Source organism: Ursus americanus, chromosome 17 (genome assembly GCF_024610735.1).
Source record: "Ursus americanus isolate L20-20 chromosome 17, mUrsAme1.1.p, whole genome shotgun sequence".
Lineage (NCBI taxonomy): Eukaryota > Metazoa > Chordata > Mammalia > Carnivora > Ursidae > Ursus > Ursus americanus.
The window spans coordinates 10,547,810-10,649,856 of NC_142143.1; the positions used below are offsets into that span (position 1 = coordinate 10,547,810).

The 102,047-nt window shown below is 59.5% G+C and overlaps 1 protein-coding gene across 1 annotated transcript; it reads left to right on the forward strand.

The window, feature by feature from the left end:
- Window positions 1–11,399: 11,399 nt before the first annotated feature.
- On the forward strand, window positions 11,400–61,682 carry ELFN2 (extracellular leucine rich repeat and fibronectin type III domain containing 2). The gene is given in 4 exon segments (XM_045780177.2): window positions 11,400–16,889; window positions 19,730–19,894; window positions 58,415–60,954; window positions 60,956–61,682. Coding segments are annotated over 2 exon segments (2,469 nt in total). The 5' UTR covers window positions 11,400–16,889; window positions 19,730–19,894; window positions 58,415–58,896; the 3' UTR covers window positions 61,367–61,682.
- Window positions 61,683–102,047: the final 40,365 nt, after the last annotated feature.

Genomic DNA, 102,047 nt, shown 5'->3' on the forward strand with positions numbered 1-102,047 from the left:
CCTGGTCATACTTGCCATTCCCTCTTTCATACTTCCAACCTGGCTGAGCCACGGTCCTTGGGCCAGCCTGTTTCCTTTCCCTGGCCCCCCGGCTAGAGTCTGCTGTGGCTTCCAGGCTCCCAGGCCACTCCGGACAGGGCCTCGTACCCACGAGAAGAATTTTTGGGTTCAGTCTCCTTGCCGCAAACCTCATGTGTAGATTCCATGGTGCAGTCTTTCTCATCTTCTGATCCCTAGAGCTGGGCTCCTGCCTCAGTTTCCCTGTCTAAAACTCCAAGGAACTGTTGGATAATGGGAGTCAGACAGGCCTGGTTCACCCTGTTCCCCCACCTGTTAAATGGGAGTAAATCCCCACCTTGCCCAAGTGCTCAAGGTTGGCAACAGCAGTCCCGTGGACGTCACGTACCCCTGATATGCAGCAACGACAAGGGCACCACGGCTCTGTACCCTTCTCCCTGTCCCGGGACCCACGATGTGAGAAGACATCAGACAAGCCCCAAGAAACAAGCTACAGAATCCCTGGCTGGTACCCTTCAAAACTGCCAAGGTCATGAAAAGCAAGAGAAGGAGAGCCTGTTCTGGAGCAGAGGAGACTAAGGGGGCGGGATGAGCGAATGCGATGTGGTCTCGGGGACGGGAGGCTGGGACAGAAAAAGGACGTTAGTGGACAAACGGGTGAATCTAGTGAAGTCTGGAGTTTAGTTAATGGTAATGTACTGGTGCTAATTTCTTAGTTTTGACAAACGTACTGTGATTCTGAAAGACGTCAACGTCACGAGAAGCTGGGTGAAGGGTGCACAGCCGAACTCTCCTGTGCTACCTTTGCCTTTTTTCTTGAAACCTAAAATTATTCCAAAATAAGATATTGATTAAAAACAAACAAGACCTGCACTGCTGTGATGGCTTTTGTCTGCCCAGTGTCCCTCCTCCATTCTTCCACTGACAGGCCCTCCCCTGGTGACATGGGTGGGGATACCTGACCCAGGCTGGACCATTAATTTGCCCTCATCATCCTGGCCACAGAGATTGGTCCGGGGGTAAGCATGTGACCCAGGCTGGGCCAATCAGAGTCCTTCCCTAGAATTGTTCAGCTTGGACTGGGAGGAAAAGCTCTCTCAGTCGCCCTGTCAATCTGCGAGGCTGTCAGCCTGGGGCTGTGGGTGCTTCTGGTTCCACTGCTGGGGGGATTATGGCCTGAAAGAACTACAAAGAGAGAGAGAGAGAGAGAGAGAGAGAGAATGCTGATGGCATTCAAGATGGCTTCCTCCTCCTTCCCGGTCTTCCTCAAGCAGAGCCTCCCCAGCCTGCCCTGTTCTGGGAGCCAGTATATCTTCATTGGAATTTAAGCCAGTTCAAACTGGGCGCGAGTTGGGTTTCTGTCACTTGCCACCAACGAGTCCTGACTAATACCTCCCTCTCCAGTTGCCGAGAGGCTCTGACGGGTTGTGTGTAACGGGGCATGAGGCAGGCCCCCTATAAATGGTGAAGGAGGTTGGTACCCTCTCCAAGGAGCCTGGGACCTGCCCTGAACTCCATCCTCTGGGCTGCGGTTCTGACACCTGCCTCGCTCCCCTCCTGGTTCCCACACAGCCCCCTGACTTCACACACCTTCCCACCCCCAGGTGGGCCTGCGTGGGGCCTCCTCCTCTCGGTGCTGGGAGCTGAGTGTGCTGCTGATTGGTCTTTGCTCTGGGAAAGGCACCAGAGAGGAGGAGAGGGACCTGGGCCTCTGGCAGAAAATTTTCTCCGCAGAAGTAGGGGGAAAACCCCACACCGGCCTGGCCAGACCCAGTGAAACCGAGACGTAGCTGGTGGTGGGGATGTGGAGGCTTGTTTCGTGCTTGTTCTAAGGCTAAAGCGATGCGGCTGGGGGGATCTGGTTCCGCGGGCCCCAAGCAGGAGGTGGCGGGGGAGCAGGAGATTTGAGGGAAGCTTGAGGGAAACCACAGGCCGAGCAATCAGAAGGATTTGTGTGCGTGAGAAAGGGCAGAAGTCGCTCTTTTATCTGAGGTCTGGGCTGTGGGCCAGGAAGGAAGAGACACCACTGGGGAAATCCAGGGGATGCATAGAGGGCATGCCGCCGCCTTGCCCGGGCACCTGGACTTGGGCTGGGAAGGACCTTGCGGAGCCTGAGGAGGGACGAGACAGGGTCCTGGGTTGCCTTCCCAGGTCTCAGTTGCCCCCTGCTGCTCTGGCCATGCCACGCTTCTATGGCTCCTTCCTTCCGGGTGCGCTGCCCGCCCCTCAGCACCTGTCAGGCTGGTAGGGAGCTGGGGCATCTCTTCCTGTGCGCACTTTCCTTCTGCCCAGTGCGCCCCCCCCCCCGGCTCCCAGGGCTGAGCTGAATCCACTTGCTTCCTGCTCTCCCAGACATTTGCTTTCCTTCTCTGATGACCCTTCCTTCCTTCCTTCCTTCCTTCCTTCCTTCCTTCCTTCCTTCCTTCCTTCCTTATTTCCTTCCTTCCCTCAGGCGTGAACTTGATCATTTTATTCCGCAAACGTTTTGGGAGTGCTTCCTGCAAGACAGCTTCTGAGCGAACAGAGGAGAAGAGGATGGACCCCGCCCTTGCTTGTGCGGCACAGACGGGGAGGGAAGGGGCTGGGTTTAGGGTACACTTTGGAGGCAGAGCTCATAGGAGCCATGGCTGGATCAGGTTTGTGGGGAGCCCGGGTGCCATCAAGGTGGCACCCCGGTTTGGGTCCGAGTACCTCGGTAGCAGCCACGCACCCTCCACTCCCCGCAGAACCTCGGGAACACACAGCTACTCTCCCGCCCCCAGGGACCTTCAGACACCCAGATTTTAGACTGAGAGCATTAAATATAAAGGCTAAGAATGGGACGACCAGCCAAAACTACCCCAAGCCTCTTGTGGCTACGGCATGACTCCCTCAGCAGGAAAACCTGGGTGGATCGTGGCATTGCTCCTTCCCCCCTGGGCCGTCTTGGTCAAATTGCTTAGCCTTTCTGAGCCTCATCAGTGAAATGGGTGTAAGAGCAGTAAGTACCTTGTGGGATTGTTGTCATTGTTCGCTGAGCCTTTAATTCATGGAAAACACTTGGCATCGAGCCTGAAAGAAATAGTAAACGCCCCGATTTCAAGCTATTATTATGATTCTAGGTAGTCTGTGGCCAGGTTGCAGAAGACTCCAGATGCTAGTGTGAGGAGCCTGGCGCTTTACCCCACGGAGTCAGAGCCGGGAAGTTTTCGAGCAGAGAAAGAACAGGAGGAAAGCAGCCAGTCAGCGCCTCTCCAGTCCCTGCAGCATCTCAATCCTTGGAGACGGCAGCAGGACCGCGGTGGCGAGCCGGGCCACGAGGCTGGTGAACCCCAGGCTCCCAGGGGCCTCCGGCTGCCCCAGTTCCGGACCCAGGCAGTATAAATGAGTCCACCCCCACCCCCAGCATCCCTCCGGGCAGAGCCAGATAGATGGTTTAATAACGCAGGCTGCCTGGCTGACCTTGTGACCGCTGAGCCAGCTGAGATCACGCTACCCCCCTGCTCTGGCTGCAGGGCCCACGCCTGAGCCGCCAGCAGAGTCCCTGGATGGCAGAATTCTGAGGCCCCGTAGCAGGGTGCTTAGACCCACATGGCACACGCCTTGACAGCGTGGGGCTCAGCAGCCTCTGGCTAGGGGGCAGCAAAAATCAGGTAGATGCACAGTGCTTGAGCACCCCCCCCCATGTCCCCTTCTGGATCTCCCTGGGGGGCATCTCAGAAGTGACTCCTGGCTCTGCAGGCTGCGGGGACGCGGACTGTCACATGCGTGCAGACCCTACTTGTGTTGGGGCAAAACCTCTCAGTCTGACCTTGCGCTGCTGGGTGGGGCAGCTCACGAGGGTCCTCCCTCCGGGAGCACTCCCCTGTGCCTGGTGAGTGCCTGGGCACCCGGGGCACACACCAGGTCAGACAGGGCTGGATCTGGGAGCTGCTCTCCTTCTGGTACAGGCACGAGGTATATCAATGGGGGTGGGGGGTGGGACTCTCATTCCTTTCCTGTCTCAGGGTCCCCTCTAGGCCTGCTTTACTGAGACTGGTGAGGAGGCAGGCTGGCCAACCTCACCACCCAGGCATCTCAGCTCCAAGCCAGGCAGGCAGGATGCCATCAACAACCTTTATGAGCTTCCCAGGGGGCCCGCTCATAACTAACTGGATCTGTGAGTCAAACAGTATCCCTGTGGACACTTCGAAATATCCCCCAGAGTGTAGCCTTGGCCTCTGGCCCTCATAGGCACCCTCTTGTGGGGGGCCACACACCCACCCAGCCTGTAGGCTAGTCTAGCCTCATCAGAAACTTTATGTACATTCTTCCTGCCCCGTTAGCCTTGAGCTGTCCTTGATTCATGGATAAGAGGACTAGAGACTCTCAGAACCATAGAATCCTATGGAATTAGGTTCTTCAGCTCCGGTATCTATACTCCCAATTCTGTTTTCGCCTCTGCTAGTCTGGATGCAGAACACAGACCTTTCTCAATTTCCCCAAATATAAATGATTTTTTTAAATCTTTTTTTTTTTAGATTTTATTTATTTATTTGACAGAGAGAGAGACAGCCAGCAAGAGAGGGAACACAAGCAGAGGGAGTGGGAGAGGAAGAAGCAGGTTTCCAGCAGAGCAGGGAGCCCAATGTGGGGCTCAATCCCAGGATGCTGGGATCACGCCCTGAGCCAAAAGCAGACGTTTAACAACTGAGCCACCCGGGCATCCCATAACTGATTGGTCTTAAGCCCCTTGGCTCCCAACATGGCTCCCGATACCTTCCTCCTGGACTTCATATCCTGTGTCGTTCTCTCCCACAGTGAACGGGGCGGACCCATGTAACGAATAGGAAATCGCAAACATTGAGAAAGTGTAACTTCGGAGGATAAGTCATATAAGACATTGTGGCTTCCTCTTTGCTCTGGCTCTGGGGGAAGCAGCCACCGTGCTGAGAGGATGCTCGTGCAGTCCTGTGGAGAGGTCCATGGGACACAAACAGAGGTCTCCCTCCCGCCACCATCACCAGCCTGATGAACCTCCATGGAAGCAGCTCCTCCAGCCCCAGTCCAGCCTTCAGATGAGTGCGGCCCCAGCAACAGCCTGACTCGCTCTGTCTTAAGAGATGTCTCAAGCAAGAATCACCCACTCCCAAACTCCTGACCACGGCAACAGTGCAATAGTAACTGGGTGTTTTTCTTGCTGATATAAGCCACCGAGGTAATGTGTGATACAGCCACAGATGACTAATATGATAAGCATGTAGACATCTCTATTTTTTTTGTCAGTAAATAGTGTGACACCTTTAATAATGCTAAAAGGAAACAACTGATGACCTAGAAGTCGATAACCATCAAAAAAATCTCTTTCACAGCTCAATACAATGAATTCAGATACACAAGAGTAGAGAGTTTGAAGATAGCAAACGCTCACTAACTAAATTGATGCAAAGTATCTATGAGCAGAATAATTCTAGGTAAAACATGAGAAGAAAGAATTAATGCAATATGATAAATAGATAGGTAATTATAAATTAATACTGACCATACAAAGGAGCGCATGTAGACATTTCTAGAGCAAGCAGGGCAGGGAAGGTGTTTGGGGAGGCTGAGGTGGGGGAGGGAGATTATACTGCACACTCCACAGCAAAATGACTTAAAAGTCCTTTTGGGAAATGTGCGTGTTCTCCAAATCCATTCACGACCGGGCCTCCTCTGGGGGTTCTCCTGCATCCCTCCTTCCTCCTGACCAGCAGTCTCCTCTCCCCCCACCACCCACTTTCCCTCAACCCCCAGCTCCACAACCTCTCATCCTTAGTAGGCCTGGGACTTGGGCCCCTGCCTTCAACCTTGCCCTACCCCGACCTGTCACAGTGCCTAGCAAAGCAAAATCCTCCCACGTAAAGGCCCCCCTTTCCGAGAAGTCAGTCTCCCCGTCTTCATATTCCATCAGGATGGCTTCGTGGTGGGCAAGGTGCAGAGATTTTCGGAGCGGAGCTTGAGTTTTCCCACCCTGGTTCTCGTGTCTAGTGATGGTTCCAGCCTCGGAGGCACAGCAGAAAATCTATCTGCTTTTTGGTTTGGATCCAAAGCAGGAATGTGACACCGCATACCCACTCTGCTATCTGTGTGTTTCACTAAAAGCATCGCTTAACCTAATTTTCTTAATCAACTCAAAATGCCATGTAGACCAAGTGAAAAACAATTCATCTAAGTACAAAGGGTAGATCTTGTTGTTCACCTTAAACAGCACGGACAGCTTTTAGCATTCCTGTGTTCCTCTGGCTCTCACCGCTCCGCAGAAAGGAAGAGCTTCTGGAAAAATGTCCTCTTGGCGTTGTGGCCAGGGTAGGGGGCTCTTTGGGATGGGAGGCACATCTCGTCAACTCAGGGAAAGGGGGCACTCGTGGGTGGGCTGTTAGAGGCAGCTCCCAAGCACACCACTGGGAGATTCCAGAACAGACTGGGTCTGGGATCCAGGACAGGGGTCCAGGCAGCTGGAAATACCTGCCTGTCACCTGGCACTAAGACTCCTGGGATGGTTCTGCTTCTGTGGTTTTTCCTGTCCACGCGTCCCTCCACCGATGGCTCAACTAGCCCAGCGAGGGCAGGGGAGGGGTCTGGATTCTTATTCCACAAAGACCGCACAGGGCGGTGGGGAGAGAGGCAAACGCGGTGTTGGCGGGAAGAGAGATAGATGCTGGGTGTCCAGAACAAAAGCACCCTAATGTCGACTTCGGTGACTTATTAATGAGAATAATGTATGAAAAGCGCTTTGCGCGATGCTTGGTCCTGAGTGAGCCACCATACACGGTAGCTACTATGATGGAGGTGATGGGGGAGAGGTAAGTCGGGGGAGGACACGTGGGAGAATGAGTAATAGTACGATATGATGTCTGCTGTCATTCAGACCTACACAGAGCGTTCTAGGAGCCAGTGGAGGAAGAAGTAACTTGGCCAGCTCAGCTTAGGGGTAATCAGGGGAGGCTTCGCATAGGAGGTGGCCTTCGAGAAGTACGTGATGAAAGACTGGAAGTAGACAGCTGGGGAGGGAATATGAGAGGAGGAAAGGCATCCAGACTGAGGAAAGAGCAGCATCAAAAACACAAATGGTGTGGAAATGATGGGGTGAGAGTTTCATGGCATGTTCTGGAAAGGGCAGGTATCGGGGTCACTGGGACCCAGAGCATGTGTCGGGTGATAGAGAGGATGCTGGAGGGGTAAGTAAAGGCCCGACTGCAAAGGGCTTTATTTGGGCAGGTTAAGGAGTTGGGGTTTTATTCCCTAGCAGAGAGAGCATACCACTCGTCCCTATGTCTGCACCCAAAGCAGACATCACCAATCGATCATGATACTTCCTGCAGAGGGAGCACCCAGGCGGCTGCTGCCAGTCATCTGGCATCATCATGAGAAATAAAACCTACTGCATCCCTGTGTGGGGACAATTGGAGGGCGAGGAGGAAGGTTGTCGCAGGTTTCCAGGTGAAAGATGACAAGGCCTGATCGAGGACAGTGGCTACAGGGACGGACATATGGCTGCCCACGTTTGTCTCAACCTTACCTGGCCATCTGGAGAGATTCTAGGCATTCTCCTTATCACCCCTGCTCCCCAGGCCTGGCCAGGGTGGTGTGTGTGTGTGTGTGCTCCCTACGGGCTCTGTTTTAGTGAGGAGGTTGCTGTCTTTCTGGACCTGCACTACCCAGCACGGGAGCCACTAGCCACATACGGCTGTTTTACTCCAAATTAATAAAACAAAAATTAAAAATTCAGTTCCTCAGCCACACTAGCCACAATTTCAAGCACTCCACAGCCACATGTGGTTAGTGACATTGGACGATGCAAGTAGAACATTCTCACCATCACATTTCTCTCTCTCTCTCTCAAGTAAATAAATGAAAAAATCTCCAAAAAATTTTTTTTAATGAGGGGCACCTGGGTGACTCAGTCAGTTAAGCGGCTGATTCTTGCTTTGGGCTCAGGTCAGGATCTCAGGGTCATGTGATCAAGCCCTGTGCAGGGGCGGGCGTCCACGCTCAGTGGGGAGTCTGCTTGTCCCTCTCCCTCTGCTCCTCCCCCTGCTTGCTCTCTCTCTCTCTCTCTCAAATAAATACATAATCTTAAAAAAATAAAACACTTCCATCATCACAGAAAGTTCTATCGGACAGCACTCGTCTAGAGAAAGCCCAATTAGGTGTCCAGATAGTGTGGTCCACCATGACCCTCGGTTAGCCCAGGTCAACCCTAGCTTTATTTAGTGGCAGTGACTAAGTTAAGAGTTTGAAAGTCTTTCCAGTCTATGTCTGCCTAGTAAGGGTAGTCTCCAGGGAGACTCTTAGAACATTTTAGAGCTCAAAAGCATCCCAGAGCTCAACCAGCTAGACCTGGAGGTCCCAAGGGGAAAGGGAGTTCTCACGTAGTGAGCCCAGCATTGTGCTGGGGACAGGGCTGTTTTTGTTATTCTCATTTCACCAAAAGGAAACTGAGGCTCAGAGAGGGGTCTGACCTGCCCCTTGGCAGATAACTGGGAGAGTCACCCAAGCAGAACCAAAAGAGGCTGTTTGGCCGCCCTCTGCCTGGTGTTCCTTGAGCTAACGGCTCAGTTTCTTGAGCCGGAGCGGATAAGATGGGTCCCAGTACCCACCTCTGAAAAGGGTCTGCGCACAAAAGCCCCGGTCACGGGGGTAAACGAGGGGGGTGATCTCTGCAGTTGCGCGCTCTATCCGCCAGAGGGCGCAGGGGCCGCTGTGTCTCCTACTAAGGTGGGCGGGGCTGTGGGGGAAGGTGCTCCTCGCAAGGACTTTGGCCTGGGACCTGCTTCTTGCCCAGCTCCGTACGCGGGACGTACAGTGCGTTCCGGACCGCCCTTGCCCTCTAGGAGGGCTCAGTTCAGAGGGCAGAGACAGCATAATGACTTGTAGGATCTGCAATGAGGGGCCTTGAAGGGTGGGTAGGAGTGTGCCCTGCAGCTGTGGAGGGCAGAGGTGGGACACTGTTGTCTGTCTCCTACTTGGGGAGATAAAGGTGGCCTGCGTCCCAGCTCTTCTCCGCCCTCCCAGTCCCATTCTGGACCTGCTTCCCTGCTCTCATTTGATAGGACGGAGGAATTTCTGAACAGACGTTCTTGCTGCTCCAGGGACACCCAGCTCTGTGGACACACACCAGGCTGTGTCACGCCTCTGTGCCTTTGCACAGCCTGTTCCCACAGCCTGATACACCCCTCTCCACCTTCTTCAGCTGACCAACTCCTGCTCATCCGTCAAGATTCAGTTCGGGCCGTGGCTGCCTCCTGGGAGGCGCTGCCGTTCCGGTCTGGATGGGACGCTCCTGCTGCGAGTTCCTGCAGCCCGGACCTCACGTTCCGCCGTGCACCACCTGAGGACAGGCGTTGGCGCATGCGGCCCCATAAAAGTGATGGAGACGCAGAGGACCTGCTCCAGGCAGGGCTTCAGCGTGTGGGTTTGCGGATCGTGGGGGCCAGGAGAAGGCACCCGTTTCTTCGTGCACGCGGGACACAAACCGAGTCTCCCCACCAGGTGCTTGTGTGCCCAAGTGCAGGGGTACAGGCCCGGATGCCAGAGCTTTCTTCCTGCATCTCCTACCTCCTCCCCTCTAGCTTCTACCCTTTTGCGTGTGGCGCAGGTGTGTGGGGCATTGGCCAGGGAGCCGCTAGGGTCTAAGAAGCGTCTCTGGGGGTGGGAGGGGGTGAAGGGTAGTGAGCCGTTGCCAAGAGCCCCTGCCCGAGGGTAGAGATCTGGTGTCTAACACTGTCTCTGCGGGCAAGCTTGCTGTGTGACCTTGGACGAGTCATTTCTCTCCCCAGCCTCAGTTGATCCGCCCGTAAAATGGGTACGCAGCAGCCACACTTCTCGGGTTGCCTGCCGTGATGCACAGGTCGCAGGCGGCCGGGAGGAGGTGAGGAGGGGGTCCACCCGCGGAGGTGGAGTCCGGGGCCGCAGGCGTCCCCGGGCGGGCGCTGGGGGGCGCTGCGCACCTCGGGCGGCCCGCCCCGCGGCAAGTTTGCCTCCAGCTGTTGAATGCGCTCGCGAAGGCAGCGGCGGGACCCGGAGCCCGCGGGGTGAGCGGGGCCGGGAGCCGGGGCAGGGGCGGGGCCGGGGGCTCCGCGGTCCGCGCGGCCGCCGCCGCCTCCCCGGGCGCTGCAGCTGCGGCGTTGGAGCCGGGCGCGGCCCCCGCCCCGCGGCCGAGTGTCTGTGCGTGCGCGTGTGTCCGTGGAAGGATCCAGCCGGGAGAGGGGGCGGGCGGGGTCTCGCTGCGGAAAGGCCTGCGGAGGGAGCCGGGCGCCGGGGCGGGCCAGGGCGGACGGACAGACCGCCGGCCGCGGCCCCTGACGCACGCTGCGCCCCGGCCCCCTCCCGGGCGGCTGGCCCCGCCGAGGCAGAGGCGCGGCGACGGGGAGGCGGGGGTGGCGGTGTCTGCGCGCACACGCTCGCTCGCAGACACACACACACACGCACACGCGGGCCACGCCACAGACACACGACAGGCACTGAGCCCCGGCCGGGCGCCGCGCACACTCGCACCCGCGCTCACACTCACTCGCGCGCAGGCCCTGCAGCCGCCGCCGCCGGAAGCGGCGCTCGGCCCGGATCCCGGCTGGGCTGGAGGTAAGTGAATCCCTCCGTATCCGAGCGCCCGCGGCCGGCGGAGGCGGTGGGAGTGAGGGCTGGAACCCGAGGGCACCAACCCGAGGGCACCCCCCCCTCCGCGGTGGGGGTGGGGCTTGCCGGGGGGGACACAGCCGGGGCGGGGGGAGGATGAGACCGGGAAAGCCACCCCCAGGGGCTCCGGGGTCTGGGGATCACTGTGAGACCCCCGAGGCCCACCCTGTGCTGGGGTGCTGGTGGTGGTGGGCGGAGACGGGGTGGGAGGACGCGGAGGACGGTCGGTGAGGTGAGCATTTTTGGGGGGTGGTGCAGAGGCTCGATGGTGGACGGCTGTACCAGCCAGTGCCACACCGCACCTCCCTGCCCTCCTCCTTGTGAATCGGGGACCCTCGCCCCCTCTCGCACTGAGTGCTGCCGGGGTCGAGGAATTCATCTTCGTAGCTGTGAAGGGGGGTTTGATTGGTGCCGCTCCAGGGGGAGGGGGGCAGGGTGGGGCTTTACCCCCTTTACCCGCAGGAGGGCGATGGATTCGGTAAGAGCACCAGATGCGGGGACCGGGGTCCCCGAGGTGGGTGGGGACCCTTGCAAAGGCTTTGCCGCCTTCTCGGTGGTGCTGGCGTGGGGCACGCAGGGAGGCAGCCCGGGAAGCAGCAGAAATCGGCATAGACTGCAGCTCTGGCATGGAGGGCCACTGCCGGGCTGCGTGTGTGTGTGTGTGTGTGTGTGTGTGTTTGCATGTGTGGACTCCAGCAACTGGCAGAAGATGGGGGCAGGGGGGTGGGCGTGCTGGCTGGTGGGGCGGTGTGTGCACGTGGGGAGGGATGTGTGTGCCCTGTGTGTGCACACAGGGCTGTGTGCAGGGGCGGGCCCTGCTCTGTCTGTACACACACACACACACACACACACGCACGCACGCACACACATACACTGTCTGTGGCCCAGCAGGATTTTCTTGAAATGTTTGGAGGGGACAGAGCTGGTATGCGTGTATGTGTGTGCACTCGGGGAGCGTGTGTCCAGGACAGAAGCAGCCACAGTGTGTCAGGCATGCCCAAGGAGAGAGATTAGAAGGGGATGGTGGCGCCGGCCCTCGGCTGAGCTCAGGAGGAACATGGGACTTGAGGGCACTTTGTGTCGCTCTGTGCTCCGTGCTAGGCCCCTCTTCCCTGAACCCTTCCTAGCCCAGCGGCCAGCTCCGGAGGGCACTGCCTCCGTCCCCTTGCCGAGACACAGGTGTCGGACGGGAGTATGTGTGTGTGTGTCCGGGCTGCGGCTGTCGCTGTCAGCAGGCCAGGCTGTCGGAGGAGGAGAGAAGCTGGGGGGAGGAGGGGGTGCTGGCAACACCTGGAGGAATGTGGTGGAAGCTGCCAGCCCTGGACTGCCTGATTTAGTCATTGAGGGACATTTTCATACAGGGAGCCGCATCATGGGGGTGGGGCTGCAAGGATTTGCCTGTGTACATGCGTGGCCGTGGCTCATACACCTGTCCGAGGGCACCTGTGGGACGTATGGTGGCTAGGCCATCAGCAGGGCATGTGGGCCTGTGCATGTGTGTAAACGTGTGTCCTATGAGGAATGCACACACACGCACATGCACGCACAGGCCCTGTCTGTAAACACCTGTCCGGAGTGAGCGGTGACTCTGGAGCTGTGTACGGGGGGGCGACCTCTGGGCCATCTGCCCCTGGGCAGCAAGAAAGAGGAGTAATTGAATGGGGGCGTCTCGGGGAGAAGTGTGCGTAACGTCAGCATGGGCCTGTGGGTGTGACGTCAGTGAGAACCTCTGGGCGTGACATCAGCTCCAGGCTGCCAGTGACGTCACTGGGACAGCAGCGTGAGGGGTCACCCCCAGCAGCCGGAGTGTGTGATGTCAGTGGGAGGGTGTGTGGCCGACTGCGCTTCCGTCCCCTATGTTGTGAGCCGTGAGAGGGGGAGGAGGATGGAGCCCCGGAGTGAGCGGTCCCTCCCCAGATGCCCCAAGTGGGTGTGGAGCCCCTTTCCTGAAGGCCTCTCCTCTGCCCCCCACCTTTCAGTGGGGCGCCTCTTGCCGTCCCCCGACAGTCCCAGTTCTCTGCCAGCCGCTGCCGGGTCACAGAGATACGTGTTTGTGAGCGAGGCTGTGTGTGCAAATTCATGCGACAGCACAGCTAGGAGACGGAGCCTGCTGGTTCCAGTCCCACGGGGCTACTCTGGGCTTTGTGATTTAGGCCTTCCTGTCGCCTCTCTGGGCCTCAGGGTCTCATCTGTCTCCGGGGTGGGGGTGGTTGGAAAGGTGAGGGGTGTCATGAGAGCCCACGGTGCGGGCTCAGTCCACCACGTCCCCGGGCCTCCTGCCCCAGCTCGGAGTCTAACTTTGTAAAGAACTTCTTTCTCCCTCCTCGGATCCCCAGAGCCGTCCTGTGGGGCTGGGAGGCTGGCTGCTATCATGTGGACACGTGACAGATGAGCAAACTGAGGTCCAAAGGGTAAAGCAAGCTGTGCGTTGATTCATTCCTTAGTGAGGATCTGCCCCCATCTGCCTTCCCCAGCTCGGAGGGTTGGCAGGTCCCTTCCCGCAGGGCACTTTCTTTGTTTTATGGAGGGACAGGGAGCTCTGTGCAGTGGGGGTGGGGAGCACCCAAGGCCGAGGGGTCACTGGCCCCTGTAGAGGCCGCCTCGACCCCCAGTCCCCTCTCGCTTGTCCTTCCAGCCAGCGAGCTCCAGCCATAGGCAGGGTGACAGAAATGGGTGCTTTCGGCTGCTGAGCCTTCTCTTGTGCTCCGTGCCCGCTCCCCAGTGTGGCTTCCTTGTCCCCTGAAGTCCGCGGGATGTCTGCTCTGGAAGCACAGTGGTTCCAGGGACACCTCCGCGGAGCGGCTGTGTGTGACGTGGGGTCAGCCTTGCTCTCCTCTGTCTGCGAGGCGGCAGCTGTCTTGCAGGCTCAGTGAGAGAGTGTGAAAGTGTGGCATCCACGCGCAGGGCCGGGAGGTACCCATCACGGTTACCCTCCCCCATTCCAGCGACAGTGCTCCCCACTGTCCCCCCAGTCGGCAGCCGCAGTGCCCTGGGCCACGCAGAGCAGAAAGCCAGGAAGCAGGACTGCCTGGAAGCTCGAGCCTCCTTAACCAGTGGTCCCGAAGGTTAACTCAATCGTCTGCCTCTACTGCCCCATCCAATCCCCTATTCAATTAACCTTCTCGGGGCTCAATGAGCACCTGGGGCAGAGTCACTGCCATTATTACCGGGAGGCCGTTGTTCCTGGTGGGGTGGTCCTGGGGGTTGGAATAATGGAGCCCCTCCCCCTCTGCTCTGCAGACAGTCCCCGGGGAGGCCCCAGAGAGGCCCTGAGGCCGGGGAGCCACCTGGCCAAGCCGAGGCTGCCTGGTGCTGCTGGTAGCAATAATTATAGTGACAATAATAACGATAATAATGATATGAGCTAATATTCAGTGAGCCTGAGAGCCAGGCCCGGGGTGAAGCTCTTTGTAAGTGTTTAATCCCCACAGAACCTTCTGTAGCACAGCTATTCTTATTCCTCGTTTCCCACACAAGACACAGAGAGGTTGCAGACCAGCTCAGGGCCACACAGCGGCAGAACCAGGACTGGGAGCCCCACGTCCGCACCATGAATCTATGAACTCCTTTGCCAGGGAACCTTTCCATCTTGGGGTGTCCTTCAGTGAGGGACCTCTCTGCGCCTTGCCTTGCTCATCTGTCAGCAGAAGCAGTGGACGTGGCAGTGGCCGCAGGGACAGAGGGGCAGGAAGGCTCTAGGTTCTCAGGCCTGTTCCACATTCCTTCTGTGCCCCCCCCCCCGTCCCCTGTGACCTGTGACATCCCCGAAGCCAGCAGCACGCTCTCTCATTGTCCCCCAGCATGGAGCACAGTGCCAGCACCCAGCGGGTCCTCTGGAGGGGCCCCCCTGGGTGATGGAGGGGATGCTGCTCCCAGATCAGTATCTTCCCCAGGCTCCGCGGCTGTCACGGCCTCAGCTGCGGTCCCCCTGGGCCACTCTACCATCCTCTCCCCCTCTCTCACTCGTGGAAAGAGTAGGGGCCCGGGGTCCAAATTCTGCCTCGTTTTAACGGTGTGTGTCTTGAGCGAGTAAGTTTCCTTCCAGAAGGCCCTGCTTCCTCAGTAGAAAGTGGGGATAACGCTGCCGGGTTCCTAACTTTTCCAGTGTGGTTGCGTAAGAGAATGTCAAGTGCGGAGCATTGAGTCTAGCACATAGTAGGTGTCAATGAGATGAGTCCCCTCCCCCTTCCCATCTGTCTCCCTTATTCATTCCTGGTTCTCTGGAGTGGGTCCTGGGCTATAGTGTGTGTGTGTGTGTGTGTGTGTGTGTATCCCTCCCTCTCCTTTCAGCTTCTACGTTCACCCCCTGAAATACATAGAAACTGTTTCAGGAGCCAGGCTGGGAGGTCCCCCCTCCCCCCCCCCCCCGCAGAAGTGCGAGAAGGGACTGGGAGCTGCCTGTGCCCCCATCAGGGATGTGCAGAGGTGCTGGGAGGGGGCAGGGCCTGTCTGTGTGCCCCTGTGCGTGTATGTGACTGCATGTGTGTGTGACTAACCGTGTGCCTGGGCACGCTGGTCCCCACCTCTCCCAGGGGAAGGTGGGCAGCAGTTCTGAAGGGCTGCCTGACCAGCCTGCCCGGGGTCCAGCCCCAGCCGCAGCCGCAGGACTCAGGGCTGATTCAGTTTCCCTCCTTGGCCTATCTTTGTCCCCTGTCTCTGAGATTCTCCTAGGATGGGGGTGAGACACAGGTGGAGCGGTTGGCAGCCCACCCCCTTGCTCCCTTGCTTTCTGCGATTCTCACAACCGTGGGGGGGGGCGGTGTTGGCGGTTCTGCTTTTCTGGGTGTTTCCTGTCTGTCTCTCCTACTAGTACGTCAGCTCCACACGGGCACAGACTCGTAGACCCTCAAAAATTACTTGTGCAAGTTCTTATCTGCATGCTGTTGAGGATGGACTGATGCATTTTGCAATCAGTACACACACACACACACACACACACACGTGCGCGTGCATGCACACACACGCACATCTCACCCAGGGATAACCGCTGGGTCTGGGGCTCAGGCAGGAACGCACAGAGAGGAGTCACGTGAAACATCTGGAAGAGGGATGAGACACGGGGGACATCTGCCGAGTGCCCAGCGTGGGGCCTACACACAGTAGGGCTTGGGTGACAGGGGGGCTCTTGGTTGTGTATGCACCCTCGAGGGGGCTGGCGGTGCAGGCCGCAGCCTGGGGAGTGGGGTGGGAGAGGCGGGGCCCACTTCTGCTCGGGTCACGGCAGGATCCCCGGGACCGCACACCTGCTGTGCGCCAGGCCCAGGGCTCAACACTGTCTATTACCTTGTTTAATTTTGGCTGGAGGATGGTGAAAGAGGGCCAGCCAGCCTCTGGGTGGGGGCCAGCCAGGTCTGGAGGTCGGAAAGCCTGGACTGGATTTTGGGAAGACGAGTCTGGACTGCAACTGGGGGATCCATTACACAGGACCCTAAACTTTGGGCTAAGAAAGTGAGTGTCATCCTTTTTGTCAGGGAGCGCCAGAGTCTCTGGGGGTTTGTTAAAAATGCAGATTCTTGGGTCTCGTCCGCTGAGTTTTTGATTCAGGAGGGTTGCTGTGGGGCCCGGGAACCTGCATTTTTAAATGCATTTCCAGAATATGAATTCACCCATGTTTGCTGGTTGGAGGACAGCTGAGGGGGGCTGCATCTTCTGGATCTTCCCGCACAGGTGGGGAGGCCGCAGAGGCATCTGCATTTTTCAGAGGAGCCTGGGCTCTGAGAAGTGTGGCCCCTTGCCTGCGGCAAGACCAGGCCGGTACTGACTGATCTCCATGGTCACCAGCTGCTGTTCTCGGCTTGTTCATTGGCCCTCATTAAATCCTCAGAAAGACCCTCTGCATCATTCCTGTTGCACAGACGAGGGAATGGAGGCAGAGTCTGCAGGCATGGGTTCAAGGCCGCACAGCTGGGAAAGGCATGAAGTGAGCTGGGGACGAAGTGAGACTGGAGAGGGCCCGCCCCGGTCTCGGAGACGCCATGCCCTCCCTCTCCCTTCCTTTGATGCCAGGGTGCAGGTGGAGCTGAGCCTGGGCTTGTGCACGTGAGCAGAGGTCAGAGGCTGCCAGGCGGTGGATGCGGGTGGGAGCAGAGAAGCCAGAGGAGGACGAGAGCCCGGAAGACCTCCCAAGAGCCCGGAAGACCTCCCGGAGGCGGCAACGCAGAGTTGCGCAGCTTGGCCCCGAGGCCGGTCACCCCGTGCGCGATTTGGCCCAGAAAGGTCCGGATCCGGCGGGCGGTGAGGTGTGTCCATCCCCGGTGCGAGTCCCGTGGCGGGCTCCCAGGGTGCACCCGCACGCAGCCCTCCCCGCCTCCCCCTGCCAGCGCGCCGTGGCGGGGTGGGGGGGAGGGCGCGCACGGAGCCCCCTCCCCGGGCTACCCCCCTCCCCCGCCGGGGCCCCGCAGCACGCCGGGTTTCTGCCTTACTTCCCTGTGCTTAGAATTTGCAGCCGCATCCCTTGCCGCTCGCAGGCAATTTCACGGCCTCTGGGCTCGGCACGGTGTGCGGGATCGTAAACCCGCGGGCGCCAGGCAGGGGTTGGCGGCAGGCCGTGGCGCGTGCCAGGGGCGTTAGGGGGGATAGGGGGCCGAGGGGGGACCCCAGCGCCTGCGACTTGTTGGCGACGGGGTGTGTGTGTCAGGTGGGTGTGGACTGGATGGGGGGGCGCCGCGGAGAACTGCCCTGGGGGTGCGCCACGGGTGTGCAGGCGTGGCCGTGCGTGTGCCAGGAGGCTCTGAGAGTGGTTCCCAGTGCGTTGGTGTGCTAAGGGCCTGTGTGCATTGGCGTGTGAGGCTGTGTAGGGCCCCTGTGCCCGTGGGCATGTTTGTCTGGGTGTGTATGGTGAAGCCCAAGTGTGTGTCGGGGGGTGGGGTGGGGGCAGTGCCTTTCCATGGGTGTGTTGACGGGTGTCTGTGCAGTGGCCCCAGGTGTGTTGGCACACGTGTGAGTCTGCGTGCTCAGGTAGGCAGCACCGTATCCGGCTTCTGTGGGCAGCCGTGCACACGTCCGTGTGAGGGGATGTGGAATTCTGATGTTAGTTGCTGCCTGAATGTGCTGGCAGTGTGTATAAGTGTGTATAAGGGTGTCTGCTGGCCACAGGGCGCAGGGTCAAGCGTGGAGGAGGTATCCCTGGGGACCTGAGCCTGGGAGCCCTTTCCAGGAGCCAGCTGGTGCGTCCTTGTCCTCTGCCTTTGAGCGGGGGCAGCGCCGGCCCGCGTGCGCACTGCTCTTCCGTGGCCTCCAGCTGCCAGCACTGGGAGGGTCTATGTGTGCTTATGAATGGCAGCGTGGAGGGGGCCAAGGTGTGAGCCCCTGCCTGTGCGCCAGGGCTGGGAGGACCATCTGGGCTGGTGGAGGGTGGGCGCCAGACAGGGAGAGGGGCCTCCGAGGGAAGAGAATGAGTGTATGCGTGTGCACGTGTGCGCACAGAGGGAGGAAGGTTGGGTCGAGGCGCATCTGTCTGGAAGTGTGTGTGTCTGTGCCGCTGGAGGTCAGGCAGGTGCATGACTCGTAGGGCGTGTGAGTGCCTGTGACAGCATTGCACCCAGCAGGGCACAGGCCGTGGGCACACTGGGAGAAGGGGTGTGTGCCAGAGGCATCAATGAGAGATGATAGGGAGGCGGGGGGGGGGGGATACTTGTTTCCTGCAGCGGAGGGGCTGGGGCCCAGTTGTAGAAGGAGAAGGTCGGGTTGGTGTTGGGGTGACCAATAGGAGGGTGGCGTGGTTGCCCATGTGAGGAGGGAGGGGCTGTGTATGTGAGCACCTGGTGACAGGGAGTGGGAGGGTGTGGGGGCCATCCCCACCTGGCTATGCTGTGTGTGTCCATGACTGAGTGGGGTGTCTGGCTGGGACATGGGAAGAACCTCCAGGCTCTGGGGCCCTGCAGGGAGTCAGGAACATGGGCTAGGCTGGGAAAGGTGGTAGGAATGGGGTCCCTTCAGCTCCCAGGAAATCTACCCATCCGTGGCTTGCCCCTCCTCCAGGAACCGTGGAGGGATTGAAAGAAGTCCTGTGGCCCTGGCCCCTTCCCTCCTCTCACTCCTGAACCCAGTGGGGGTAGGATGGGGACCCAGCCTTCCATCTCTCTTCCCCAGCATCTTTCTGTGTCCATCACCCAGCCTCCCTCTCCCCCACCTCCCAGCCTCCATCTACCCCACCTCCCAGCCTCTATCTCCTTCACCTCCCTGATTCCATCTCCCCGCCTCCATCTCCCACTCCTTGTCTCCTTCTCCCCCTCCTACCTTCCTCCCTGTCTCCCATATCCCTGCCTCCCTCTCTCCCATCTCCCAGCCTCCCTTTCCCCCTTTCTCTGCTTCCCTTTCCCCTATCTCCCTGCCTCCATCTTCCCCTCTTCCCAGCCTCCATCTCCCCCATCTCCCATCCTCCATCTCCCCCTCCTTCCTGCCTCCCTCTCTCCCATCTCCCCACCTCCATCTCCTTCATCTCCCAGCCTCCATCTCTCCACCTCCCAGCCTCCATCTCCCCCACCTCCCCACCTCCATCTCCTTCATCTCCCAGCCTCCATCTCTCCATCTCCCAGTCTCCATCTCCCCTGTCTCCCTGCCTCCACCTCCCTGCCTCCATCTCCCAGCCTCCATCCCCCAGCCTCCATCTCCCCATCTCCCAGTTTCCATCTCCCAGCCTTCATCTTCTCATCTCCCAGCCTCCATTTCTCCATCTCCTAGCCTCCATCTCCCCCATCTCCGAGCCTCCATCTTCTCATTTCCCAGCCTCCATCTCTCCACCTCCCAGCCTCCATCTCCCCCATCTCCCCGCCTCCATCTCCTCTATCTCCCCGCCTCCATCTCTCCACCTCCCTGCCTCCTGTCTCCTCCATCTCTCTCCATCTCTGCCTCCATCTCCCTCCATCCCTCCCCTCTCTCTGCCTCCTCCCTCTCTCTCACACTGATATTCATTTGTGGTATATTCGGTTGCCATGGGAAACCTAAGAAAGAAGTGAGTGTACCCTTCAAGACTTCAGCATTTTCCCTCCTCCCTCCCTCCTGCTGCCCCCCTCCCCCTCCTTCTCTCCTCCTCTCCTCTCCCTCCCTCCCCTTTCTCCCCCTCGCTTCCTCGCAGAAGGAGAGGACCTGGGTGAGAAGCTGCCGCCCGCCTGAGCTGGACCAGGACCCAAGACCCCATTGCTCCTGCTGCTGCCGCCTGCCGCTGCTGCGGGGGGGCCCCCCTAAGACCAGGCCAGGGATAGAGCCTCGCGGGCTGAAGGGCCCCCTTAGCCCACAGCCATCGGTAAGGACAGGGTCCTTCTGACTGTGTGCGAGTGTGTGGCTGGATGGGAGCAGAGCTCCCATGACCTGGCCTTGCGAACCGTGGTGTAGCGCGGCCTGTCTGTCTGTCTTCCATCGGTCCCTTCCTGCCTGCCGCCCCCCCTCCCCGCCAGCTGTGCGCGCCCTCACCTGCCCCTCCCCAGCTTCCCTTCCACAGGGCCTATGAGGCGGCAGGCAGAGTGGCAGGCCTTTCTGGGGGCCGGGACAGGCCCACTGTGGCGGGTGGGAGGAAGTCCTGTTCCTGCCCCTCGTCGGCCCGAGAGGCTGAGCAGGGCCTGCCTGCATCCCATGGGGCTGGGGGCATCTGTGCCGGGCTGGGGTGGGGGCCGGCTTCCAGGGTCTGGCCTGGGAGAACAGGGTCTTCTTTCCTCCCTTAGTGGAGGGGGGGTGCTTTCTGTTGTAGAGAAGGGCCGACTGAGGGGCCGGGAGTGAGCTGGGAGTGAGCTGGGAGCAGAGACGCGGGGCAGAATCAATACCGGGTCTGATCGGGCGTCTGGAATTTTGTCGGGAGAGCAGGCAGACAGCTGGAGGCCGCAGGCAGGCAGGAGCTGTTCCATCTCCGCTAGGGCTGGTGGCTGCCCCGGAGAGGAGATGCTGTCACTGTCACCACGGCTGTGTTGGTGGTGGCCACGTGGAGGGAGCTGTGGTCCGGGCGGGTGCTGAGTGATGGTGGTTGCCTTGGCGAAGGAGCCGCCTCTGTGGCATTGTGGTCTCCATGGAGAGAGGAGGAGACAGAGGGAGGAGGCTGGCTGGCTGGGCACGGTGTTGGCGGTTGCTAAGGAGAGGGAGATGCCATCTCTAGCACGAGGTGGTCCCCACGTGGAGGGGCTGTGGCTGCCGAGGTGTGGAGGGCCCCGGGGAAGGGCTGGTGATGGGTGCTCTGGAGGGGCCGTGCGGGGAGCGAGTGGGGTGGTGAGGGCTCCATGGGGGATGGTGGGGGTGGGACACCAGGAGGGGCTGCAGCCACGGGCTTGGTGTTGCTGGCACAGGCTGAAGCAGGGTTCTTTGGGGGGGGGAGGGAGGCACAGTGGGTGGGTCTGAGCTGTCCCTTCACTTTCAGGCTCATCCTGTTCTTACCTCCCACTTCTGCGGCCAGGCGCCCCCACCTCTGCCTCCTGGAGCCTTCTTCCTCCTCAGGGCCTTTGAGCATACAAGTCCCCCATCCGGATGCATGTTCTCTTCTTGTCCCCAAGTGACTTTGGCCCCATCCCTCAGGTTTGCTGTGCTCCAGGATACCCGGCATTGATACCTGCCTTTCAGGCATCAGATAGGGCAGGTAACTTGCCCCACATCACACAGCAGGCACACGCACTGGGGCTGGGATTTGACCCCTGGGCACCTGTCTCCCCAAACACCCAACTCACCCGTCCTGACTCCTCCCCTGGGAGCCTGCCCCTCCATGACCGCTGAGAGTTGTCTCTCTCTTCCCTCAGTCCCCACGTACTTTTCCGAAGCAAACATTTCACTTCAATAATTACACTAGGAAGCAGCATGGGACAGCAGCAGCCTGGGTTTGAGTCCTGACTCCGGCACTTACAGCTGTATGGTCTGGGGCCTCAGTTTCCCCATCTGTAAAATGGAGACAACGTGCATGCACCTTGGGCTTGCTGGCACTGGGGAGAATGTATGCGACGGCCCTGGTGTGGTTCCCGGCACATAGTACAGTCTCTGGAAGAGTCAACCACCGCCACCCGCCACCACCAGTATAATTCCTTTCGAAAATGATCTAAAAAGGATTTTCTGACGTGCCTGAGGAGGACAGTGGTGACGTCTCACCAGAGGTCTGCCTCACTGCGCCCTTCTGGGGTGACCCTTGAGCCCTGGGGGGCAATGACTGGACAGCAGGAAGTGGGGCTGGAGAGGAAAAGGGCCTCGGAGAGTCAGCAAGGCTTGCTTGCTGAGCCTGCATAGAACCAGGTGCAGTGGGTCCGCGGTCCCTGCTACCTGCCCGCGTGCTCCGGGGGCCCGTGTGTGTGCTCTGCTCATGCTGGCCTTGGCCCCCCAGCTGCTGCCTGAGCCCCCTGCCTCCTGGCTTCCTTCACGGGACCCGGGCGTCCTTTCAGGGGAGTGACCGGCAGTGTCCTGGGAATAACTCAGGGCAAGTCCTTCCCACTCCCAGGGGACAGGCCAGGCACTGGACGGAAGGGAGGTCCAAAGAGGGACAGTTGAGGGCCTTGGGGGCTGAGCGGCAGGACGACTCTTTCTGAGTGACACAGACCTGAGTTCAGAGCCTCTCTGCCACTTTCTAGGTGGGTGGCCCTGGGCATGTTTCTTACCTTTTTGGGGACCTCAACTTTTTTCTTTGTGCGATGGAGGTGACAGGACTTGGCCTCACTTTCCCCGTGTGCGCGGCAGGGCGATGACGGTAAAGCCCAGGGCCTTGCTGCCTGGGAGGGGCTCCCTGGAGCCACAGCTGTCTTTCCAACCCGTGAGCCTTTCCTCACCTTTCCAATGACCTGCGGGAAGTGGGGGGGAGAGGTGTCCCGCGTGGCCCCAGGTGGCAGAAGGGGGTCCAACCGGGCGCAGACCTCTGTTCAGCCCAAGACGCTTTCTGGCGGTCAGGGCCGTCTTGGGATTGCCTGGGGGAGAGGCAGGGAGCACTCTGACTGGTGAGGCCACACAAGGCTGGCAGGACCTAGGGTTTGGGATGACAAGACCTGAGTTGCCATTTAGGGGCTGTGGGGTCTTCGGAGCCTCGGCTTCCCCACTTCGCAAAACAGGAGGAATAAGAATGAATCCAGGTGCGTGGAAGAGACAGGCTTCCCTCGAAGCCGCCCAGTACCCTGTTTTCCAGAAGAGGAAAGCAAGGCGCAAGGAGCTCACGGGGTTTAGAGCAGTAACACCACCAGCTGCTCTTTCTGGAGCTTCTGCTGGGCGCTTCCCCCAGGCTCCGCGTCATGCGGAATTCCTAGGCCTTTGTACTTGCTGGTCCTTCTGCAGGAGCTGCTGCCCCTCCTGTGCTCCCCGCTGCTCCCTGGGCTTGTTACTGGGCTTCCCCCCCCCCCCCCGTTCGGTTCCAGGTTCCGTGTCCCCTCCCCAGGCAGGCCCTTTCTGAGCGCTCGGTCTGTGACCCTGGGCCTCTTCCCTCCCTTTCTTTCCTTTAGCCCCTAACACAACCGGATGCTATTTTGTTTTTGGGGTTTTTTTTTTGGTTTTTGTTTTTGTTTTTTGCTTATTTATTATCTGTCCTTCCCCCAGCACCGATTTTCAGTTGACGAGGGCAGGAACTTTCTTGGTCTTGTTCCCTGCTCTCTCCCACGTGCCTCGAACGGGGCCTGGCACCTGGCACATAGTAGGTGTTCAGTAAATACGCCGTGACCACATAGATGGGTAATCCTGCCGGCCACCCTAGGATGCCAGGCTTGTCATTCCCATTTTACCCACAAGGGAAGTTAGGCTGGGGAGGCCTGGTCATTTGGCCCCAGAGACGCAGTGGGACGTCGATGGCAGAGCTGGCCTCGGAGCCCCGATTGTGCTGACTCTGAGTCAAGCGCTTTTTCTGCTGCGTGACACCACCTTGCTGGGGGCCCGGCCTTTCAAGCCAGAGAGTTTGGACTTCACTCTGACCGCAGAGGCAAAATCACAGAAAGGCTCTCAAGTGGGGAAGGTTCCTGCCATAAGGAAGGGCTTCTGGTAGCGGCCTGAGTCGTCAAAACCCTTCAGGTTAGCTGCTTACTAGCTGTGTGTCCTTAGGCAAATTACTTAACCACTCTGTGTCTCAGTTTACTTGTTTGTAAAATGGAGATGATATCTTGGCTTACCTAGATGGGCTTCTGGGAGGCAGCCAGCTTGGAGCTTCGATTTGCAGGCTTGACTCCATGGCCCTTTCCCCAGAGTAGAAAAACAGCCTCCACTGAATCACCCCAGTCCTGGGAGGCCCCACTGCTCATTCCTGAGGGAACTGAACTTCTTCTGAGTTCTGAGTAGGAGACATTTAAGGTGCTTGGAAAAGGCCATCTTCTGCCCTGCCAGCCTGGGCTCTCGCCCTGCCTGTCCCACCCCCCTAAAAAGAGGAAATTGAAGAAAGAAGGAAACTGGTTTTCCTTGAGCACTTAGTTCGTGCTGGGGACTTTCCTGTCCGTGTCCGCATTCACGGTCACGGCAGCCCAGACAGAGGAGGGGTTGTTATGCCCGTTTTACAGATGACCTGCCTCAGGTTTGAGGACATTCTCCATAGGGCACAGAGCAGGGATGTGGACCTGGGCTCAGAGGCTCCTACCTGCACTGTGTCGGGCGAGGGGAGGCACTATGGGGGTGTCTGGGGTTGGTCTGCTCTGGGGTGACCCAGGGAGTGGGCTGGTGACCCTAGCCCCACCAGGACCTAGCTTAGAGAGCCCTGCCCCTGATTTCGGAGGCTGGACCTTGAGAGAGGCTGTGGCATGGACAGCCGGCTCGCCCCCCCCCCCCAACGGCCCCCTGGCCCCCTGCTGGCAGCGACATTAGCCTTGGGAATAGATCTGGCCTTGTGTGCGGTCCCAGAGGTTCACTCAAGACCCCATTTGTTTGGGGAGGAGAAAGGGGGGTCTGTGGTGCCCAACAGAGGTGGGATTCATGGACAGGGCCCGGGGGAGGGGAGTAGGCTGCCTGGTACGGGCCAGGCCTGGAGGAGTGCCAGGAGGGAGCAGGAGAGGAGGAGGGGTCCTGCTTGTACCATCGGGGTGAGGGTTATACTCTGGGTGGGGGGATGTGTGGGTGGAGGTGCGGGAGGAGAGAGGTGGGAGTCTCACCCTCATTACTTTCCAGTCTGAAGGAAGGAGAGCATGGTGGCCCTGTCCTCAGGGAGTCCCTAGTCTTCCGGGGACGAGGAAAGCCTATGCCATCAGTATCCTGGTCTGAGGGAGACATAGCCCTGACTTCAGGGGGTCCCCCGTCTCCCAGGAGCCCTAGTCTGAGGGCAGAGGCTCAGTCTGCTTCATGAGTGTAGGAGGAAAGCACAGTCCCTCTGAGAGGAGGCTCCCTGAGTTCTGGGAAGACTTCCTGGAAGAGGCAGTCCCTAAGGATTGGGAAAGTGTTAGATTTAGGGCTGGGGCTCCAGGAGGATGTGTTCTGTGGTTGGAAGCAAGGCACAGTGGATTCCATCCCGATCCTGAGTGATCCTGTGCACCTGAGTCTCTTTGTTTACTCATCTGTGAAATGGGAACATTGCGTGCGGACGGTGCCGGGCTCCTGCAGGGGCATGGAATGAGACAGGGTTGCGGAGGGGACTGTTTACACATAGCAGGCCCATAGGGCTGCTGGGGGCTGCATGGTTGGTAAGGCCTGAGGCATCCTAGACGTTGCTAAAAATCCCTCCCCCCGCCCCTTGCCTCCACACTGGGTCACAGCTCAACCAACCTAGCTTCAGGAGGGAGGGCAGACTCTGTGCTGAGCCATGAGGGGGAAGCCAAGGGCCATAGCTTTCCTTCCCGCCTCTGACTTGCTGGGTAACCCTGGCTCACCCCACACCCTCTCTGGGCCTCGGGCTGAGACCCAGCTCCTCTTCCTGAGGATACCATCTGAGGTCTATGGGGAGACACAGACCTTCCCCTCCCCACTCAGGGCTGCGCTTTAAGGATGGAGGTGGGAGCTCGCCAAGGATCCTGAGCATCCTGGGAAGAGACGAGCCGTGGAGGGGTTGGCAGAGGAAAGCAGGTTCCCCAGATGATGGCGGCTTGGGAGTCCTTGAGCCAAGCAGAGACTGGAGGAAGGAGGCCCTTCTTGCCTCTGTCTGACACTCCGGGGTGTTGGCTTGCGGTCGGTGGGTCAGAGCAGAGAAAGTCCCGGGGCTGTAAGATGGGGTGACACAGTGGCCAAGCGTGTGGGCCCAGGCCTGGGTTCAAGTCCCCATGCTACCCTGACAAGTTGCCACGCCTCTGCAAAATGGGAATTAAAAGAGTACCCGCCTCCCAGGATTGATACTACCAAGTGCTTGGCCCTGACCGTGGCATACAGTCAGTGCTCAATACATGCTGACTCTGTTGTTGGGGTTCCTGCTGGCAGGAGCAGGTAGGCAGGGCTGCAGCGGCCCTCCCAGCCACCCCCCTCTCAGGCTGTTGAGGATGGGCTATGGCCTGTGGAGTCCTGAGGCCTGGGGTGCAGGGTTAGGAAATGTGGGGTGTCTGCCTGTCCGGCCCCTCCCATTCTCCCCAGTACCTGCTGGACAAGATGCAGACGTTGCTGCTGAGTTCTGGAGTAGGTGGCCTGGGCTCCCCCACAAGCTCCTTTGTCCCCTTGTGGCTGCGTGGTTCTGGGCAGTTTGTCTCCAAACCTCAGCTTTTTCATCTGCAAAATGGGATCGAGGGCCTTCGTGAGGATTAAGTGAGACGAAGCGGGCAGGCAGCATCATCCACTCCACTACGGACATGCATGACGTGTGGCACTTACGGTCCTTGTCACTGCCCTGCTCCTCCCCTCTCTCCTCCAGCTGGCCTTAGTGGCTGCAGAGGGGGAGGGGCTTTGGGCATGGGGCTCCTGGCTTGGCTGAGATGACAGCTGACCTGGACGCTCTGTTCTGGATTCTGGATTCAGGGGAAGATCCGGGGAAGAGGAACGGCACTGTCCTCAGAGACGCTCTGGGCCCGCGGGGCAGCTTGCAGACAGTGAGGGGCCTGGGGAGAGGTGGGAGCTGGGCCTTGGCAGGGGCTCAGGACCTCAGAGCGCTGGAGACCCCACGGGGTCTCCCTCCCTTTGCCCTGCCATCCTGGGCAGGCTGACACCCAGAGGGGCACTGGCCCAGGGTCCCTGGGCGGTGAGTGGCCAGGCTGAGGGTAGGACCCGGGTGGTACCCAGAACTTTCCCTTCTTTCCCCCCGGGCCAGCCTGAAGTGGCTGCTTGGGAGCGGGTCGCGCCAGGGCCCGAGCGGAGCTTTCTTGGCTCTGCCTTTCCCTCACTCCATCTGTGTCTCCTCGTCTCCTCTGTCTCTCATCTCTACACTCGGCCCAGCTCTGTGGCAGCTTCCGTGTCCCTTCCTCGTGTGGCTGGCCGGCTGCGTGTGCGCGCGTGTGCACGGGGTGAGTTTTGTGTGTTTGTTGCGTGTTGCGGTGTGTACGTGTAAGGGGGAATGTGCGAGTGTATACTCCCGCTTTCTAACTAAGGAGCTGACACGTGCTCTCTGAGTAGAAAACAGAGGGACGAGCTGGTGCCGCCACCCCATCACCGGGGGGGCCCTTCCCCGCGTTTCTGGGCCCCCACAAACACACGGGTGCCATCTGTTCTTACCCTTGTGGGACTCGCCTTGCCGCCTCTACCCCTTACTCTGGGTCTCGCCCCTCGGGGACAGCGGGGGCTGTGCTGGTCTGCTTGGCAGAGGGTCCCCTTGAACGGCCGTTTCCCTGTTTGGGGGGGCTGGGTTGGTTGCACATTTTTCACCAACACTGCATGACTTCAGATACTCGCATCCTTGGCCCTGGGTGGGCTGGCCTGTGATGCAGGTGGGGCTCAGCTTCTGCGGTTGCACGTGGACATCTGGGTTCCCCTTGGCTGAGGGCATCAGGGAGTACCCCCCATTCTGGGTGGGATTCCTGCCAGTGGGGCTTCCTGGGACTGGGGTAGGGGTGGAGTGGGGGCCCAGGAGGCCCCTGGCTATCCCTGGGGCAGAATGCTGGGGACTGGGAATGCTGTAGCCCTGGCTGGGAGGCCAGAGTGCCCCTTGCCACCCCCCGCCTGCTGTGGCCCAGGACCACTGGCCTTGGGCCCTCGGCACCGAGGGGAGCTGCTTTGGCAACTGCTGCCCAGGGCCCCTCGGTGGCCATAGGCGTGCGCGGGACTTCTGGAGCTGGGGGTGGGGCAGAGAAGGTGGTGCAGGGGCTGGCTCCCAGCCTGTGCTCTGACCTCGGTCTCCATATAACCTCTGCTTACCTCTCGGGGCCCGAGCCAGGGTCAGTCCTGGGACGTCTTCGTTCTCTTGGCCAAGCGGGAGCTACCTCAGTGTTGGAGGGAGAAAACTGGGCAGGGAGTCCTGGACCCAGGGTTGGAATCGCAGCTGTACCCCTGGCCCTCGGGGGGACCCAGTTCTCAGGCTGTCCATAGAGTCTAAGGGCATCCTTTATTCTTTTGATCTGACAACGCCCTAGGAATGCTTGCCCCGTGCCAGGCACTATTCAAAGAGCTCTATAGACAGTAAATCCTCACAACAATCCAACAAAGTGTTGCGATCCCTGTTTCATAGATGGAGAAACTGAGGTGCAGAGAGGTTAAGGTTCCTGCCCATGGTCCCAGAGCGCGTCAGTGGGGAGACTGGGATTCTAACCTGGGCCATCGGGCTCCCGCCCCCCCCCCCACCCTTGCTACAGGAACCCTTGAGAGTGTGCAGAGAGCAGTGCTCCGGCAGGGTCTGGTCCAGCCTGGTCCCCTGGTCTGAGCCTTGACGGGGGTCCAGGAAGGTGGTCCCGGGGCACGGGAGGTGTGACAGCATGGGATCGGGCTGGATTTGATCCACTCACTGAGCAAGTCACTTGACCTAGCTGAGCCTCAGTTTCCCCATTTGTCAAACAGGATAACAGTACTTACCTGGCAGGGCTGTTGTGGGAATTCCGTGCAGTGAGGTGTAGGGGACACTGGGCACGCTGCAGGCTCTCAGGACGTGGTGGCCAGCTGTGATGGCTCCATGACCAGGGGAGAGGGAGGCAGTTCAGGGTGGCCTGTGCCAGCCGAGGTGAGCATGCACCCTTGGAAGGCTTGACTGGGAGAGAATGAGCCTCCAGGGGCACGGGCAGCCCCTCTCATCGCTGCGCGTACCTGTCCCTCTGGTGCATCTAGTGTGCTTGTGGACGCAGGGCTGGGACCGTTGGCTGTGCATGCATGTGTGTCGGGGGCATGCCGCCGCCCCTGGTGTCACCCACATAACCCACACCCATGATGCGGAAACAACTGAGAATCCTCACTTATGAGGGCTGGGGTACACCTTGGAGACCACCTCACTCGGCTCCCTCCTTGTTGCAGATGGGGAAACTGAGGCCCAGACGGGGGAAAGGGTTTGCTCTGGGGCCCACAGTGAGTTCCAGTTATCTCAAGTTTCATTGCTGGGCAGGACCTTTTCTAAGAAATACAATGACAAGCCCTGCCTTTGGTGGCCCTAATCACCCTGGCCCGTCTCCACGGGGTCGGCGCCTGGAGGCTTCTCTCTGTCTCATGCTGCGTTGGATGGAACATGGAACACTGAACAGTGGAAGCCGTGGGGACAGAAAGCTTGCCTCGCATGGAGCCTGGTGGGCGCATAGTAGGTGCGGCCACAGTACGTGCTCGGTACACATTCGTTGACTCAGTGACCCTAGCAGTGCGCCCTTCCTGGTCTCTCATGGTGAAGTCTGGATTTCAGAGGGGCAGGGACTTACCCAGAGGAGAGCGGGGAATTGAGCCCAGATGTCCTGGCTCCCGGTCCCAAGCCCTCTTGTTTGGGGCACTCATGGATGTGTGTAGCACGTACACGCACGTGCACACACGCACACACAAGCGCACAGACACACACTCAGTGCGCTCACTCTACGCCACGATCCAGAAGCTTCACTCTGATCATTACTCAATTTTCTAGCTTAAAAGTATCCATCTGTCCGTCTCTTTGCCAAGGCCGTGGGCTGGACACCTAATGGGATGCCTGTTCTGGGGCCTCCCCCTGGTCTGTGGCTGCCCCCAGGATGGGGCAGGAGTCCTGGAAGGGGACTCTGGGAGGGTAGGACCCACCCAAGGGACGTTGCCCCAGGCACATTCTCTGCCGGCCCTCCTTCTGGCCACATCCACCGAGTCCTGCACTGAAATCCCTGCCTGAGCGCCCTGATTCCCTCCCCCCTGCCATTTATGGGCTGTCTCAGGCTCTGGGGGAAGGGGGTATCATTCCTGGGGACCAGCCTCCCCCCGCCTCCCCCAGGAAGCCTGCCCTAATGCCCGGGAGGATGGTAATTAGCATGAGGCAGGCTGATTAGCTCAGAAATTAAGTCTTTGTTTCCCTCGCTCCCCAGTTTCCCTAATTGAGCAGATGCGGAGTGGGGGGAGGGGAGGGGCTGCGGGTTGGTCACGGGGCTGGGTGGGGGCCCGTGTGGCTGTGTGCTCGATGCAGGAGGTTGTGGAGGTGACGGGTGCGTGTGGGGGTAGATAGGGGCACAGTTGGGGTACAGTCGGTCGGAAGACGGGGCGGGTGGAGGAATGCCAGCGTGGGGGTTGCCCCTGGGGTGGACCCCCAGGCTGCAGCCCTCTGGGGATATGCTTACTTGGCTGGGGGGGAGGCATCAATCCCAGGACCCCACTGGAATGCTTGCAGACCCTGATTCTTTCCTTCAGGTCTTCCCATCCGATCAGTAATCACAGCTGCTGTGCTTTATAGAGCGCCTGCTGTGTGCAGTTCCTGGGCTGAACACCTTTTGCGTATCTCCTGGTTTCGTCCTCAGACAACGGTGCAGGGATAGGACCCCTCTTTTTTTACGGCAGGTACTTAAGGCTCAGAGAGGTGAGGTGACTTGTCGAAGGTCACACAACTCAGAGCAGCTCGGGCAGGGTTCAGACCCAGGCAGTCTCACGTGGCCCTATCCTGGGCTGAGAGGGCCACTTGGGCTGGGGAGGGAGGGTCCTGTGATCGGATGGTGGTCAGTCCCGGGCCTGGATGCTGGGGTAAGTGAGGCTCCGCCCTTCTTGTGTGTTACATGGGGACCATTGCTTTCGCTTTCTCGGGTTACTGGGAGGAACATTAGCAACGACTGTAATGATGACCCACGGTGGTGATTTAGTTAGTGCTTGCTGTGTGCCGGGCAGGTGACAGATGCTCCCGTGTTTTCATATCGCACACTCACAACAGTCCCACGAGCCACGGGCAGATACCCTCCTTATCCCCATTTCACATTCCCAGGAGCCGAGGTTGGAGGGGAGGCGAGGGGCTGCTCCTGGTCCCATAGTTAGTAAGCTGGGACCCAGGGGTCGGCCCCAGATTGTCCTCCTTGATCACCACTCCGCACGGTCTGTAACACCTGTGAGAGTGCGGCTCATGCTAGATGCTCAGCAAAGGTTAGCGTCCTGCCCCTCTCCCGGAAGGAGCCCGTTCCTTGAGGGAGGTTCCTTGAGATCCCACACCCCTGGGGGACCCATGGGGAAGCCCTCCTCATAACAACCTTTGGGACTGGCATCACTTTTATTTCCATTTTAGGGATGGGGAAGTTGAGGCTTGCCCAGGGTCTCCCAGCTGGTGAGGTAGAGGGGCCCGGATTTGAACCCAGACCGTGTGACTCCAAGTGCCGGCGTGTGGAAGACATGTTTGTCCCTGGGGAGTGAGCTCCCCGGCCTGATCGGCAGCCTCTGCTCTTGGGGGTGGGGCTCCACCTCCCGGGCTCCTCCCAGCAGCTGTGTATGAGGGAGGAGGGGTGCCCAGGCCTCTGTCCTGACACGTCCTTTGTGGGGGTCCCCCTCACCCCTAAAACTCAGCTTGTTCCATCCTGGACTCCTCTCATCCAGCATCTTGACCCAGGTGCTCCTTCTCTGAGGCTTTCTGCTCTGGGGTGGGCACTGCCGTCTTTCACCTGCCCCCCTGAACCCTGGGAGTCATCACTCAACACCATGCTTGGGGTGTTCTCTTGTCCTCATCCTGAGGGTGACCCGTGGGTCACCGAGCCCTGCTGTCATGTCCTGCCATCTCCTGGTCACCCTGTCACCATCGTAGCAGGTCCGCAAAGGCTGCTGCCTCCACTCCTGTCCCTCCGAGTTCATTCTACACCCTTCCATTGGCAGGACGCCCTAGCGTGTCACTGGCTCCCCACTCTCCTTGGGCCAAGATCCAGAATCCTTACCCTGGCTTTTGAGACCTGCAGGGGCTTGGCCCAGCCTCAGCGCTCCTGCCTCAAGGCACCCTCTCCTCTCACATGCCATGATCCAGCCCTCCTGGCCTCATTCCAGTTCCTCAGACTGCCACCCTCTGGGTCCTGCATAGGTGGTTCCACAAAGCCTTCCCTGATCCCAGGATAACGAGGTCCCCGGGTGCACTGGGGATGTCCCTTGAATTCTCCTAAGAGCCTTTTGAGGGGAGTGGTGTTGCCCATTTTGCAGATGGGGAAGCTGAGGCTCAGAAAGCGAAGCTGGCCTCTGATCCCAAGGCACTCTCATGGTGGGGCCCGAGTTCTCAGTGTGTGTTTACCCGCGCTGGTGTGTGCACACGGCAGGCGCTGCTGTCTGGTTTGTGCCAGGCGGTGTTTGGGCTGGGATGAGCTGCCCGCCTTGGGCGAAGGGGGTCTAGGATGGTCTCTGGGGACCAAGCCCGCCTCTTCCTTGGCGGGGTGGGGATGCTACATATGCACGTGGGGTGGGGCGTCAGGCTCTCTCCAGCCTCCCCCCGCCCAGCCTCCCAGCTCCTCCCACTAATCTCCCCTTCGCTTCAAAACAAACACCCGTGAGCCCAAACCGCCCATCCAGCCAAGGCACAGATGGAGCTCCAATCGGAATTAATTAGTCCGGTTGCCAAGGCAACCGGGCCCAGGATCCAGCCTTACCTCTGGGGGGGTGGCCCCCCACCTGCCAGGCCCCGCCCCACCTTTCTTGGTCCCGCCCCTCGCGCCGCAGGCCCCACCCTCTCCCCCTGCGGCACCTGAGAGCGCCTTGGGGACTTTTACGAAATCAGGAGGTAGTGGGTGGGAATGTCCAAGAGCTGGGTTCGAGTTTGCATTTGGCCACGCCTGGCTTGGTGGGAGCCTGGGCAAGACCTGCCAAGCTGGGAGCCATGCTTTGTTCAGTGGGAATGGACAATGGCTGGACCTGTCTGGGGAGGGGCATCGAGGGGGCCATTTGAGACTGCTGAGAGAGGAAGAATGGCGCAATGACTGTGGCCTGAGCTCGAGATCCCGCTGAGGTGTGCCGCCATGGGAGCCGTCAGGAGCAGCCAACCTCTCTGGTTCGCAGCAGGGGTGCCTCCCCCACCCCCGCCTCTGGACTCTGTCCTCCTCCACAGCCCCACCTTGTTCCCCTCGTCCTCTGCGTCATCTGGGCACCCGGAGCCAGGTTTGGGTTCTCCATCCTTGCTCCTTGCTCTGCCCATCAGTCCACCTGCTCTTTCTTCCTGAGTAGCCTTGGGCAAATGACTTAGCTTCTCTGTGCTTCTGCTTCCTTGTCTGAAAAATGGGCATAACAGACCCATCTAGAAGGTTCTGAACCCACCTAGCCCCCAGCACGGTGTCTAGTCTATGGTAACCCCTCGATTGTTCCTGTGCCGCCGTTGGATGTAGGCCAGGGGGTGCCCAGTGAGAGGGGCTCTGGGGAAGACAGAGGGGACAGAAGCCCCATTGCCCTCTTGACAAAGTTGAGGCACACGCAGAGATGACCACAGTGACCGGTGTTGAGGACCCCCACCCCACCGTCTTCTCTCTCAGAATGGCTCACTGTGTCCGAGTCAGCCATATTGCAGATGGGGAAGTCAGGCCTGGAGAGGGTAGCTGGAGCAGTGGGCTGGTCTCTCTGGCGTGGGTCTGGGCTGGTGCTGGCTGGAGGATAGCCCAAGACAGGCCTTGGAAGACCAATCTCCCTTTGTGGAACCGTAGGGAATCCATTCCTCCTCCTGGGCCTCAGTTTCTAGTTCTGGGGAGGTAGCTGGTGGTAACTCTGACTGAAGCAAGTTGGGGCCACGGCTTTTTATGCTTTGTGACGTCAGAAGAGAGGCCAGTGTGGATGGACGAGTTGCAGTTTCTGGCCTAGGCCATTCGTGGAGGTGCACTCAAGGAAGAGGGTATAGAGGGGCCCCGAGGGGAATGGGCCAGCTCTAGCCCCGTCCCCCATCCTTGGAGCCTCTGATGCTGGGCTCTGCAGGGGGCTGGGGGTGGTGGCACAGAGGAGTGCTGCCCTGGCTTGGCACACCCATCGCCAGGTTGGTATGAGGCCCAAGGCAGGCCTTGGCTCCTGCTCTGCCCCCCACCTGGTCCTGAACACACTGAGCTCACGGAGGCCAAGCCCGTCTTTCCTGCCACCTGGCTAATGGGCCATTTACTCCTCCATGTGCCAGGGAGGCGTCTCTCGAGCTGGCACAGTGGGGCTCGGGCCGGTGTCTGGCCCCACAGCCCCTCCTGCAGGGCCGGTGGGCCAGTCGTTGGCCCTCTGTGAGCCTGTTTCCTCTTCTGTACCCTGGCCTAATGATGCGTTCAGTGAGAGCACCAGCTGGAAAAGCTTCGGAGAGGCCTAAACCAGGGGTGGCAAACTCAGGTGCCCACAGGGGCCAGGTCACTTAAAGGTTCGCATCCAGCCCGAGTGAGACAGTAGGGTGTGGTGGGGCCTGTGGTAACGGCCAGCGCTCGGGCTCTGCCTGATGGTATCAAGCTCGGGTTTTTATCAGCGGCCAGCAGGCCAACAAAACCGATCTGTGGGCTGTATTGGAGCTGCCAGCTTGCCCCAGAAGGCAAACTCTACAAATGGATTAACTGGGGGGTGTTTAGCTCTCCTTTACATAATAACAAGGGCTAACATTTATGGAGGGCTTGTTCTGTGCCAGGAGCGAACTAAGCACTTTACTGGGATTATCTTGTTTGATCCTCACACCAACCCCGAGGCCGGCAGGGTACTTTGTGGATGAGGCAATCCTACCAGAGAGGGGCATGCAGCAGCCCAAGGTCACACAGCGGGGCTGGCTGGAGCAGGGTCTCCCCGGCGGGCCTTCTCGTTGCTCTGTTGAGGTGTCTCCTTCTGGCCCAGAGGGTGGAGGGGAGGAGGGCAGACCTATTTGGCTGGGACACCCCCAGATCTGCAGCTTTCGCTTCTCTCACCAGAGGAGGCTGGGGGAGCGGGGAGACACAAAATTAAGCAACCGGAGGGTGTTGCGGAGCTGAGGAAGAATAACTTATTTTTTATGAGCTTGTTAACATTTGTGAAGTTAAGTAAGCAGAAATTTATGCCCTTCATTTGCATGCATTAAAGGGAGGGCTGCCTGGGCCCCGTGTAGTTACCAGGAAACCTCACGCTTCCCAGGGCGCCCGCCCCCCCCCCCCCGCCCCGGCTTGCAGGAAGCGGTGTCCACGTCTGGAAGGTTTGTTTTGGCTGTGTGTGGGGATTTCTTCAGATCCAGCTGTGGCCACTTCTTGACGCCCCACTGTGTGCGTGTACGAGCTGTGTCTGAGGATGGCCCACCTGGCTGCCGGCAGAGCAGCTTGGCCCTTAGTTCAGAGGCTGAATGTTCTAGACCCTGCTCCCCGCTTCCGTGGGGGGCCTCAGAAGGTACTGGAGGCCCAAAGACCACCTGTTTTGCTGCCCAAGACCTGTGAGGCCTGAGGCAGGTGGCTTCAGCTCTTCCGGTCTCTATGTCCTTGTCTGTAAAATGGGGACGGTGGCGATGCATACCTCATGGGATTGTGTCCTGCTCGTGACAGGCTCATCTGAGATGACATTGGCTTGTGGGGTGGCAGGCCCTATTGGTTAGTTGACCTGGCTCCTTGGGGACCCTTTGTTTCCAGTGGCCCTGGGAGCTAGCTGGTCCTTCCTCTGGGAGGCCTGACTTGACATCCCTACCTGGCTTTGGCAGCCCCACGGCTCCCCCACGTCCCTCTTACAATGACTGGTCTCCTGTAATTACTACTCCCTTCCAGCTGTGAGCTTCCTCAGGGCAGCGTCTTGTCTGTCCTGATCCCTGCGGATGCCTCGTGCCCGCCCCAGGGCAGGACAGATGATATTAAATGAATGAGCGAATGAAATCTAGCATCTCGGCCTCGGTTTTCTCGCGTTTGGCATTAGAAGTCCCTTCCAGGTGTGTCGTGATTTACGTGTTTTTTTTTTTTTGTTTCTTTTAGATTTATTTACTTATATGAGAGGCGGGGGAGAGGCAAAGGGAGAGAGAGAATCTCCAGCCGACTCCCTGCTGAGCGTGGAGCCTGCCATGGGGCTCGATCTCACGACCTGTGATCATGACCTGAGCCCAAGTCAAGAGTCGGATACTCAACTGACTGAGCCACCTAGGCGCCCCTGATTTATGGTTTTAAAAGCACTTTCTGGCTAATGCCCTCGTTTGATCTCTACTTTTTGGTCCCCCTGCAAGGAAGGCAGGGCAAGTTACAGATGGGGAAACAAGGCCCAGGTGGAAGTGGGGGGATTTGAATCCAGCCCTCCTTCATTTGTTCGTTCAAGGGAACTTCGGAACTCCTGCTCTGGGCTAGGTAGTAGGGGTCTTGGGGGGCATCTGGTGGGATTCTGCTCCCCAGGGACTTAGAGGCTGCCATGTAAGGCAGCAGGGGTGGGGGGAAGCCAAGGAGGCTGTGGGACATCCCCGCATCTCTGTAGACCCCAGTCTGTCATCTTGTCTAAGGGGTGACAGCTCAGAGGCTTGCAGCCTCTTCCGGTTCTCATGGGCTGAGATTCTCGGCAGTTCAGGGGGGTCAGCAGACACCGGCTAGGAGGCCTTAAGACCTCAGGACTGCCCGTCTTCCAGCCCTGTCCACACAGCCCTGGCCTATCCAGGAGGCTGAGGGGGCCCTGTAGACACAGGTGTCTCAGCCTCGAGGGCTGGAGGAAGTGGCTGTCCCCGCTTGTTGTCCCTGGGCCTGTGACCACGGAGGTGGTTGTCTGCACACTGTGTGTGGGGGGGCGGTCTGCTTCTGGATAGAATTTGCAGTCAGCCTGGAACTAGGGGCAGGGGTGCGGGGAAGCAGAGCTAAGGGGCCTAAGCACTGGTGGGATGGGGGTAGATGTGGGAGGGGTGGTCAGCTTCTCTGAATGGGGTTGTCCCATTTTGGGGGGCTCCCTGGGGGGAGGTTGAGGCTGCAGAGTCGGGGGAGATCAGCACTTTGGGGGGTCAGGCCAGGCCTGGGGAGTGAGTAGAGGGGCAAAGAGATGAGGTCACGGAGGCTGTGGCTTGTCTCATGATGGGAGTCTGCGGCCGGGTGAGGGGGGCGGCAGGGAGGAAGGTGCCGCCCCCCTGTGGTAGTTCAGGTGTGCAGCGGGAGGTCCTTGTTGGCTCATGAACTTGTCCCCTCTGCCTCCTGGAGCTCAGGGAAGGTATGGGAGGGAAGTGCTTTTATTCGGCCTACAGTTCTCAAGCATCTGGTATGAGCCAAACATTGTGCAAGGCGCTGAGTGTCTGAGAATGGTCCCTGCCATCAGGGACCGCACAGCCAAGGGAGAAGGCAGACTAGGGTGAGTGATGCCCTAGCAGGCTGGAGGGCTTCCTGTAGGAGGTGGCTGTGCATCCCGCACAATGGGAAGTAGCATTCATGAGGTGGGGGCGGGGCAGAAGGGGTCGTGGGAATTTCAAGGGGAAAGGCCAAGAGGAGTGAAAAGACTCCATGAGTTCAGAGGAGGGTGAGAAGCTCGTGTGCTAGGGTCTGGGGTTTGGGAAGGAGGATTTGGGAGTCTGGGGAAGAAGCAGGGCTCAGGAGCTCCTTCCGGGCCAGGAGAAGGAGTCTGGGCTGTGTGTCTTCCCTCAGCGAAGAGCATGCTGGGCACTCAGAAACCAGGGGTGTGGCTGATGCGTCCCAGGACGGAACACAGAGTGGGAAGAGCTGAGGCCTTGGGGAGGGGCCTTCTGGGAAGTGCTGCTCTGGGGTCAGGTGAGAGGCTGGTGGTGGGATCAAGGCTGGAGGAGGGATCAAGGGAAGAGCCAAGGAGTCCCAGTGTGTGTGTGTGTGTGTGTGTGTGTGTGTGTGTGTGTGTGCGCGCGCGCGCGCGCGTGTGCATGTGGCTGGGAGTGGTTTGTTCTGACGGCGTCTTGGTTACAGGATGGTGTTGGAGAGCAGATTTGCAGAGACAGGGCCAAGCCAGATCACGAGAGGTCTTGAATGCCAGAATCAGGACGAGGGAGGCAATCAGAGGCTTCTGAGCAGGGCAGGGCAGTGACCCATGAGCCTGCTATGCTTCTGGAAGTTTCCTCCAGCAGCTGGGCAGAGGATGGGCGGAGACAGGGTAGTCTGGACAGATCCGTTAGGAGACTGCACCTGTCTGGGGGACTTGCATGAGCCCTGGCGGAGGCAAAGGCGAGGAGGGAGGGCGGCAGAGCACAGGGAAGACTTGGGGGAGAGGTGGCATTTGATCGGGGCTGTAGAGGGCGAGAGAGTTCTGCTCTGAGGAGGGGGAAGAGGGCGCAGCAGGTGGCTGGCATGGAGGTGGGAGAGGAGGCTCGGCTATTCAGGATGCCTTTGAAGGATGAAAGGGAAGGTCTGAGCCGGGAAGGAATATCATTAGTGAGCACACACCTGGTGCGAGGCTTTCTGTCCCCAGTGCCGCGCACCCAGCTCCATACTTACAGCTGCTTGGCTTTGGGCGGGCCCTTTGAACCCAGCACCTCCATTTTGTTGTCTGTAAAATGGGGAGGCTGTTAGAACCTGCCTCTTTGTGAGGATTACACGGGCCTCGGAGACGCTCCGGAGTTAAGTCGTTAATTGGCTGCGGTCATTACAATGTCATCGAACACAGCGCACCTGCAAGGCAGCCTCGAAACACAGGGACAGCTGAGGAATGGGCTCCGAGGAGGGTTCGGGCTGCCCGAGGCCACACAGCTGGGAGGGGTACAGAGCAAGGGTACCCCAGGCTTGGCACACTTTCCTCCGTGCCTGCGGCCTCCCAGAAGTGGGCTGGACTGTAAAATGCCCAGCCCAGCATGCTCCGTGAACATTCCCGCCCCTCCTTCCGTGTTGAAGGTTCCAGGACTCCAGCACCAGGACAAGTGGGCAGGAGTCAGCCTCTGATTCCTCGGTGGCCTGGCCCCCACCAGGTGGGAGAGCTCAGGTCAGCCTCAGCTTTCTCACCTGTTAATGGGGGCCCCATGTGCCCCATTAGGTCAGTTCTGTCAGGCCCCTGGAGGGCTCCTTTCTCTGCTTCTCTGCACCTGCCTGACCACACTGCCTTGAGTGGGCTGAGGCTGGGGTGGACACGGGAGCCGCAGGGTTGGTAGAGGCCCTAATGGTCATAACAGTAGTGGTAAGGAGCTGGGAGGCTGTCTTGTCCCCAGTAGTAATAATGAGCACACCTTAGCATGTGGAGGGGTGAGAGGTGGGGACCGAGACCAGCTCGGAATGACACACTTCTGGGGGCGCTGTGCGGGTCTTTCGCTTTTTCAGTCCCCACACTTCAGGCACCTCCTCTGTGCTGGCGGTGGGGACACAGAGGGGACATGGTGCTGTCTTGGCCCTCCGGAAGGGAGCCTGTGACTGTTTAGGGGGACGCCACTTGGGGCTGGTGAGCACGGGTTTGCTGTGGAATGGTGAAGCCAGACCTAGGGTTCAGGGCAGGCTTCCTGGAGGAGGTGATGCCTGAGCTGAAGACGCTAGTGGTTCACAGTGTGGGGGCGAGTACAGGGAGAAGGAGGTGCCTGTGCCAGCGTGGGGTGGCGTGGGTGGGGAGCTCGAGGAAGGCCGAGGCTGGAACAGGCGGTGGAGAAGCTACAGGCCGCCTCCCAGAAGCTTCTCATGCCAGCAAGGAGCTTGGCCTCTAACCCTGGGCCTTCAGGGAGCCCCGGAAAGATCGTGAGCAGGGGAGGCAGCACCAGCATTGGCCTCTGGAAGACTCTTTCTGGCTGCTGTACGGAGGGGCTGGAGAAGGCCATGGCAGGCTGTGGGGCAGGTGATGATGGCAGCCCGTCCTGGTGAGGTGGGGAGCAAAGGACAAACGTGGGACATTTCGAGGACAGAAGTGGCAGATCATTTATAGGGGGGAGGGGGGAGTTGAGGATAATGCTAGGGTCTGTGGCCTGAGCAAGCAGGTGGGTGGTGGTGACCTCGATCAGGAGGAGACGTGTGGGCTTGTTCCAGAAGCTGACCTAGCCCGGCAAGTCTGGGGCATCTGAGGGCACGTGGGAGGAGAGAGCAGCTGTGGGTAGGTGGGGGACAGAGCCTGGAGGAGCAGTCATGTTTCGGGGGCTGGGGCAGGAGGGGACCCCCCCCCCCGCCCCTGCTCACAGGAAGGAGAGGCCTCCAGTCTCCTCCTGTGTTCCACGCCCGGGGCCTGGGACGTGCTAAGGGAGCTGTGAACCCTGACCTTCTGTGAAGTCCTCCAGAGGGTTAGAAAGTGGAAGGAGCGAGGTTCACTGGGGGGTCCCCACACACAGCGGCTTTGGTCCTGGATCCAAAGTTCACTTGGCCGGAGTTTACTGAGCACCTTCTGTGTGCTGACTCCCGGGTTGGGCGCTGGGACAGAGCGCGACACGGCCCTGGTCCCACCTTCTGGGCCTACGCTGGGGGTGTGGTGAGGAGGCCTCCAGAAGCCCAGGGCTGTTGCCTCCCTTTTCAGCCCCAGTCTGTGAAAATCCCGACTTTTTATATGTGAAATTAGAGGCTGGTTATGTATTTACAGAATATTTGGGAGGAGGGTTTCCTGAGACAGCGCTCATCTCCAGCGCCTGTGTGTTGAGTCCCCTGCTGGTCCATGAGTTCCTTGCTCGTCTTTGTTTCCTCCCCCATTCAAGCTAGGAATCCCAGGCCAGGCAAACAGTAGGTGCTCAGTAGATGTGGAACGTCTAGTTGGCCGAGTGCAGCCCCCTGCGGGGATCCCCAGCCTCCTGGGGCGGCAGCAGGTCCTCCGAGGTGCCAAGCCCTCCCAGTTAATAATCAGCCTTGGTGTCTGGGGAGCCGCCAACCGCAGCCTTGGCCTCTCTTCTGGCTGCCTGTGGGATCTGCGGTGTGCTTGGTGACGACAGGCAGGGCCTTGCACCCCGCTTGTCCCTGAACCCCAAATGAACTCCCTGCCCCATCCCACCCTGGGTCTCCCACCCTTGCAGAAGGGGGACCAGTTTGCCAACCCAGGGCCTGGGGTTGTGCGTGGATAATGTGACTCTGCTCTCAGGTGTCTCGTCCACCTCCTCACAGATGAAGAGGTTGGGGCCCGACAGGGAGGGCCTGGCTCGAGTCCTTGCCACCAGGGAGCTGGGATGGAGATGGAGCCGGCAAAGGGGACGCCTCCCACCCCAAGCGCCTCTGGCCGCGGAGGGCCTGGGAGGAGTTGAGTCAAGCTGGAGCAGCAGAATGGCTCCACGGCCACAACTTTGTCTCAGGCTCTTCCCCTTCTTAGCTCTGTGCCCTTGGGCAAGCGGCTTCACCGCTTGGGGCCTCAGTTTTCTCATCTCTCAAATGGGTATAATTAACAGGGTCCGTCTCACAGGGCTGGGGAGAGGCTTGACTAAGGTAATTCCCGTAAAAGTCCTATTCGGGTCTGGCACGTAGTCAGGGCTCAGCCCAGGCAGCCGGCCTTGAGCGCCGCTTACCAGCAGTGACCCGGGAGGCCACGTTGTCTTTCCGAGCCTCGGTTTCCTCATTCTAGAAAGGGGTCTGGTGAGCTTCTCCTCTCATCCTGTTGGGCGGGGGGGTTGTGTATGCACACAGACCAAGAGCGGCGAGGTCTTCTTTGTGGTCTCCCAGGCTCCCTGGTGGCATTGACCGCAGCCCTGTGGGTTGCTGTCTTGACTTGACCCAGGTGTTCATTTAGGCCACAGGATTACTGTGCTGCCTGGGGCAGGGCTGGAGCCCCAGCGGAGAACACGCTGTGTTTGCTGGGTGGACCCAGTGGTGCATGGGGCGGGGGCGGGGGGGGACACCTGCCATGGACAAGAATAGAGAGAGAGTCACTGTGGGAGAGGAGAGAGCTGCCTTGGAGGAAAGCCGGAGGGAGGGTCTACCGTGAGCTGTCTGGCCAGGCCTCATGGCTGCTTTGACCTTCAGGAGGATTTATGGCTTCTGCCTGGGAACCATGGAAGCTTCTGGAAGTGTTTTAAGAGAGGGTCTCTCCATGGGTCCGTGATGGATGGCATTTCGAGAGGCTCTCTGGCAGCTGAGCGGAGGGGAGGGAAAGAACGCAGGGGTTGCGTGAGACCCTGGGATGGAGTTGTTGCTCTCTAAATAAGAGCCATCAGTGGTCTGGATGACCAGGTGTGTGGGCCTGACAGGTGTCGGGATGGATCGGAGAAGGGGGATGGATAAGGCAGAGGGCAGAGTCAAGTGTGATTCAGAGGATGGGGCTGAGCACAGAGAAGTTTGGTAACGGGCCCACAGTCACACAGCCGGCGGGTCAGGGAGCGAAGCCTCAGGCCCGGGGCTTGTAGGAGGCAGCCCTGCACAGAGGCGCCCATGGCGTGGAGGCAGAAGGCAGGTCAGAGCTAGCGGCGGTGTCATCACGGCTTCGTTCTCGGGCTCTGCTCAGAGCCAGGTGTGATGGAGACAGATCAGGGCTCCTGCCAGGGAATGGGGGGTCCGGTCCATGTTGCCCGCAGCTCCACGAGGCAGGGATCAGCACGTAGAGGAACCAGTCAGGGAAGGATGGAGCCGGCACGAGTGGCGGCGAGCATCCCGTCTTCGGGTGGTGAGTGCGATGGGGAGGAGCTAAGGACTTCAAGTAAGAGAGATCCAGGTTTGCAGCCGGCACCAGCATTTCCCAGAGAGCTGGCCTTGGCCCCGCTGGCCTCAGCATTCCCATCTGTAGGTGGAAGTGGTTCTGAGATGGGTGGGACAATGCAGGACTCAGCACAAGGCCCGGGGCATGGCCTCTCTGAGCTGGGACAAGTCATGGCCTGCCAAGCCAGCTTAGTGCAGGGCCAGACCGTATCCTTGAGATGATGGGCAGTGCCGGGACCCAAGTCCCACCGGCTGTAAGTGCAGGCCCGGGCCCAGGTAGGAGGGGAGGCCGCTGGTGGGGGAGGCCCAGGACAACTCTAGCGAGGACGGGCTCCTGTTCCGCGGAGACTAGAGAGTTATGCAAGTCATGGGAGCCTGAGAGAGGCACAGAAGTGCAGGGAAGTGACAGACGAGTCTGCGGAAGGATGGGATGGGGCCAACTTTGATGAGCGGTGCTGAGAGACTGTCCTTTGCCTGGTTTTACCAGGGAGCCATGCAGGCGGCCCAGAGAGGGTGAGGGCCAGGCTCAAGGTCACACAGCAGCTGGCACTGGGAGCAGACCTGCTGGCTCGGGCCCTGGGCCCCGCCCCCCTGTGTGAAGGAGGGATGTGATCATTTGTCAGGGGAGTTTAATAATGAATGAAGTCGAAGTGTCTTTAATGCAGGCAGCAGGCCCGAAGTAATAAGGGGCCCTGTATTAATTCGGAAGTTAATGAATATGCAGGTGTGTCTGAATGATTAATGGGGCTCCCAAGGCTTTGGAGAGGGGTGCGTGAGCTGCTGATGGAAATATGAATATTGCATACATCTGGGAAGTCGGATAAACTGGGGAGCAGGTGGGCATTCACGCACCAGGGAGGACTCGAGCAGCCATGAAGACTGAATTTACAGACGCTCGGGGGCAGACGTACCGTGTCCTGGCTAAGTGCGTGCATGTTTGACTGTGTGATCTTGAGCAAGTCACTTAACCTCTCGGGGTGTCAGTTTCCTCATCTGCAGGAGGGCATAAACATAGTACCTGGTCCCTAGGTCCTGAGCCTAGGGGCAGGCACTGTGCAAATATCCGATAAAAACTCTCGGAGCCGTTTTAGAAAGGAGGGCAGAGATGGCTGAGAAAGGCTAAGGAAAGGATAACAGTGACATTTAAATTCCCTTGAATATGAACAGCACTTTACAGTTTGTAAGGGGGGGGGAGGGTCTCTCATCGGTCTCCCCCTTGGCTCCATGCAGCAGCGGCCTGGGGCAGAGGAGAAGGGTCTTGGGGACGCTGAGGTTCAGAGAGGGCTGGTCACTGCCCAGGTCACCAGCCAGCAGGTGCAGAGTCGGGCCTGGGCCCAGGTCTCCACCCCTCGACCATGAATCTCAGGGCAGGTGGAGGTGGGGGGTCCCACGGTTGCACTGACCGGGAAGGGCCTTCAGGTATTTGCTGGGCCTGGGGCCCGCACCACCTCTCGGAGCCTTAGTGTCTCTGTCTGGCTTGTGAGGGTCTGTCTGCCTCTTGGGGCTGTTGTGAGGCGTTGGTGAGAAAATGGGACATGACCCCTTGCCTGTGTCTGGCCTCTGGGGAGTCCTGGGCTCTACAAACAATGTCTCTTATTGTTTGGAACCGCTGCCCTGGGAGTTTGCCTGCCCCAGCCCTGTATCGTATTGGGGGGCTATGGGTGCTGGGCCACTTTGTAGTTTTGGGTCCTCGGGCACATCCCTGAGCCTCTCTCTGCCTCCGTCTCTTCATCCTTCTAGTGGGCATAACCGTGTGGCTGTTGGGTGTTAAGTGTGCAGGCCCGGCTCACAGTTGTGCTGGGCGCAGTGAGCTCCCTTCCCCCCCTTTCCACTTCTCCCGGGGCCCACATCACAGCCCTGGGTGTGGGTACCCTTTTTATGCCCCCATGGCACCTGATTTATCCTTTGAGCCTATGAACATTTATGGAGCACCTCCTGGGCGCCCTGCTGGACCCTGGGTTTGCAGGGTGAGTGAGACCGCCCTCCCTGTCCCTGTCCTTGACAAGGTCATGGTCCAGGCAGAAGGCAGGTGTGAATCCAGCGTCCCGTGATGCAAGCCGGGTTGGGGCGTGGGAACCAGAGGCTGGCCCCAATGCAGGCGTGGGCAGGACCGGGGGAGACGTGCTCATTTATCTTGCGGGCTTCCCCTCTAGGCCTCCCACCCGAAGCTATGTCTTGGCTGTGGGTCCTCAGCTCCCAGCGGGAGGTACTCACAGGGTGGCTGGCGGAGTGAACGAGGGAGCGAGTGAATGGGTGGCTGCTGCCTAGGCCCCTGCCCCGCTGCTCCCGGGCTCTAGGCCAGGCTGTCCCAGGTGCGCCCAGGGGGAGGCTGTCTTGTGGCCTCCTCTTTTCCTTCGCACGTCCCGATCTGGGCCCTGAAAGGCACACCCCTGCCCCCCACCCCACCGGCCTGGCTGGGCCACAGAACTGTAGGCTGTTGGGTAAAGAACCCGAGCTGTCCTGGTCATGGTGTAGCCTGTGTTGACAAGACGAGGAAACTGAGGTCCCAGGGTCGGGGGAGGGCTGTGGGCCAGGGCTGGGTTGGAGCCCCCGCTGGGCCACTCCCGGTGCAGCCCTCTGCTGTGCCCGGCCTGGCTGGGTATTTATAGTCTCTGCTGGTCTATATTAACACTGGGGCCTGCGAAAGAGGCCTTTGCAGCCTTTTGCATCTAAGGATGGCTTTGAACCCCCGGGGGCTGTGGAATCAGGGCTCGCCCCCATGGGAAGGGGAGAACATGGCTTCTCATCTTTCCCTTCGAGGCCCTGGGGCTCACGCTGGGCCTTTGGCCTGGAGAATCTTTGCCAGCCTGGGCCTGGGCTCAGGCCCCGCTTTGGTGGGTTCGAGGTCTTTGTGGCTGGTTCTACCCCGCTGTCCTCCAGCTCTGCAGGGAGACCGTTTACACAGCACGGGCCCCAGGGCATGGGCCGCGTGACTTTGGGCAAGCCGCCTCCCCTCTGAGCCTCAGTGTCCGCATCTGCAGAGTTGGGCTTAAGTCTCACCCAGCTTTGCGCGTCAGGCACGGAGCACTCGATGCTTGTGAGCTCGGAGTCCGTGTTTACGTTCCTCCCGTCTCTTCTGGTTCTTGTCCCCAAAGGCCCTCAGAGGCTGTAGGGACTGGACTCTCATCTCCGTTGGACAGCTGAGGCCATTGAGGCCCTGGGGTGGCCTGACTTTCCAGGGCCATGCTGTCTGTTGGGGCACAATTCGGACTCCTCTAAGTCCGAATGTTCTAGCTTCCCAAACCGCCACTCCTTCTCAGGGCCCGTGGGGTCCTCGGGGCAGGCCGGACTCCTCACCCCACCAGCTTGGTTCCCACCCCCGTTGCCACGGGGACAGCTCCACTAACTCTATGCTTCTCTTACAGAGCAGAGACGACTGGCCGCCCTGAGCGCAATTCAATTCAACAGACATTTACTGAGTGCCTACTATGCGCCAGGCCTTAGGCTAGGCACTGGGGTGGGGAGCAGAGAGGAAGATGGGGTCCCGTCCTCAGGTAGCTCCGGGCTGGGGGAGGGCCTCGGAGAAGACTGGTAAGGGCTGAATGGCTTGACACCGGGAGAGAAGCTGCATGCAGAGCTGGAAGTAGCAGGGATACCTGGGTTCAAGTGCATGCCTGGAGAGCTGCTCGTCTGTGCCTCAGTTTACCCATCTGTAAAACCGGGGGGGGGTGAGGTGGAGTGAGACGATCTCTAGGATCCTTCCAAGATTCCATGGGGATGGAATCAAGGGATGGGGGCAGGGCAGGGAGACCACTGTTCTCCCTGCACAGAGGAAATCTGAAGGCTTCTCGGAGGATAAGGCATGAGGTCTGGGCTACAGGGGGTGGGGAAGGATGGGAATGGCACCCCAGGCTCAGGAACAGTGTGAGCAAAGGCCCAGAGGACATGTAGATGGGCATCCCCACAGCTGCCCAGGTTATGAAGGGATGTCATGGGGTATGAGTTGGGGCAGGAGAGGGGCCTAAGGGCAACATGTTGGGGTGTGAGCTTATTCTGTGGGCTGTTGAGGGTGGAGAGTCAGGAACAAATGATCCTGCTTTGTCCTGCCCCTTCTTCTCTCCTTTCCCCCTGGGGGTACACCTCACGATCATGTTTCCATAGGACCTGTGGCCACTGCAGTGTCCGCACCGTGCTGGGCACTTTGCAAGTTAGTCCCCTTTGCAACCCTATAAAGTGGGCATTAACAGGCCCCATTCACAGATGAGGATCTGAAGGCCGAGAGAGGGAAGCTTCTCGCTCCGTGTCATGTTGTGATCCCCAAACCCCCTGCGCTCCTCTCACTGGCTCTCACGGAGGAATTTCTCTGTCCTGTATGACATCTCCCATCCTAGGACACCCCCCCCCCCCCAAGCTCTGAGGAGTGCCTGCCAAGGGCAACGCAGTTGGGTTTGGAGGCGAGGGCGGGAGGACCCCCAGATGTAATTAGCAGGATGGGTGTTCTCCAAGAGTGGAGTTTCTGCCCCCACAGCCACCCTCTGAGATGGGGGGGGGGGGAGGCAGGGTCCCTTCCCACTTTACAGATGGGCAGGCTGAGGCCCTGGGAGTCATGGGGCTAGCTGAAAGTCAAACTCAAGGACGTGACACAGCCTGGGCAGGGAGCCCCATCTCCTATCGTCTGGCTGAGGCTGGAGGGAGATTCAGTTTCCCTGAGATCTGGGTGACCCCCTACAGCCCTCACCAGGAAGTGGAAAAGACTGGCATTGGAGTCCAGACCTGGGTTCAAATCCCGGTTTTCGACTTGCACAAACGGTGTGATCTTGAGCAAGTGGTTAATTACTCTGAGCCTCGGTGTCCTCACCTGTAACGGGAGAGAGCGGACCGCCTTCATTCAGTCGTTAATAGATATTTATTGAACACCTGCTGGGTGCCTGGTGCTGGGCTCTAATGGAGAACCTGGCCCTCCCTGGGTGAATGCAGCCCAGGAGTAAAAAGAGCAGTCCCGATTCTGGTGGTGATGGAGAAAACCCTGGGGGCTGCGGGAACCCCCAGGACGGGCCCTTAACCAGACGGGTTTACTTGGCTGAGGAGGCAGGAGGGCCAGAGAGGAGGGCAGGAGCTCGCTCCGCAGGACCCCAGGGGCTGGCTTCCCAGGTCGTCTGTTGGAATCTTACTAGATCAATAGGGAGCCAGGGAAGACTTTTGAGGAGGGGAGTGCCACGCTCAGCTTTATCCTTGAGGAGGCTTGTCCTCTGCCTGGTGGAGGATGGGTTGAAGGAGGCCATAAGATTGGAGACACAGAGACCAGTGAGGGTGCTGATGGCGAAATTCATCCTGGGCGAGGAAGGAGGCCTTCCGGGTGTGGAGGGGCTGGGCAGCTGCGGGCTTCTGGCTGGCTCAGGGCAGAAGCAGGAGTGGGGAGTGGGCAGGCAGTGGAGGGGGACAGGAGGCAGCTGGGGTGGAGGGCTTGGGCCTGGGCCGCACCTAAGGGATAACAGAAGCCTTGGGAGGGGCTGAGATACTGGGTGGGGGTGGGGAGCAGGCTTGGCGGGGGGGCGGGGGGGGGTTTGCCGAGGCCAGGACCTGGACCTCAGGGGAGGCCCTGCAGAGGAGCCCGAGGGGGAGCTCAGGGGAGGTAGGAGGAGAAGTCAGGTGTAGGGACTTTGGGCTGTCCTGCCCGGGGCGGGGGGGGGGGGCGGGCAGAAGTCACAGGCGTCAGGCGCTTTGCCCAGTGCCAGGCCCACGGGAGGGGCCCAGGAGGGTCAGTTCCCCACGAGCAGAACCTAGTCTGTCCCCTCGCCATCCCATCCCGAGGAGGAAGGTGTTGGGAAGGAGAAAAGGGAAGAGCATTTGCATGCATAACAAGGCTGAAGTGAGGGAGAGAGAAAGGGGGAGCAGGAGATGAAAAGAAATTACCATACGCCAGGATCTTGTTATTCAACCCAATTTTCAAAGGACCACAGCTGTCGCACTGAGATAATCCGTTAATTATAACAGCCATTGTGCTTTGGCAATGGGAGAGAAACCGAGGCTGGGGAGCAGGCAGAAGGCGGGGGTGGGTGCAGGCCTTTGGGGGGGCCGGACCTGTGAGAGGGGACAGGGGCAGGCGGAGAGGGGTGTATTGCCCTTGAGACTGAAAGGAAGACACCGTTGAGGGGCCAGGCCCCCTCCCTTCCTGGCTGCCATCAGTAGAGCAGTGGGTGGCGAGGACCTGCTGTGTGCCGGGCACTGTGCCTACCCGCACCCCCCAGCCAGTCCACTATAACCACACTAGCGGTCCCTGACTTTATTGAACACTTACTATGGGCCAGACTCTGCTCTGTAGCTGCTCGCTCCCGCGCTCTAAGGTAGCGCCGTTCTAGTCTCATTTTACAGAAGAGGAGACTGAGCCTCAGAGGGCACGCTGTGGGTTCAGGGGCAGAGCCAGGATGCAGCTGGAATCTGGCCCACCCTTCCAGGAGAACATGAGGGGGTGCCGGTCTCCATGGCTTGCCCTTGAGTTTCAGGACTAAGGAATTGTAGCAAGGTATAGGCCTCAGCCTCATCATCAGAGACCCCCCAGGATGACACACCCATGCTGTTGGAGGGTGGCTTGGTGGCCACGTGCCCTGGGCCATGGTTTCTGTGCAGCCGGCAGTCATGGGGTGCCTCCGCCCCCTGCATTTCCGGGGCTTTTCCAGCATGGACAGAGCTTCCTTGTTCTCTGATGCCGCAGCTGCAGGCCCCTGGGGGCTCCCCCCCCCCCCCCCGCTCCAGAGAAGCTAGTCCCAGGGCCAGGAGAGGGACCCCTTGCCTCTGCCTGCTTCATGGTGGGGATGGGCTGCGCCCCTGGCTGGCTATAGGCTCTGGGTGCTGGGGCCTGCGACAGGCAGTGGGCCCAGGTGAGCAGAGCGAGAAGGGAACTTGAAATCTGTGGGCGGAGGGGTGGGAGCAAGGGGCCATTCCAGAAACTCCAGAGCCCTTTGCTGCAGGCCCTACTCTGGGGGGTGATCTTAAAGCTGTCCCTGGGGTGTGGCTTCCTCAGCAGAGGCCTTGCTCGGGCCTCCTGGCATCCACAGCAGCCTTGGGTGACAGTGTTTTATGGGGTAGGACTTGTGTTTGGAGCGAGTAAACCTCAAACCTCAACAGGAACCCCAAACCTAACCCAGGAGCCCAGGCAGCATCATTGCAGAGCCAGGGGTCCCCTGGGGCGACAAGCAGATCTGGGAGATTGTATGGGTGCTCCCCTGGTTTGGGGTCTCCACCCCAGTGGGTCTGCTTGGAGCTAAGTGGGGCTTTGCTCTTGGGTCAGGGCAGCTTCAAGTCCTCTAGAATTGGTGACCCATGGAGACCAAGATGCAGTAGACTTTTAGGACCAAGGAATTATAGGTAGGTAGAGAACTCCTGAGCCCCAGACTCCTTATCAGAGGCACCCCAAGATGACAGACCCATGCCATTAGAGTGTCTCAGAGCTTGAAAACCCAGAGCCACAGAACAGGGAGGACAGGGGTCGGAGGGAAGCAGGGACGAAGGCACTCTTGGGTCCCAGACCAGGGGGCTCGTGGGATCCCTCCCACCCCAAGGCTGGGATTCTAACTGTTTCCATGCTGAGCTTCCCTCCGTGGCTGGTCTCATAACCTCCAGGGTCAGCAGGCAACTCAGCCAGAGAGGCAGGGAGGAGGATGGGCATTTGCTGTGTCCTTGCGGAGACACAGATCCTGGGCAGCCAGAACTTCTCGGTGGTTCCGTGGAGTCCAGAAATGGGGATGTTTGAAATGAAGTCACCCAAGTTTTCAATATTGGCAATTAATTTAAAAAAAAAAAAAGCTTTTTAAAGCACTGTCCAGATGAAACAGGATCCCACAGCATTCTTGACCCAGAGCCTGGTGCCACAGAGGGCCAAAGCCACTGTGTAGGAGTCGTGAGACCTCAGTGTCCTCCTCTGTAAAGTGGGAATGATAATGGTACTGGCTTCTAAGGCTGTGCCGTGGATAAATGAGCTAACGTGAGAGGTGCTTAGGCCCAGCCCGGGAAGGAGCCAGGACTCTGTCTTCACCTTGCCCCAGGCTGCCTATCCCTCCCCCGCCAGGCTGCCTCCCAGGGGGCCGCACTCCGAGCCACCGGAGCTTCCCCTTCTCCCGGTGGGCTTCGGATGTGCCACCCCACCTTGGGACCGCCCTGAGGATGTTGGCAGGCAGGGCATGTTCACCCCTTGGGGCCCTGGAGGAGGAGCAGGCAGAGCTGGGAGGGCAGGCCTGGCCGGTGCCTGGTACATAGTAGGTGCTCCATAAATGTTTATTGAATGAATGAATGGAGGCCGTGCGGGCAGAGGCAGCCGCGCGTATGCAGGCACTGGTGAAAGAGCGGGTCCAGTGGAGACTGGTGAGTAGTGCCCGGGGTTGCAGCTGAGCGGGGCCTGGGGTTTGCTGGAGCCAAGGCCAAGGGGCCAGCAGGGGCCCAGTGGGGGTCTGGTCAGGGACTAGGTGGGTGGGGGGGGTCAGGGGCCAGGTCGGGAGGCAGGGGTCAGGTGGGAGAGGTGGGGACCAGGTGCAGAGGTCAGACAGGGAGGCAGGGACCAAGTGAGGGGGTCGGGGGTCAAGTTGGGGGATGGGTCAGGTAGGGGGCAGGGGGCAGGTGGGTATGTCAGGGGAGGGCAGGGATCCGCTGGAGGAGGTGGGGGTCAGCTGGGAAAGGCATTCCTCTGAATAGCCTGGTGGATTCTGGGAAAGCCAGAGATAACCCCTGGGGTGGGACTAGGCGGTGAACTTTTAATACAGGTCACCCTTGGCTTTGGGCAGGATCACATGCTCCCCCCAGTGCCTGGTGGTGGGTGGGGTGGGTGCTGGGCTGCTCGGGGCTGGGGAGTGGGTGCCAGGGAGTGGGCCGTGTAAGCTGGGCCATCTGAGAAGAGCTCTCCACAGAACCGGTGTCGGGCCTCTCTGGTCAGCTACTGGGTAGTTTTTCAAGACCAAAACCTTTTGGTTGAAACCTTCCATCTTCCTGCTTATCTCCTCCCACTGAGGCCTGGACACGGCGGATGCGACAGCCCTGGGAGCAGTGGGTTCAGGGGCGATGACTCAGTGGGCTGTTTATAGAGGGCTTTGGTGGGGGGGGGGTTCCCAGTAAACCAGAGAGACGCCAGTGCCTGGCTGTTCTCCCCCTGCACAGACGAGGAAACTGAGGCCCAGAGCGGTAAGGTGCTGCCCTGCCCTAGGTCACACAGTGAGCCAGTCAGCAGCGCATTGCGACAGCCAAGAACACCATGGAAGAGCCAGAGCCCCTTCCCTGGCCAAGGTGACCGGGCTTGGAGGCCAGGGCTTGTATGTGGAGGCTGTGCAAACCCAATTCACCAGCCACCCCCCCCCCCCAGTAGCTCTCAGCCCTTGCTGCTGTTGCTGGTGTGGTGTTCTCATGAAGCTCTTCCAGGTGGGCTGGAAGCTTGGTGAAGGCGGGGCGTGCGTATCCGCTTCGGTGCCAGGCCCCTAGTAGGTGGGCGGTGGATACGCGCCGCTGTGTCAGGAACGCGGTTGCGTGTGCTGCTGGGCCGCAGGGGTGAGCGGCCAGCCTGTTCCCCGTGTCCCCCGTGACACAGATACGGATGCCGCCGTGGTCTGCTCGCCCAGCCCCGGATGGCGCAGAGCCGGGAGAGAGGGCCGAGCTATCGAGGGGCAGAAGCCGGCTCCCCCGAGATGCGGAGCAGCTGTACGGAGGGCTGAGCCTAACGAGACGTGATTGAATGGGGGTACACGGAGCCCGGCACCTCGGGCGCGGCCCACACGCTTACTGCCCAGAGCTGCCTGGGGACGGTCAGCACACTGGGGCTCCCCGGCGGAATGTGTGAAGGGGCCCGGGGGTGTGGTTGACGTCTAGGACGAGGACACAAGGCCCGAGCACACTCCCGCTTCTCCAACGGAATGTGGTGCCGAACCGAGGGAGGCAGAGGGCCCTGGTGCCCATCATGGCTCGGACCGCGTTGGCGTGATGCTGGGCTCCCTCCAGGGGACACATTTTAGTGGGGGCCTTGACAGCAAGCATGACCTGGGGCAGCTGGATCCAAGAGCTGGGGACTTGAAACCATGGGGGAGCAAGAGGGGTAGGGGACGTGAGGCTGTGTAGACTGGATAAGCGGACTGGAGGGGCGCGAGTTAACTGATGAGCAATATGGGTGGACCCCTTAAGGGATGCTATTGGCCTTGTTCTCAGCCCTCGGACCCATGAACAGAGGCACGAGGAGTCGGAGTTGGCTCTGTAATATAAGAAGAAACGTGCGTCCATCCGAGCTGTTCAAGAAGGCTAGAAGTAGCTTCAGATGGGCGCTGAGATGCCTGTCACGAGGCGTATGCAAGTTGGGGAACATTACCTCTGCAGGAATTCCAGAAAGTCTGATAGTTCTAAGAGCTCAGGCAGGCCCAGGTTCCCCGCTATGTGGTCTTGGGCAGATCACGGCACCTCTCTGAGCCTGTTTACTCATCCATAAATGAGAAGCATAAGGGGAGTCATGAGGCTAACAGGAAGGCTCAGTGCGTTTCCTGCACCCCATGAGCACCCCATCAGTGGGGCCCCTCCCTCTGATATGTACCATGCTGTCTCAGTGGAGTCAGGGACCCCAGGATCTCCCTCTGTGCTCTGTCCCCATCCCTAGCCCCGAGGTCTCATTCCACACATGGCGTTCTGAGCACCTGCTCCATGTTTGACCTTGTTCTAGGCATGGAGGTTAATTATAGTTGCAAACGAAATAAAGCCTGCTTTGATTTCATGAAGGGGTGGGTGAGTAGGGTGGCTGATAATAAAGAACTAAATGATGTCTGGTATTGTTGAGTCCTATGAAGGGACCAAAGCCAGGTTTGAATGACCAGTGAGTTATCTCAGATTTGGTGTCGGGAAAGGTGGGCTTAAGAGGGGAGCAGTTGACTAGAGACCTGAATGAAGTGGGGGTAGTGGCCTGTGCAGACATGGGGGGTAGGAGCATTCTAGGCAGCGAGAATAGCATGTGCAAAGGCCCTGAGGTAGGAGTGTGCCTGGGGATTTGAGGAGCATAGCTGGCCTGGAGTAAGTACTTCGTAATGATAGAGAAATTGAAGTTTCTCTTGGCTTGTGGATACTTTCCTGATAGGGAGGAAGGTGCCTACGCAAGGGGTCCATGTCCAGTCCCCGCCATTGGCCCAGCTCTTTAGAGGAAGCTAGGGAAGGAGAGAGCCTCAGTTTTCTCATCTGTAAAATGAGGCGGATAGCACCAGTCATGCAGGATTGATATAAGATTCAAGGACTGTACAATGTCAGCCAAAGGGATAGTTATGACCATCTTACAGGTGAGGAGACTGAAGCCCAGAGAGGTTAATTAAGGTGCCGTGTGTCACACAGCTCAGCATTCAATCCCAGGACCCTCTGCCGTCAACATCCATACTTCTTACTCTCTGCCCTGCAGCTGGGGCTCACTGTACCTGAAATCCAAATGGTTTACCTACCAAATGGTAGCTCAGTGGTGAAGGTATAATTATCCCATTTTACAGACGAGCAACTGAGGCCCAGAGTGACCTGCCCCGGGGACCCCCAGTGTGGTGGAGGCAGCGACAAGTTTCAGTGTCCAGCCCCCAGAGGTGGCGGGCTTTGTCCCAGAGAGCAGAGGGGTAGTAGCCCATCTCTGGGACCTGTGGCCTGGTTGCTGTCTTTCAGCAGACAGAGGTGAGGCAGCCTGCTGCCTGTCCCAGGAGTTCTGGCTGGGTCCCAAGAGTCCTCAGTCCTCGTAATCCTGGGTGATGGCATTGACCCAGACAGTGACAATGGTACCTCAGGGGACCTTGGCCAGCCTGGCCCAGGGAAGAGCCCAGGCCAGGGCTTATCTGCTGCTGCAAATGAGATTTCCCCAGTCAACCCTCTGGTCCCTGCTCCTGGGAGGCTAGAATGTGGACTGCATCCCTCCCCCCGAACTGTTCCCCAGATCCCACCACCAGTGTCCCCATGGGAGCCTTCTGCCCTGCATGGTGCATTTGTCTCCCCCATGGCCTGGGGCTTCAGGGGAGCCCAAGGAGATAGCAGGTGGCTCTCCCCATGCCATGCAGATGGAGAAACAGGTTCAGAGCTGGCCAGCCCTGCGTCTCGCCTTCCCTGCTGACCCTGGCTTCCCCATCTCCCACCTATCCCCCCTCAGCTGGGGGACACTCCGGCAGACCTTACCCTGTCCACCCATGCACCCAGCCCAGGGAGGGGGAGCCCTGGCGAGCAGCCCTGTGTGCCGGACAATGTGCTATGCACCCTGAGCCGTGTTCTGGGTTAGCTGAGGGGGGGGGGGCGCCCCTGTGGGGCAGTAAACTCCCAGAAGGGATTTGAGGTTGGTAGATCGAGATCCACTTCCACCCTGGGGCCTGAGCCTTAACTGCCGCCAGCGGCAGGTGACCCTTCCCCGGTCCTGGCATCTGCTTCCCCTCTGGGAAGGGCTGGGACTGGGTTGAGCAAGGGCCCCTCGTCCTTCCAGCTCTGAAGGTCTAGGATTCGGAGTCCATGGAGGTGCCCGGAGCCTCGTGGCACCTGGAGGAGAAGGGCCTCCAAACCAGCTCGATCAACCCGTGGCTTCTGGGGGGCAGTTGCTGAGGCCCAGAGACGGGGGTGGGGGTGGGGGTGGAATTTGCTGAGAGTGACTCACGTTCTGTGGCTCTGAACTGAGACCCCACCTGAGCTGTGCCCCTCAGACCCGTCAGGTCTTGCTGACCCTCCTTCCTCTTCACCATCCAAGAGTGTCCCCATGACAGGGGACATCTGTAGCCAGCTAGACTGGGGGCCCACCCCAAGATCCCTCTGCAGTACGCCGCACCCCCCAACTTGGCCGTGTTTCTTTTCTGTGCTGGGGGGGGGGAGCTGCCTCTGCACGGGCCAGAGGTCATTTGTCCCTGCCACACACGTGTGCACCCCGGGGGCAGGCCCAGTGCGTGGGTGGGGGAAGGGAGGCTGGGTCAGCTGGGAAGGTGGGAGGCGGGGCCAGGCTTTCCCAGGTGTAACACCCCTGGTGCAGGGTAGCAAAGGCCTCTGCTTCCACCTGAGCTGGTCCCCTCTGCTTCCGCCCCTCCCTCTGAGCTGGTCCCCGACTGCATTTCGGCCCCCCGGATGGGTGCGGAGCAGGCTCTGTGCTTTCCATCACCTCTCTGAGCTTCTCTGCTGATTGGTTCCTGTCTCAGACGCTCGCTCTCCATTCATTTCCATCCTCTGTCTCTCCCCGCTTGGCTGTCTTGGTATTTTGCTTTCCTATCCTGCTCAGCCCTGGCCTCCTGTTTGCAGCTCCCTCACTCCTTCCTTTCCCTCCACCAGCAGTTCCCCCCCCAGGAGTGGGGGGGTAGGGCCCTGCTCCTCCTGCCAGCGTGTGTGCTGGGGCATCACCATGACCATGAGGCCCCCCAGCTCCAGGTGTGAGCCAGCAGCCCTCCCCCACACCTTGAGTGGGTGTGCAGCCGGGCGGGGGGCCAAGTGCTGCTCTCAGCACCTTCTTCCCCTTGCTGTCCCCCTTCCCTGGCTGCATCAGGCCTCAAGGGGTGGTGGGCAGGTGGCCCAGGGACCGGGACCGAGTGGCTGATGCACACACGGGAAGGGGTGATGGGGAACCTCCTCTCCTTTGGTCTGAGTCATGGGAGGGGTGGGAGGGTGAGGGGAGCTGGGCTCCAGCCCAGGACATCCTGGAGACCAAGAGGAGCAGGAGAGAGGGCCACGGGCAGGGTCACCTTGAGGGCTCGGCTGCACAGAGCTCAGAGTAGCTGCGGTGGGGGCTTCTGTCTACCCTGGACTGTTTGGGAAGGGAAGAGGTGGGATAGGACTAGCCCCTGTCCCTAAGCCTGGACCCTTCTCCTAGTCCCCCCCAGCCTCTTCACATCCCCTAGCGTGGCCTTGGATTGCCAGGGGCTCCAGCCAGCTCAGCTTTGCCCTGTACCCCCTGGGCCTGGCTGGGGGTGCTGGCTTGAGCAACTCAGAACTGAAGATAGGGGGGTGGGGAACGGAGGGGCTGCTCTGTGTGGCTGAATTGCACATGCACACACATACATCTACGTGTGGAACACGCATGTGCTGAAACATGTTGACGCATAAGCAGGTATATGCCCGTGTCCCCAAGATGCCCCTACGTGCACCCCTTCCCCCCCCACAAGTGAGCTCACCTTCACCCAAGAGCACTCCCATAGCAGGTTACACATGCACGCGTCCTGGGTGTTTGCTTAGGCACGTGTGTGCACACACGGCTGCCTGCACATCCGTCTGCTTCCACACGTCTGCTTGCACACCCCTGCGCTGGCGTTCTGAGTCAGTGCACACCTGCACGTGTACCTGCATACAAATGCGGTCCCCAGACATTCCCAGCCGGGGGGGGGGTTGCACAGAGGGCTCTCTGACAGGGTGAGCTTGGCCACTCAGTCTCCGCCAGTACAACCTCGTTGCCTGGGGCAGGGGAGGAAACTGAGGCCCTAAGGAGCCAGCAGCCACGCCAGCTGGGAGCGCGGGTCTCCGGATTCCAGCTCTGCGGCCGCAAGGCACGACCAAGGACAGAAATGCTCTCTGCTGCCCGTCCCTGCCCGACTGCCTTGTGTCCCCTCATTGCCACCCCCCCCATCCCCGCCCCATCCCCGCCCGGCAGCTCAGCCCAAACCAGCCCTGCAGGGGACTGGGAGGTGTGAGTCCGCCTCACCTAGAGGTCCTGATCATCGCAGCTTCTGTCACTGTGTCCACCTTTAATCCAAGAGGTCATCGAATGCCCTGTTCCCCTGCCACCCTCCTCAACAGAAACTGCCTGCCTGCACTGCTCTGGGGACTGTTTCCCTCCCTGCTTCCCTCTCCTCTGTTCCTGCCCTCTGGGGCTCAGGGCTGTAAATTGGTTTTGCTTTAACAGCAAAGGTTTAATACATTTTTTTTTCTTTTCAACGCACTGTCTCTCCTGGAGTTTCCTGGGAGGAGGTGCTGAGTTAGCGGTGGCTCTTGTGAACCGTCTCTGGCTTTCTTTGTCCAAACGTGGATTTCTCTGGCCCCATCTTCATGCCCCTGGCCACTGCCCAGGGCGAGGGGAGTGTGCACGGGGCTCTTCCTGCAAATCGAGAGAGCCTTGCGGAGGAGCTGGACCCACATCTGGCTGAGCGGCCCCTGTCTGGCTTGCTGGGTGACTGGGGCAAGTCTTCGCTGGTCCGGGGCTCAGTCCCCACCTGTAAAATGAGGGTCTGCTGGCTGTGAGCCCTATGCCACCAACACTATTCCGCGGCATCTCGGGTGTGGGCAGCATGGCTCACTGTACTTCTTCCCCATCAGATGGCCGGGCAGGGACCTGGTCCCCATTTTACAAACTGGCAACACATTCAGAGATGGTTCGTTCCATCTGGCATCATGGAGGGGGCTCTAGGCCTCCTGACTCCTGGTGCCTGGGGAGCCTCGATCCTGGCCCAGGCTGTGCTGTGTGACTAGGGGCAAGGCCCTGCCCCTCTCTGGACCTCTGACTCTCCAGCCACAGAGGAGACGTGGGGCTTCGGCCACACTGTTCGGGATGCCGTGAGCTTCTCCACCTGCCTGAGGCCTATACTCTAGGATCAGGCCCTCTAACGGAAAGCACTTTAAGGACGTGATATCGGGGGTGTGTCTGGCTTCCCAGACTCTCGCCCTCTCTCCCTTGGCTCTGCTCCCTCAGGTAGAAGGAGTTCTCCGCATGCCCTCCCCCTGTCGGAGACCCCCGGCTTGGGGGGCCCACAGCCATGCTGCTCCACTCCCCTTCCCCCATGGAAGCTGAGACAAGGGAATTATTTTTGGAACAAGAGCGGTTACACAACAAATGAATTATTTATCTTTGGGCATGGAGGGGAGGAGGCATTTTGCTGGGCTTCTTAATTCTTTTCCTGGATTGGAAGGTGCCTGCCTTGCTATGTGGTCGTGTGTCTGTGGGCCCATTTGTCCAACATAAGCCCGTCCGTGGGCACGCTCCTGTGTTCTGGCTCATGCGAGGGCCTGTGGGTCTTTGTGCAAGCAGGGGGATGAGTGTGGACAGGAGCGCTGGGGAGTGTGTGTGTGTGCGCACGTGCACCCATGCGCGCCTGAACTGTCACTGTCCAGTCTCCCTTCTCTGCCCACCGTTCTCAGATTCTGTCCCCGTCCCTATTCCTTGTTTCTTCTGTCTCCTTCCTTCCAGACCTCTTGGCCCCCTCCTCCCTCTCTCGCCACCCACCGCTCTCCCTTCTTTTATGTGACAGGGACCCCAGTGTGTTGCTGGCACCAAGGACCCCCCAGTGGGAGGGGGTAGAGAAGGGACAGGGGCCCGCGCTGGAGCTTTAGTGGGGCTGCTCTGAGCTTTCACTGATCTGTCACCCCCTCTTGGTGCTGCCTTTCAGGAGCCAGGTGACAGATGGGTCTCTTCCTTCCTGCCCCGTCTCTCGCGCTCCCTCCTCAGAGCTTCACTCTCCAGCCTCCCGTGGGCATCGTGGGAATCGTCTGAAGTTCTGAGCCCAGAGCCAGAGGAGGAGGAAGAGGAGGAAGAAGAGGAGCAGGAGCAGGAGAGAGAGGAAGTCAAGTCTCGAGAGCCTGTGCACCTTCCTGGAAACAGGCGGTGGGGGTGTGTTCCGCTGCGTGTCCCCGTCCTGGTGGCCCCCACCTGCTGGTAGCGCCGCGGAGGACACCCCCTCCCCAACCCTACCATCGGCCCCTGCCGTGTCTGCTTCACCCAGGGCCCCCCGTGCCGGGGGGTCGCCCCCAAGATGGTGGCGGCCCCGGGGAGGACTGTGCCGCCAGCCCCAGCCTCCCGCCGCTAGGTACCCCCGCGCCCCGGCCCCCTGTCCCCCCGAGCCCGGCCTTCCCGGGGGTGGCGGCCGGCGCCATGCTGCGCCTGGGGCTGTGCGCCGCCGCGCTGCTGTGCGTGTGCCGGCCAGGCGCAGTACGCGCCGACTGCTGGCTCATCGAGGGCGACAAGGGGTACGTGTGGCTGGCCATCTGCAGCCAGAACCAGCCGCCCTACGAGACCATCCCACAGCACATCAACAGCACCGTGCACGACCTGCGGCTCAACGAGAACAAGCTCAAGGCCGTGCTCTACTCCTCGCTCAACCGCTTCGGGAACCTCACCGACCTCAACCTCACCAAGAACGAGATCTCCTACATCGAGGACGGCGCCTTCCTGGGCCAGTCGAGCCTACAGGTGCTGCAGCTGGGCTACAACAAGCTCAGCAACCTGACCGAGGGCATGCTGCGCGGCATGGGCCGCCTGCAGTTCCTCTTCGTGCAGCACAACCTCATCGAGGTGGTGACGCCCGCCGCCTTCTCCGAGTGCCCGAGCCTCATCAGCATCGACCTGTCCTCCAACCGCCTCAGCCGCCTGGACGGCGCCACCTTCGCCGGCCTGGCCAGCCTCATGGTGTGCGAGCTGGCTGGCAACCCCTTCAACTGCGAGTGTGACCTCTTCGGCTTCCTGGCCTGGCTGGTGGTGTTCAACAACGTCACCAAGAACTACGACCGCCTGCAGTGCGAGTCCCCGCGCGAGTTCGCCGGCTACCCGCTGCTGGTGCCGCGGCCCTACCACAGCCTCAACGCCATCACCGTGCTCCAGGCCAAGTGCCGCAACGGCTCGCTGCCCGCCCGGCCCGCCAGCCACCCCACGCCCTACTCCACCGACGCCCAGAGGGAGCCCGACGAGAACTCGGGCTTCAACCCCGACGAGATCCTCTCGGTGGAGCCGCCAGCCTCGTCCACCACGGACGCGTCGGCGGGGCCCGCCATCAAGCTGCACCACGTCACCTTCACCTCGGCCACGCTGGTGGTCATCATCCCGCACCCCTACAGCAAGATGTACGTGCTGGTCCAGTACAACAACAGCTACTTCTCCGACGTCATGACGCTCAAGAACAAGAAGGAGATGGTCACGCTCGACAAGCTGCGGGCGCACACCGAGTACACCTTCTGCGTGACGTCCCTGCGCAACAGCCGCCGCTTCAACCACACCTGCCTGACCTTCACCACGCGGGACCCCGTCCCCGGCGACCTGGCGCCCAGCACCTCCACCACCACCCACTACATCATGACCATCCTGGGCTGCCTCTTCGGCATGGTCATCGTGCTGGGCGCCGTCTACTACTGCCTGCGCAAGCGGCGCATGCAGGAGGAGAAGCAGAAGTCGGTCAAGGTCAAGAAAACCATCCTGGAGATGCGCTACGGGGCGGACGTGGATGCCGGCTCTGTGGTGCACGCCGCCCAGAAGCTGGGCGAACCCCCCGTGCTGCCCGTGTCCTGCATGGCCTCCATCCCCTCCATGATCGGGGAGAAGCTGCCCACCTCCAAGGGGCTGGAGGCCGGGCTGGACACACCCAAGGTGGCCACCAAGGGCAACTACATCGAGGTGCGCACGGGCACGGGCGGGGACGGCCTGGCCCGGCCGGAGGACGACCTCCCGGACCTGGAGAATGGCCAGGGCTCGGCCGCTGAGATCTCCACCATCGCCAAGGAGGTGGACAAGGTCAATCAGATCATTAACAACTGCATCGACGCCCTCAAGCTGGACTCGGCCTCCTTCCTGGGGGGCGGAGGCGGCGGCGGGGACCCCGAGCTGGCCTTCGAGTGCCAGTCCCTCCCCGCGGCCGCCGCCGCCGCTGCCTCCTCGGCCGCGGCCCCAGGGGCGCTGGAGCGGCCCAGCTTCCTCTCACCCCCCTACAAGGAGAGCTCCCACCACCCGCTCCAGCGCCAGCTGAGCGCCGACGCCGCCGTGGCCCGCAAGACCTGCAGCGTGTCCTCCAGCGGCTCCATCAAGAGCGCCAAGGTCTTCAGCCTGGACGTGCCCGACCACCCGGTGGCCGCGGGGCTGGCCAAGGGTGACTCCAAGTACATCGAGAAGGGCAGCCCCCTCAACAGCCCGCTGGACCGGCTCCCGCTGGTGCCCGCGGGCAGCGGTGGGGGGTGGCGGCGGGGGCGGCGGCGTCCACCACCTGGAGGTGAAGCCCGCCTTCCACTGCAGTGAGCACCGGCACAGCTTCCCCGCCCTGTACTACGAGGAGGGCGCCGACAGCCTGAGCCAGCGCGTGTCCTTTCTCAAGCCGCTGACCCGCTCCAAGCGGGACTCCACCTACTCGCAGCTCTCCCCCAGACACTACTACTCAGGTTACTCCTCCAGCCCTGAGTACTCCTCCGAGAGCACGCACAAGATCTGGGAGCGCTTCCGGCCCTACAAGAAGCACCACCGGGAGGAGGTGTACGTGGCAGCCGGCCACGCCCTGCGCAAGAAGGTCCAGTTCGCCAAGGACGAGGACCTGCACGACATCCTCGATTATTGGAAAGGGGTCTCGGCCCAGCAGAAGCTGTGACCCTCTCCTTCCCGGTGAGGCCGGAGGGGGAGGGCGGGGGGGCACTCGGGGAAGGGCCCGGCAGCCGGGCCGGGGGGAGGGGGCGGCGCCGGGGGTCGAGGCCGAGGCCGAGGAGTGGACGCACACGCACACCCGCACGCACGCACCCATGCACACACCTGACCACCACCTGACTGTGAACCACCACCACCCGACAATAACGGACAGGAAAACAAAGACACGTTCTCCTTAAAGTTTACACACTGATACCGAAACCAGTCGTCTTTACTGTGCTGCCCAGGGACTCTGCTGGGGTGTGCGGGCCTGGGGGGGGGGGGGGGCGGGGCGCAGGCCAGGAAGCCAGAAGGGAGTGTGGGGTCTGGGGCTCGGGGACTAAGGGACAGGTTTGGGGGCAGAGGAGTCTGGAGCAGAGAGAGGGTCCCCCTCACTCTGGGGACAGGTCACTTGGAGATTTAGCACCAGACAGACATCGGGCCTCATTTCCTTTCTGTTATGGCTGGGGAAACTGAGGCCCGGAGAAAGGAGGTGATAACCCCAGGGCCACGTGGCCAGTTAGGCAGTTTCCCAACTTCCCAGCCCAGTGCTGTCCCCCACCCTTCATCCGCCCACCGCCCCCTTCCAGAGCTGTGGTCTCCTGGGGCTGAGGGACTTGAGAATCAGGCAGGTGCTTTTCCTTTCTAGAAATCCCCATGGCCACGCCCCCAAGCATGGGGCTGTGATTCATCACGCTGGGGCTCCTTCGCCCCCCGCCCCCCCACGCCAGCACCCAGGAGAAACGGGAGGTCTTGCTTGCAAGAAAGGAGCAGAGGCACGGGGCCATTCCACCAGCCCCCTTCAAGTGTCTTCCAAGTAGCCTGGGAGCTGCTTCTGGGGTCTGAGGAGAGAATAGGTGGGTCTGTTCCCACCGCCTCTCAGGTGCAGGCCCCGTTGCCCCAGCCCCCCAGCCTCTCTGGGCCTCTAGGACCCCTACTCATCCCAGAAGGGCAGCAGTGAACTGTGATGCCTGGGAGCAGTAGGGAGGCAGGGTATAAGGGGGGGGTCTTCCTGCTTGTGCCCCCACATCCTGGCCTCCCACCTGCCTGACCCCCATTATGGGATCTCGGGGCAGCACCTTGACCTGCCCAGGAGAAGGAGGGCTTTCCCAGGCTTACTCACCCACCACCTCTTGGCTGCCCATCCCTGCCCCACCCCCTGGCCAGAGGGGCTCCCATGTTTCCATGGAAATGGCCGCTCCTCCCCTTGCTGACCCCCACCCAACATCGAACAAAGCACAAACAGTGAGCACCACCCCCCCTGCTTGGGGGGGGAAGTAGGCAGGTTCTTGGGGCCCCTCCCTCTCCCTGGCCAGCTTCTGTCGCCATGGCAACCCAGGCCCTGGCAGTTGGGACTGTTGGGCTCCTGGGGGTTCTCTCTCAGTGTGGGCAGCAGAGGGTGGTAAGGGAGGGCAGGGCCAGGCACCTGCGGCCTTTCTCAACAGCTAGGGGCTTTCAGGGTCGAGTCTGGGGCGGGAGGGGGGGACAGATCGGGGTTCCTGAGACTGTGGGGGCTTGAACAATGTCGGGGTGCTGAGGGGCCCTTCACCTTCGATTAGGACGCGGGCCAGTGGGGGGCGGGGACAACTATAGCCTTGCCCACCTGCTGACGTGCTCCTTGGCTCCCCACCCACCTCAGGATGGGGAGGAGCCTACTCAGCTCCCCCCATACCCCTGCCAGAGACCCCCAGCCTCTGGCCTGTCACCCCTGTTGGGTTTCCTGAGATTTGGGGAGTGTGGCTGTGGGGGGACGGTGGGCACTGGGGTGGGACCAAGACCTGTACTGTGTGTGGGGGGGTTCTTGACCAAGAAAGCTAGTGCCATCTCCTGGGTTGGGGGGGGGAGTCTAGCGACCTTCCTGCCAGGGGTAGAGTCTGGGGGAGGACTGTTGGGGGGTTGCTGGGGCTCAACTGAGCTCTTCTCTTACACCCACTTGGGGGACAGACCAAGCCCAGGGCTCACTTTGGGGGTGACATTTGCAAAGGAAGGACTGTTCTTCTGGGGAGTAGAGAGGAGGGGGCCAGCCTGGATACGCAGAGCAGGCCTCCCTCAATCCCCGAAACCTGCCCCCCCAATCCCTCCTCACACCAGATTGGCAAAGCTGAGAGGAGAAAGCAGGCAGAGCCAGCGGTGTGAGAAAGCAGATTCCTGTTATATTTGCATGACGATTTTACTGTATTTTTCTGAGCAAACATCTGTCGTGTATGTGCCAGTTTGTCCAGACCCCCAGGCCCCCCTCCCCGCCGCCCCCTCTTGCCCACATTCCCTCTGTTGTGATCTGACAAGCAGCTCTTGAAACCTGGGGAGGGCCAGCTCTACAAAAGTCCCAAAACAGGTGCCACCGAAACGCAAGCCCTGCCCGCATACCCTTCTCCTGTCTCTCTGAACGTTGGGCCCTTAAGTGCCACCTCGCCCTGTGGGTCCCCAGTTTCATGCCCTCGCCCCTTCCCCTCCTTCCTGCCAGGGAAGGGAGCATGGGGGGGGGACTTCTTTGTCCCACTGGCTGTCATTTTTCAGAAGAAGACGTCTGGGGGAGGTGCCGAGGAGAGAAGGGCTGGGTGACTTGGCCACCAGGGTTGGGGGGGGGAGCTACTGCTGAATCCAGGGGGCTAAGAACTTGGGGCTTCATGGGTGCCCTTATGGGGAGGCTTGGGAGGAACCCGTGGCAGGAGCCAGACCCCAGGGTGGGCCTGGTCTCCCTGGAGATGGGGCTTCCCACGGGGAGGGTTCCCAGCAGCGGGAGAGGGAGCCCCCCACCCTTGCCATTCCCCCATCATTCCTGGTTGAAGATGACCTATAAAAACCTCAGACCATCTTACTTCGGGGGCTTTAAGGATACGTCTCCATCTTAACAGCGAGGGTCTTGCCCCTCCCGGAGGTAAACCAACCTTCCCAACCTAGATCACCCGAATCTTTGAGGCAGACTAGGATCTAGCTCGGGCCTCTGGCCTCCTGGCCAGGCGGGATCTTCAGCTGCCCGGCCAGGCCCCTTGATCTGGGAAGGGGGCCAGGGCACTGTAGCCCACCTGGGAGGCTTCCCTGCGTCTGTGTCCTGTGTCCCTATTCAAGATCATTCTTCCCCAGCAGGGGGCAAAATATTCACGAAAGACAAATGAACATTTATGTCACCGAGTCCGGCTGCCTGAAGCCCTGTGTTTGTAATGGCGATGAGCACGGTGGGCCTGGGCCGCAGCCTGGGCAGATGGGGAGGGCAGGCAGCCAGGAGAGAAGGGAAGGGAGGCAATGGGGGAAGGGGGCAGGCCAGCGGGAGGGAATGTGGGTGCCGTACCCTGGACCTCCTGGGGAGGCCTCTTTGCCTTGGATCATGCCTGGGCTTTGCTATCCCTGTCAGAGAATCTCCAGAGGAAATTCCTGGGTGCCTGTCGCTGGAGGAGGGGACTACTGCGTCACCTGGAAGGCTGGCGCTGCTAACCCTTCTGTTGGAGCTAACGGCCTTCCAGAAGTGAAACGCGGAGGTCTGGAGGGGAAAAAAAAAACCTAAACAAAACCTTAATCTGGTGTGGACACCTTCTCAGGGGTCCTGGGGCCTGCCCCTGCCTGCTGGAGGCCCCTCACCTCCGCACCCCTCCTAGGGGACAGTGCTGGAGGCCTGTGGAGGCTGCCGGGGTCCAGGCCAGGGGGGCGGGCGGGTAGGGCTGTCTGCAGGGCAGCAGGAGTGGAGAGACCCACTTGGGAAGAAGAGTAGGCCTGAGTAGCCCCAGAGACCGGGGAGGCAGGGGAGAGTCTGGGCCTGGCCGAGGGTCTGTTTAAGGTTTTTCCACTGAAAGTCGCTCACCGTCCCCACTCCTGGAAATTTAACAGAGGGGAAGCAGAAGCTCAGGAAACGGAAGGAAGGAAATCTTCTAGGGTCTCAAAACCAGTTAGGGACAGACTGTGAGTCCGAGAAGGGGGCCAGGCATGGGGGACAAGAGTAATAGGCCCCAGCTTGTAAGGGGCTTACATGCAGAGAAGGGACAGCCACCAAGTGTTCCCCAGCGAGGGAAGCTGTGCAGAGAATTAAAACAGGGTGATGGAGGGGGGAGGGGGGAGGGGAGTCCCTGCAGGGGCTGGGTGTCAAGCTTGGAGGACCAGACCAGAGGGCGAGGGTGACGGGTAGCTGGATGTCCCGAAGAACTTCCTCAGGTGCCCCCACTCTGCGGCCCCCACGCCCTCGGGGGGGAGCCCCCCCTTCTGCAGTAACCCACCCCATCGGTGGCTGAGCGGGGCTCTTTCTGGGTGGAAGCGCTTGGGGGGGGGGGTCTGAGCCCCGAGGGGCTTGGAGGGGCAGGGCTGACCGGTGCCCAGGAGGCCATTGTGAAGGGGTAGGGGGGACTTGCCTGATCCCAGGGCTGTTCTCCTCCCCACCGAGACTTCTGCTCCCCAGTGCCCTCCGCCCTCTGGCCCCGGGAGCCACCATGCTCCTTGTCCATCCTAACCCAATGACCTCCCAGCTTTAAGACAGAACCAGTATTTACACTTTCTGCCTCTCTTGCCTGCCTCAAAGGCCTCATTAAAGGTCCCTCACTGCTGCTGAGCAGAGGGAGAGGAAGGGGCTGCCGCATGGGGTGGACGGGAGGCTCTGGGCCTCCTCTTGCTTCTCTTGCCCCTCGCCAAACAAGCACAGGGCTGGACAGGGGCAGGGGTCCATCCTCGCCGCCTCCTTCCCTCCCTCCCCCCCCTCCTCCCCTCCTTCCTCCACAAGGAGCCACCAGCCCCGTGGGCCCTGCGGCTAGGCACCTGGTTTGGGTTAGTGTAGAGCTGGACTCCCGGCCCTGGGCTATGAACCTGTGAACCCTAGCTGTGTGTGGACCTTTCCTTCCTCGGGGGGCCCAAAACCTCTCCTTTTCTTCTTTTAGGGGGGTAACTTCATTTATTTTTCTTCCCTATATCTGCCTCTCCCTCCTCCCAGTTTCCTGTTTTAAACTGAATGGCACGAAATTGTTTTCCTCAACTCGGAGATTCCTGTATGGAGAGAATCAATTTCTATATTTGCAATAAATTTCTTATTTAAAACAATGGGGCCAAGGTCTGTGTTGAATGTCGACCCCCTCCCCGCCCCACCCCTGCCAAGTGGGAGTCCCGGCACCTCCAGTTTCCCTTTCTCACCAGAGCCCCCCACACAGGGTTGAGGAATGGGGCCCCCTGGACGGGCAGTCATCACCCGCGGTCAAGGAGAAAAGCTGTGTGTCTGCCGGAGGGCAGGGGCCAGCAGGAGACTGAGAGGCTCACGGTCCCTCCACACCCCGCAAGCCTGGCAGGGTGGGGGCCTGATGGCGTCTCTTCCTGAAAACCTAGGAGGCCCTCTGCTGGCTGCCCCTGTTCCACTCGCTGGCGCCCTGGCCTCCATCGTCCCTGCACTCGGTCAGACCCGAGGAGACGGACAGGGTGTGGGCATTTCAAGTCTCGGCTGATGCCCAGGGATTATGTCCCCTCGCCAGTGGCCAAGGACCCCGCTTTCCCATAGGCCTGCTTCTCATTGCTCTGTGCCCTGGGAGAGGGGTGACGTGGGGTCCAGTGGGTCTCCTCCTGGCTGCTGTCAGGCCCACCTCCGGGCAGCCTGCCGAATCCCACCGGGTCTCCAGACAGGTCTGCTGCCCTTTTCTCCACAGCTACGAACCACCCCTGCTCCTTCTCAGGGATCAAGAGATGCGACTTGTCTCTCTGGAGTTCGGGTCTTCATCCAGGGAAACCCTCGCTCAGGTGGGGCCTGGGGGCCACCTACAAGCCCCAGCCTCCCTGTCTCCCCAGGCTGCCCTTTGCTCGGACCCCTGCTCTCCGACGGTGGCACACCCCTCATCGGGGAAGTCCCTGGATTCAGCCTGGATGGCTGTGGGGTCCTCCAAGTGGCCTCCCTGGCACCGAGCTGTTCTCCCAGGAGGCCATGTGGTCCCATTTGGCAGCTCTGACCCTGGGACAGCCATCCCTGGGGCTCTCGTGGCTCTTGGCCCATGGGTCCATTGTGATCCCTTTCACCTCCCTGAGAGCTGGCGTGGACTGGGGCGGGGGGCCCTTCTGCGAAAGCCGCTGTCTGAGCTGTGTCTCCTCTCAGCTGGCCTCAGCCCTGCCCCCCCGTGCTGCTGTCTCAAGGCGGTGGCAGCCTGGCCCCTGGTCTCCCAAGCCCTCTGCTTACTGGCTCTTGCCAGGTGGCCCATCGCTCATGCCCTGTTTTCTGAGGGAAGGTTCGGGATGAACTTGCACTATGGGATGGGAAGAGAGAGGGGCATATCTACGGGAGGGGTCGTGGGGCAGGGCCTGCTGCTGGGGCTGTCCCCGGGGTCCCCCAGCCTGGCCGAGGATCGGGGCCACCCCCGCCCAGCCGCCTTCCTGTGACACTTTGCTCCAGTGTCTCCATCAACATGGGCCTTTCCTCTTGGAGGGTTCCCATTATTCCCAAGGATACGAAGCCATGACCAAAGGTGGGTTGAGCCTTGGCGGTGGCGGGGGGGGGGGGGGGTCAGCCAGTCCAGGTCCTTCCATTCCCGCTGCCCTGAGCTCCCCAGACCCTCAAGTTCCTTCCCACAGGGGTTCAAGGGTCAGCAGCAGTTACTGGGAATTTGGAAGTGTCTTCAAGGACAGCTCTGCTTTTGTACAGAAGGACTCATTCTGTTATTACTCAGGTACAAAGGCAAAGACCTTTAGCTTTTCATTTCACACAGAAGTTATTCTATTTATAAACCTAGTAAATTTTCATATTCACATTTAAGGAGATTTGGGTTAATGTAGGTCCTGTTTACAAAATGCAATTAATCAAATGTCCTTACCTGCCCCAAACTTTATCCAGTTCAGTCTATCTGATTTCCTTTTTAAATACTTCATTTATTTGAAGAACAAACAAAACCTTACATCCTGACAAATTTCTACTTGCTCCTAGGGTGACTTTGGGTTCTTGTCGTGTACCAATCTTCTTATCACATGAGTGGTATTTTCAAGGAAAATCACAATTCTGAATTAATTCCTTCTATACAAACAATCAATTTGAATTTCACAGACATTCGTGCCTGAAAGAGCAAACAGCAAACGGTACAAATAACCCGAAACACTAAATACGCCCAGATATCTTAACACAAGCGTTACTTATCCAAATGTGACATATGGGTTTCATACCTACTTCAAATCCTTTCTGGGGTGAGGAGGCGTTCTTCCAGTGACAAGACACGTGTCACCCAGTGGGTCTACCTGGTGGGCACTTTGGGGTAACCTTCTCGCTAGCTCCCAGAAATACTGGAGATTTCTGCTGGGGCTAGCATCTGGGAGCTCCAGACAGAGGAGACCCCACTTTTACAGTTTCCAGGTGGTGCCCTCTAAAGGGGGGCTCGCTCAAACCAGTGTCCGCCGGTGACCCAGTTCTTCCGTCTTCTCTAGGAGGTCTGCAACCCCATCATGTCCTCCTGGCCTTGAGCTGTCAGCTCAGGCCTCCCACCTCCTCAAGATTCAAGAACGTTCCTCCCATGTACGCGGGCTCCCACTTTGCAAGGTGCTCCCAGGATGGCTCCCTGGGCTCCGCCCGGGCTTGGTTTGAAGGTGTTCACAGTTTCAAGGTCATTCTGTGACCCTCTCAGAGCTGCGGGCCAAGAACTTGCTCTTCTATTCAGTTGCTTAGCTCAATTCCCCACCCCCGGGCTCCCCCCCTTACCTGTCTTAGCAGCAATAAAGTCCCTTCCTCTGGAGATGTCTGCGAGACCAGCCCTTGTGCCTGAAGGGCACTGGGGACGTCACTGGGTCTCGGCTGGTTCTCAGAGGCAAGTCTGTGAAGACACGGTCCTGGGCACCCCAGCGCCTGGCCCATGACCCCCAGGCCTGTCTGCCTCTTGTTTCTGCTTTGGGTGGTCAAGGTGTCTGTGGGGCCCAGAGGCCGCCTCCTGTAGGCCACAGCCAGGGCAGCGCCAGGCCGGGCAGACCCCTGACCTGGGCTCCTGCTGGCCTCATCCCTCAGCTGCTCTTTTCTCCACAGCTGTGAACCACCCCTGCTCCTTCTCAGGGATCAAGAGATGCGACTTGTCTCTCTGGTCAGGCATGGAGTTTGGGTCTTCATCCAGGGAAACCCTCACTCAGGTGGGGCCTGGGGGCCACCTACAAGCCCCACAGCCTCCCTGTCTCCCCAGGCCGCCCTTTGCTCGGACCCCTGCTCTCCAACGGCAGCACACCCCTCATCGGGGAAGCCCCCCCCGGGTTCAACCTGGACGGCTGTGGGGTCCTCCGAGTGGCCTCCCTGGCACCAAGCTGTTCTCCCGGGAGTGAGGCCATGTGGTCCCATTTGGCAGCTCTGACCCCGGGCAGCCGTCCCCGGGGCTCTCGTGGCTCTTGGCCCACGGGTCCGTTGTGATCCCTTTCACCTCCCTGAGAGCTGGCGTGGACGGGGCGGGGGGTCCTTCTGTGAAAGCCCCTGTCTGAGCTGTGTCTCCTCTCAGCTGGCCTCCCCCCCCACAACTGTGCTGCTGTCTCAAGGTGATGGCAGCCTGGCCCCTGGTCTCCCAAGCCCTCTGCTTACTGGCTCTTGCCAGGTGGCCCATCGCTCATGCCCTGTTTTCTGAGGGAAGGCTCGGGATGAACTTGCACTGTGGGATGGGAAGAGAGAGGGGCATGTCTGTGGGGAGGGGTCGTGGGGCAGGGCCTGCCGCTGGGGCTGCCCCGGGGTCCCCCAGCCTGGCCGAGACTCAGGGCCACCCGGCTCAGCTGCCTTCCCCTTGCCCTGACTGAGGCTGCCTCCCGCATCATGTATAAGGATGGAGCACGGCTTGCCCCGTACTCCAGGAAAGGCCTTGACGTCTCCTCCTGGGCAGTTGGGGACTTCAGGCGATTTCACAGCAGCTGCGGTGTTTTTCTCGAATTTTTAGACAATGGGGTTGGAGAATCCAGTTCTGGGTCTGGACTATCTCTTAACCCCAGTGCACCCCATTTCCTGGATTACAGGTGCCAGTCTGTAGCTTGTCGGCCCCTGCATTTGCTGTCTTCCACATAGGGGGATGCTCAGCGCCCAGGAGCCACCTCCCCAGGGCCTTTTACCTGCAAGAAAGGAGACCTGGTGCCACATGCAAGGCAGAGGAGAAGGTTCTGGGCTCCCACATTCCCTGTGTCTTCTTTCTCCTCCTGTGGGTCACCCCTGGGGCCTGTTCCTGGCTCTGAGCCAGCCTTGCCTCCAGGAACTCATTCACTGTGTCCTTCCTCGGGGCCGGAGCTCTAGGAGCGTCCTTTCCTTCATGCTTGTCTTGGGTCCCAGGACATTCCGATGTGAGTCCCAGACAGCAGGGTCTCTGGCGCTGGAGCCCCTGGTGGTGGCTGACTCAGGGCTGTCTGCCTCTCCTCCACTCCTCTCCAGAGAGTTCTGTGATGAGTGATCTGTAGGGTCCAATCTCCAGGTGGGGTTTGCGGCTGCCTCTCTGGCCTGGGCTGGGTCACCCTTCTCTCTCCCTAGGCCTGGCAGGCCCCAGCCTGCTGTCTGTGGGCCTCTCTCCTCAGCATAAGTTTACCATACCCAATCCTGCCTAGCTCCCCTCGAGGCTGGAAGGCCTGCTCCAGATCTTTCTTGGGCTAGAAGAGCCCTTCCCTGTACCTGACAGCCCGTCTCCAGTCCTCCTGGTTCTTGCCAAGCTAAGCAAGATCGTGTGTCGGGGAGGGGGGGTAGTTTACACAGTGACAGCGGTGTGGACAGTTGTAGCCTCTCAAAGTCCCTGACCTCCACATTCTCGCCTACCCTTTTCCTGACCACCTGCTCTGGCAACCTCCTGTGTTCTCGTCAAGAGAGCTACCAGAATCTGGAACGGCCCAGGTCCTACACCTCGCTCTCCACCCCTTCCTCTGCTTGCTTTGGCAAACGATATTTCCATTTCCTAGGCGCAAGAGCGGTGAATGTGTAGACTCTGGTGTGGGCTCTGCCGCAGGGAGCAGAATTCTCTAGAGCTAATTGGAGCAGGGAAGGCGTTCTGAGAGGCGACCAGCAGGTGTACCGAGGACCCAGACTGGAGCTTTGTGCTTTCCCACAAAGCACAAAGGGGACTTTCCCCCCCAGGCCCCCGTGAGGTTGCTGCTGCCCCTCGGGCCCTTAGGAAGCCCGGGGCTGTGGGCACTGGGACCCCAGCAGCCGAATGGACGTCTGTGGAAGCCGGTGATGGGCTGAGGCTTCCCTGGCTGAAGCGGGGTGGGGCGGCGGGGGGATAGGATGGCACAGAAGCAGAAGCCTGCCCTCTGCCTCATGACCTCCTTCTACACCTCTCTGAAGCGTAGGTGAGCTGCAGGGCCCTCAGCTTCAAGGTGGTCTCGGCAGGTGGCGTTTGGCTTCGGCTCCGCGGGTGCCCTGCGGGAGGGCCGGCCGGTCCCTCCCATCTCTCCCACGGACCAAGTTGCCTTTAATTCCCATGGCAACCGTGTGAAGTAGGTGCTCCAGCTCTGTTGTGCGTTTTGGGGGACAGGATCTGAAATAGGAATTTCCTCGAGCTGGTGCAGCTTATCGGGGGCCGGCTGGGATGGAGCCCCACCCCACGGTGCGCCCAGGCTTTGCTTGTTCTTCTAGGGAGCTTCTTCCATATGTCCCCTCAGGTCAAGGTTCACAGGCCCAAGGCCAAGGTAGGGTTCACTGCAGGACCTCCTAACCCGTAGGCCAGCTGAGAGTGGAGGGAAGGCCAGCTTTGAAAGAGGCCAGGGCCTGTGGCCGTCCCGAGTCTTGAACTTACGTGAAGATGTCCCAAGGCCCGCCAGACCCTGCATTCGGATGCTTGCTGTTAAAATCCTGGTGCCTGCTGAGCTCTCTGTTACGGACCCTTCATTTAAAGATGAGAAGAATGAAGTCCAGAAAACGGGATGGGGAGAGCCTTCTCAGGTCACAGGGAGCATGGCATGACCTGGGAGGATGGAGGTCAGGTCTTACAATATTTCGACTTGGTCCCAGTGATGGGAAGGGGAGGGGGCTGACGGGTCCAGGATCAAGAGGGGCCCTAGCTCGGGCTATGCACATCAGAGGGTTTGCTCTGGCCCTCTAGCCCCCAGCACAACAAGTCTGCAGGGCCTCCCCGCCTCTAGACCCTGCTCGAAATACCTGGGATCCCGACATTGTCTCCCTAGTTGGCCCTAGACCTGCTTCCAGGCTCTGTCCTCCTAAGGGAAAACTGTGCCACTCCCAGCAGGAGAGATGGCCAAGGGGTAGCTGTGTGTGTGTGTGGGGGGTGTGGACAGAGCTTGGAGGTGTGGGTCGGGGGATTATAGACATCCGAATGAGAGCCCTTAAATTGTGGGCTAGTGCTGAGGGAGAGAAAGGAAGGGGGTGTGGTGCGCTCAGGGCCAGGAGAAAGGGTCTCCCTCTCCGGGGGCCACCCCATTCAAAAGTCCAAGAATTTGAAGTTCACATCTGTCATAGGTCATGAGGAAGGTATATTTGTGTCAAGGCAGGAGGATGTCCTCACAGTTTGTTGGCTTGATTATTAACCGTCATATATTTAGACTACGGGATCTGAGCTTCCCTCCGCGCTCTGGCCCAGGCCTTGCCAGCACCAGGGGCGGGCTGGGGCTCAGGGCTCACGGAGCCCACCGAGGGCGGCAGATGGTGCGGGATGGGCCCACGGTTCAGAGGAAAAGGCTCTATAAATGGTGCCGGATGAGGAAATGGTTTTGCTTTTTTGTGTCTGGGCAGGGGCAGGTGGGCTGGCAAGCCGGTCACAGAGGAGGGAATGAGCGTGCAAGGAGGGGCAGGGTTGGAAGCAAAGACGGCCCAGCTTGGGCCCAGGATTGGGGGGCTGCACTTCGTCTCCCAGGGGAAGAGGGATGATGGAGCTGGCTCCTGGGGGCGGGGGAGGGAGAAGAGGAGGTCAGAAAGGCAGGTCACATTCACGGTATTGTCCTCATTGTGCCTTTTTCAGCTAAGTAAAAAATGAATATTTTATCTTCCCTCTTCCACTGCTCAGCAGAATCCCCCAGCCCAAGGTTCACCTAGTTTTTTACTCCGAGGGTCAACCCACGAGCCTTGCTCCATGTGCCTCAGGGGCGCTGGGCCTGGCCGGTATCTGCAGCGTAGAAGCATAGAGGAGACGCGGCCTCGTCCCTTGGGAGCCAAGAGATGTCAGGGCAGGACAGTGACCTTGGGGGCAGCACACTGGCGAGGGCCAGGGGTGGGGGCTGCCTGGACGTGGCCATCCCTTAAGTCCCTCTAACGTTTCCTTCACATTCTTTAGGTGAGGATTAAGGCAAAATGTAACCCTAGTACCTAGTGGTGCCTCATGTGGCCCAGTCTCTGCTCTGAATGTCATTCCCCAAAGGCCAGTCCAACCATCCAATGGCAAGCAAAGGGGACGCCACTCCTCCCTCGCTCTCTTGAAGAACATCTGGATTGCATTTAGGATTCTAGCAACCCTTTCCATAGGCCCCTCTTTAATCTGCTCCTTTGTCTCATGCCCAGAAACTGCTCCCGCACCCCTCTCCCACTTCTCTGGTGTTGCTGCTCTCGCTCTGCTCCTGGCACCCCCGTTTTGGTCCATAGGTACCCCCCTTCCCAGTCCTTTCTGGCCTAAGGACCATACTGGCTTTGGACCTGAAGTCGCCCCACCAATGTCTCATTAACAGGTGCCAACCAACCCCACAGTTAGTGCCTGAGCTGTCACTGTGCCAGGCCTGTTGGTGGCTGCTCTGGTGGAGGAAGGGGGGAGCGGTCCATGGCACCTGCCTCGGAAGACCTCACCTTAGGGACGAGCACCTACTACGTGTTTGCACACAATGCTAACCATTTAAACTTCACAACAGTGCCATGAGATGGGCATCATCAGGCCATTAGATCTTTGCAGTATGCTAGTGAGATACACGGAGTTATTCTCCACCCTGGTGTATAGACCAGGGAACCGAGGCTCAGCAAACGCTGATTACAATAGGCAAGGCCAGACTCCCGCAGCTCGTGCCCCTGCCTCAGGCCTGGCTCCCCCCAACACCCATCAACAGACGACGACTTGTCCCAGGCCCAGCTCTGAGCCAAGGGTGGCAATGACCGCCAGGGAGCCCCTGGGCGGTGGTTCTCATCAGAACTCCAGGGCCTCAGTTTCCACCTCCGTGAAATGGGAGCTAGCCACACCTACCGCAGTGAGTTAAGGGAGCGCTGAGAAGCACCTCCCCAGGGCCCGGCCCAGCGAGGCTGTCCAGGAATATCAGCGAGCGCAAGAGGGTGTGACGCAGCAATGGAAACATATGCTTTGTCCAAAAGAAACAGGCCCCAGAGAAGGTGCTGGGAGCGGGGGAGGCAGAGAAGCTGGGGGTGAGATAAAAGGGGGCGTGGAGAGGTGGGCGCTGGTGGCTGCCTGGCAGGGGTCCTCCCACCACCCAGCTCCTTCCTCTCCTTCTCCACCTGCCTCTGGCTGGATCGTGAAGTCCTACAGATTGTATCTTCGACGTTGCTGCAGTCGGTCCTCTCCAGTGGGGTCTTACTCGGGGCCTCCGGCTCTCTCTGGGATCCCCTCAATAGCCAGAGGAACGCACGCGTGTGCAGAAAGTGTCCTCTCATTGATTCTCTAGCGCATGCGCTCTGCGGGGCCCCAGGGCTTCGGACACCACCCATATGTTGATGACTCTCAGCTACAGATCCGGCCCAGACACCCCAGCAGCCCCCCAGACCTCCTGCTCCACTCAGCTGCCCCAGTCAACACTGCAGGTGCCCTTTACTGAGCCGTCCCCTCCTCCCACATGCGGGGCCACAGACTTGACCTGGAAAGCCCATCTCCAAGCTGACTATGCCCTCCACGTACACCATTCCCCCTGTGGGCCGTCCCCCCAGACGATGGCAGCGGCCTCCAAACGGGTCTCCCTGCCTCTGTTGTGAGCCCGGTCCCTCCCCTTGCAGCCGCTGGAGGGACCATGGTGGGCGTGCATCCGTCTGCGCCCTCCTCTGGTGAAAGAAGCCCACTGCCTCCCTCCGCTGCCAGGCCCAGTGGGCTCTTTACCTGGTCACGCTGTTTTCTCCGCTGGGGTCTCCCCGCTGGACCTCCATTTCCCCCCTCTACCTTCCTGTAAAGGACACTCCTTTTGTTCAAGAGAGCTCTCCCCACCAACACACAGCGCTGGACAGGGCCCCGTCCCCAGCCCAGGGGCAGGCTGGATTGGGCTGAGGCCACCGTGGTGGTCCTAGCCCCCTTGCCAGTGATTGGTTTAGGAATGGCCATGTGACCTGGTTCCCACCAGGGAGGGGAAACCTGCTGATGGGCTTTCGGGGGTGGCCTCTGGAAACCCCGTTGGATCTAACCGGGACGCAGATACCTGGAAACACGGCAAGCTCGTGGCCACGAGGAGCCTCCCTGGGAGCCAAGTGGACATCCTGGGAAGGCCAAATGGAAAGAGCACAAAGCTTGTATTTGAAGAAATGGCGGAGCTGAGGGTCCCACCAGTCCTGGACCTGCCTGCCCCCACCTTCTTGCGAGATGATGTCTCTTTCGCTGGAACTCGCTAGAGTCGGGCTTTGTGTTCCTTGTAGCCACACGCAGATGGACGCTGTCGATGTGTTACTCCTCTTCCTAGACATGGTGGTCAGTTTGGGCTCCGTGTCCGCTCACAGAGTGACAGCTGCTTCTAGGCCCGAGGGCAATCATGGGCCACGTTCACAGCAGCACAGGGTCCAGGCTGGGAGAGGTGAAGCTTCTATGCTCTTCTGTCCTACCCGGACCTCACCTGGGGAGACGGTGGTTCATTTGCAGTAACTACTCCAAGAAAGAGCCAGACCTACTGCGGTCCATCTGCAGAGAACAATACCATTCGGAAGGGTTTGGGAATCTTCCTCAGGCAAGGGACAGGTGAGAGAATGGGGCTTGGCAGCCTGGCAAAGCGAAGGCACAAGGGAGGCCTCATTAGTCTCTGGAAGATGCAAAGATGCACGTGGGGCTGCTGAATGGGGGGAAACCAGCCATGAATATGCTGGTCCCGATGACGAGGAAGTGAGTGACGGTGGAGAGAATTCTGCTAACAACTTAGGGCAAACTCAAACTTTAGTGGGCATCCTTCCCACTCGGGGAACTTGGTAAAAGTCCAAAGGCCCAGGCCCTCCCTGCCTTTCAATGAGCCCCACCTCTGAGTTCTTAGCACTCCAGGAGATTGTGAGGCACCCCCAGCATTGGGGAACCCCTGACTTCGAGGAAAGGAAGTCAACATTTGGTCTGGTGCCAAGCTCGCCCATCTGATTTTGACACAAATCCTCAGGGCCAAGCATTGTTGTTACAGATTGTTTTGGTAAGTAGTGAGTCCCCCATATGAAGCATAAGTAAAACTAAGATGAGGGTAACTAACCCATGCAATAGGAAAAGGAGAGGACTGAGAAGGTAATTCTTAGGTGGGAAAATGAAAACGGCCAAGAAACCTTACAGTGTGGCAGAGATCACTAGCTGTCCTCCACTATCCACCCTCCCTTCTTCCATAGGAGCAGAATCCTTGATTTTTGGCTGGCCACACAGTCATCTAGAATTAAGACACTGCCTACCCTTGCATCAAGGTGAGGCCATGTGCCCAAGTTCTGGCCGGTGAGAAGTAGCAGATTCCTGGAACCTTCCTGAAAAGACAGCTTGTAGGTGCTCTTTGTCTCCTTTTCCTTTATCCTTCCTTTCTTCTGATGGCTGGAAGACAGGACATGGTGGTCGGGGCTCCAGCAGCCACGTTGGACTGTAAGATCCTGGGAACAAGAGATCACACACAGCAATGTAACAAGAGAAAGAGGCTGGGTGACGCCACCGTTGAGTAGAGCCGCCATGCCAGCCCTGGACTGCCAACCTCGAGATTTTTCTTGAGCGATACATTTCTGGCTTAGGTCTCTGTTCTTTGTACACATGCCTAACTCTAACTGATAAAACAACTATAGAGAAATGCAAAGTCAGACCGTGAACTGTCCCTTTTCATTCAGGAGATTGGCAAGAATGAAAAGATTGTTGAACCATTAGAGACCGTGTGGCACTGTGGTTAATAGCCCACCTGGGCTGGACTCCTGCCGTGGACTTACCTGTGTGGATTAGATCTGTCACTTTAATGCCTTGTGCCTTTTTTGGGTGTTTCCTCACCTGGGGGAAAAAAAAGATGGGGAAAAAACAGCATTCATCTATACAGTCTTGGTGAGAAATAAATTCTGAGAACAGTGCCCAGTACAGGGCACGCACGCACTTGTCTGCCTTTCCTGTTACCACCGAGCAACCACCCCACTGTCGTGTGTAGGGGTAGACGCGCCGTGTTCACGCTCGGTCAGAGGGAGTGTGCAGTGTAGACAGTCGGTTCAGAGGGCTTTTGACCATATCAAAACTTCAACAGTCCATACGGGACTCTTTTCAACCTGGCCCCTGGAGCCTGGCGGTCTGCCTTAGGAACCTGAAGCCTTTGGGGCCAGATGCGTTCCAGATGTTAGCGATCTGGTGTGCCGCCTCTGATTTCAGCCTCCTGCAGACAGTGGCCCCCCTCAAGAGCAGCTGGGAAATTCTCGGGTGCTGCTGGGGGCACCCTCACCTGATAGGGCCCAGGGGCAGGTGGATGAGTGCTCAGCTGCCTTCAGTCCTTTCTCACGAGGTCCCAGAGGGGTCGACCTCCCTGCTCATTGGCCCATGGCCCTCTGCAGTGACCTCAACAATGACCCTCGTTTGGGCTTTTCCCTGTTCCTCTCACTCTCCCCAGTCCCTGCCTCCTGCTTCCTGGCATCACCTTCCAAATAAACCCCCTGCTCCCAAGTCCTATCTCTGGCTCTGCTCTTGGGGAGCCCTGCCCAAGACAGCCCCCTAATGAAACACACTATTTCTTCGGCAAGCTGCATCCATATTCACAGTAAGATAAACAAAGACTTTAAACAGTCTGTCAGTGTGGGTCAGGTTTGCTGCCAAATAGGTAAAGAAAAGGGGCGTGGTGTTCTGAGTGCTTGGATTTCGTAGCTGTGGGTAAGGGACTAGCTTCTAGTCACGTGGTACACAGAGGCACATCCTGTCCTGCTTGGTTCATTCAGTCAGGGGAGTGGAGAACTTCCCGTTGCCACAGACTGCTCCCAGAAGGCCCCAAGGACACAGCAGTTACCAAGACCTTGAGGTCCTGCCCTCAAGGAGCTGACATCCAAGTGGGAAGAGACAGTCGATAAACCTAGGTACAGAAGGTGATTTGGCCTCTGGCAACAATGGGAAAGGAGACCCCAAGGTGGGGAGACAAGGCTGCATTTGATGGGGTGTTCAGGGGAGGCCTGTTGCCAGGATGATGTCTGAGCAGGGACCTAACAGGTGAGAAGGAGCCCTGGACACTGATCCAGGGACAGGGAACAGCAGATGCAAAGGCCCTGGGGCGGAGTGGGGTTTGGCTTGTTTGAGGAGGAGCAAGGAAGCCACAGGGGGAGGCACAAGAGCTGGTAGGGAGATGGGAGCAGGCCTGGGTTAGAGCGTCTCTAGTGTCTAAGAGCAGAGGGGTGTACTGAAGGGCTCGGGGTGGGGGGGGGGAGGGGGGAAGGGGGCCCCAAGACCTGATTTGGAAGAACCCTCTGCTTGATACTCCCAGAGTAGATGGGCGCGCTAGCAACAGGGCGAGTTCGGAATGAGCTGAGGGGTGTTCACTGCCCACACACACCCGCAAGTCCTCTCCAACAGTATCCACGCCCTCTCGGCAACAGGCGTGAGAACCGCCACTGCCACGGGTGCTCCTGATTGGTCTAACGGGGAAGGCAGCCCCGGCCGGGAATAGGTCCGGAGTGTGCACGTGACCAGTCCCAGCCAATGAAACATCAGGAAAAGTCGGGGGGGGGAGTGGTTCTGAGGGGGCCTCGGGACATAGCCGGCTTGGGGGTCACAACGTGCGAGAAGATGGGGAGCCAGCAGAAAGAGGGAAGAGGCTGCTCCTGCGCCGGGGAACCCGAGGCACTCCATGCCTCCTGCCGAGCCGAACTGGGGAGGTGTTGGAGGTCCTTATGGGACTGAGCCGAATTTCAGCTCCCCGCGGCAGAAGCTTCCAGACAGACAGCAAGCAAAATGTCCATCGTCACGGAGGGTCCAACAAATCAGGGCCCATTCCGTGCTACGGAATACAACAGAGCCATTGCCAAGAGTGAGGGGTAACCTCGTGTCCTGAAAGGGACCCAGCCACCAGAGACGCTGTTGGTTCTCAACCTGAATGATTCTGTCCCCGAGGTAAGTTGCCAGGTTGAGCAAGTAAGAATGCAGGGCCAGGGGGCGCCTGGGTGGCACAGCGGTTAAGCGTCTGCCTTCGGCTCAGGGCGTGATCCCGGCGTTCTGGGATCGAGCCCCACATCAGGCTCCTCCGCTATGAGCCTGCTTCTTCCTCTCCCACTGCCCCTGCTTGTGTTCCCTCTCTCACTGGCTGCCTCTATCTCTGTCAAATAAATAAATAAAATCTTAAAAAAAGAAAAAAAAAAAAAAAGAATGCAGGGCCAGCAGTTAAATTTGAATTTCAGATGAACAACGGATAATTTTTTTAAGTCAAAAAAATCTCCGATGGTGCCTATTCACGGGATGGCCTGTATTTTATTTGGCAACTCTACTCGCAGGGGACTTTGGGCCAGGCCTGGAGCCACTTCTGATGGTCCGTATTGGGAAGAACAGCCCTGGCAGCTAGAGGCCAGGGACCCGACCCTACTGAACCGCGTCCAGTGCAGGAGACAGCCCACAACAAGGAGTTACCCCCCGCCCGAATGTCGGTAGTGCCAAGGTTGAGAGCCTCTGTATTATATGAAAAACAACAACCCAATAGAATATGGTAGAATCCCCTGTGTGTGTGTGTGTGTGTGTGTTTTAAATCCAACCAAGCTATACCATTGCATAGAAAAAAGTATGGAAGGTCACACGCCAAAGTCATGTGGGGGTAGAGACCACATATTCCTTCTCCATCTAAATACTTCTGCAGTGTTTTCTTCTTTTTACAGTTAATACACTTGAAGTTACTATATATGTGCGCGCGCACACACACACACACACACACACACACACACACAGAAAGTACACAGACCAAAATGCGAGATTTTTCACAAAGTAAACATGCTCACGACACAGCCCTCCGGAGGAAGACACGGTCTGTGGCCAGCCTTCCAGGAGGCCCCTCGTGTCCCCTTCCGGTCTCTGGCCGCCCAGCCGGGATCACAGCTCTCCCGACTCCTAGCTCGCGTGAACGTCCTCCGAGCAGAATCACGCAGTACGGAGTCATCTGGGCCTGGCCTCCTTCCCTCGGCAGTGTGTCTGTGAGTGTCACCACGTCGAGCGTGCCGTAGCCCGTTCTCACGGCTGTGACGTATACCACCATTTATTCAGCCCTTCTCCTGCTGAGCGACATGGGGGTTGTTTCCAGAATGGTCCCACGAGGAATCAAGCTGGTAAGAACGTCCTTTCGTAGGTCTTTGGGTGGGCATACGTGCTCACTCCTGACGGCTATTCACGGCGGCAGAAATCATTCAGCCAGAGGGGGTGTGTACGTTCAGCTTTATGACCAGAGAGCTTCCCAAGTCCTTGCACCGATTTTCACGTCCGCCAGCCGTATGTGAGATTTCGCGTTGGGCCGCCTCCTTGCCAGCCCTCCCTACGGTCTGGCTATTTCATCTGAGTTCCTCTGGTGGGTGCCTACACTGGTAATCCGTGTGAGCCTGATATGGAAGCACGTGCTCCCTTCTCTGGGGACCCCGTGGATAGCCCCTCGGCTGAAATGCTCCTTCAAGTCGTTTGTCCACTTTGCTCAGGTCATCCCTCTTTCTCTCCTTGAATTGTAACTGAGTCCTGTTTGCAAATATCTCTTCCCATGGTGTGGCTTGCCTTTTTCCTTGTTTCCAGGGCTGCATCCTTTTCTGGACCCCGACATCACCCAGACTTAGGTAATAGAACAGGGACTTTTGTGAAATGACTCAAGGCCGAGGAGGTCACAGACACTCTTAGCATAACAGGGTCCAGGAGAAAGAACAGCTTTGTGGTGTGCAAGGTCTGGTTGCCTTTTGTAAGTGCCACTATTGGACTAGACCTCCTCCTGGGGCCGGGGCGGGGGGCTCTGCTCCTCCTTCCCCCAGGACCTGAGCGCCCTCTGCCTCCCCTCCATTCCCCACCAGGACAGTTGCAGGGCTGGACAAAGTTGAGAAGGACCTGACAGCCCCTGCTGAAGGCTGGATGCAAGAGGAGGCCCAACTTTGGTGGGAGGAAGGAATTACAAAGAACCAAGGTACGGAGCCGAGCCGGAGGGGGGCAGGGAAACGGAAGTGTGAAGGGGGCAGAGGGTCCTGGAAAGTGCTTCCCGCTGTCCTGGATGGAGCCTCACCCCACGACACTCTATGCTCCAGAACCACCTCGGCCACCAGTGTCTCTTGCCTGCATCACCACACATCCCTCGTACTGGCCTCCCAGTTCCCATTCTTGCCACCCATCCCTAACTACCCACTTTGTGCCAGCAGCCAGAGTACTGAGATCATTTAAAATGAACAAAAGAATACATTTCTCTTGTGCTTAAAACCTCCAGTGGCTGCTTTTTGTGCTTAGAATGCATTGCCCATAATTTCTAGGGTCAACCAGGCAAGACGTGGTCTGGCTTGGACTTTATCTTTTAGTACCCTCGGCCCCAGCCGCCCTGGCCGCCTGTTGCTCAGACAACCAAGTGTTCAGCCTCAGGGCCTTTGCACATGCTGTTCCCACCATCTAGAATGACATGTCCCAAATCATTGCATATTGGCTTCTCGGTGTCACCTCCCCCGGGTGTCTTCCCAGAGCTCTCAAATCTGACCCTGCCCCAAGTCACTATCCCCTCACTCTTAGATCTCCTTCCATTATAGTCACTCTGAAATGATCTATTTTTCTAATTAGAGGACTTGTCTGTCGGGTTCCTCTCTATGTCCCCAGAGTCCCAGCATGTACCCGGCACACAGTCGGTACTTGATAAGGAGTCTTCCTTGAAGGCTCCCGGAGTCTGGACTGATGGGAGGTCCCCCGGGATCCTGCGTAGGCCCTACTGGCTGAGGGAGTGTGCATTCCGGGGAGGACATTAAGAGGCTACTTGCTGGGGTTACTTATTACCTGGGTAATTAAATAATCATTACAAAAAGTAATATTAATTACTAAAGAAAACCACCGAGCTGGATGAACCGTCAGTGTCCTCTACCCTTGTTGACGTCTGACGTATCCAGGGTCTGAGGTGCCCACACAGGCCTGGGCCCTTGAGACAGGGGTTGGCTTCAGATGGGAGCAGGTGGGGGGAGGGGAGAGTGCATCTTCCAGTCCCAGCTAGAGGTACCCTCCTGGGCTGCCTGGGAGGGAGGAGGGGGTGCTGGGGTTACCTGAGTGCCCCCCACCCCACCCTGGATGACTGTCAGCTCAGAGTCGGGGAGCCTAGGGGACCCCAGGAGGCACAGAAGCACTGCTCAGGGCCCAGGCAGGAGCAAAGATGCATGAGGCGGGTCCCAAGGACTGAGAGAAATTCTGTGAGGAACCCATTCATAGTAAAAACAAAAACATAGTAAAAACAAAACAAAATAAATAACGAGGCCAGCCACCAGAGCGGGTGCGGAGTGAACTGCTGGCAGCCTCTTGCTTCGGCCCAAAAACTGAAAGGTGTGGAGGCCATGCAGCTGGGCTTCGAGGAGGAATCTCATTTTCAGATGGGCAGACTGAGGCCCAGAAGGGGATGGACAGGGATGCCACTCTCTGGACTGCCAGCCCAGTGTTCTTCCCTCCAAGCTTTGGATTCTGCCCGTCGCCGGAACTCAAGGGAGGGGACAGAGGAGCTAGGTGGGGTGCAGGGGAATGGGGTGGGGGCACTGGCTCCCCTTTGGGGAAGCGAAAGATGCCTCCAGGCCTTGGAGGAGGGGGAGAGGCAGGATAGTGGGATCATCCCCAGCCAGCAGCCCTGCCAGCTCAGGGAGAGGTGAGGGAGGAGGAGGGCAGGGCTGGGGGCATTAGGATTCCAGGCAGCTGCCGACACCCAATTTTCCAGCTGGGTGCCCTAGCCTGTTCTCTGAGCACCCTGCCAGAGCTGGTCTAATTGACAGGGAGAGAGGAGGCTGCTGGCGGGTGGGAGCAGGGGTGGGAAAGGAAAGGGGGAGGAAGGGAGGGGGACACAGGGAGGAGGGAATGGAGGAGAGAAGGGGGTAAAGGGGAGAAGGGTAGGAAGCAATGGGACCCCTGGGGTCGCAGGTGAACACAGACCCTGTGGGAAGAGGGTTTGCAGGGTGATGCCATTGGAATGCCACCCCCTGGTTTAAGGGAGGAGGACACGCCCAGAGAGAAGAAGCAACTTACCTGGGGTCACACAGCCAACAGGAGGCAGAAGCAGTATACTGAGAGAGGCAGAGGGCAGGTTTCCTGACTCAGGCCACAGGAGGGAGTGAGAATCCTGAGAGGAGGGGGAGAGGCTTCTGGGGTAGTTCCCAGAAGGGGTGAATTTCAGGGTGAATTCCCAGGAGACTGGGGGTGGCCCTGGCCTCCTCCCAGGGTCCTGGGGAAGTGCTTGGGCAGCGGCTGCCTGCCTCCTGCCGCCCCCGCCTCCCACGGGCCTTCTTCCTGGCGATGGCAGGAGGGCCTAGCAGGGGTCGTTGGCATTCTGACACGGTGGGTAGACGGGTAGATGGCCAGGGTGGGTGCCAAGGCCCCCCCCAGCTCCTCTGGTGCGGACTGGAGTAATTAGCTCTAACAACAGGATTAGGGGCTTGGGTGTCACACCCCCTCAGCCCTGGGCGGGGGTGGGGGGGGCATCATGGGAGGGGCTAGCGGGTGGTGGGAAGGGAGAGGAGAGTGGGGAGGGACCGCCCAGCCCCTGCAGCCCTTCGGGTGACGTGCGTCTGCCTCAGAATGCGCCCCAGCCACGTTGGGGGTCGGTGGTGGGCATTCATCCACTCAGCTGCAGGGCCCAGAGTGTCCACGCTCCGCTCACCCCCAGCTGACCCGGCAGCAAACTTCTTCAGGCCTCGACTTCTCGTGGCGTTTACAGGAACTAAACCTCATCTGTTTCTTGCCTCCACCTGGTTCCTGCTTTATATACGATTCTGCTACTTGGCGCCTTCTCGACAAGCTCAGCCCAAACAGGGATTTCGCGGGTGCGTTAAGTTCTCCTTTGACAGGCTCTCCTGGGGTGTGTCTGGGCCCCGGGGCTCCGGTGGGAGGCTGCGACAGCAGCCCCCTGGCAGGGATGTGGCGGGTGAGTGCTGCCACGCCCTCTTGACTTTGTGTCCTTCCAGCCGGGGTGCTCTTGACTGCTGGCTGCTACCCTTGGGGGTGCAAAGGTAGGGGGTCTTCCTCAGCCCCCTGGGATCCTAGAACCCACAGGGGTATCTCTGGGGGGCAGGAGCCCCATGGCGACTTCGCTCTCAGCCGTCTGTCCTCCCCCACCCGATCCGGTGTCTCAGGAAGCGCTGGCTTCCTCTGTGCCCACCGACTGGGCGAGCATCTCCTTCCTCTCTGTGCTGCGCGCAGACACACGCTTCAGACTTTTATTTAGAAACTCAAAAGCTGAGCCTTAACTTCTGTGGGCATAATCACACCCTGAAGGTGGTGAGTCTGGAATGTTCCGGGCTGGAGAAAGCCGGTAGCAGAAGTCGGTAGTGGTGCGAGGGGGATGTAAGCCCAGGATGGGTTGACATGTGTTCTCATGCAGAGCCTCACGTGCATTGGTGACCGCCCCCCTCCCCAATGCCAGGTGATTCTCTGGTGGGTGAGGGAGAGGGGGAGGGGACCTAGGGTATCCGATGTACCTGGGAGAGAGGAGGGTCTGTGAAGGGGTCTCCCCTGCCCCGGGTTACCCTGGGCCAAGCTGGGAGTCAGGCGTGTGGGTCTAGGGGGGGGTTGAGGCCGGAGGTGGAGGCGGGCAGGGCCCCTAGGGAGCTTTTTCAGAACCTCCAGGCATCCTTGAACAGAAGTAGGCCGGTCTGCCAAACTGGGGCAGAAGCAGGGAATCTGGGCCGAGGGCCTGGTGGGTCCCCAGGGCTGGGCCTCGTGCTCCGGCACCTCTCTGCGGTCCCTGCCTGCTGGGGCAGTCAGGGCAGGGCCGACTGTCCACCCATTGGTTTATCCCTGGCCTCACGAGCGCATAGGCCTTCGCTGACCCTGGCTCCATCCCAAGGAACCAAGGCCCCAAGAAGCAAAGTAGCCCATCTCCAACCCCAGGACAGCTACGTGGCAGGGCTGGAATCTGCACCCTGGCCTCCGAGAGGGTAGGGCTTAGCCTTTTCTTGGCCGTCACGCCGCTGTGACCTTCGGAGGAGAAGGGAGAGGGCAGGTCAGCTCTCTAGTCCTGGAGTAGAAGCCCTGGAGCCCTGGGCAAGGGTGTTGTAAAGGGGCTTTGCATAGTAAGTGACGTTGGATTTAGGGTTTCTTCTGGCCCCAGACTCCAGGAATTTGGGGGTTCCCTGCCTTAGAGTATCAGACATCATGCCTTTTCTGGGAGACTCTGCATCTTCAGAGAGGAATCTTCCAGATGCAAAAGAATGGATTGATAATGGTAGGTCAGAGGCCTGGTGACTAGCTTGTGTGTGTGTGTGTGTGTGTGTGTGTGTGTGTGTGTGTGTGTTTGTGTACTTGCACCTACCAGCTGTGCAACATTGGCTAAGTCGCAGCCTCTCTGAGCTCAGTGTGTTCCCTGATGACACGGAGGCCACCGTCCCAGGCCCAGGCCCAGGCCCAGGAGCTGCCCGGTCTGTCGGGGGCCATGGGGCCAGATGGACTCTGAATACAGCTGGGCTTCAGCGGCCGGAGGTAAGGGCTGTTATGTCCATGGTTTGGGCTGTGATCTTTGTTCAGCAACGCGATCGGAAGCCCGTGGAGGCTGAGGAAGGAAGCAGAGCTGACAGTGAGCACCCGCTCCTTTGCACTAAGCCTGGAAATCAACCCCTTCCAGAAATACTGAAGGTGAGGTTGGTCCCGGAGCAGGATGCCTGGGGGTGTGGGGGAGTAGAGGCAGAGAGAGCTGGGGGTAGAGGTCTTTGGCTGCGCCCCCACCCGGCACAGCTGCAGGGGGCTGCAGAGAGGTGGCCAAGGCCCCCTGAGGGGTGGGTGCAGGCTGTTCACCGAGTGGGGGCTGTGTGTATGTGTGCAGTCGCACACACGTGTGCGCGTGCCTAGCGTGTGTGCCTGTGGCGTGCACCCATGTGCCGCGACCTGTGCCTTCCTGGACACCTGTTTCCCGCCGTCCTAGAGGAGGCTGGACATAGGCCCCTCAGTCTCTGGCCAAGGGCAGAGGAATTCTTTATTTCCATGGCCTTCCACGGTGATTAAGTCTTCAAACTTTTCCTGAACCATCATTTCTTCAAAATGAAAAATCAAATTGCATCTCCAAGCAGCTTGGAAATCGATTTCTTTCAAAATGAACTTTTGGAGGAGCGATTCCAACGAGAAATCAGAGGAAGAATGTGGGAGGGGGAGAGGGGCGGGGACAGAGCAGCTGCCAGGGCTTCCGAGGTTCCCCAGGGGTGCCCTGGCCAGGCTGGTGCTCCCCACCTCCCCCCACCCCAGCCACAGCCTGGACAGCCTCCCCACCCCCATCCCTGCTGGCCCTCAGTCCTGACCCTGCACCGGGGGCCTGGCGGCCTGGCGTGGGAGACCCGGCCAGTGCCCACGTCATGTGCAAGCCTGAGCTCTTCGGGGACAGGAACAGGGCTCCACAGTAAAGCCGGGAAGGATGGGCTGTCGTGTTTGCCTGTAGAGGGTTCTAGTGCGGGTAGATGTGAACCGCTCAGCACTGCACCAGGGTCTGTCAAGGGAGGGGGGCAGCTCCGTGCCACAGGAAAGTCACAGCCAAGTCCAGGATTAGAGGAAGGACAGTGGCCTTTCATGGGGGAAGAGGTGTGTGCCTCAGGGTTTGTTTGCACACCTACTGTGTGCCAGGGACTTTGGCATTTATTAATCCCATTTTACACATGAGGAACTGAGGCTCGGAGAGGTGGAGCCACTTGCCCGAGGTCACACAGTCAGGGAGAAAACCCAGATCATCCTGGGTCCCCAGCCTGTACACCACCCAGGGTCACCGCAAAGCTCATCTCCAGAGGGCTTCCCAGTGGAGGCGGCTAGTGAAAATGATGGAGAGGGAAGAGCAGAGAGGGTTTCCTGGCAGGGGAAACTGCACAGTGACAGGCAAAGAGGGTGCAAAGAGTGGGGATGGCTAGGCAGCGGCTCACTGTCTGGTGGAGCAGGGAGGAGGTGTGAAGAGGTAACAGGCCAGTTCAACCTCTGTGAGGGGCAGGGGGAGGGGCTCCTGGTTTCAACGGGCAGAGAGGGTAGGTGGGGAAGGCTGCCTGGCAGAGGGTGTGGGGGGTTGGGGGAGGGGATGGTGGCCCACACCGAGTTCTTACTAGGTGCTAGGTGCTGGTCTAAGGGTCTCATATTAAGGACTCCGGCAGTCCAGGGAGGCAGGTACCGGGATGATGCCACCTTACAGAGGCGGACGGAGATCTGGGAGGTTGAGTCAGAGCTCAGAAGTAGTAATGCTGGGACTCCCACGCAGGCTCGCCCCTAACCCCCCACTGCTCTGCCGGGGAGAGCAGGGGAGCAGTGGGGAGGTGGGACAGCCAGAGTGGCTGGGCTGGGTGGTGGCCCCGAGGAGGAGGGCAGCAGAGGCCCGCACGGGAGGACCCTCGAAGGCGATTCTAAGGAGTTGGGGCTTCCCCTGAACGCTGAGGGCCTGTGGAGTCTTCCAGGAGGGGGGTAGGGGTGATGATGGGACCAGGGCCACCCCGCCACCCTCCCCTGCCCCCGGCAGAGGCACGGGGATGAGGAGCAGGAGAGAAAGGCAGCCGCTGGAGAGAGACAGAGGCAGAGTCTCCTGGGGTGTGACAGGAGGCACCCTGAGCCTGTCTGTCTGTCTGCTCCCAACGCTGTTCCTCCGGGCCCCCGAGAAGCCAGGGGCTTCTGTGGTGACAGTAGAGCTCTGGGGTGAGTGGGGTTCGTGTGTGTGAGGGTGTGTAGATTGTGTGTGAGGTGTCTGCTGGGTTTGTGGGGGGGGTGCATGGGGGGGCGATTTCTGTGGGGTTGTGTGTGTGTGTGCGCGTGTGTGTGTCTCGTGGTGGTGGTGGGTGTGGACACAGTGCAGCCAGCCCAGGGCAGGAAGGTGTCTGTCACCCGGTCTGGGGGAGGGGGATGGGGCCTGGTGGCTGGGCTGCCCCGCGCTGCAATGTGGGAGCTCAGTGTGGCTCTCAGAGATCCTGGCCCATCCGGTGGCAGGTGCTCCGGTGCTTGGGTCCTCGCCCCTTCCCCAGGCTGCTCTGCCCACCCTCTGGTTGAGTGGCCTGAGGGAGGGAGGCTGAGGCCAGAAAGAGCTGGGGGAGGAGGGATGGGGCGATCTGGAGGGGGCTGGGGGCAGCAGAGGGTGGGGCCCAAGGTCAGTGGGTGGGGTGGGGCAGGATGGGGGGCCCTGGAAGAGAAGTGCCAGCAAGGCTGCTGTCTGCCGGGCTCCCTCCCTCCCTGGCTGGCAGCTGGGGTCAGCTGGAGCACTGGGGAGGGGGCAGGGTGGCTTAGCAGCAGCGGGGAAAGCCGGCCAGCATGGAGGAGGAGGCAGGACACAGGCCAGGCCGCGGAGCTGTGGGGGCTGAGAGCCAGACAGAAACCTCAGGCCGGTGGCAGCCTGGTGGGGCTTGGAGGTGCCATCTCCCCTGTGCCAGGCCCTGGGCAGCTAGTCCTCACAGCAGACCAGACAATGGGCTGGTGGGATGCCCGGGTCCCCGGGGGAAACTGAGGCTCAGGTGGTCCCGCAAGTGTCCAGAGGTGGGATCACAGAACCCAGGGCTTTGTGGGGAGACGGTGGGGAGGGGAGAGGAAGGGAGAGGTGGGGATGGGGAACGTGTCCTCTAGACCTTTGGGCTGGGGCTCCCTCATGTCTGGGCATTCCTGAACAGAGGGAGGGGCCTGGCCTGAGGGCAGGAGCTCTGCTCCACCTTGTGACAGCTCACTATGTGTCCTTGGCCAGTCACTGCCCCACGGTGGACCTCAGTCTCTCTGTCTGGGCAGTGGAGGAGGCCTTGAACCAGATCGTCGGCCATATTTCAGCTTCTGTGACTCGAACCCCACGAGACCCACCTTGCTGGCATTCACGGGGAGCCGAGGGGCACAGCTAAGCTCCCTGTCCAGGGCTGGCCCTCAGCTGCTGTGGGAGCACTCTCTCCCGCTCTCTGTGCCTCAGTTTCCCCCTGCTCTCACGGGGTGGAGGGCCTTGAAATGGATCTGCCTGCCCAGGCCTGGCACAGACTAGCTGGATGAATGCCTCCCGTCTCCCCTCCGCTCCCCACACCTAGCTTCCCCAGCTCTTGAAGCCTCCGCAGGCTGGCTCTGATGAAAGGTTCATTTTCCTTTCATTGTGCAGGTGACAAATTCTGCCGCCAATAATCACTTGTGAAAAATCAACAGTGAAGCCCAGCGGCTCCCAGGGCCCCGGAGAAATTTGAGTGGATTTCCGGAGAAGCAGGGTGGAAAAAACCCAGGGGCAGCTGTGGGATCTGGGGGCAGGGGGACAGGGAGGGACAGCCACACTCAACACTGCGCGGCCGGGACTGGACTGCACTGGCACCGCGAAGGGAGGGGCTGTCCTTCTCATCACATCGGGAGTCTCTGCTCAGGCCAACCCTTCCTCTCCCCAGCCCCACAAGGAGATAGACCAGCCTTGAGGGCAGCAGGAACAGCCTGAGTAAGCCGGGCGGGGGGCGGGCCGGTATGGTGGGCTTGCTCTGAGGATGTGCAGGGGGGTTGCGGGTGGGGGTGGGTGGGAGGGGAGTGGGGAGGCAGGCCCGGTTGGAGGGGGGGACAGAGAAAGATGGGAAAGGAAGACATACGGAGGGAGGGGTCCCGCTCCAAAGGGCCTGAAAGCCCAGGAGAAGTTGGGCTCACTTGGAGGACATCGGGAGCCACGGAAGGTTTGGGGGCAGGAGACGGAACTGTGTCACCTGATCTGCTCTGTGCCACCTGTTTTCTCTGTCCCCTTTTGGGATGGGGGCCTGCAGGGGAACTCAAGTCGACCTCCAAGGACCCGAGCCCAAATCCTCTCTTGGGGGAGGGTGGGGAGTACATAGACTGGTAGGACAGACGGTGGGGGGCTGGGGGAGGACCCACCTCACACAGATGGAACACCGAGCACCATCCTCATGCCAGATCATCTCAGGGCTCCCTGCAAGGTGACACAAGCTCTAAGTGGCTTTGCCTGGCCACAGAGCCCCAGCAGGAAGGGGCCCCTGGCAGTGACCTGTCTGTGGGGGGAGTTCTTCTAAACGGTCTGATTTGTGCCTCTTCCTCCTGCCTCGTGAGGGGCTCTGTCCTCATGGGCCCATTTTACAGATGAGAAAACCGAGGGTTTCAGAACGGTCAAGGGTTAGCAGTCATCAAAGTAGTCTATTTCTGGCTTCCAGACCAGTGTTTGGCACAAAGATGCTGAATGAATGGGCGGGAGCCAGGAGTTGACCCCTCCCGCTCTTTGGACTCCAGAATCAGTGCTCTCCAGATGGCACCAAGGAGCTTTCTCTGAGCTGGTGCTATTGTCAGAGAGCATGACAACCCCAGAAATAGAACCATCTGGGAAATGTTCAACCATCTTGGAAACATAGCCCAGAGAGGGAAAGCGACTTGCCTGAGGCCGCACCGTGGCAGAGCAAGGACCGAGACCCAGGTCCTCCGACTTGCCCCCCAACTCCGGGCCCAGGCCGGTGGGCACTGTGGACTCAGCCCCGAGCTGGGCAGGAAGTGTGGGCGCTGTGGCGAGTGCATCCTGGCTCTGATGCTGGGCCCAGGATGGGCAGGGAGAGAGGGCGGGGGCCACGGTGACCAGCAGGCTGCAAAGCCAACCGCTGTCTAGTGAGGAGGGCTGAGCCTCCTCCAGCTGCTGGGGGGCCCCCTCTGCGGCAGCCAGAGCCCCAAGAGCCCACTCCCACCCTCCATCTCTGCCTCCCTGCAGCCCCTGGGACCCACTCAGCCCCGAATTCCCATTTCTGTCATTGCCCCATGGCCGTGGGGACAGTGGGTCCCCTTCCTCATGCTCCTTCTCGCTCACTCTCTCCCTCTGTCTGTCCTGGTGTCTCTCAGACCTCTGCTCCAGACAGATGTGGTTTTGGGGGCACGCATCTCTCAGCTGTGTGACCTTTGCAGAGCCGGATCCCTGTGCCCGTGGCCTTGCCCCGGGCCTCCCAGTTCTCATCCATACAATGGGCTTCGTACCCGTGGTGCCGGCAAGGGTGTCCGAGTCCACAGAGGCCCCAGAGCATGCAGCAGGTGCTCTCTCTGTGGTAGCCGCCAGACGGTGATGGGGATTTGTGGTAGAAAGCATTGGACTCCAGGCGCCTCACCACCCACTTGCCGCCTGACAGCCGCCTTCCGGCGCTCCATCACGGCGGGGGAGGCCGGGAAAGCTCCCCACTCCCTGCTATTTCTCCTCTCAAGCCTCCCGGGAGGTTAATAGCAGCTTCTCACCGGGATAGCTGGCTTTTCTCCGAGGCTCCTCTGCCTCTTTCTTCTCTGGGAGGAGATTCTCAGGCTGGTCTCAGTGGAGAAAGGAAGGAGGGGAGGCATTTACCTACTGAGGGGGCCCTTAGGGGTGGGAGGGGGGCCTGGTCCGGGCAGGACTTGGATCGGGCAGTGCCTGTTTCCAGAACATTCCCCAGGGGCTGGGCTGGGCTTAAGTGTGGCAGGAGAGACTCTGGAGTGGGCTTGCACGTGTCAGCTTCCCTAGCCCAGGTTGTTTCACTGCGGGGGTGTCGGGGCCTGTTGGGCCCTGAGATGGACCTGGTAGTCCATGCCCTGCCTCCCGAGGAAGGGAGAGAACTTCGCCAAACTGCAGATGGGGGTGAGGGCTAGGCGACATGCTGGCCGATGGGGCTGGCCGGAGAGCCCCCGGGGGGCCCCCTGGCTCATCGCTGGGGCTCTTCTGCTGCTCCCCCAACCTTCCCTGGTGTGAGCCCCAGGCAGCCTTGCCGGGGAGGGGCCGGCCACTTCGTGTCTCTGTGTGTGTGTGTGTGTGTAGTTTTTAAAAACTGTAGCAACATAACTTACTGTGAAATGTACCATCTTAACCGGTTTTAAGCGAACGATTCTGTGGCTCTAAGTGCACTCACAGTGTGCAACCATCACTACCGTTCATCTCCAGAACTTTCTCATCTTCCAAAGACAAACTCTGCCCATTAGACAGTAACTCCCTGCTCTCCCCACGCCCCCAGGAGCTCCTTCTACTTTCTGTCTCTGTGAATTTGCCTACGCTGGGCATCTCACAAACGTGGAATTAAATATTCATCTTTTTGTATTTGGATCATCTCAACATATGAGCAAACTGAGGCCCAGAGAGATCATAGGGCTTGCCCGAGCTACAGGCTCTAGCCCCCATCCCTTCCATCTTGTCTCTTGTTTCCACATAACTGTGAGTGTCCCAGTTCGCCTGTCACACCTCCAGACCCCCATTTCCTGGAGGAAGAGAGAGGAGCTAAGAGCCCCTGGGTTGAGAGACTCTAAATGCAGTGCCCACACCTTCAAGGGGCCACTGGCTCTGCCTGGGGGACGTCCGGCAGTCCCAGGCTTGATGCGGAACATGCCAGAGACGGCTAGACCCCTGGGAGTTCCCAGTGTCTCTCTTCTGATGCTGACCCGGTGACCAGACAGACCTTGCAGATCGCCTCTGGCTGTGCTGACATCGCCCCTCCCCAGGGCTCTCTGGGTAAGGGAGGGGACAGGCTAGCAGCTAGCAACATGGCCTGAAGGGCCGCCTGAGGCAAAGAAGAGCCTGATCCAGTCCTCTGGCCTTGGGATGACCCACACTTCCTGACACAGTCCCCAGGTCCTCCTCCTAGGTCTTCCAAGCTCAGTGTGTATGTGTGTGTTTGGAGGGGGCCAGAGTGGCTGGGAAGCTTACAGTTACTGTTTATTGTGCTCTCAGTGTGTGGGGGGACATCAGCAAGTCAGGTGTCTGGTGAGGGAAGGGAAGGTAGAAAGAGTTCCCCCATGTTCTACTCACCTTCTTAGTCCAACACTTAAGGCCTTAAGTGATCTGGCCCAGACCACGTGCCCATCAGCAAATTCCATAGATTCGTTCATTCGGCAAGTATTGACTGAGGTTGGCTATGCCCAGGCACAGTGTCAGGTGCTGGGGTCCCCGCCACAGCTGTGCAGAAGACAAACATGTCCTGCTTGCCTGGAGTTCCCAAGCTTATGATTCAATAGCAACACCGAACTTTAAACAATCAGATGACGTACCGCGGCAGGCAGTGCACAGGGAGCGTCAGGGCCTCGTGAGGGACCTGGGAGCAAGCTGGACTCAGAATGGGCACTCGAGGAAGGCTCCCCTAAAAGGCTGTGGGGCAGAGGGATGGATGGACCAGCGGGCAAAGAGTTTCAGGAAGGGTGTCCCAGGCAGACGGAACAGCACATGAAACGGCCCAGGGGTGAGCTTGGGGAATATCGAGGAGGTGAGAGAGCAGCAGCCTTGTTGAGTGAGAGGAGAGTGGGGGCCGTGGGGCTGGGGCCTGGACCCTGAGGACTCATCAAAGGGGACTGCATACACAGGGTGATCAGAAGAGTTAGTAGGGGACAAGGAGGAGACGTTCCCTAGGCCAGGGGGACAGAGTCGTGGGGGTGGGGGGTGTTGTTACTGGAGTCCAAGGACCGCAGAACCAGGTTGGGAGCTGGGGCCTTGGAGGAGCCGGAGCCATGGGCAAGGCAGTCAGAGAGGGGAGAACACCCGGCACCTCCCTTCGCCTCTCCCTCCAGGCTCCCAGTAGGGCCTCCAGTTGGCTGACTCCAGCCGAAAGGCAGGTGACATGGAAGCTCCTGACCGGTGGCCTGTGTGGCCTTGGGCAAGTCTCTTTATCTCTCTGAGCCTCAGTTCCTTCATCTGTTAAAGGGACCAATACCACAGACCTTGCCGGTCTTTGGTAAAGACTGGAGGTAAAGGCAAGGGGGCTGTTTCTCTGCTGGTTACTGAGGGCACCGAGTATGGCTGGGACCCTGCTTGGCCCTCTTCTGCCTGAAGTTTGACCTGCAGACCCAGCGGCCTCTCATTCCTCTGATCTGTCAGTGGTCACCGTGTCCCAGTGGTCCTGGAGACTCAGAGCTGGGTCAGACCCCAGCACCTATGCCCCCAGCTCAGTGCTGGCCGATGGTTGCAGACTGCACGGGGCTGCTTCCACAGGTGAAGGTGAGCACCGTCAGCTTCCAAAATGGGGGTGTGATGGTGGGGTTGCACCTTCCGAAAGACCTCCCTGCGGTAGGAGCCTGGGCCTTGAAGGCCAGGGAGCGCATCTCAGGCAGAGAAGGCATACAGCACATTCCAGGAAGCAGGAATAAGCTGGTTCGTGGGGGACCTTATAGGCAGTACCACAGATGATGCAAGGGGAGCCCAATGATGTCAGGTCTGATGGGACTTGAACCCCAAGTGGAGTCGTGGGACTTGATCCTCAAGGCTGTGGGAGTCACCAGTGATGACAGAGAGACAGACGGGGCAGCTATGCACTGGGAAAGACCTGTTAAGATCCAGCCCAGTGTCAAGTCCCTTAAGACCTGCATTGTGGGGATGGTCTGGAGGGACTGAGGCTCAAGACAGGGAGACTAGTGAGGAGGGTCTTTCTAGGGGGTCCCAAGATCAAGTTCCTTGGGTTCCCTGCCAGCCCCACCCCATTGCACTGGCTTTCTGGGGGCTGCCAGTGTGATCCCTCTCCCCTGCCCTGGAGCCCTGGAGATGCTGTTGCCTGGCTTCTGGAAAGCTCCCTGGTCCTGGGCCAGCCCCACCCTGTGCCCTGCCCTGAGGCCATACTGCCACATCCGAGACTGGACTTGGGCAAGGATTAATTGTGGCCAGCTTGGTTCATTCTTGCCTAGATCAGGAAGGGGAGAGCTGGAGGAGGGTGGGGAGGAGAAGGGAGGAGGAGCCTATCCATGAAAAGAGGGAGGGCAGTGGGGGGGGGGCTCTGCAGTGTGCAGTGTGATGGGGTCTTCCCCATGCTGTGACAAGCTGTGTGTGTAGCTGGGCACTTATGTCTTGGAAAGGAGTGCTCAGGGAATTCTAGCAGTCCACCAGGGGCTATGCCTGCTGTTTTTACATTCCCCTCCCACCCTTTCATGACCCATGAAAGGTTAAATAGGGACCCCTCCTTCCGAACAACTTCAAGCTCCAAGAGGGGGCTCTCCCTAAAGACAGGCTGGGCATCCCTAGGCAAAGGGAATCCTGTGGGCCGGTGGGCGGCACAGCCGCTCCTCTTCCTTCCCCTGGCTACACTGCAGCCCAGCTCCCCTGTCCTACATCCTCACCTCCCCGCCTGGAGATAGGCTGGAGGTGGGCGGCAAGGTGCTTCAGTGCAGGGAGGGGCTGCGGGGAGCAGAAGAGGAGGGGAGGGAGACTGAAGAGGCAGGGAGCTGAGAAGAGGCTGGGAGAAGGTGGGGGAGGTAAGGGGGGCAGAAATTGAGAGCAGGCAAGGGAGAGCCAACAAACCAGCAGTGACAAAATAGGGGCGGTTTCCTGAGTCCTGCATGTGTCTGTCTGCTTCACACACATTATCTCATTTAATCCCAACACCTCCAGACACTGGTATTATTTTCAAAGTTCAGTTTTGTAAATGTTTGCGTTTTATTTAATCTATTCATTGGAATTGCTAATGCATTTACATATTTAAAGACAAGTGTGCAACACCAGGTCTCCATTTCCCGGTCCCTTCCTCCAGGGACCAGGTTCCCCTCCCCGGAGGCAGACAGCTTCGCCAGAGACTTTGTTTCTCCGCCAGGGTATCTGCGCAGGGACATGCAAACACATGCACAGGAAAGCAAATATGTACACAGACACTCCCCCCCCCCCGCCTTTTTAACCCATTAAAGGGCCACATTCCACCACCAGGCTCTTCCGATTTTTTCCCACTTCAATCTATTTTATACCGGAGGCCAGGACTAGGGCTCGGGGAGGTGAAGACAGTCGTCTAGGGTCGCACAGCAGGGTTGGAGAGGTGGGCAGCGACCGTTGCAAACTGGTGGGAGAGGGAAGAGGATCAGTTTGGGGTGGGGGAGGAGGGGAGGAGCTCCCTCGGAGGCGGCAGCCAGCGGAGGGGAGAGAGGACAGCGGAGTGCGGAGGCGCCAGCCGGGGCGGGGGCGGGCGCGGGAGGCGGCGGAGGCGCTGGGGAGGGCGCGGCTCGGTCTCCCGCCGCCTCCGCTGCGGCGGGAGCGGGTGGAGCGGGTGGGGGCGCGGTCCTGGATATAGTCCTCTGCCCCCTTCCAAATCCTACGCTAGGGGCCGTCAGGTCCCCGCCCTCCCCTGCTCCCCGCCCCTTCCCAGCCTCTTGATCAGGGCTGGCGCCCCGGCGGAGAGCAACCTGGTTCTGGTCCTGCTCTGGCCGTCCGACTTAGGACCAGCCACCTGCGACATGGGTGTGGGTGGCTGCGTGTGTCGGGGGGCGCAGGAAAGGGAAGACGGGAAGTGGACGAGGTGGTGACGAGCCTTTTGCCCTTGGATGTTCTGCGGGGCTACTCTCCTTATGGGCCCCGCCAGTCTCCTATTTGGTGTCCCCCCTTCCGCCCCTGTCCCAGGGCACTCACGCCCCTTCCCCCAATCCCCAGGCTCGGAGGAGAGGCAGTCCCCGAGCGTTGGGGGCCCGGCAGCCCACCCCCTCCCCTTCCCGGCGGATCTACGCCTGACGCGGCAGGTCCGTGCGGGGAGCGCCCGGGCGGGGTGGCGGCGGGCAGCCTCCGCGTCGCTGAGCTTTGCTGAAGGCCCCCCGCGGCGCCGGCTACAGAGCGCTGAGCCGGGGTTCGCGCCGCCCCACCGGGTCTCCTGTGCAGCGCCCAGTCCTAGAGCGTTGCCTGCACTGACGCATGGTGGAGTTCGAGTCCCGAGAGCCGTATCTCTCTGCTTGATTTCTGAGAGATACCTCCCTGAGCCTCTCTTGGCTCCTCTGTAAGGGTTGGGGGTGCGGTGGGGAAGGAGGAGATCTTAGGATGTTTGAGAGGGTAGAAAAGAGTAATCCGTGACGATTGCTTAGCTCCGCGCCTGACTTAATGGATGCCCAATACATGTCTGCCAGGATGATGATGAAGATGGCGATGGTGATGCTGATGGTGATGATAGTGATTCCAGATGGCCTGGCTGGAGGATTCTGGAGCCAGAATGGACCTTAGAGAGACTGCATGCAAATCCCCAGGCCCCTCTACTTTCGGGAGTAAAGGAGTAACTTGTTCAAGTCTAAAACCAACACTGGGGAGGGAATGTGGTTCCCAAGTGGAAATTTGAGGGTTCTTGGCCCCCCAGTGCTCAGCAACACTTCCTCTCCCCGACAGTGGGTGCCGCACCTGAGCGCCCCTTCACTCTTTGTCTTTCCTCCCTTCCTTGAAATATCTACACTGGAAGGGCAGTTGGGTCAACTGGCCTAACCCTCTGGCTCACTGTGTGACCTTGAGCTAGACGCTCACCTTCTCTGGGCCCACTTTCACACCTGATAACAGAGGGGGATGGGTTAACCTAGCAGTTCCCAAACCCCAGGCATGCAATAGTCATTTAGAAAGCTTTTAATAAACTGTCAGCAGCTAGACCCCCTTTGCAGATCTGGTGAGCCTCCTGTGGGATCTGAACTGGAGAATCTGCACCAGCTGAGTCCTGGTCTGGGAGACACAGACCAAAGGGCCTTTGAGCTCTTGACCCTGAGCCCCTCTGCAGTCCCCTCTGGGACAGATAAGGACCCCGAGACCCAGCAAGGGGAAGTCATCTGCCCCCCTCTCAGTCTCTTCTCTCACCGGACTCCTGCCTGGCCTCCGCCCACTCTTTTGGGCTGAGATGAAGCATCAAGGACCAGACTGACCTGGGGGTACTTGGGGGGTGGGGAGGGCAGCTGCCACCCTGCCTGTAGCTGACCATCCTTGTGCCCCTGTCATCTGGTTCTGACCCCGGGGCCAGGGGCCCTGCCTCAGTTTTCTGAGCCCACAATTGTAAGAATGTCTTGGGTGCTCCTGGAACACTTCAGGTCCCCGCAGGGCCCCCTCCTGTAGGGGCACCTGCGAAGGACAGAAGTGGTGGTGACGGTAGGTAGGTACGGGCAGGCATGCAGGAAGTGGGCTCATCTGTCTTCCTTCTCCAAGAGCTCGTGTGCTGGTCCTGGCTCCTCTTAGGAGGGACGGTTTGGGAGAGGAACTGATTGAAATGTACTTTTCGTTTCGGGAAATTAAAGTCCTCAATTTGAGAGCATGGCGGCAATTAGTGTTTAATCATGGGAGGGTAGAGCATAGGGAAACGTTCCCAGTGCATGGCTGGGTAGGCTGATTATCAGCCCTGCTTTCTCGGGGCGGGGGGGGGGGGGCTGAGGCCCATCCCGCCCCTTCCCCAGGACAGATTAAATGTATAATTTGATGAATCAATTTGTTTTCTGGAGGAGGGAAGAGGGAAAGGGGAAGCAGAAATATGATAATAGCTGGGATCAAGTTACTCTGTCCTGTCCTAGAGGAGTCATCAGGAAGAGGTGAAGGGAAAAGAGACAGATCCAATCAAAGAAGCCCCAGGGGCTTCCTTCAGGTAGCGTGCTGACGTAGTGGCCTTTGAAGACTCGAGGATCGAAGATCGGAGTTCAAATCCTGATTCTGGCATTTGTCAGGTGTGTGACCTTGAGAAATCCGCTTACCCTCTCTCTGCCTCTATTTCCTCCCTGGTCTGTAAGAGAGGCACCACCCAGCAGGGTGGCTAAGCCATTGGTAGATGTGTCTCCTGCAGTGCCTGGCACATAGTAGTTGCTCAGTAAAGGTGACGGGAGAGAGAGCACTGGGTTTGGGAGGGAGGAAATGAAGCTGAAACAGTTGCCCCTGCTGAGCTGGGCTTGGGGTGCTGGGCCAGATGGTTCTCGGCACAGCATCCTTTGGGTGCCGGCAGATGGGGCGCAGTAATGGGGCACTTGTAGGCAGAAGGCGGAAACTCCCGAAACAGTGGGCAGCAGGAGCAACTGTGTGGTGCTAGGACCCCAGTCTGAAGAGTGAAAATAACCTCTTCCTTCCTTCCAGAGGTCTCCCCATCACCCCACCAGGTCAGGTGCCCCAGCGCATCTCAACGTCCCCTTGTCTCCCCTTGTAGCTCTGCGAGCAGTCCTCGGGGTTGGACGTGGTGGTGGGTGCCTCAGGCGCCAGGGATAGTGTGGGTCCTCAATCCGCGTTGAGCACAGTGGGGAGCCGGGCAGCAGTGGCCCGGGGTGACTGGCCAGGAGAGGGTGTGTTGCCTCAGAGAGGGCTCGGGTCTGAATCAGACAGACCTGGGTTCAAATCCTGGCTCTTCCTTGCTGTGTCTGGGGAGCGCATTGCTGCCTTCTCTAAGTCTTGTCTGTAACTTCTATTTTCCTGGGCTGGTTATTAATGATAGTAACATCCGCCTCCTCCCTCCTCTTAGCAAGGGGGCCCCAGAGAAGCCTTAGCTCAGCATCAAGGAATGGTTTTGAGAGGGGACAACAGGGATGGAGAGAGGGGCTTCTCTCCATTTACTGAGCATGAGTCACATACCAGGCCTTGTGCTAAGGTCTCTAGATCCTTTGTTTGACTCTACCACTCCCCGATACGACAGGGATAATCATTCCCATTTTCCAAACAGAAACTGAGGCTCGGAGAGGTGACCTGGCTTACTCAGCTCACTAGCGAGGAGCCAGTTGTTGAACTTGGGGCTCTCTGACTCAGAGTCTGGGCTCTGTCCAAGCTGGCAGGCAGTGCAGGAGGGGGCTGGGTGGCTGGGGCCGAAGGCTGCAGCCGGCCGTGGGTGGGCAGTCCCAGAGATCCTGGCTGATGGTTCGAGGTGGGCCTGGCACTAATGGGCACTGTGAGTGGCAGGTGCGGATCTAGTGGGAAAGCGGGCGCTGGCTGTAATGGGGCCAAGAGCTCTGCCCACCCCTTCCCTGTGCCCTCTCCTCTGGTCAGGAAGGAAGGGGTGGAGATGAGGGGGGGCTCGTGGAGGAGGTGTGTGCCCAGCTTCCCTTCAGGGCTTCCCTCAGCTTTCCCTTCTGCCCAGCGGGCTAATGATCCCTGCTACCCAGGTCTGTTCTGAGCACCAAGGGCAGCAATGTATGGGGGTGAAACATGTAAAAATCAGGAAGTCAGCTAGAATGGTCCCTCTCCCCACCTCCAAGAAAACATTCTTTCTTTGGGACCCCAGAATCTTGGAGATGCAGGCAGTTGCCCACAGATTATGCCTGTCCCCCCAGAGCAGTCCTAGGTGAGAGACCCACACAGCCTGGCCTGAATGGGTGGGTGGGTGGCGCTGGCGCTACCAGGAAGTGCTTGCCTCTGATTGGAGGGCTGGTTTCCATGGTGACCGATTGATTGCCCGACTTGCGGAGACTCAAGGGGAATGAGCAATGGGCCTTTCCCCCAAGCTGGACAGCTCGGGGTTTGGGCTGGGGAGCCCAGGCAGGGGGGGACACCTATGACTCCTCTCAGGCCCGAGGGGCTCGCAGGGAACAGGAGGGCCCCTCAGCTCAGCCCGGGAGCCATGGTTGGGTACCTGCTCTGTGTATATCCTGAGCTACAGTGCCATGGGAGGGGGAGGGGGTGGGGGCTAGCAGTGAGGAAGCACCTACTGCATGAGAAAGAAGCTCCTGGGACTCAAACCTGGCCCAGTAGAGTCCCAAGCTCATGAGCTTAACCACCAGGCTACGGATGCTTCCCCGGGACGACTCAGCCCATTGATGGGGGATACACCCCAGCAGGCACCCTGGGACCCCCAGAATGGAACCGGCAGCATCGAGGCCTGAGGGCAGCGGGGAGACTGGTCACTGCTGGGGGAGGTCAAGGCTGGAGTGTATGAGGGCTGCGAGAGTCCGTGAACACGGACATGGGGGATGACTTGGGGTTGAGAGGACCCGGGGTTTGGAATGGGGAAATAAAAGCATCCCTGGCTGGGGCACTGGCCTTCCAAAAAGAGGGTGTGGGACCAGCAGGGCATGTGAAAGGGGTTCGATTGTCCTGTGGCATGGGCTTGAATATGCCGGGAGTGGGCTGTCTGGTTTGTTAGCCCTCGAACCCTGCCCCCCATCTTAACCCTTCCCACTCCCCTCCCTCCTGCCTCCTCTCTGGGCCTGGAGGCAGGGTGGTTTAACTCTGATCCCCTCTTTGCTGGGGTCTGGGTGAGTCCTTGGTTCCCTTCCGCTGCACTCCTGCCAAAAGGAGGAGATTGGCACAGGTGGGGCTGCCCCCATCACTCAAGGTCGGTGCTCCTGCCTCTGCTCTCCCTGCTCCCTCTTGGACTCCTTCCTCCCCTGGAGGTGATTTTGTCCTGATCCCTGCCACAGCCCCATCTCCATCCTAAACCCAGCCCCTGCTCCAGCCCGAAGATTCCTGCCCCAGCCTGGCTCCTCCCAGTGCCAGCCTCCCCCCTGTGCTGCCCTGGCCCCTCTCCTTTCTAGCTGCCTCATCTTCATCCAGGACTCTGACCCTGGCCACTGCCCCTCTCCTGTCTCGGCCTCCGTTCTGCCTGCCCCTCTCCCCGTCCAGTCCTGCCTTCGTTCTAAGCCCTGTCCCGGCCTCGGCTTCGCACATGGGCGCGCTTAGGGATGGGCCTCATTGGCATTCTGTCCGCAGCAACATCTGTGGCTGGCTGCCGGCGCTGGCGGGGTGAGGGAGAGAACGAGAAAGACAGAGGTTGGGGCTGCAGGTTGGGGGGAGGTCTAGGTCTGCTCCCTGGGCCTGCTCTCTGGGCAGGGGGGGCTCCAAGCAGGACTGGAAATAGCTGCTTTTTAGGGAACACCTACTGGGTGCCGGAAACTTCAGACAGCAGCCTCTCTAACCTCCTGGCGGCCCGCTGTGGCGGGCGTTAGTCTCCATTTCAC